Source organism: Marmota flaviventris, chromosome X (assembly GCF_047511675.1).
Source record: "Marmota flaviventris isolate mMarFla1 chromosome X, mMarFla1.hap1, whole genome shotgun sequence".
Taxonomy (NCBI): domain Eukaryota; kingdom Metazoa; phylum Chordata; class Mammalia; order Rodentia; family Sciuridae; genus Marmota; species Marmota flaviventris.
The window spans coordinates 130,026,857-130,171,035 of NC_092518.1; the positions used below are offsets into that span (position 1 = coordinate 130,026,857).

The window sequence follows — 144,179 nt, forward strand, 5'->3', positions numbered from 1 at the left end:
GATAGTAACTCACATACTAGATAGTCACTTGAAAATTTTCAGGCTTATCTGACCTCAGAAAATCTTGCAAGAAAGGAAGATGTTGTTCTCATAACAAAAAAACCCCTATTAGTTGCTTATGAGAGACACTATGAGTACTTATCCACAATTTGTCTTTCCATCCTACATGGACATATAGGAGCACTGCAGTCCACTTGTAATTAGAAAATATCATGAGACAACCTTTTGCAACTTAAAATAATTATTTTGCAAATTAAATAAATTGTCAGGGCTGGGGTTATAGCTCAGTGGTATAGCACTTGCCTAGCAGGTGTAAGGCACTGGGTTTGATCCTCAGCACCACATAAAAATAAATAAAGGCATTATGTTCATCTACAACTAAAATATTTAAAATAATAATAATTATTATTGTTATTTGTCACAGCCATTTCAACCTGGCAATCAATGGAGTGACAGATGTCACAGCCAGATCGCCCTCACATCAGTGTCACAGGCATTTCTGTAGGAGGTGCTACAGGAACCACAGATTAATTCTCAAGCCATAATCACACAAAACAAAGACCTCTTTGTTTTCACACTTAAGATATTAAGTCATACATATTTTCTCCCTTGGATGTGAGAAAGCAGATTCTGTGCCTTTAAGGTCTTGGGCAGAAGCCACCAACAAATCTTGAATGTGGGAGTGTCTTCATGCCACCTGTACCCATTGGGCTCCTAAGGTACCACCATCAATCCCCTGAGCATTGGGATATCCTCTCCAGTGAAAATGGAAAGCAGTGTTTAAAATAGCCAAATTCTATGTTGACAATGGGAAATTTCCTTCTCCTGTTGCTGTGCCCAAATTTTTCCACTTTCTCCTGGACCTGGCCTTAGTCTGCCCAGTTTGGAGCATTATCCTCTCTCCCTACAAAGATAAAATCAGTACAAAACAGGACCTGGTGCTGATGTTAACATCATATCTCTACTTGAAATACCCTAGTCAAGAATCTCCTTTTGGTGTTGGGGATGTACATTCAGTGGTAGAGTACTTGCCTGACATATATGGGGCCTTGGATTTAATCCCCAACACAGCAAAAAAAAAAATCCCTTCTGAATAAGTTGTGATTTAGGTAGAACTGGCAGGAGATGATGCAGCCTTTTGGTGAGTCTCCTAATGGTTGGTAAATAATGATCATTCTGTGCATGAGTAACAACTCACCATGATTATGAGTTATTATTCAGCTGATCCTCCATATAATGACCAAGCTTTGATGAACTGATCACCCTACCTGAGTGATTATGAGGTCTTGCTTTCTGAGGTTTGATCCAGAGAGGTAGGGCAGAATGTACTTCTGTCAGCCACCACAAAGCCAGCTAGGACCATGGTGTTCCCAGGCAGGAAGTTTGTGCAGACTTAAGGCTGCATGTAGAAGATGGAGCAGTGGTCATTAGGACACTCCCCAGACCCAATTTAGGACTTGGAAAGGAGATGGGCAGGAGAGGGCTTTGGGGTTCTCAGATGGTGGTGATGAGGATCAGCAGCCCCAGGAGAGGCAGGAGGAAGAGGCCCCACTGGATCCATGTGAACATCTGTGGACTGGCCAGGTGAGGGACATAGGAGCAGAATGGGACTGGAAGTGAGCTGGGGCCCTGGGCCACATCATGAGCTAGGTGGTCCTGGGAAAGGACCCCTGCGACGCACTCCAGGTGTAAGCATGGACACTGCTGGGAATAGGGCACTACATGGCAGTTTTTTGGAGAGTGATGACATGTGTGGAGAATGCTTGTCCAGTGAGGCTAGAGACAGCAAGATTGTAACAGCTAGGATGGCCAAAGTGGCCCCCATTACCTTTCCTGGGGACATTTCCAGTGTCCAGTTTCTATTGCATCAGACTGCTGTGTGGACAAACACCACCCAGGGACTGAGCTAATGCTAACAGCTGGGCAGGGCAGAGCAGATGGGTGGGAAGTCTCCAATCCATTCAAGGTCAGCATGGAACAAAATGGCAGAGGAAGTTGAAATTGGCTGTCTTCCTGACTGCTTGAACTGGGACATCAAACTTCTCCTGCTCTGGAACTTCTGATTTTAGACCCTCAGATCTGGGCTAGAATCTATACCATTGGCTCTCTGGCTCTGAGGCCTTTGGAGACTATAGTACCCACCATGGGAAGGTCCTGAGGTTCTCCAGATTTCCTGAACCTGCCTCCTGAGGGGCTGCTGTGAGGATTCTCAGCCATGATCCTGTTGCCCTGACAAGTGCCCTTGTCTGACTGGCCATGGTTATAGCCCTCTCTGAGCTTCAGCCTCCTTGGCAAGAGATTGACCTCCTGCCTGTTTTTTTCCAGCCTTTTCCTGTAGCAGCAAATATTGGCAGGTGTCTTAAGGCTCCCCCTGAGCAAGGGAGGGGTCCCAGGTGTCCCTTGTTCTTAGTCCCAGAGATGGAGATAGGCCTCAGTATAATAGGAGCTGGTGGCAGGATTAATGGTGTGCAGCCAAGGGAAATCCATAAGACAGCATTCAGGGCGAAGGCAAAGTTGAATAGCATCTACATTGAGTGTAAATCCAAATAAGCCCTGCAGACATTGAAGTCTGAGTGGATGTAAATGAGAGTCCATGTCCCCTTTGGAACTATAATGTGGCCATCTGTCCCCACTATGTCCCTGATGGTCAACATTCCCAGTGGAGTTGGCATGCACCATCCAATTTGTTGGGAAAGATAGTGGATGAGGCTGACAGGTATATTGCTGTGCAGGGCCCTGCTCTGGACATTAACGCAGATTCCAATAGGCCAGACCTCTAATACCCATGACCAAATGGCAGATGTGGCCTCCCTAGGACATTCATGGTTTGGCTCTGAGATGCAAGAGAGACCTGAGCTCAAATCAGGTCTTCCTGAGGCTGGACTCCTGTCTCCTATTTGGAGTATTACAGCTATTGCAGGCTCCACCCTCCACCCTTCTCACTTTAATTATCCCTGGCTTCCCTTGTCTTATTTTTGTGCAATGTGTTTTATTTTGTCATATTACATACTTCTCTGTAGCCTATGAACATCTCCTTTCTGAATGAACTGTGAGTCAAAGTGTGGGTCAGGAAAGCAGTGAGTGTGGCCCCTTTTTTTTGAACTCAAGGTCACTCAAACACTGAGCCACATCCCCAGCCTTTTTTTTTTGTATTTTATTTAGAGACAGGGTCTCACTGAGTTGCTTAGCCTCTCACTAAGAAGCTGGCTTTGAATTCACAATCTTCCTGCCTCAACCTCTTGAGCCACATGGATTACAGATGTGCACCACTATACCCAGCAAGTGTGGTCCCTTCTTATTCCTACTCAAGTCTTTAATGTACTCCCACCCAATATACCTGCACCTTTCGCTCCCTTGGATTCTGTTAATGGGCCACAGGTCAGTATGGAGTTTCTGAACTGTAATGCATCAGGAGCTTCCAAAGCAAAAGCTTCCCTATCCACAAACCCTCAGTGCTAGGCACCAGTTTTTCTCAAGGACCCTCATTTCCATTTCAGAGAAGCTTTTGACAATATGAAGCCAACATATTATGTTGAACAATTTTTCAGACTCTTCTTTTCATACTCTTATTACAACTTTATAATCAATTTTTTTATTTTTTATTTTCATACTCTTAGATATCTTCTTTAGTGAGGTGTGTGTGCAGATCTTTTGTGAATTTTTAAAATTGGGCTGTTTATTGTTGAGTTTTAAGAGATTATTACCTTTATATATTCAGGATGCCAGTCCTTTATCAGATATGTGTTTTGCTGAGATTTTCTCCCAGTCTGTTTCTTGTCTTTTCCTTCTCTTAACAGCCACATGTATTTTCTTTATTTGAATGATTTACAACTTGTCATTTTTTTTCTTTTGCAGATTATGCTGTTTGTGTTATATCTAAAAAGTCATAACCAAACCCAAGGTCACCTAGATTTTCTCCTATGTCACCTCCTTATAGCTTTATAGCTTATATTTTACACTTTGATCTGTGATCCATCTTGAGTTAACTTTAGTAAAAGGTAATTAATTTTGTGAAATTATCTGTAAAAGTTGATAAAATCTGCTAATTTTGTGTAAGGTTAGAATCTTTTTTATTTTTAATACATGCATGTCCAGTTGTTCCAACACTATTTGTTGAAAAGACTATCTTCACTCTATTGACCTGCCTTTGTGTTTACCATTTTGTCAAAGATCAGTTTGACTATATTAGAGTTAATTGAGTTTTCTATTTGGTTCCATTGTGCTATTTGTCTGTTCTTTGCCAGTACTACACAGTTTCGATAAATATAACTTTACAGTAATTCTTGAAGTCAGATAATGTCAGTTTTCTGACTTTGTTCTTCTTTGATATTGTGTTAGCTCTCGTGGGTATTTTGCTTTTGAATATAAACTCTGTAATCAATTTTTTATGGTTTGAATATGAAATATCCCCCCAAATGTTCATGTGTTAGAATCATGATAGCCAATGTAGCAATGCTTAGAGGTGAAATGATTACATTATGAGAGCTATAACCTCATCAGTGGAATGATCCATTTGATGGGTTAATAATCTTTTAGATAATTTTAATTGTATTTGGACAATAAAACAATACCTTTGTTTTATTTATTTTTTATGTAGTGCTTAGGATCAAACCCAGTGCCTCACTGGTGCTAGGCAAGCACACTACAACTGAGCTACAACCCCAGCTCTGTGTTTATAATTTTGAATGGACTAATGGGTGGTAACTATAGGAACGTGGGGCATGGCTATAGTGAATATGCCACTTGGAGCATGCCCTTGGGGATTAAATTTTGTGTCTGGCTCCTCATGCTCTCTCTGCTTCCCAGCTGCCCCCAAAGCTGACAGTTTTCCTCCACTGTGCACTTTCACTAGCATGTTTGAGTCCTATCTTTCTGCATCCAACCCATACCCCAAAGCTCTGTGAGAGATAGTCCTCCTTGGTGAACACACTTGATACCAATGATGTGCCCTTCTCCCAGCCTCCCAGGTTCATGTTTCTCTGGAGTGCTAGAGGGACATTCCAAATAATCCCTGTGAAAGGTTGGAATTACAGGGCAGTCTTCTATATGGTTACTTACAAACCTTTCTTGCTCACATAATTTTCAAGGTTCAAAAAGCCAACAGTTGCCTAATTGCTGACTGAAAATCCTCTTTTGTCTATAACATTTCCAATTTCCTTTTTTAAAAACATTTCCTCCCAGATAGTAGCCAGAATATGAGTTATGTCCCCAGAACTCAATTATGTGCTTAAAATGAGCTGAAAGCTGCCACCCCCTAGTTTTGAAAATATCCAAAAGGTTAATTTACCTGGCTGCACATTTTCCATGCTTGATGTCTAGTGATCTGTCAGTTTCCTCATCTGTAAAACGTGAATAATAACAGTATAACATCAGAACTTGATGTGACATTGCATTAGTTCCCCGAGTCTGCTGTGACAAAGTACCACAAAGCGGGTGACTTAAAACAGCAGAAATGTATTCTCATAATTCTGGGGATTGAAATCCAAAATCGAGGTGCTATCAGGGCTTTGATCTCTTTGGAGACTCTAGGGTATTATCCTTCTTTGCCTTTGTTCAGTTTTTTGTAGCCCCAGGTGTTCAAATTTCCTTGGATTATGGGAGCTTCAGTCTAGCCTTTGCCTTCATATTTGTATGGCTGCTATTCCTATGTGCCTATTTCCAAATTTCCGTTTTTTCATAAAGACATCATCATATTGGATAAGGACTTCCTCTAATTACCTCATCTTAACTTGATTATACCTACAAAGCCTCTATTCCCAAATACAGTCACCTCCACAGGTATTAGAGATTAGGGGTTCAATATATCTTTTTTGGAGGTCACAATTCAACCCATAGAAAATATTATCCAAGTTTACCCAAAGTAGGTGGCCAACACAAAGGAAATGTTATTACTTAACATCTAAGATGCACCTCCTTCCTTAGATTTTAGTATTTCAAAATCAGTATGTATCTGACAATTCACATGTGCATTAATTTACACAGTTGCCTTTTTCCTTTGAAGATTGTTATAAAATGTATGGATTACACCACATCTTAGAATGGTGCAAACATAGTATAAGTTGTTCTATAATAAGATCAAAAAACCTCAGTGTGTCAATGACCAGAAAATTATCTGGTAGGAAAATGGGAATGTGGGTGCCTACAGATAAGGCCTGTAAGCCACCAGGGACTTAGGAAGAAAGGGTAATTGTTCCAGAAGACACGGGGTACAAATTCATTTCACAATACCCCATGAGCATCTGTTGTGTGCCAAGTTCCAGGGATGAAGGGAGGTGGCAGAGCTGAGACCACCTGAGACGGGTCTTCAAGGCACAGAAACCTGGAAGAGGACATGCATGTCTATGTAGGGGTCAGGGGGAGGCATATAGGGCTGCTTGAGAGGTTGGAGAGAAAAATAGTTTAGGAGACTACAGGATCCCTGCATGGATAGAATGGAAACTGTAACCAAACAATCTACCTATGTGCTAATGCCTATGAGCTTGTGTTTGTCTAGCAAGGCTTTGGTTAAGAACTGTCTTATGGGACTGCAAATTGGTGCAGCCAATTTGGAAAGCAGTATGGAGATTCCTTGGCAAGCTGGGAATGGAACCACCATTTGACCCAGCTATTCCCCTTCTCGGACTATACCCAAAAGACCTAAGAAGAGCATACTACAGTGACACAGCCACATCAATGTTTATAGCAGCACAATTCACAATAGCTAGAATGTGGAACCAACCTAGATGCCCTTCAATAGATGAATGGATTTAAAAAATGTGGCATTTATACACAATGGAATATTACTCAGCACTAAAAAATAATAAAATCATGGCATTTGCAGGCAAATGGATGACATTAGAGCAGATTTTGCTAAGTGAAGTTAGCCAATCCCTAAAAAACAAATGCCGAATGTCTTCTCTGATATAAGGGGGGTGACTCAAAATGGGATAGGGAGGAAGATCATGAGAAGAAGACTACCACTAAATAGGGAAGAGAGGTGGGAGGGAAAAAGAGTGAGAAGGGGAGTTGCACAGAAGATCAAAGGAGAACCTCATTGTTATACAGAATATATATATGATGTTGTAATGAGAAAAAGAAAAAAAAGAAGTGTGTCACATTAGATTGGATAGAGAGAAAGGATGGGAGAGGAGGGAAGGAGTAGGGAGGATAGGAAGGGCAGCAGAATAGAATAGACAATATGATTGATGTTTGTACATTCCATGTATGTATTATATATCAAAATGCATTCTACTGGGGCTGGGGTTGTAGCTCAGTGGTAGAGCACTTGCCTAGCATGTGTGAGGCACTGGGTTTGATCCTCCGCACCACATATAAATAAATGAATAAAATAAAGGTCCATCAACATCTAAAAAAATTTTAAAAAAATGCATTCTACTGTCATGTATGACTAAAAAAATAAATAAATAAAAATTTTAAAAAAAGAAAATAAGAGGATGTACTTAACTGTTGAAGCAACAGTTATGTAAATTTTGAATTTCTCTCTCATTTCATCAAATCTTGATCCTTAAATAATTTTATCATTAATCTAGAAAAAAAAAAGAACTGTCTTACAAGTCCAAGGAAAATAGTTTTGTAATAAGCTCTTAGAGCCCAGACTAGAGGACCTCCCTAAAAGAAGGGTGTTTCAGAGATTCCAGAGAAATTTTCATTAGGCCATTTGGGAGCTGTTCAGACCTGTGACTAGAGTCTGGGGCACAATCAAATGCCCCTGACCATGTGGTTGCCATTGGGCAAGTACTGCTCAGTCTAGACAAAAGATCTCATCCTCTGATCCAGGGGAGATGGAGATTATCCCCAGAAAGGTCCACTTGCCTCCATTCACTGACTTCTGTGCCTTTAAAAGTGTTGTTGCCTCTGCCTGGAATTTCCTTTTCTCACTTCCCAGCTCCAAATCTTATTTGTCCTTTCAGGTTCAGCTCAGTGATTCCCAATTCGGGAAGCTTATCAGGCACACAATGATGTGTTTTGATTATTCATCTGTGTGTTCCCAGTGCCTCACAGTGCTTGGTACAAAGTAGATACTTCTGAAAACACTTGTTGGGTGAGGGAAACCAAAGGACTAAAGGTTATAGGCTGCCCCCACAGAAAGCATGTTTTAGGGGAAGGCAAGGGAAGAAGGTATCTGAGTTAGGGCAGGGGATTCCAGAGGAAAGTCAGAAAGCCAATGAAGACAAAGTGGGAAAGATACACAGAGTGTAGACTCAGAAATGAGAGAAAAATGAGGACAAGAACAAGAGAGTTGCATGGGTAGCTGTTTGGTGACCTCTGGCAGGCACATTCCCTTCTGACTTCCCCATGTGCCTGGTCACGTGCATCTGACACGGGCTTTGAAGCACAGATCACTGGATAAGTGGAACCCAGGAGCCTCCTCCTCTGCCTGGAAGGCTTTCCTGGAACCTCTGTCAGCAGAAGAGCTTCAGAGGGGAAGGATAGGAATACCGTGGGGTTCTGCAGGCCCAGGCACAGTCTCTCTACCATGCCTTCCAACAGGAAATGTCCCCTGTTTCCTTCAGTGGGAAGTTATCTTCTACCTTCTCCCAGGACCAAACACAGTGATGGGAACACCACTGGGGCCTTTGCACCATCATCCTTTCCTTCTCTGTCATCAATGCAAGTTCCAAGAGAAGCTTCCTTGAGGAAGTAGTTCTTGGTAAGACTAAGGTACAGTTGCACACCCAGGAGGATTGTATGCCAGCTCTGTTTTTTCCCCCACTCCAGCAGTGGTGAAACTGGTGTTGACTGCAAGTTTTCTAATTCCACAGTTTCTCCATTTTATTGCTCATGGGGGAAGCCCTAATCATGTGGAGAGCTGGGCCATAGTCACTTTCTTCCTCTAACCCAGTACCCCTAATCCTGAGAGTTGGAATGCACCAGGATTCTTTCCTCCAGGGCTCTGCTCTTCAGAAGTCAATCTTCCCAGGAATGGGGATGTAGATCAGCGGTAGAGTACTTGCCTAGCAAACCCTAGGCCCTGGTTTCAATCCCTAGTGCCACAAAAGAAAAAGAAAAACTCTTACAGATGATCCATTGGTGAATGTGAGTATTGGACTGGACAAACACCAACTTATCAGAAGAGTGACATAAATACAAGATAATCTTTAGAACCATGGTCTGGATATGCACTGATGCATCTAGAACATTTTAATATGTGTCTATCCTAAAGCCAAATGGATATACTTTCTGGCTTATTGGGGGACACGTTTCTTTTTAATTCAATCCAGAGTCATTTCTTGTCCTTGGGTGGAGAATGTGTGGAGCCTCTTAGAATATGATCCTGGAATATGGTGAAAAGTCAAGGGAAATAAAAATCAAAGAAAAGCCAAATGTTGATTGGAAAAGAAAATGATGTGGGTATCATCAGCATATGGCCCAGGGTCTTCACTCTGTCAAGGTCATTTATGGTCTAATCCACGCAAGCTGGTAAATCTTTGAGCCCCCTTCCAGAGTGGAACAGCAAAGTAAGGATCTGAGGTAGGCAGCATATTAGCAGAAGGATATTTTGCACTTGCTGGAGAGAAGACACTGGAAATTTCTGGGTTTTCTTTCCATGAGAGACTGGCAGAGTACAGTGTTGGTCCTTTGTTGTATTTGAGGCAGTTATGGTCATCCACCTCTTGGAGACTGAGGACTGGAGGCCATGGGAGAGTCCACTTCTTTCTGTGTGTCTTCACAGGTTCATATACTTCCCTTGTCAATTTTGCTTGAAAAACAATACATTGACCATTGGTCTATGTGTTGGTTCTCTGTTATTCAGGCTAGATAAACCCCATGGCCTAATCATCTCTTCAGGAAAATGCCAGAATTGAATTTTGGATCTGCAGAGCAATGGTTCAGCTCTAGGAGTCCTTGGGACCTCAACAAAACTAGCATCTGCATTCTGAGCAGCAAGGTCTTGAGAGCCATGATGCCTCTTATTCACATTTCTAAACTGACAGGCCATCTCCCTCTTGGTGCCTGCTGTTACTTAAGATGGTTCTGTCACTCTGGTCTCTGTCAGGTACCCCTTTCCAGTAGTATGGCCTACAGGTCTGTCAGGACTCAAGTTGTATCTTTGCTCCTCCATCTCCACGAGCTAGGTGGCCCAGGGCATGTTATACAAATCTCCCTGTGCTTTAGTTCCCCTTCTGTATTTCAGTGTTCACTGGGATCCTCCTCAGGGCTAGACACCAGACACCATTTGAAGGATGGGTATAGGAGCTGGATCAAAATATCTGGGACAGGGTGCTTATGCTTCCACAGTTGAATGCTTGATCCAGGTTACTCATCGTTAAAACCAGCTCATATGATAATATCCATTTCCCAGTGGTTGTGGGGAAGCCTAATTATCACTTGTGAAATGTTTTCAAGTTCTCAGAAGAAAGCTGATACATCATGGCAAAGTATGACTCTTACAATCGTGATGCTCCCAAGCTTGCCCTGGGGGTAACCAGTATAAAATTGCCATTCATGAAACTCTGCTATTGTGACAAAGCAGGACGATTATCCATAATGATACTAATGTTTAAGGTTTTGCTGTGCTCATGAAAAACTCTTAAATTGACCAGAAATTAAGACCTTAGACTAGGAAACCTGCTATGAGGTTGTCCTGCTTTTGGAGTAAAAAAAAAAAAAAAAAAAAAAAAATCTCTGAGCTTGGCAGTACCAACTTGCAACAACATTCTTTAAGCACCTAACATGTACTAGGCAGTGTGTAATACATGCTTTCATTCAATTTTCCCAACAAGCTGTGAAAGACAGTTTTATTATTTCCTTTTTGCAGAGGAGAAAAACTGAGGATAAAAGTTGACTTCCCCAAGAAAGATGAAACTGGCACTTTTAAGTAGGATGACTGGGAGTGGAGGATGAGGCCAGTTCCGAGGTGACCACAAAGTCTAAGAGGGAGCCAAGGAGTACCTGAAGTAGGTTAGGAAAGTGAGGATGAGTTGCACATTTCCAGTTTGGGCATTCCCTGAATAGGCCTGCTGCCAATGGAGAGAAGGAATTCAGGAAGGGAAGACACCATCAGGGAGGGGAGATTTCTTTGGTACTAGGTAACATGAATTTGAGACAGCCAGCATATCTTGATGCACTATCCTGGGGCTTGGAAAGGAAGTTGATATTCGTACTGTGGATTCACTGACAGATCTGACAGGTGAAGCCTGGGATAGGATTGTCAAAATGCAAAGTCTTACTAGTTGCTCCTAGCTCCCCGCCATGCGGGCTGAGTAGTCACTGGGGGAAATCTCCAGAAGGCTGCAAAGGCCTAGGGGACAGGTCTCTAGGAAGACCTCACCGCACAACTCCTGGACGGTGCGCTCGCCCTCCGCAGGCCTCCACCCAATCAGCATTCCCATGCGTTTCTCCGCCCCTTCCCTCGGGGCCACTTCTACTCCAACCTCCAGAACCCGCAGTCGGTTCCATTGGCTGCTTGGGGACGAAGGACTGGGGGCCGCCCAGACGCCGGGAACTCAGGGCGGGGCTCGGGCGCATGCGCAGCCGCCATACGGAAGCCCGGAAGGAGGGGTGGGGGGCGGTGGCTCAGGTTTCTCAGGGCGGCGGCGGGGACGCGGCTGGCGTTGGCACCATGTATCCGCTGTAACGCGCAGGCTGCGCTGTGCGGGGGGAGGGGGGAGAGGAGGACTCCGCGGTGTAGTTCTTCGCCATGAACCTGAGGGGCCTCTTCCAGGACTTCAACCCGAGGTGAGGCGGCGGTGGCGGTGGTGGCGGCGCCGGCGCCTCCGGGAGTCCGCGCCGGGGGCTTGGGGGCAGGCTGAGGCTTGGGCTTCTGGTAGGCGCGGCAGCTGTGATGCTGCATCCCGAAGACCTGGGAGACTGCCAGAGGGTCCCTGCAGGTGCCAGCGGCTCTCTGGGAAAGCAGTGGGCCTCAGCACCCATCTTCCCGCTTCTCCTCCAGTGCCAACTAGAACCACCCGACCACGGCCCAAGGCGTCCGGCCCGATCCCTGTCCTCACCAAAGGAACCCCATTTTTCTCCTCTTGCCTTCCCTTATTGGTAACCCAACGTCCCTTTCTCGGTTCCATGTTCTCCCAACCCACCGCCTGCCCTCCATTCTCTGTGCCAGGGCCATCTCACTTGACCCAGCACCCCTACACCCCAACCACAGCTGTTTCCTTCAGTTCTTGTCAGCCCTTGAGGTTTTTCTTGGATTTATACCCATCCCTTGTTTGTTTGATGCTTTGTTTATTCGATAGCTGAAACATGATTGAATCCTTGGAGTCCGTATCAGGGTATGGCAATACCTTACATAATGCCTTTGGGGGCGAGCCTGATTTTCCATACGCGTTTTCTCATCAGTCTTCCCTATAAGTTTGTTTGCAGGAAGTACATTTTGCTGTCCTTATTCCCCAGATGGGGATCACCCAGTGGACAGTGTGGAGAAAACACTGGCAAAGGAATCAAGTGTCTGTCCTTGCACTTGTCCAACTGTTCGGTAACTCTCTGTTCCCTCCCCCAGGCTGTGTGTTCGCTGAAGCAGAGACTAGCTCCTGCTTTCCTCCTTTCCCCCAGCACCTTCTACCCCTGGAACATAGTAGACACATATGAAATGTCTGTAGAACTAAACTGAACCAAAAGTCCTATATTGGAGACCAGGCCATATGTAACCTGGTGATTCTTTGCACTTCTTTGACTCATTTATAACGCAAGGGGTTGGCCTAACTGATCTCTTAATTCCGCTGCTCTGTGGATACTTCACAGATGTTTCCTATTTGCAAGTGGGAAGCCATGCACTTAATAAACCATTTGTGTGCTAGTTCCTCTGCTCTGTACTTTGAATGCTGGGCTGTCCCAACTTGGGGGTGAAGGAGGGAACCCCATTTTGTTTTTAAGTGTGTTTTGTGGACACACCTCGTAAACAGGCAACTTTGTACTGTGCAGTACTGAACTGTGAGAGCCCAGTGGAAACTATTATCTTGCTTGCTTGTTGGGGATGAAAGGAAGTCTTGGGAGAGTATTTCTGTATGATGGCGGTGCAGTCTCCTTAGGGATGGTGAAATTTAAAGCCATAAACCATCATGACTTCTTAGGCACTCTTATTCTATGAGTTCATATTCTGATCTTGAGTGCCACTGTCCCTATCACAGTGTAGTCATTATCGTTGTTGGTCATGAAGGCACTGCACATAGAGGAACATATTTATAATACATAACAAAACTAACTGCAGTCCCTTCACTTGGCTTCTTCTAGGAGTAGGGATTGGTGTGCAGGGAAACGGGAATGGTGCTGGGGTTGGACATGTTTTGTGTGTCTTCATTGTTTGGAGAGGGTGATAAGAGAGATAAGTAAAAGCCGAATTGTTTTTTGTCCTTGGGCAACCCACTTATCTGTCTGTTTAATCTGTAGAATGTGTATAATCTCTAAGTAGGATAGTGAGGCTAGATTAATGATTGATTGCAAAGTGCTTTACAAATAGAAAGTTCCAAGGCTTGTTCCCAATGTGACAGATAATCCAGAAATCACAAGGAACTGCCTCAAGTGATCTAAAAGGCTAATACAGTTGCCAAAGCAAAACAGTGCTACACTGAAAACACCCGTAACCATTTTTCCTTTAGCTTTGTTTTTTTTTTTTTCTCAAAATACTAATATCTGGGAATTATCATGAAATACTCTAACTAAAGAGATTTATGTTAATCTTCAACTTTTATCAGTACCTTAATTCTACCTGAATTAAAATGCATCTCTGCCTGAAAAGTTTCTTTTTTTTCCTCTGAAAAGTTTAAAGGTCTTTTTTACTGCACTATTTTCCTGAAAGTCAGTGTTGTTAACAGGAAATAGTAGTATTACCTTACAGAAATTTCAGTAAGACATGGGCCAAGTAATATTGGCAAGTTATTTCTTTTTAAGCATGTATTGTGGGCATACCTCGTTTCTAACATCTTTCTTTAGTTCCAGACAATTAGAGAGCAAACTGAGGATGTAGACAGGAATATGCCTTTTGCTGGATCCTTAGATCTTGATGCTGCTGCTTTGTTCCCTGCCTCTAATTCTGAGCCAATTTAATCTCTCCCTCCTATCCCAGGACCTTGACACACACACAGTTTTCTTCATCAGGAATATTTCCCTCTCCTCGTGATCTAGTTAATTGCTATTTATCCTTCAGATCTCTGGTCACTTGGTTCTTGCTGAGGATAGACTTCTTAACTTCCCAACCAGGGCCACTGCTGCCTGTTTGAACAATCTTTGTAGTTTACCACATTCCTTCATCATGACAATTACTTGTGCTCTTGCATTTCTGTGCTATTTGATTGCTACTACTCTCTTCTACTATAAGCTCTGTGGGGCCAAGGTCATTACTCTACCATTATTATACCTTGATATAATTATTGAACCAATATTTGTAGATTAAACGAGTGAATAACTCTCCTGAGCCTATAAGAGCTATCTAGAGCTGCTGTTTCAATCACTGTTTTCCTGGTGGGCCTGTGGCCTGATTCTCTTTCCTATTACCCTCTTCCTGCCTTCAGAGTTTAGCTATTCCATAGGAGACATGGGAAAGACCTTGAAACTAAAGCAGAATGTGGCTGCCTTTCTTTGCAGATTATGTATGTTTCACAACATTATTTACTAGCATGGTTTGGTAGTTTCCAAGACATGGGCTGTGGCTCCAGATCTGTGTCCTGCCTTGTAGATCTTGGTGAATCTGAAACTACTGCTCTGGAAACTGCAATGGCAGAGAATTATTCACAAGTGTTAACACTAAGTTGTGTAGGGCTGCATCTGACCCTCTGCCTATTTCCATCTGGCACAAAATGGTTGATTGTGAACTTTTTTCCCCCATAATTGCTTTTTAGTTACACAGGTTAAGACTTGATGAAAGAGACACATTGGATCACCAAGAAGTCCTTCCTTTGAATGTTCTACACTTCCTAGTAGCTAGGGGTCTATTCCTAGAATAAATAAGCTAATAGAACTGCAAAATTGGCAAACCCTGATTCTGGGACATTCCCAAGGGTTGGGGATCTGGGATTAGGTGGAATTAAATGAGTACCCTGCCAAGACCATGAGGCCTTGAGAGTTGCTGGCTCAGAAAAGACCCTTCAGCCCTGGTAGCCAGGCAGCTATGGAAGAATATAAGAACTCTGCTAGGCCTTTGAAGTTGTCCACAGCAAGCTCCTGGTGGAAATATTGTGCATCTCTCATGTGTGCTACACTATAAAAAAAAAAAACTGAGAAATGCCTCTCTGAGGGTTCTGTAGTGTGGGTGTAGAGTACATGTTGAGGTCAGTAGTGTTTGGAAATTTCTCTGTGCTGCATCTTCTAAAGTCCTCCTATCCCTTACTTAAAGTCAGGAAAACTGAATATAATTGTTGATAGCATAGTTCACTAAAGGTCTTTAAGTGTTGTTTGCAAAGTTTAATTAAAGTATTAATACATGGAGCAACTCCCAAGTTCCTACCATGTACCAAAAGATGTGCTAGGTGCCTTAAGTACAAGAATAAATGGGATGTAGTCCCTCTTTCGGTGCTCAAGACTAGTGAAAGAAACAAATGGAAAGAAATTAAAAAATCAACAAAGTATAAGGCATTACAGAGATAAGATCCAAAAGCCACAGGAGTACAAAGTGTGGAGCCACTGTGTAGAGCAGGCAGGGAATATTCCACAGTGAAAGTGACTTTTAAGCTAGATTTTGAAGGATGATTGTGGGTTTTATCAGACCAGAGGACAGGAATAGTATCTTAGAAAGGACAAAATATGCAAAGACATGGGGCTTTGAGAGGGCCTAGAATGTTCAGACAGTTTAGAAAGGTCATTGTGGTGGGAGTTCTACAGACAATACCTGCCCCGTATTATAAAAATACATAGTGTCAGTCACTGCAGATATTCTCTATGAATTGTATTTTAAAAGCAGGTTCCTAATCCATCAGCATGAGTGCAATGTCAGTATTGTCAGTGAGCTTACTACTCATCACCCAAATGATTATTGTTCTGTCATATAAAGCCATCTATAGTCAGAAAATTGTCTTAAATTTACTGAATTTATGAACAATAGCTGTGATTTATTGAGTTTTAGTTAGCAGGCTCATTTTAGAGTCTTAGAGAGTTTGTGCCTTCCCTAAAGTTATTAAGGTATTAAGGGGCCAAGTTGTAATTCTATTCCAAGAGAGTTTCCTTCTGATGTCTGTGCTCTTTCCTGCATGCCATGCTCTCTCTCTAGTTTAGTGACAGTCCTTTTCCCCCATGACACATTAGTTCCAGTATACTAAGAAACCTTCTATTTATGAGTTATAAGTGATTAATCAAAGCAAACTTTATATTCAAGATTATATATCCAAATGAGTATTATTATTCAAAGAAGTTACTGGGGAGCAAAAAGGATATGTGCCCCTTCCATTGCTCATACTACTTGCTACTCATCTCTAATTCCCTTTAGAGTCAGTTTTACAAATCATATAAGAAAAGCTGTCTTATTGCATTATAATCATATATCATTTTGAACCAAAATAGTTCCACCTAGTTTGATCACACATCGTATTCACTAAACTTGGTTCTGGCTGGCTTTTGGCAGTTTCCAAAAAATCAAATCCACTCTGGGTGAAGATTTGGCACCATTTAGGATATTCAAATGAACAGACTGTAGACTCTCAGGGTGCTTCTAAGGGGAAAGCTTCAAAGACAGTTTGAGCAATGACATATTGCTCTGCCTCCCAAGGAGGCTGGATAAAGGAGACAAGTCTCATTTATAATGTATAATTTCTGGTTTTGAAAATATTATTCCCATTACTTTTTAACTAACACATATTTTTTCTTAGCAGTGAGTTCTTTGAGGGCCAGGATTTTGAGACACTGAGTAAATGTGTTGAATGAGTGGATTTTGATTTGATATGTATCACTGGAAAATTCTTGTAGGAGAGAGTGGATTGGAGGAGAATTAGTTTCCAAGGACTCTAAGAGATAAATTTCCTAATATTGAACTGGGGGTTTCTGATTGTTCTGCCTGGTTATCATTTGTACCTTTACAAGGTGTCTAAAATTCCAGTTAAAAGCATTGAATTGAACCTTGCAGATAGGTGATTTATAACTATAATTCATACTCTCTAGCTCTGACCTACTGGAAAAATGAAATTGTTGCATCAATACGGCAGAACTTTTTTCTTTCATTATATGACTAGTGCTACAGTAGGCAAAATGTGTAATTTGCTCAGGACTTTCATATTAATGAATCAGTATAGGAGCAATCAGATGAGGAGACAGACTTGGGAGAGGGGATTAACTCACCTAAGAACACACTGCTGATAAATTAAATGGCAGTTAAGGAACCTGAGTGTAGATTTTCCCAATGTCCTGGGCTCTTTCTAGTCCTCCTTTGTTTTTATTTGAATTTTGTGCTTTCTTATAGCTACTGATTAGGTGCTCTTAAAATTCTTTTCATCTTAATAAAACCAATTAAAATCTTCACCAAAAGATTTTTAACTTGGATAATTTAGTACTGCTCAATGTAAGAAGTTCAGCCCCTTTAAAGTTTTTGTGAGAATATCAATTAGCAGTTGGTCAATTGTAGCCATTCCCTCATGCCATAGACATGTATGTGACATCCAGAGTGAGTGAGAGTATGTGTGTATGTGTGTGAGAGAGAATATGTAATAGTAGGCAAGCATGTATACATGCTTCCGTTAAGCCAGAAGCTTCCACTAGAGAAAATTCTTGTGTCTGAAGAGAGTCCAGTTACATTCTTTTGATTTGTAGAAAACAGATACTAGAACTTTCATACTCAAAACATCCTTTTGCTGTGTATATTCCCTTTCTTCTTTCTTCCTCCTTTTTTTTCCCACCACAAAGCTGACAGAAGGAATTCAAGCCTGATCAGAAAGATCGGCATAAATTTTAGAGAGGATACTGCTTTTTGGTGCAGCCCATGTGGCACTACTTTAGTGATCATGCCCTAAAATTTCTGATTCAGATGAGAAAGGAATTTTTTTCTACTGAGGAATGAAACCAGGGAGTGTGCATGTTAGGCAAGTGCTGTACCACTATCCTAACCCTAGGAATAATCTGTTTTAAAGGTGTTGCTATGGTTTGAATGTGTACTTCAAAAATTCATGTGTTGGCAATAGCTAAACTGTGGAACCAACCTAGATGCTCTTCAGTAGATGAATGGATAAAGAAAATGTAGCATATATACACAATGGAATACTCAGCAATTAAAGAGAATAAAATCATGGCATTTGTAGGTAAATAGATGCAGTTGGAGAAGATAATGCTAAGTTAGCCAATCCCCAAAAACCAAATGCCAAATGTTTTCTCTGACTTAAGGATGCTGATTCATAATGGGGTTGGGAGGGACATGGGAGGATTAGATAAATTTTAGATAGGGCAAAGGGGAAGGAGGGTAAGGGAGGGGGCATGGGGTTAGGAAAGATGATGGAATGAGATGGACATCATTACCCCAAGTACATGTATGAAGACATGAATGGTGTGAATATACTTTGTATACAACCAGAGATGAAAAGTTGTGCTCTATATATGTAATATGAATTGTAATGCATTCTTCTGTCATATATAACAAATTAGAATAATTTTTTTATATTCTCACACAGAGAATTTCTAGTCCAGAGACAGCTTAATGCCTGGTACAAGATGGTATTCAGGTGCCAAACCAGAATCATTGCTCCATAGACCTTATCTGTTTCACAGATCATCCCACTGTTGGGGAAGTGATTATGTTCTATCCTCTGATCTCCTAGAATGTGCTGTGCTAAGAGTAAACTTGATGGGCACAAGCTGGGAAGGGACATGCCACAGGATTTCTCTTAGTTTATCTTTATCTATACTACCCATTCCCTAGGATGCTTTCTAACAACAATGGTTCAGCAGCATGGCCATTACTATAGATTTTTCCTTAAAATACCACTATAATATATTTAAATAATTTTAATCATATGTACTTTATTTGCATCATTTAGTAATAAGATTGTTTGTGGTTCCAAACTAGAGATAGCAGGATAACTAGAAAACATATTTTCTGTGGTTTCTCCTGTCACTAAATGGAGGAAATTAGTTGTGGATTACATAAAATGCTGTCCCCTTCTTTAATGCACAATATCAGAAAACAGTCTAAGTTTTACTGAGAGTAATAGTAATTTACTTTCAGAAAACAATTTCCCAATTGCTTTAAGGCAGTGAACAAACAAATCTATGAGTTTCTGAATATTATTGCAAATTTACAGCACCTATATACTGCTTTTCATTTCTCTGGTTTCTAGGATAGCATATTTCTTGTTTAGACTTAACTTTTTTTATTATTATTGGTTGTTCAAAACATTACAAACCTCTTGACATATCATATTTCATACATTTGATTCAAGCAGATTATGAACTCCCATTTTTACCCCGTATACATATTGCAGATTCACATCGGTTACACATCCATTGATTTACATATTGCCATACTAGTGTCTGTTGTATTCTGCTGCCTTTCCTATCCTCTACTATCCCCCCTCCCCTCCCCTCCCATCTTCTCTCTCTACCCCATCTACTGTAATTCATTTCTCTCCTTGTTTTTTTTTCCCCTTTCCCCTCACATCCTCTTATGTGTAATTTTGTATAACAATGAGGGTCTCCTTCCTTTACCATGCAATTTCCCTTCTCTCTCTCTTTCCCTCCCTCCTCTCGACCCTGTTTAATGTTAATCTTCTTCTCATGCTCTTCGTCCCTACTCTGTTCTTAGTTGCTCTCCTTATATCAAAGATGACATTTGGCATTTGTTTTTTAGGGATTGGCTAGCTTCACTTAGCATAATCTGCTCTAGTGCCATCCATTTCCCTGCAAATGCCATGATTTTGTCATTTTTTAGTGCAGAGTAATACTCCATTGTGTATAAATGCCACATTTTTTTTTTATCCATTCATCTATTGAAGGGCATCTAGTTTGGTTCCACAGTCTAGCTATTGTGAATTGTGCTGCTATGAACATCAATGTATCAGTATCCCTATAGTATGCTCTTTTAAGGTCTTCAGGGAATAGTCCGAGAAGGGCAATAGCTGGGTCAAATGGTGGTTCCATTCCCAGCTTTCCAAGGAATCTCCATACTGCTTTCCAATTGGCCACACCAATTTGCAGTCCCACCAGCAATGTACAAGTGTACCCTTTTCCCCACATCCTCACCAGCACTTGTTGTTTTTTGGCTTCATAATGGCTGCCAATCTTACTGGAGTGAGATGGTATCTTAGGGTGGTTTTGATTTGCATTTCTCTGACTGCTAGAGATGGTGAGCATTTTTTCATGTACTTGTTGATTGATTGTATGTCCTCCTCTGAGAAGTGTCTGTTCAGGTCCTTGGCCCATTTGTTGATTGGGTTATTTGTTATCTTATTGTTTAATTTTTTGAGTTCTTTGTATACTCTAGATATTAAAAAGAAAAAAAAATTCATGTGTTGGAAACATAATCCCTAAATTCATACGCTAATAGTATTTGAAGGTGGAGCTTTTGGGAGGTAATAAGAATTCAATGAAATCAGGAGGTTTGAACTCCCATGATGGCATTAATAATTTAAAAGAAGAGGAAGAGAGACCCAAGCTCACACACTTGCTGTATCTTGCTAGTTATGCCTTCCTTCATATTATGATACAGCACAGATACTATCATCCATTGCTGGTGCCATGCTCTTAGACTTTTCAGCCTCTAGAACTATAAGAAATCAGTTTTCTTTTTTTAAAATAAATTATCCAGTTGTTAAGTTATAACCATAGGAAACAGAATAAAACAAAAAAAAAAGTGGTGCCAGGAGTAGGACTGTTTTTAAACAAATACCTGAAAATGTGGAAGTGGCTTTTTTTATTGTCATTCCACAATGTCAGAATTTATTGAATAATAATAAATTTACAGGCTACACCACCTTCATCAGTGGCAGTTCACTGAATACTTGTGGATCATTTGGTAGTCAAAAGCTGGACAATCACAGGTTCTTTTATTTCACTTTTAATGTCTATAATATCTAAGCACTCACAGCAGACATCACACTTCACATAACTATACATATGGGTTACAGAAAGGCCAAGAAGAGTTAAGTAAGGCAGGTACAGGGGTTCAGGGGATGAACTGAGAGCAAAGGCAGAGAACACAGATGGATGCAAAGAATAACTAACTGTAGGTGGTCAGACAGTATCACAGTCTGGAACCAGCAGAACTTATTCAAGGTGCAGCGCTGTCAAAATGCAGGAACTTGAGGCTGTGTTTGTGGCTCAAGTAGTAGAGTGCTTGCTTAGCACATGTGAGGCACTGGGTTCTATCCTAAGCACCATATAAAATAAAGATTGTATCCACCTAAAACTAAAAAATAAATATTAAAAACGTGAAGGAACTTATTCTAGGCCAAGGTCTGGACAGTGGCAGTTTCACAGTGTCAGTGTGGAGTGGGACTTAAGTGATCAACACAGACAGAAGAAACTACAATCTACTAAAGCCTGAGGCCAGAGATTTGGAGGTTTGTTGCTGTGGTGATTTTCATAGGCAAGACTCAAGACAAGTGAACAGGTGATGGGGTCAAGGTGCCACTATGTCAAGTTTTGAGGTGCCCCTCCTTTTATGGGTCTGGAGTGACCCATTTGGTGTTCTATTGTGTTCAATGCTCATGGGCCTAGTTTTTTTTTTTTTTTTTTTTTCAATATGAGATGGATATGCCCGTGTGTCTGTGTGCTTCTGATTAATTTGATAAAATCATGGGTGGTCATTCTTTTGTTTTTTTGTTTTGTTTTTTGTTTTTGTATTAGGGATTGAACCCAGAGGTACTTAACCACTGAGCCATATACTCAGCCCTTTTACTTTTTTGTTTTTTTTTTTTTGAGACATAGTCTCACTAAGTGTCTTAGGGCCTTGCTAAGTTGCTGAAGCTGGTTTGAACTTGCTATCCTCCTGCCTCAGCCTCTGAGCTGCTGGGCTTACAGGTATGCACCATCGCACCCAGCCATGGGTGGTCTTTCTTGTTAGCACAATTAATTTATTTATCAGTTTATGCCTTATGGTTGTGCCAGGCGGATGGTGGTTGTTTACTTGTACAAACACGTGTAGAGTCATTTCACCTCAGCCCTTAAACACAAAGTGGAGTAGTTCAAGACAAGCTACTGCTCTACAAAATAGAGTAATAAAGGTTTAGGCACATTCTAAAATCTGCTGTTCTATACCTCGCACAGTAACTTGGAGAGGACATAGCTGCTCCCTACAGTCTCACTAAATTGCTTAGGCTGATCTTGAACTTGCAATCCTATGGCCTCAGCTTCCCAAATTGCTGGGGTTACAGGTGTGCGCCACACCATTGGCTCCTGTGTTAATTTTTACAAGGATTTTTTATGTCCTACCCTTGTCTTGCCATTGCTTTTGGGGAGTAGGTAATTTGTTTTGATTTCATAGTTTCACAACTGGAAGGTGAATCTTGGCTTGAATCTCACCCATGTCTAATTTAGATGAGACAATGGACTTTTGAGTTAAAACTGGAATAAGTTATTTGAGACTATTGGAATAGATTGAATGCATTTTGCATTGTGAAAAGTGCATGGATTGTGAAAGTCAGGGGGCAGAATAGTATGATTTGAATGTGTCCTTCAGAAGTTCATGTGTTGAAAACCTAATTGTCACATTCATAAGTGAATGTATTTGGATGTGGGGCCTTTAAGAAGTAATTAGGATTAGATGATATCAGGATATAATGGCATTAATGGTTTTGTAAGAAGATGAAGAAAGACCCAAGCTATCAGCTTGCTCTATCTTATCCTGTGATGCCTTCCACCATGTTAAGCTGTAGCAAGAATGTTCTCACCAGATGCCAATCTGATCCTGGCTCCATGCTCTTCAGACTTCCTAGATTCTAGATCCATGAGCCAAATAATCTTCTATTCTTCATCAGTTACCCAATGTGTAGTATCCAATGATAGCACCAGAAAACAGGCCGACAGGTGTAATTGGGAAAGTAAAATTTAGGAAGTAGTGTTTAGTATTAAAATATCCAGAAGAACATCCTTTTGCTAGTTTGTGGAGAATTAAGCAAAGTACTTTGGTCTGAATGTTTCTTGAAAAGTAACTCAAAATAGTTTAGGCTTTGTGAATGTTTAAATTAAATGTTCTTGTTACTGTGTTATTGCAGCATCATTCTCTTGCCAATCAGGCTTGGTATTTCCTATTTGATAATGCAGTCTTCTTTTGGAATGGTTTCATTGTTTTGATAAACTTGAGATGCTGGAATTTCTTTTTCCTCCAAATGAAAGAATATATAAATTATGTCTTTTAAAATTTCCTATTATAGGGGCTGGGGTTGTGGCTCAGTGGTAGAGTGCTCGCCTAGCATATGTGAGGTCCTGGGTTCGATCCTCAGCACCACATAAAAAATGAATAAATAAAATAAAGGTATTGTGCCCAAAGATTTTTTTTAAAATTTCCTATTATATTAATTTGTCTTATTTGCTCAATTTTATGGTGTAAGTTTTTTTCAAAGAACCAGCTGTTAGTATTATGAATTCTAGTTTTATGTCTGTATTTCTACTTTTAAGGCTTTTAAATTTCCAAATTTTGGTTTTCTTCCATAAATTTCCTAGCTAGAAACTCAGTTCATTTGATTTCCCTTTACAGCTTTCTTTTCTTTTCTTTTTCTTTTTTTGCATTGGCAGCATCCCAGGCATTTTAATGTTTTAGTAGTATTTTAAATATTCCATAATAGTATTATGGAATAATTTAGTCATTATTTAGTCCTTAATTTAGTCATTATTTAAGGAAGGAAACTAACATTCATTGAGTTTTCCAGTGCCACGCCTAGCAATAAGTGCTTTCTAATTGGCTATTTAATTCTTACCTCATCACTGTCTGATAGAGGTAGTATTTGCTGCATTTTGCTCAAGAGGAATGTGATACTCAAAGTTTATGCTAAATAATCTTGTCAAGTCTACTACACTGCTTAACAAGTCAGTACTGAGAACAATCCAAGTGGTTTGGTAATTTTCATGGTGTTTTTGTCAGTTTATTTTAAATTGTGTAGTTTCTGCCTCTAGTCTCTACAGAGTACAGTTGTATACCTTCCATCACATTCTTGCTCATCACCCTCATCAGTAATTCCCTATTGCCTACAAGGACTTGTACTTTGATATTCAAATTCTGCTAGCATCTTGCCCCAGTCAGCCTCTTTCTTGTTCTCTCCAATGGCCTTTCTTCTGTCTCCAGCATCCCACCAACTATGGTTTACAGAACATACTTTGTGTTCAGTCTACTGAGATATCAAATCCTATCTATAACTTTTAAAAATCCTATTCTCTTTGTCTGGAATTCCCCATCACTAGCTTGCTTCCCAGACCTCACCTCTCTTTCCAGCTGTCTCAGGGTAATGAATCTCCCAAGTCTCCAGTTTGCCATAAGATGTAGTTATTTGTTGATGCATCATTCCCCATTGCTATTCTTTGAGTATCAGGAGGAAAGAGAGTATTGCACCTCTTTATATGTTCAATACATTTCAAGCACTCAAATACTGTTTAAAGTTTTAAATTTGTTGTATTTGTATTGTTTATTGCTGTCCCATGATTATTTATTTCTCCCTGGAAAAAATCTGTATGTATATAAAGAAAGTATGTTTTCTTTTCCTGTTAATTAATTATTAATATAGCCATGCTATTTTTATCTATTCTTAGTGTTCATTTCCATAGTTGCCCTAGGAACTTTGTCTACTTTATCTGTCATGATTTAGCAGCATGTACAAGTTCACAATGAAAATATTTCCGTATGATCATTAAAAGAAAATTATCATCTTAATTCCAACCATGCAGTTAGGTTTTTGTTATTTAGTATTTCCTTAGTAGTACTTTTAGTCTTCCAGTTGTGGGTTGCTTGGAATATACTTTATCAAATTACTGTGATAATAAACTGCTTATCTCATCCCCACCCAGGTATGATAGATTTCTCATCTCATACCTTTCTGGTAGTTGGGTTAACCTTTGACATTGGTTCCAAGTATGACTACTGAATACAACATATTTATAATTTGTTTTTTAATCTACTAAGTGGCCTTTTTAGGTATAGCTCTAATAGGAAGAATAATGATGTCTTTCATGTATACCCACATATGTTCTGTGTCATGGCAAAAGGGAATTAAAGTAGCAGATGAAATTAAATTAGCTAATCAGCTGACATTAAAATAAGGAGATTATTCTGGTTTCTCTGGTTGGGCGCCATATAATTACTACGTCTTTAAATATAGAAGAGGGAGACAAAGTAAGAAGTCAGAGTGATTCAATGTGAGCAGTTCCAAACTCTTCATTGCTGACTTTGAAGGTAGCAGAAGAGGCTGTGTGCTAACTAATGGGGTGGCTTCTAGAAGCTGGAAGAGGCCAGGAAGCATTCTCTCCTCAAGCCTCCAGAAGGAATGCAACTCTGCTGAAACGTTGAGGTTAGTTAGCCAAGCGAGACCCATATTGGACTGTTGACCTCCAGAACTATAAGATAATAAGTTTGTGCTTTTAAGCCTCTAGTTTTTTAATTTATATGGCAGCAGTAGGAAGTTAACATAAGGACATTCAGCCACTTTATATTTCTAACTCCAGTAATTGAATCATAAATTGTATTTTATACAATTTTGTCTTCTTATAAACGAAACTTATTTCCTTTCCATTTTTCTTTTTTCATGTAATAGACATAAAGCTCATAGGTTTACCTTTTAATTATATAAAAACCATAAAATAGTCACTTTTCTAATACTTAAAACATTTCAGTACTTATAGTTTCATTAATTCCACTACTCTTATTAGGTAAGAAAATTCTTTTACAGGGAATAATGCTTACAGCATTTATCTCCCCCCCCCCATCTATTTTTTTAATTTATACTACTTTAGAAAAAAATGCCTCTCTATATTATCTAGTTTATATATGAATCCTATGTCTGTCATTATCCTTTCATTTGTTAACTTTCCAATTCCTTGATTTGTTTTAAGTATTGTGTTTAAGACCACTGTTTCTGCTAATGTTATTTGTAGCCATAGCTTTGGTTGACAGATTGTTTTTGATTTTACAAGTTTGCCTGTGCTCTATTATATTTGTGATGACTCTGTTTTTATCAGCTTGTGAATCCCCTACACCACCATCCACCATAGGCCTTTTTCTTCTCCAAGGTCTAAGGGACAAAGTCATTCTTTGGCTTCTTTCAGTGTTACCTCCCTTTTGCTTTGTAGCATCTAATAAAAACCTGTCTTTGTTTTTGAGTATTAATAAAATAACATGTACTTAATATAGTAGATATTAAACTTTTCCACAAATCCCTGGAGGTCCTAGAGACCCTTTCCATCAGGTCTGCAAGGTTGAAATTATTTTCATAATAAAGATGATGTTTGCCTTTTTTCTCTGGGTTGACAATTGGCACTGGTAGTGCATAAGCAGTGGTAGGTCAAACAGCAGATACTTGGGTATGAATGAGGATAGTACTACCAGCTGCATTAGTCATGGGATTCTTCACTGCCACACATTTTCACTTTAAAATGCCAGTTTCAAAAGCAGTAAGAAATGTTAATCTGGGGCTGGGGATGTGGCTCAAGCGGTAGCGCGCTTGCCTGGCATGCCTGTGGCCCAGGTTCCATCCTCATCACCACACACAAAGATGTTGTGTTCCCCGAAAACTAAAAAATAAATATTAAAAAAATTCTCTCTCTCTCACTCTTTAAAAAAAAAAGATTAAAAAATTCTCTCTCTCTCTCTCTCTCTCAAAAAAAAAAAAAAAAAAAAAAGAAAAGAAATGTTAATCTTGGTTAATCTTAACCCCTGAGTATATATCTAGTTGAACATTCCAGGTGATGAAATGGAGAAAATGCGTAAAGGCCTTCTGCTCTAGACTGACATCTAACAGTTGACTCAAGGAAAAAACTTTATGTGAGTTGCAACCTTCTGGAATTGTTTTTATGGAACACCATTTTTAATTTGAAGGACAATAACACAGCCTGTGGTTCTGTGTATTAGGGTATTTAGTAGATATTCTCTCAAAAATATCAGAAGTGAACCTGCCACTTCAAGGAAAGCAACTCACAGTATTTTGCAAATGTTAAAATTTGAGCATTCATGAGAAAATCAGATTTAAAAAAAAAAAAAACTATCTGTCACCATGAGCTTGATATGCTTCTAGGACTTAAAACACTTGATAAAGTAGGTGGTGATAATAATGAATGTGAATTGTTTTTTGCTGTTGTGTAGTGAAATGTGTCACCATTCTAAAGATTTTCATCAGTGAATCAGTTTTTTCCAGTTGACCTTCATGTAATCATACAATCACACAGGGATAAGAGTCATTTAAAATGTGACCGACGAGTAGATTTACATGCGGTAGAGTATAAAAAGACCATTGACAAGATTTCAGACTTCACATTTATTTAAAATTTAAGAAACTATCACATGAATAGTGGTGTCCCATTAAAGAATATCCACCATTATCTGAAAGAGTCATTAAAATACTGGGTTCTGTTCTAATTATTTATCTCCATGAGGCTAGGTTTTCTTTGTATGCTTGAACCAAAACAGCATTGCAACAGAATGGATGTAAAGGTACATACCTATGGGAGGCTAGAAATTTAAAATTTTGCAAAACTGTAGAAATAATACTGTTCCTCTCACTAAGTTTGTGTTAGTTTTGGAAAATCGTTTTTTTCTATAAATGTATGTTATTTATGTTAATATGTAATGTGCCCACTCTTGTTACTTTTAAATAATATTTTAAAGTAGCCATTTTAAAATCTGATGAATAGCAATAGATATAACCCATATCATCTCTTTGTGGTCCTCAGTAATTTTTAAGAGTGTAAAGGAGTCCTAATATTTAACATTTTAAGACCTACCCCAATTCAGTACTTTACAGAAAGCATTTTTCATAATTTTTATATTCATAATACATTATGAGGTATAAATTGTTACCCTAATTTTACAGATGAGAATACTATGACCCAGATAGACTAGACATATATTATATTTAGCAACCACTTTAAATTTGATGGTCTTCCAACTCTCTTGGAGGTTTGCTTCTGAGTTAAATTCCGTAGGTCCATCTCCTTACTACCTTCCTATATTTTTCAATTGAAGTTCCTTATGTCATTATGTATAGTACAAAAATAGTATATTTTCCTCGCAGAAAAATCAGATATCCCAAGCAAAAGCATGCAATTCTCCCCAGCAAACGTAACTGTAAACTGTTTAGATGGTCTCCTAAGCATATTTAATTATCAGTGTAAAGTCAGTATATTCTAGTACACAATTAAAAAGCTACTGGAGTCAGATAGATCTTAGTTTGAATCATAACTCTGTGAGCTCTTAGACAAGTTTTAACAACTAAGCCTCCATCTTTAAAATGGGAACAGTCTAAGTACCTACTTTATAGGGTTGTTGTGAGGCTTAAGTGAGATAATGCATAAAGAACAGCTTAGTGCTTGGCACTATAAACACCATAAACATTCAATAAATGTCAGCTGCTGAGGATATGTATGTATGTATGAGTAGTCACGTCAATAGATAGGTCAGGTTTATTGGGATATATTTACATGCAGTGAAATTTATCCGTTTCAGTGTATATCCTGTGAATTTAACAGATCCATACACTTGTTTAACTGCCACCTAAAGATGGATATAGAATGGTTTCAGCACTGTAGAAAATTCCTTAATGCCAACCTTTCCCCCAACACAACCACTGGTAACTACACTGATGTGTTTACTATGTCTAGGAATTATGCCTTTTCCAGAATGCCAAATAAATGGAGTTGTACCATGTGTTGTTTCAGTCTGAATTATTTTATTCAGCATAATGCATTTGAGGTTCATTCATGTTGTATACATTCATAGTTTGTTTCTTTTTACTTCTGGTTACTATTCCATTGAATGGAGGTACCAGGATTGGCTAACCACTCACATGGACATTTGGGTTGATTTCAGTGGTTGTTAAGAATAAAACTGCTGTGAATATTTAAATAGAAGCCTTCGTGTCTTCATTTTTCCCTTATTCTTGGATAAATCCCTAGGTATGGGATTCCTGGGCCCTGGAATTCCAGTTGCTCCATATCCTTGCCAACAGTCATCAATTATATTAATGTTAACCCTTCTAATAAGTGTAATTTTATCTCACTATGGTTACCATTTGCACTTTTTAGTGACTGAAAACTGGTCATCTTTTTAAGTGCCTATTTGCCTTTTGTATATTTTCTATGATAGTGTGGTTTTGGCCATTTTTTATCAAGTTGTTTTCTTAACTTTTAGTTATAGAAGTCTTTTTTATAAACTGAATATAGACACTTTGTCAGATATACGTTTTCAGAGTGTTTTCTCTCAGTTGGTGCCTTAGCTTATTGTTTGGTTAATTTTGTCTTTAGGAGAGTAAGAGTTTTTAATTTTGAAGAAATTCAGTTTTGTCCCATCTAAGAAATCTTTGCCTAACCATAGGTTGCAAATACTTTTTTTCCTATATGTTTTAGATGTTTAATAATGTGGGGTGTTACATTTAAGACTGTGGTTTATTGCACATAAATATTTGATTGTGCTGTGAGGTTGTTATGGTTTAGATATTAGGTGTCCCCAAAAATTTCATGTGTGAGACAACACAAGAAGGTTTAGAGGTAGAATGATTGGGTTATGAGAGCCTTAACACAATCAGTGATTTGGGTTCCTGATAGGAATTAACTGAGTGGTAACTGTAGATAGGTAGGGTGTGGCTGGAGGAGTTAGGCCATTGCGGGCATGCCTTTGGGTATATATTTGTGAGCTGAGCTTAGTTTCTCTGCTTTCTGAGGTGAAGTCCTGAGCCTCTTTCCTCTGCTACACTTTTCCACCAGAATGTTTTGCCTCACCTTGAGCGCCAACGAATGGATCTAGCTTTCTATGGACTGAAACTATGAGCTCCAAAATAAACTTTTCCTTTTCTAAAATTGTTCTTATTGGATCTTTTGGTCACAGAAGCAAAAAAGCTAACTTAAACAGATGTTAAAAATCAGGGTGCATTTTTTTCATCTATCCAGTTGTTCCAGCACCATTTATTGAATTACAAACATTTCTCAATTGAATTGCCTTGGCACTGTCTTTCTTTTTAGAAGTTTCCTAGAATAAAGTAGTCCATAATATCCCTTAACTCCTGTCCCTTTAATGTTTAAAGGACTTTGTAGTGATATACCTGCTTTCATCCTTGATATTGATAATTTGTGTGTACTCTTTTTTTTTTCCTGATCACTCTGGCTATAGATTTACCAATTTTAATTTTTTTTCAAAAAAATAGCTTTTAGTTTCCCTTTTTCTTGTCTGTCTCTGGTGTATTTCATTGATTTATGTGCTTATATTTATTATTTTTGTCCCTCTGTTTATTTTTAAATTTTTTTCTTCTATTCCCATTTTCCTAAGATGGAATCTTGGATCATTTACTTGAGAACTTCTTTTTTGAAATTTAATTTAATTTATATTTAAATTTATTTTAAAATGATACATAAAAACTTAAGATTGTACATTTATTAAAAGGGGTGTGTGTCATGCTGGGTACAATGGTGCATGCCTGTAATCCCAGTGACTCAAGAGGCTGAGAGTAGAATCATAAATTTGAGACCAGCCTTCACGACTTAGTGATATTCTGTCTCAAAAAATATATATAAGAAGAGCTAAGGATGTAGCTAGCTCTATGGTAAAGCATTCTTGGAATCATTCCTTAATACCACCACCACCAAAAAGGTGTGTTATCAGACCTTCTTGATCTTTTTTTTTTTTTTTTTTTTTTTTTTTTTGGCAGGGCCGGGAGTATCAGGGATTGAACTCAGGGGCATTTGACCACTGAACCACATCCCCAGTCCTATTTTGTATTTTATTTAGAGACTGGGTCTCACTGAGTTGCTTGGTGCTTCGATGTTGCTGAGGCTGGCTTTGAACTTGTGATCTTCCTGCCTCAGGGTCCCAAACTACTGGGATTACAGGTATGCTCCAACTAGCCTGGCCTTCTTGCTCTTTTCTAACTGTAAACTTAGTCCCTATTGATCAAAACCTCTCCCAATTCCTCCCTTCCTTCTCTTCTGAGTCTCTAGTAACCACCACCCCACTCTCAACTTCTATGAGATCATTTTTTTTACATTCTACTTATGAGTGAGATCATGTGATACTTATCTTTCTGTGATTGCCTTATGTCACTTAATATAGTGATCTCCAATTCCATGCGTGTTTCTGCAAACAATAGAAATTTGTACTCTTTGTGACAGAATAGTATAGGTACCACACTATCTTTGTATTTTGTGACAGAATAGTATAGGTACCATACTATCTTTACCCATCCATACTTTGATGGGCACTTAGGTTGATTCTGTATCTTGGCTACTGTGAGTAGTGCTGCAATAAATATGGGAGAAGTTTATTGCAATTGACATACTGAGTTAATTATTTTTATATATACATTTAGGAGTGGGGTTAGTGGATCACAAGTTAGGTCTATTTTTAATTTTTTGAAAAACCGCCATACAGATTTCTATAACAGCATATTAATTTAAAGAACTTCTTTTCTAATGCAAACGTTTTGTATTATTTTCACAAATTTGGTATATTGTGTTTTCACTTTCATTTAGTCCAAAATGCTTTCTAATTTTTCTTTTGCTTACAGATTATTTAGAAGTGTGGTAGTTAATTTTAAAGTATTTTGAGAATTTTCCAGATATCTGTCTGTTGTTAATTTCTAATTTAATTTCACTGTGTTTAGACACTTTTAAAATGTGATTTCAGTGCTTCTAAATTTGGTGATCTATGTTTTATGGCCAAAAATTCAATCTGTTTTACTGAATGTTTCATGTGGACTTGAAAGGAATTTGTATTTTGTGGTTGTTGGGAGGAACTCTTTTTTATCAAATTAGGTCAACTTGATTGAGTGTTGTTACAATCCTGTATATATTTAGAAATTTTTATCAGTATGTTCTATTAATACTGATAGAAAAGTATGGATTTTCATTTATAACTGCAAATTTTTCTACTTCTCCTTTTTGTTTGCTTATGTTTTCTACCTGCATTTTGACATTTTGTTATTAGATACTTAAATATATATGATTGTTAGACCCTCTTGAAAAATTGACCCCTTTGTCATTATGAACTGCCCATATTTTTCCCTGATAATATTCCTTGTTCAGAAATATACTTTCTTATATTGTGGTAGGCAGAATGGTTCCCAGCAAAGAAATTCATGTCCTGAGCTCTGGAACCTTTGAACATGTAATGTTATGTGGCAAAAGGGACTTTCCAAATGTATTTCAGCTTATACTATCCATTTCTATTGTACTCTGACAAATTGCCATAGATGTAGTGTCTTAAAACCACACAAACTTATTATCTCAGAATTCTTTAGGTCAGCATTCTTAGGTACAGCATGGGCTTAGTGGCTCTTCTGCTTAGAGTCTCACAGGTTGAAATCAGAGTGTTAACAGGGCTGCATTCCTTTGTGGAGGCTCTGGAGATTAATCCGCTTCCAAGGTAATTTGGGCTATTGTGAAAATTTAGTTCTGTGGAATTGTAGGGCTGAGATTCCACCTCTCCTGCTTGCTATCAGCCAAGAATCTCAGCTTCTAGTGGTTGCTTGCATTCTTTGGTTCATGGTTCCTTTCCTTCCATCTTCAAAGCCAGCAATAGCAGGTTGAGTCCTAATCTGGAATCTCTCTGATTTCCACTTTCACCACATCTCTCTGACTTACTCTTCTCCCTTCCTGTTCTTCTTCTGAGAACTCCTGTGATTACTCTGGGCCCACTTGAATAATCTAGGATAATCTCCCTATTTTAAGGTTAGCTGATTAAGATCCTTAATTCCATCTGTAGAGTTCCTTCACAGTAGAACTTAGGTTAGTGTTTGATTGAATAACCAGAGGACAGGAATCTTTTAAGACATCTTTAGATTTTGCTTACCATGGTTAAAATAGGGAAATTAGCCTGATTTGTGTAAGTGGGGCTAGTCTAATCACATGAACTCATTTTTGGGGGGAGGACCTGGGATTGAACCTAGGGGCGCTTAACCACTGAGTTACATCTCCAGACCTTTTTTATATTTTATTTAGAGACAGTGTCTCTCAGAGTTGCTAAGTGCCTCCGTAATCTGCTAAAGCTGGCTTTAAACTCGGAATCCTCCTGCCTCAGCCTCCCTAGTTGCTGGGATTATAGGCTTGTACCACTATGCCTGGATAATCACATGAACTCTTAAAAGTAGAGAACTTTCTTTTCTAGGAAACAGGAGAGATATGGCAGGAGAATTCAGAAAAATTCCAAGTATGAGAAAGATTCAATATGCTGTTGCTGGCTTTGATATATAGAGGCCTATAGTGCAATGGTGACCCCCAACTGATAGACAGCAAATGAACAGGGCTATCTGTCCTACAATCACAAGCAGCTCAATTCTTCAAAGAATCTGAAATGAACTTGGAAGCAGATTCTGCTTAAAGTCTCCTAGTATGAGCCCCATCAACAGACATCTTGGTTTTTGCCTCTGTTCTGAAACTCGAAGCAGAGAAAATGACCATACCCACTTGGCCTTCTGCCATACAGGTCAGTAATGTTATGGGCCAGGCTATATGGGCAATTACCAAACAGACTCCATTTTACCCTGAGACTCATATTGTGTAAAAAATGCTTCTCCCATGGAAAAGCCCCACCTCTGTACCCATGAATAGTTACCTAGCATAGCATACTTGGCAACACAAAATAGCAATTGTTGTGGTAAAACTACCTGATTACTTGTAACAGTTCCCTCCTTGCTGCAGTAGCAAGAATGGAGTCACTATGGCTATAGGAGCAGGCAGGTATAGCTGTAGGGACTCCATGTCACCTGTTCTAGACTCCACCTTAGTTTTTCTGTTACTGCTCTGTGAAGAGACAACTGCAGGACCCATTTCTGAGAAAACAAAATGAAAGCTGTTTTCTGCTAAATTAAAATATATATATAGTCTTCTGTACTTTTTATCCCCAAAAATGTACTCAACCCAGGATATGGTGGTCTTGGTGACCTATATGACTTTGAAGTAGATTCTCGCCCCCACTGACCACCTGCTCGATGGTGTTCTAGCACCTTCTCTGACCCAAAATGTGGTTGACTGAGTTGTTCTGCTAACAGCTTTTTTTAGCTTCTGTACCTGCTTGCTTACAGCTATGTCAACCTGGATGTGGGTTTTATAGTTTTTGCCTTTACATATCCTAAAATGCTCAAGCTCAGGGCTGTTCCTTGCAGAGACAGTTATGGGTCCTATGGAGAATAGTCACCAGCCTGCTGGCTAAATAAAAACTCTTCAAATTGGACAAAACTGGGACTTGTGTTTTCTGAGTGACCTGCCCCACAACAAGTAAGATGATAAATTTGTATTGTTTTAAGATGCTAAGTTTGTGATAATTTATTACTGCAGCAATAGAAGACTAAAACAGATACTAAGATAGTCGCTCCAGTTAGTATTTGTTTTGTACAACTTTTCCCAACCTTTTTAATTTTTTTAGTTGCAGATGGACCCATACCTTTATTTTATTTATTGATAATTATGTGGTGCTGAGAATTGAACCCAGTGCCTCACACATGCTAGACGAACACTCTGCCACTGAACCCCAACCCCAACCCCATCCTTTTGATTTTAATCAATCTGACTTTACAAAGTGGGTTTCTTTTAAGTAGTACATAGTTTTCTTGCTTCTTTATCCAATATAATAATCTTTGTCTTTAAATTGGTATTTATACCATTTATATTTAACATAGCTGTTGTCAGGGTTAGATTTTCACTACCTTCTTGCTTCATCCTGGAAAACACCTCCAGTCCATAAACTGGGACAGTTCTAGTGTTTATTCTGTTTGTTTCCCCCTCCTCCCTCTGTTCTTCCTCCTTCCTTATTCTTTACTGCCTGTCACCCAGTGTCTGCAAATGGGGGTTTTATTTATTTTGTTCAGTTCTTTTTTAACATGGGGAGATAAGTCCTATTTTTGATATTACATCTAGTCTGTGAGTAGAAATCTTAAAAAATATAATTTTTTTCTTTGATCCTAGGGATTGAACTCAGGGACACTGGACCACTAAGCCACATCTCCAGCCCTATTTTGTATTTTATTGAGAGACAGGGTCTCACTGAGTTGCTTAGCACCTCACTTTTTCTGAGACTGACTTTTAACTCATGATCCTCTTGCCTCAGCCTCCCAAGCCACTGGGATTACAGGCATGAACCACCACATTCAACTGTAATTTCTAATTAATATTTTAGGACCTCCTTTATAGCAATTCCTTTTTATGTGAGATGTGAGTGACTCTCTCTCTCTCTCTCTCTCTCTCTCTCTCTCTCTCTGTGTGTGTGTGTATGTGTGTGTGTGTGTGTTTACTCAGCCCTGGGAAGTATAATACAATTGCCAAAAATGTCTGTGCCATATGAACATAGCAGATGGTTGTCTTTTTACAAGTACACTAAAAAAAAATAGTGGGCTGGGGATGTGGCTCAAGTGGTAACGCGCTCGCCTGGCATGAGCTGGGCACTGCGTTTGATCCTCAGCACCACATAAAAATAAAGATGTTGTGTCCACCAGAAACTGAAAAATAAATATTTAAAAAAATTCTCTCTCCCTCCTCCTCCTCCTCCTCCCCCCCTCCTCCTCCCTCCTCCTCCCCCCCTCCTCCTCCCTCCTCCTCCCCCTCCTCCTCCTCCTCCCCCCCCCTCCTCCTCCCTCCTCCTCCTCCTCCTCCTCCTCCTTCTTCTTCTCTCTTAAAAAAATGGTGATAGAACTTGGCCATATTCTGAACATGTCAACCTTTTACAGTCTCTGTGCCTTGGTATAAATAGTTCTTCTGCCTAGAATGCTTCCTCGACTTACTTCCTTTCTTCATAGAAGTATTCAAGTATCCTCTGGAAACAGCTCCATAGCCAACACTTCTCTGCTTCTCAGAGCTTCAGACAGAACTTGTATTTCCTCTTCCCAGCTGTTGTAACACCCTGCCTGTGGCACCAGTTCAGCAAAGGTCATTCTGTGTTTTAATTATGTGTTTCTTGTGGACTTCCTCCTACCAGGAAGCCCTAGAAGACAGGGAACTTACTTTAGTCTTCTTTATGTTTCTCTTATCCCCAATAAAATATATCTGCTATCTAAAACTTTTCAATAAATGATTGTTGAATTAATGACATATTATGTACTGAAATATATTGCTATTACTCCATCTCATTTGTGAAGGTGAATCCCCTTTAATCATTTTACTTTTCTCCTAGTAAATTCCTCATCTATGCCTGTCTGCTGCTCTTCTCTGTGCTGCTGGCCCTTCGCCTGGATGGCATCATTCAGTGGAGTTACTGGGCTGTCTTTGCTCCAATATGGCTGTGGAAGTTGATGGTCATTGTTGGAGCCTCAGTTGGAACTGGAGTCTGGGCACGAAATCCTCAGTATCGGTAATAGTGCTTTATAAAACCCATTGGTCTCTGTCCTAAGGATATCTTGCTTTTCCTCACTTTTTTTCATATTGTGAAATAATTAACATTTAAAAAAATTATTGTTCTGTTTTCCTCACTTTTGATAAAATGAGAACCATTCCTTTTCTACCTGTTTTGGGTTTTATAAGAACTATAGTACAGGCAAACTGAGAACCCTTTAGTGTATTTTTTAAATTGGGTGTTTGGTATTTATTTTCTTAAAAAAGCAATGCTAGTTTGATTGGCTAAGTGCCAAGCCAGCCCACAAGTGCCTAAATAATCCAAAAGGAAACCAAACTACAGAATTTTTATGCCACAGGTGACTAAACATAGTTCTAGCCTTGATTATCAGGGATTTGACTTTCTCCAGATAACTTTTGGAGCTATAGCTCCCCTTGTCCTACTCTCCTAGCACTGGGGTTTTAGGACTGTTAATGACTTCTGGAAGGTGGTTTGGTGGGAAGACTATAAGTCCTTTAGATGGGAGCCGGGGGAATGAGAAAAGTTGAGAGTCATGTTGAGAAGGAAGACAGAGTTTTGGGGGTCACTAGAGCCGGGTACAGCCAGTGTTACTGAGCTCTGTGAGAGTATTTTTCTTCTCTTTCACAGAGACTGGAACTTCTTAAAGAAAAAAAGGGTGTAATGGGGTGTGGGGGGTATTTGGGAAGTGAAGCAATGCCTAGTAGGCAAGTAGGGAGGGGAGAAGGAGGTACAGGCTGCTACTCCTGGTTGAAGAGTATAGAAATTGGGGCCCCTTCAACTTTTAAAATTATTGGTTATGGACTATAACAAGAAGATTTAGATGGTGTAAGTATTATCTGTATCTAGGAGCTTTAATATTTATTTTTTTTAGTTTTCGGCGGACAAACAAACATCTCTGTTTGTATGTGGTGCTGAGGATCGAACCCGGGCCGCACGCATGCCAGGCAAGCGTGCTACCGCTTGAGCCACATCCCCAGCCCCTATCTAGGAGCTTTAAAATAGCTACACAAAGAGCCTTGGCAAGTCAGGGCTATTGATGTGTAGCTATTTTAAAGTCCTTATATCTTTCAAAAAAGATTGATTACCTATATGGCTGCACATCTTTTCCTTTTTATGAGATAGTATTAGATATTTAATGTTTATTCCTGAAATAATTAAAAGTTAACTATTATTTTAGGTTTCAACAATTGATATTTAGAAGCTATTCGAACCTCTTATCTGTTGTTTTAAGACTTTTTGAGCAAGGAAAAGAATTATGTGTTTGGTTAAATATATGGAATGTATAGATATGGTCATTCCAGTGTTAACATTAACTGGTGGAACACTGTTGGTCCTAAGGGAATAAACATTGACCTTGTTTTCTCTGTGTTCTAATCTCAGGTGTGTTTATCACTGACAAGACATGTATATCAGAATGTTCGTGTATATTTTGACTAACTATTGTAGGTCTTTTAAATGCATTATAAAGCATGTCTTGATTTGTGGCTTTACCATTTTTCAACTGTTAATATGTTAAGTTTGTGCTTGAATTGAATTAACTAATTGAACTAATTTTGTTTGAGAACGATTTTAACTATTTTGTTCCTTATCTTTCATCTGCAGGTTTTAATACATCCTAATGGAAAAGAAAGGAAAATAAAAAGACATTTAAACTTTTAATTTGTATTTTAAAGTAGCACCTAACAAATAGTTACCATATCTTGTTGAGAATAAACCACACTTGTTCATAAAGCTAGATTTATTTTTGTAGTATTGCTTTTAATTCAATGACAAATGAAAATCATAGACTGAAAAGATGTTTGTCATTTTTTAACAGTAGAAGCAATCAGTATAAATAATCTTAGAAATAATTCTTGTAGTTGAATTTAAAGTTATGAACAAAAGTATAATCAGGTTTAACTTAGCTTTCTACCAGATTTTCATTTTCTTTTTGACAAATTTATAAGTAAAATTCAAAGTGCCAGCGTAAGTTGGTATTCACCATGGATTGCTTGCTTATAAATGGAGATTCTGAACTGAGGGTCTTTTGTCTTTTTCTTCTTCTCTCCCTTTTTAGAGCAGAAGGAGAAACGTGTGTGGAGTTTAAAGCCATGCTGATTGCCGTGGGCATCCACTTGCTCCTGTTGATGTTTGAAGTTCTGGTCTGTGACAGGATCGAGAGAGGGAGCCATTTCTGGCTTCTGGTCTTCATGCCACTGTTCTTTGTTTCTCCAGTGTCTGTTGCAGCTTGTGTCTGGGGCTTTCGACATGATAGGTCACTAGAGGTAAGAGTTAATATATTTAAGAATGTTTTCAAAACAGTCGTTTGAATGTCAGTGTCTTGCCCTTTGTTAGGAAGAGATTGATTGTTAACTCTAGATCATGCCATATGTGGCAACAAAATACAATGGAAATAATTGTTGCCTTTCTTGACACCAAAGTGTAGCTGTCCTCTGCCAAGGCCATTAGCCTTCTCCCAACTTCCTGTTTTCCAATCCACTTGCATTACCAAGGCCTCTACAGAGATAGAGAACTCATAAGATAGATATAGATGTAAAACAATAGATTTTAGCTGAATCTAGTGGTGTAAACCTGTAATCCCAGTGACTCAGGAGGCTGAGGCAGGAGGATCACAAGTTCAAAGCCAACTTTAGCAACTTAGTAAGACTCTCAGCAACTTAGCAAAATCCTGTCTCAAAATGTCAAGAAAAAGGATTGGATTTAGCTCCATGGTAAAGCACCCCCGGGTTCAGTCACCAGTAACAACAACAAAAAAAGATAAATTTGAAGGAACTGGCATATACACAATTGTGGGATTGGCAAGTCTGAAATGTCTAGAGACTTGATAGGAGATGAGACTGCAGTCCTGAGGCAGAATTTCTCTCTGGAAAACCTCAGCGTTGCACTTAAAACATTCAGCAGTTTGGATGAGGCCCACCCACATTACTAAGTGCAATCACCTATATTTGAAATCAATATCTTCACAACAACACCCAGTTTAAAGTTGGATTAAATAACTGGATACTAGTGGGGCACAGTGGCACACGCCTATGATCCCAGCAGCTCAGGAGGCTGAGGCAGGAGGATTGCAAGTTCAAAACAGCCTTAGCAATTTAGTGAGACCCTAAGCAATTTAGCAAAACCCATCTCTAAATAAAATATTAAACATGCCTGGGGATGTGGCTTAGGGGTTAAGCACCCCTAGATTCAGTCCCTGGTACCAAAAATAAAATTACTGAGTACTATAGCCCAGCCAAGTTGATTCATAAAGCTAAAAATCACACTCCAAAGCCCAGGCCCTGTACACATAAGCTGAGGGCCCAAAGCTGTGAGCTAATGTGTTGAAGAGATACTGGAGACAGTGCAAGAGGCCACCTTATCCACGGTTTCACTTTGCTTGATTTCAGTTACCTGTGATTAGCCAATGTCCAAAAATCTAATAGACTACAGTAACATTTTAATAATATAGTTCATTACTTTTATTACAATATATTGTTAGAATTGTTCTATTATTAGTTTTTTATTAATCTTTTGCTATGCCTAATATATAGAGTAAACTTTATCATAGGTATGTATATATTGGGGAAAAAAACAGAGTATGTCATTTTGGCACTATCTGTGGTCTCAGGCATCCTCTGGGAGTCTTGGATCATAACCCTGTGAGTAAGGGAGAAAAACTTTAGGTGCCTTGTGGAAGAGAATTATAGGAAGGAGACTGATATTGGTTTGGAAGGGAACATAGGAGCTGTAGGGTAAGCCTTAGCTTTAGGTGTACTTTTACCCCAGGTGTAGGTTTGAGAGGAAATTGCCGAGAGAGAGAGAGAGGTGCTGATGGAACAAGGCACTGTGAGATCCAGAGGGAACAGAATTAAGAAAACCAGGAAGGGCTTGGCCTTGAAAGGGGTGATCTTCCCCTCTAGAACTGGCAGAAATCTTAGCATTGGATGTGGCTGATGGGTAGATGTGGACTATGAAAGTAGGTACTTCTCTCAGCCTACCCTTACCACCCCTGCAGTTCCCTAATCGTTTGACAAGTCAGCTACTTCTCTTCTGCACTGCTTCTCTCTAGCTGATTGCTGGGGACTGCTAAAGAAAGTCACCTGACTCATAGACTAAGTCACCATCTTGAGCCAGACCATGCATTAACAGAGCCATAGCACTCAGGCCCCCAAAGGGTAAAGATTGGTTTTGGGATAAAGGTGGGGAAGGTCTTACTTCTCACCCATGGCCTTCTTGGGAGGGAATAAGTAACCCTTGATGGTGTGGGCCTCCTGGAAATAAGTGTCTGAAGAAGAGTATTAAGAAATAATGCAAAAGACACAGAAAATATTTTTTAAAGTAAGAGCTTGGTGGGTGGAAAAGACCTGATGGGTCTGATCTTAATAAATGGGAAAAGCCCACAAATGCTTTGTTTGTAGTGAAACACACCAAAGGAACTTATTGTGAGAAGGGGTTCTTCAAGGTAAACAAGAAGTAAGAGGCTGTGGGAAGTTGGCCTGGTTGGGGCCTTATCACTTGCACAGTAATTCTTCCTCCTCCAGGCAGCTGGTGCCTCAAGGCTATTTAGGCTGCACTGGTATCTCTTTTACCCAAGGCTAGCAGGCATATAAATTCAAGGCCATGAACTCATGAATTCCATGCCCTGAATGAGCCCCATTAACACCCATTAACACCTGCACTTGCAAATGGGTGTATCTTTCTACACCTTTGCATGGGAAGATTCCAAGATGCTGCAGTCAAGCTGTCCAAGGCTATGGAGTTCAAAGCAATAATTTGTCACTCCCAACACTTACTCTTTCTATGAATAAAGTGCAGGCATGCATGCAGTACATTACCTACCAAATAACTGGTATTAAAATTTCATGAGGGGTACAATTAGAAAACAAATTTATAATGTGGCTTCTTGGAATGCAGTAATTAAAGTGAAGTTGAGCAGCATTGAACAGACCCTCATGGTATCTGTGCAGCCTGGTAATATCTGTATGTGTATCGTATTCCAGGGCCATTCACAAACACTCTGCCCATCTGAAAGACCAGTCTGTTTTCTTCCTTCCCTCTTTGTGGACATATCCGTTCAGTACTCTGGATCTTAGCCAAACTTACACCACTCTCTGTCATCTGAAAAAGAAAAGAAAGCAGCTAGGGCAAGCCCCTCTGAGGCCTGGGTTCCACTCTCATGCTTTCTCCTTCCTGTTCACAGGCGAGCTTCTTGAAATCTGCTATTCTATCCTTAGTGCTCTGTTACTTTCTCCTGATCTCTGCTCAGCCCTGTTTTCAGGGAACTGGCATGAGTGCCCAAGGCCAAGTTCCAGTGGGCATCGGGTAGTCCTCGTCTTTTTCGTCCTGGGCTTCCAACACTGCAGAGTGTTTCTTGACTGGCATTTCCCTGGCTTCTGATCCTTGGTCCCTCTGGCTGCCTCTGGCTTGAATTCCTTTGCTGAGTTCTTCCTCTCCCTACTCCTTATGAATTGCTGTTTCTTAACATTTCTCTTTCTCCTCACTATTTTTACTTAATTGGAATGATCTTCTTGACATGCCTGCTTTTGCTAACCCTCAGGAAGCTATTGCCACCTAAATTCCTATTTCAGAACTCACTTTTCTGCATCAGCTTAAGATTTCCTCCCTCTTGGACTCCAGAGTAGCTCATATGTGACTAGAGCATAAAGATGGAAGTCCACACTTCTGGGGGAAAGGAAACCTGCACACAGGTGTGGGGCTAAACAAGCTACACCCTCATCACTCAAGGCATGCTCCAGGCACCTTAGCGTACTCAAGGGGCACCAAGGATAATGGACACTTTGAAGGAAACACTGATCCTTGACATCTGTTGGGATACCACACAAACCACTAGCTCAGTTTTATTTGTATTATTAGTTCACACCCATTCCTTTTGAATACTGTATCTTTAAAGAGCTGAGTTTTTGGAAGTTGCTATGATTAGAAGCTAGCACTAATGGGAAAATGCAGCAGAAGAATGGGTAATGAAAATGGAAGTGCCATATCTAATTCCAAGATTTGGGAAATTGTGCACCACCTAGCAGGCACAAAATCTCAGTAGGAATATGTTTTGTGTGCTTTTTAAAAATAATATAATTATATTTTTCTTTTGACTTAGGTGATTTATTTATTTTTCAAAGTGATTAGTATGGAAATACTAAATTTATACCTAATTTCCTAATTCAGTGGAACTATTAGTTATTTCTTTTGGCCAAGAGATCTGTGAAAGAATTACAAAGTCACCAAATGTCCTATGGACTGAGAACTTTGGGGAATCTCTGGGCCAGGTCACAGATTTTTGTTCTATAGACAAAGACAAGGACTTTCTCCAAAAAGAAGAGCACCCCAGAGGCCATTTGAACAGAGGGTCATCCAGCTAGAGCTGTGAAAGTATTGCGGGGATGATGACATTGGAGGCCTAGTGAGGTAGTCCTGATCAGGATAAAGAGTGGGGGGCAGGCTCAAGAGAAGTTTAGATAGGAGAATGGACAGGTGCTGGTGACTGAATATGAGTGTGGGGAAAAAAACAGAGGGCACTTCCCAGGTTTGTGATTTGGTGAATCAGGATGCTATGGTGACTTACAGTTAAAGAAAGGAGAAGGACAGGGTTTAAAGTGCTGGAGGTAACAAGCTCAGTTGGGGATCAGCTTCATTCATAATGCCCCTAGGAAAGCCTAGTTCCTAGTGGCATCTGTTGCAGCTGGGTCTGATGCACAGCAGGAAGGCTAGCCTGGAGAACCGACCACTAGGCCGTAATACAAGCTGGGGAGTGACTGAAACTTCTCAATACCCAGAATGGAGTGAATGAAAAGGCTGAGTTTTAGGTTCTGAGTAGCATCAGAAAGAACCTAAGAAGAAAGAAGTGTCAGAGCACTTAGAGGTTGCCAAGACTATGTAGTGGAATCCTTGAAGTTCTGAAGGAGAGGTACAAAAAGAAAGGAATAGTCAGCCATAGCATATGTGAAGAGACATTTAGGAGGATGTGAGTGTAAGTGTTCTGCTGCCTCCTGGTATTGGTGACATTGATGAAGGCAGTTTCCTGATTGGGTGGTGATGTAGGCAGAGGCCAGATCACATGGTGGGGGGATTAGGATGGTAGTAAGGCAGTAGGGGCTCATATAACCATTTCTTTCTCACAAAGCTGGGCTCTAGTAGAAAAAGGAAGTAAGGCTGAGAGGGTTACTGAATCATGGGGGGTGGGATTATTTGGAGTTGGGGTTGCTTTTGCTTTTAATGGGAAATGTTTAACTTGTTTCTTGCTGGAAAGCATCAAAGACATAGTTAAGATAAATGATGCAGTAAAAAATCTATAATTAATGGCTTGATATGACAGGGTCTTCAAGGAGCTGAAAAGGAAGGTATGGGATGTAGGGTTGAGTCCTGGATATAAGAAAAACGAACTACAAGGGTGGTTATAAATAGAGATGATTGTAGATAGGGACAGGAAGGAAGCATGGGGAGTCCACTGTGGATTGCCTTTCTTTCTCACTGTACCTAGAAACAAGATCATCATTGAGCCAGCAATGATCAGGCCTTTACTCACAAAAAGGCCAGGGCAAGCACTAAGCAGAGGGATGAGGTAGGAGCACATTTCTCTTTGGTATAGCATTGCTGTGCTCTTCTCGTGTGGAAAATCAGGAGTTTCCAATGTAATGCGATATAGTTTTACTGTATTACAGTTTGCATTGCCTTTTAGTGTGTTAACCAAATAACTGTAGTATTGAATGCAACTTATAGTTTAACTGATTCTTCTCTTCATTTGTAGTTAGAAATCCTGTGTTCTGTCAACATTCTCCAGTTTATATTCATTGCCTTAAGACTGGACAAGATCATCCACTGGCCCTGGCTTGTATGTAACTTTTTAAATCCTTAAATAAATGCTTTCATTATAAAAGTAATTCATGTTCATTGTAGGAAACTTGGAGAAGACAGACAAGTATAGGTAATAAACTAATAATCACCTATAATACTGTCACTAGGAGATAATATGATTAGTATTTTATATTCCCTTGTTTTATATAAAAATTATACTGCATGTAAAGTTTTATATCCTGATTTTTTATATAAATTCAGTTGATTCATTCTTCAGTTATATCTATCAGGCTATCATTTATAAATAATTCTGTTGTTGCCAGTGTTTGCAGTTTTAAAATATGCTGCATTGGCAATATACATTTACATTTACATATATGTGTGTGTAAATATATATATATACACACACATATATATATCATATATATATTCACATATATGTATTTAAGTTTTTAAAAGTTTTAGTTGACATATAATATGCATATTTAGGGGTGCAGTGTGACATTCCAATAGTGTTTACAATGGGTAATGATCAGATCAGTGTATTTGGCATATCTGTTACCTTAGACAGTTATCATTTCTTTGTGTTGGGAACTGTCAGATTCCTCTACTAGCAACATGAAATATTCAATCTATTTTGTTAACCATAGTTATCTTACTATACTATAAACATTTATACTCCTGCATAATCTGAAGTATATAATTTGATGCATAAAAATTCTTGTTGGTATGTTTACTCTCTCCTTAGGAATTTCTCCAGAAACAGTATTACTGGGCTATGGGGTTGGAGATTTTTAAGATTCTTAAATACAAATATTATGCTGCCACCTTGCTTTGTCAAAAACCTGTACCAGTTTACACTCTTGCTAGGGGTGGGATCATAACTCAAGCTTCTATACTGTGTTTTCATTTAATGCGTATCAGGTTAAAATTGACTGTGAATGAAGGTGTGCATGTGTGGATGGAGGGAAGGATACACAGGTAAATTGCAAGCCACAAATTAGAGAATGTAGTGTTGTTTCAACTAGTGAGTGCATAGAAAGAAGATTGGGAGCAAAGGCAGGAGTATTCCATGGCTTCCCTGCTGCTTGATTGTGCACTTTTGCATACAATACCAAATAAAACATATAGTTAAAATAGAAAAGTATTCATTTCAGTACATGGAAGAAAATAAGGGAGCATGGACTCCAAAGTATAAGGAAATATGAGATTTACCTCTTTCACCCAAAGTCTTTGATAAAACGTAATGAAAAATGTTGCTTAGGCATCCATCCTACATCTTCAGGGTGATATATCTAGAAAATGGTAATTTGATTGAAAACTGCTTCCAGCCAAGACAAAGCTCTTAGTATAAGGTACAATCAGGAAAAAAATAGATTTGGAATTTTGAATATATTTGCACAAGTGAACACAGGGATTTTAAACCCTCAATCCTGTATAGCTTCTAGTGCATGAAGCAGTCGGATTACATATCTCCCAAGTGAAAGCAAATGAGGCTATTAAGATCCCTGTCATGCCACCCATGAAAGGAAATCCAATAAATAAGTAATCACAGTTGTGCTTTAGAATGAGAAAGACAAACTACATATAGTTTTTAGCAGAACTTACAATCAAGAACTTCAAGCTAATCAAGAAGAGGAAAAAATCATCTATCAATTAAAAATCATAGATCTAAAATTAAAATGTACACCTCTAGAACTATTAGAAGAAAAGATAGGACAAAAATTTTAGGGCCTACAATTAGGTGGAAAGTTTGTAGAAATGGTGCTGATAGGGCTGGGGCTATGGCTCAGCAGTAGTGCACTTGCCTGGTATGTGTGAGACACTGGATTTGATTCTCAGCACCACATATAAATAAATAAATAAAATAAAGGTCTATCAACAATTAAAAAAAAATAAAAGAAATGACGCCAATAATGTGGTTCACAAAACAAAGAAAGAGAAACTCAGAATTCCTAAAATTAAAATGAAATAAAAGACAAGTCACAGACTGGGAGACACATTTTTTAACTATCAAAACTTTTTCTTGCATTCAAAACATAGGAAGATTACTAAAAAAAAAAAAAAAACCCTCAACAATGAGAAAACAAACACCTGATTTAAAAATTGACAAAATTGTGAATTGAACAGATAATTTACAAAGAAGATATATACATGATTACTACGCAAAACCATGGTGAGGTCCTTCTACACGTTAATCACAGTGATGAAAAAAAAAAATCTGGCAATAGCAAGTGCTGGAGATACTGCAAAGAAAGGGGCATATTCTTGCATTACTGCCAGGAAAGCAAGACTGTTTAGGCACTCTGAAAAGTAGTTTGGCAATTTTTATATAGTTAAACATGTACTTACCATGTGATCTAGCACTACAAATATAAAGCCACACAAAAACACAGATATAAAGCCTTATAGTGGCGCTGATGGTGATACAAGGAGTTAGAAACTAACTTCAGCAAGTAGTGTGATAAACTGGTCATCCATATAGTGGAATGTCATTAACAATGAAAGGGAACAACCTGTGGCTATATGAAGAGTTTAAATGAATTCCAAAGACATTATGCTGATTGGGAGAAGCTAGTCTCAAGTACTTGGTATATAATCCCATCATACAACATTCTCATTTAGAAAAACAGATCACTAACAGATTAGGGTTCTGATGGGGTGATAAAGTAACAATGAAGGAGCAGCATAAGGAAGTTTTATAGGGTAACAGTACTATTATATGTGCTACCTACAGCTATACATATGTGCAGTTGTTAGAACTCTTTTAAGTCTATGCCCCAAACCAATCAGCTCTATTGTATGATCCCTAAGGAAAGAAAGGAACAAGGGAAGAGTAGCCTGAGGGGTCAGGGTAGGAGGGTGGGGAGATGTCAAGGGAGGCTGGCCAGGCTATGCCCCCAGGGCTTCTCCTGTGGGCTCAAGTGTGGGTAAGGCAATGTCATTCTGCTGGGACCAATACATACAGACACAGAGCATGCCTGGCATGGTGGCAAGGTTGGAGTAGCGCGATGCAGCCAGCGTGAATCTGCCAAGGTCACTAACTTGGAGGGGGTATAGGATCTCTAGAAGCCTGGGCGGCTAAAGGTGCTGGAGGACGTGGTCCCAAAAGTGTCCTCAAGTTCTTCCAGCAGGTTGTAGATATTTGGTGTGGTGAGCGTGTGTGAGGTGTGCGCACAGGGGCCCAGGCAGCCCTGGTCCCTGCAGTACCTGCGATGCCAGCAGAGGCAGGCGGGGCCAGACTGCATGTGTGAGAGAGGGGAAGTGGGGGTGAGTGGGAAGCGGGGACTGGGACACTGAGCACAGGAGTCCTGAGTGAGGGAGTGGGGACTCTGAGTGAAGACTCTAGGAACCCAGAGGCCAAGGCCCAGAAGCAACACCTTTCCCCAAAGAAGAGGCGCCTGGGACATAGCGTTTCCTGCAGCAGGCCCCGTGGTGAACATGCTGCAGGTTTCTTTCCCATGCTGCCCTCACAGCAGTGCTGGGCAATGGGACTGTCCTCAGTCAGGCTTGCACTGTCTTAACTGGGAGACCAGCAGGGTGATGACAGTGGCACCCACTGGAGGTTGGGCAGAAGCTCTAAAGACATCTCCTGTCTGCTTCTCCCCGCAGGTGGTGTGTGTCCCCCTGTGGATCCTCATGTCCTTTCTGTGCCTCGTGGTCCTCTATTACATCGTGTGGTCGGTCTTGTTCCTGCGCTCCATGGATGTGATTGCAGAACAGCGCAGGACGCACATCACCATGGCACTGAGCTGGATGACCATCGTCGTGCCTCTCCTTACTTTCGAGGTAAGCACCTGGGAAATCTGTCCAGCCCGCAAGCCCACCCTCCCCCATGACGACATCCTGCCTACCTGGAAAGGCAGCCCGCCAGCCCTTGACATGGTGGTGTGCCCCGTGGAGGTCTGCAGAGAAGGGCAGGGACATGGCCAAGTCCTCTCTTTCTCCTAGGCACGGGGCGGAGAGCAGTGCACCTCTCCAGCCACCATGCATCTGGAGGCGTGCACCTTCTGCTTCTAGGAAGGGAGAGTTTGAAGTCATCACTATGTATTGGAGTCCTGTAGAGAATTCTACAGTGGACACAGTTGGCTTCTTACAACCAACACCAGGAATGTTTCCCATGAAACCCCTGGTGGTGACAGTTTTCCAAGTGGATGGACTTTTGCTTGGTCCTGAACAAGCAGGCCAGCGGGCGGGCACCTGGTTGCTCCCCACAGGAAGCATGCTTTTCTGCCCTTGCCATGTGACTCTCCCTCTTCCGAGACCTAATAAGGGAGGAGGTGTGTAGTGGGGCAGCTTCAGACTTTGTTCCTTTCCAAGTGACACATTGACAGGACCCTGACTGTGTCTCTTCTCTAGATCTTGCTGGTTCATAAACTGGACGGCCACAATGCTTTCTCTTGCATTCCAATATTTGTGCCCCTGTGGCTGTCGTTGATCACACTGATGGCAACCACATTCGGACAGAAGGGCGGAAACCACTGTACGTACTCTGTGCCTGAGAAGCACTGGGGAGGGATGTGTGTGTGTGTGTGTGTGTGTGTGTGTGTGTGTGAGAGAGAGAGAGAGAGAGAGAAGGGGGAGGGGCTCTGCTCTATGGAAGGATGAGTCAGAGGGCTCTGATTTAGGAATAGCCATGGGGACTCTAGGGCTGAAGAAGGTCAGGCACCTCCCAAGGCAAGGGCAGCTGTCACCCTTGCTTTGTACTGGCCTGCACCCCAGCTCTCCTCCAGGCCGTGCATGCCTTGATTACAGGCAGGACCATATAAGGCAGGCTGGCTCTCCGAGCTCCTGTGCCCTCCTCTGCAACCCAGGTCTCGTGAGGCTAGATGAAAAGTCCTCGTCTGCCCAGAGAACCTGGGGAATCCTCCCAGGTCTCTTTTTGTGCCTCCCTTCCCCAGTGTCAGTCTGGACATCACAGATTCTGGTCAGTTGTACGTGGCCAGAACACTCTGCATCTCTTCCTGCATGCTGACATATGGATTCAAAATCATGTTTGCAGAGGGTCCTTCCTCACAAGGCAGTGAGCACCAGTGCATGGACCCCAGAGCACTGCCCTTGCGGAAGCTCGGGGCACTGCCAAGAGCAGCCCAAGCCATGCTTGCTGCTCTTGTCCTGGGAGAGCCAGCACTGAGCCAAGTCTCCTGAGACGCAGAGAGGGAGAGCTGACCTCAGGGAAGTGACTTTGAGGAGGGCCCATGAGCGGTAGTTCATGTGCTCTAGTGCCCAACCGAATCCCTGGGGGGCCAGCTCAAGTGGTGTTCCTGGCCCAACCCTAGCCCAGCCCACCCCAACGCTTCTGAATCAGGAAGGCTAACCCCTGAGCTGCAGAATCACATCCTAAGAGCACCCCAGGAATGTCCTTGCCGAGAATTTGGATCCTCACTTTGAGAACCTTGGAGCTGGAGGGATTAATTCTTCCTCCACTGGCCCTGCAGAGCCTGGTCGGCCATCATCTCCGAGGAAGCTTGGGAAGCATTACATAGTGAGAGTAAAGCTTCCTGTTGAGTAAAGAGAACAAGAAGGAAATCCACGGAGACTAGCATTTGAAAAGGAAAATCCTTCTTTTTCAGGGTGGTTTGGTATTCGCAAAGATTTCTGCCAGTTTCTGCTTGAAGTCTTCCCATTTTTGAGAGAGTATGGAAACATTTCCTATGATCTCCACCATGAAGACAACGAAGAAACTGATGAAATCCCAGCTCCAGAGCCTCCTAAAATCGCCCCTATGTTTCGCAAGAAGGCCAGGGTGGTTATTACACAGAGCCCTGGAAAATACGTCCTGCCCCCTCCCAAGTTAAATATCGAAATGCCAGACTAAAGGACACCGGCAGGGCCAGAGCATGAGTGGACTGGGACGCACGCTCTCTCCCTCCCTCTGCCTCTCCTTCACCCTCCTTCCCCGAGACCCCGAGTGGAGCTGGGCCTCTAGGGATGTCCATCTCATGCCTCGTTTGCATTCAGTGCCAATCAGCTGCTCACCACGTCGGGATACAGAGGTGGCGGGGAGGGTTGGGGGTGTCTGTGGATATGATGCCAGGGGCCGTGAAGGAGAGAGAAGAACCGAATTCCATGAGAGCGGGTGTCTAAGGCACCTTCTCTTGCCCATGGTACCACCTGGGAATGGCTGCTCCTGAGACCTGCAGGGGGAGATTCTGTCTACAGGACAGCTTCACGGGGCTGAAATTCCTGTGGCAAGTGTTGGTGGAAGTGGTTTCCTACAGGGCCGCCTCCCTGGACAGCTCCGAGCTGTCCTGGCTGCAGGTCGGCAGTGGGGACTGTAACTGGGTCTGAGTGTACCTGGTGTTTCCGCACAGCCCCGCCGCCATGCTTAGCCCTGTCCCTGCAGTGGAGGGCTTTCCCTTTGGGCGTGCTGACAGTGGTTTCCACGGCCTCCTCCGTGAGCCCTTCCCAGTGGAGTGACTCCATGCCTGTATAGTATTTATACGGATATTTTAGCATTGTAATGTACAGTGTCAAATCCTAGTTCTGTACAGCGTACTCTGTTAAAAGTATTTTTTTACAAGCTTGTGCCCGAGACGGACGTGTTCTGCTGCAGAAGTTGGAGTCGGTGCCAGCCCTGCCCCACCTCAGAGTTGTGCCGGGCCTTCACAGGACATCACCACTTACACCTGGAATTCTGTCACGTGCATAGCCCTGCTCCTGCCAGCAGAGCCACAGCAAGCAGGAAATGACCTGTGTGTTTCCTCACGTTGGGGAAATCAGGCTGGGAATAACCTAGAAAGCAGTGCTCGGGGCCAGGACACGAGGGCAGGTGGCCAGGAGCAGACACATTCACAGATTCCCATGGGGGTTGGGGTCTGTAGCATTCTGCCTGCCGGCAAGGAGAGCACTTTACACCTGGCCAGTGCTGTCACCTGTGAGCACAGTTTCTCTCTCCTCTGCTGTGACAGCCCAGAACACGTCCAGTCCTGCCAGTGGAGTAACGTCCAGTCCTGCCAGTGGAGTAGCCTTCTGCCGAGAATCAAATAGGTCCTTCGTGCAGGTGGGTGGAGAGGACCATTGACGAGCCCGCTCAAGAGGCAAGTGCAGGTTTTCATGTGGGCAACTGCTAAATGGCCTCAAGCAGGCCTAATGGAAGTCCATCACGTCCCTGACTCTGCCGCTGGCGCTGGCCTGTTGCCAGTCTGCTATGTTTCAGAGGAAAGGGGGGAATGGTGTACCTTTCCTGCTTGGTGTGTAAAAAATGTAGTTATGTCCACTATTTTTGCTCCCTGTAGTTGTTCAATAAACCAGTTCCTTGTTTTACATACTCACCGAGTACACCTTGTTTTGTAGACAGCCGGGGAACGGGAATGGTGCTTAGCCAGTGGCAAAGGCAGCCGAGACTGGCAGGGGTGTGGGAATGTCCTTTATAAGGAGTCTCTCCATGAGGGACAGTGCCAGGGGTGTGCAGAGGGAAAGAGGGAGTGGTCAAGATTCTGTGGTTGTCTCGGTGATGCCACACTGCCGTTGTAGGATCTCAGGAGGTTTTGCTCAGTGTCCCTGGGCTGGCTGGCAGGCACTGTACACGTGGAATTGCCTTTGTAGTGGCCCTGGGGTACTCACTTTGATCGTGTGGGTAGCAGAGAGTTGCTTACCTCCCAGATGCTCTGTGTTTCTCTCTCGCCCGAGCTGCCCCTCCAGTTCAGTGGCAACTTAACTCGGGTGGCCTTTCAGAAAAGGAAAGCCACAGTTGCTGCTGGTTGAAGGCTTTCCCACAGGCAGCACAGGGCCCACACGAATCCTTCCTTCTTGAGCACATTGGATTTCAGACTCGCTGTGCAGAGGAATGCCTTATTAATTAACGTCGGAGGCTGTGACTCAACTGCCAGGTGCCGTGCTGCTCCTGTGTGCCCCTTGAATCCCCGACCCTGGGAGGCAGATGCCCGAACTCTTCTCCCTGTGAGGAAATGGAGGCCAGGAGAGGTCAGTTAATGTGTCCAAGCACACAGGTAGGAAATCCTGGGTAAAGATGGTGACACGGGCTGTCTGCTTGCACATCCCAGACCCTTGCCCACTGTGCCCTGAACCTCAGGCCCTGGCGTCCAGAGGTCCCAGGTGTGGAGAACTTATTGGTTCCTGGAAATGCCTGGAAGACCATGGAGTGCCATGCCCACAGTGGAGTGGGGACAGTCTGTGGGAGGTGGCCTTGCATGTGTGGCCAATGTGATTTGGAGGTAGCTTCAGATGGGACGTTTCCCTCTGGACCGTCCGGTGCTACACTGCACAAGAATGACTGCAGAGATCTAATGCTGGGCATAAACCAACACTTGTCCATATGGATGTGTTTCTTGGTCAGGGTTAATAAGACCTGTATGTCAAGCGAAATGGCAGATGACCTGGCCCACCATGACTGCAAAGACCCACACGGTCTGTGTGGTGGGGCACGGGTACAGACTGAGGAGAGGCAGGGAGCAGGACACCTACACCTCTGTGGGCTGTGACATTAACAGGTCATCCGTGTGCTCAAGTGGCGACCTGCCTGCCATTTGTCTCCTCCCGACCAACATGTTACGTGACTATGTTAACAGGGTCTCTGTGGAGGATGTCACTGGCCCCTGTGGCTGGGAGTGTCAAAGGATGGCGGGGCCGCAGCTGGAAACATGGGAGACATCCTAGAATTGGCTGTGCATCAGGAACATCGATTCTCTCGAGGAACGTGTGTGTGGCCAGTAGGTTGGGAAGGAGCACCCCACCTTGTTAGTGCTTCCTGGACCCTGTTGGCCAAAGGAGCTGGAGGAAATGGGGGCTGTCCATGGCTCATCCTTAAGGTTTGGCAGGTTACCTTGAACACTAATGGGCACTGCTGAGATCTTTCCTGTGGAGATGCCTTTGTGTGGACCAGAGTGTCCATGGCTGGTGGTCTGCTTGGGCTGTTTATGAGAACACTGGCCAGGCAGGTTGTGATGTCACCTCCAAGGAACCCAAGACCCCTTTTGATGTCCTGGGGTGGCGTTAAGATCAAATCGAACCAAGGACAAGCCGTCAGTGAGTGTGGCTAGGTGTGAGGTTCAGGGTCCGAGAGGCCAGGGTTCTGGCCCAGGCCCAGAAGTGTGCCTTTTCCTCAAGTGCCTATAGCGGCTAAGGCGCCTGCTACCACTGTGGCCATGTTCCCTCCTCTCTGCATTTCACCATGCTGCTGTCCCAACTGCTACTGTGTCTCAGAATACACGCCAGGCACCAGCAGTGGTCTGATGTATCCCCCCTGGTGGACCACCAGAGGTGAAAGCAAGCATTGAGTCAGAACGCATGCTGGACAACCAAAAGCACCAGAAACCCACGAGAGATCTGTGTGCACAAAAGTGCCCAAGGTATCTGTCATGTCTTTCTTCTCAGTTTTCGCAACACCCTGGGCTATCTGTGGCTCTCAGGGTAAAGACTTTAGCACCATGAGGCCCTGGAGTAATGCAGGGACCAAGACAAAACTCCAGTGGATTAGGGTTCAATTCAGTTCCCCAGAGAGGAGAAAACCAGAGAGGGCAGAGTAGAATCAACAGGAAGCGCATTTGGGGATAGCATGGCACCGGAAGAGCCAAGGTTGCAGCGGAAATTCATGGGCCGCAGCAAACTGCGTGCAGATTCCAAGAGTGAGGTCAGGCAATGGACGTTCTGCAAGGTGACAAAGACGAGGATGATGCGTGGAAACTAGACATGACAATGTCTTTCCACAGTGACCAGTACCAAAGGAATTGTTGTCTTGTGGTTTGGGCAGATGTCCTTGCACGAGTGCATTTTGTAGGAGGTTGTGGTCACCATTGAGCCAGCACCAGGTTCTGGGAGTCTTTGGTGATGGTTAGTCTCTGGCCACGGTGAGTAAGAACCCTTCCTGCATTCACTCCCACCTTGGTGTGGGTGGACACGGGTGACTGACTCCATTTTGCTTATGACAACTTTCCCACTTTAAATACTTGGCAAGTATGAAAACGTGGCATTGCGGCCCAACATTCACACTGACACTGGGTTCCTGGTCATGCTGACACGGTTCCCTTGGCGGTGGTGTGCTTTGTTTAATGGGATCTTCTTCAAATAGGTGGGAGGAGGTCAAGCCTCCCTTTGAGTTGGTCTGAACTGCACCCTTATCATTACAGTGAAGGTGCGAGACTCCCGGGGAGTCCTGCAGGTTTTGATTAGAGGGAGCCCACTCAGGTCTGCCCTACAGGATTTATGTTTGGCTTTATGCCAGCTGCTGGATCTGGTGACATTTCTTTCTTTTCAGTCATCGCACAGATGTGTTACAATGTCACATTTCCACTTGGGAGGAATCTTCTGTTCACCTGGGGGCTTTCAAACTGAAAACACATGCTGTGCTCAGGGAGTCTATTCCAGATGTGATTTCCCTTAATGATCACAGGCAAAAAGCACACACGTTCTTACCCTAGAGAACCTTGGGTTAGGACATCAAAATGCTGTGAACTCAAGTGTGGGGAGAGCTGAACACCAACACCCCAGAAGCCAGTGGTTTCCCTGTCCTTTGCTTTGAACTCCACAGCATGCAAGAGAGGCCAGTGAGAGGTGGGAAGAGCAGCTAAGAGAAAGGCAAAATGGGGATGGAGGAGACCAGGCATTGTAGCCCCCAGCCTGGCCATCTCCAGCCACTCCCTTATCATCTGGCACTCATGGGCACATTGCTGCCAGTCACGTGTCTAGGAGGCACTCCCCTGTGAACTCCTTAACTTTCACCAGGTCCACTTTCCCCATCTCCACCCACACTGTATACATGCCCACTGATCTTGATCTCGTGGGGAGGTGGGCACTTAAACGCCTCTTCCTAAATCTCGTGGGCCCCTTGCTTATGGACAATCTATATAGAAACATGGCAGATTCCAGGACTGCTGCTGGAATCCGTCGAAGGCCCCAGACAGACCCCATGAGAAGAGAGAGCCAGCCTCAAATATCAACCATGCCGTCCATGGGAGGGAGGCCCTGCGCTCCCAAGAATGCAATCTGCTTCCCCTCCCGACTGCTCCTTTCCCCACCCTGCCCCTAGACACTGTTCATGACGACTCCACTTTCCAGGTAGACTCGAGAGGCAAAGGTGAGGATGAAATGGGGGGGAACGCCACAGTGCAGATAACCGTGAGGACAGAATCAGAGCCCCTCAGGGGAACTGTCTCAGAGCAGTACTTAGGCTCTTGATGGTAAAGAGCTGTGCAACCTGGGAAAGCAACAGTTCTCCTGATGCAGGTCGGACGTGGGTAGCAGAGTCATTTGAGTTTCTGAGTTCTGAACTGCATTTCTTCACGTTAGCTCCATAGTCTCTTATTTCTACAGTAAAATTCAACCTTATGTTTAGGAAAAAAAAGTGGATGATTTTGACCCAGCCTGCTTCACCTGTACTGTGACTGAGTTTCTGCTCTGTGACGGTGAGTATGTTCCCTGCACAGGAAGGAAAACCAATGTGGGCTGCTGAGGACCTTCCTGAAGAAAGGCCCTGCAAAGAACCAAATCCCTCTCGACTGACTGGCAGGCCGGGCTGACTATAGGCCAAGCCTGAAACTTTTCCAAACACTCCACTCTGCCCCCAACAAAGTCAGGTTCTCTGGGCTGAGGACAAGGTGCAGAGACTGGCCCCAGGTTCACAGAATTTAGGCCAGGGAAGGGCAGGCCACACAGTGCCAGGCAGACCTCATGCAGACCAGGTCCCGGACTGAGCTGCCGAGAGGGGCCCTGTATAAAGCTTGGGGAATGCACCCCTTCGGCCACCCAGGTCTGAGCTGCTGTCCTGGAGCACCACAGCATCTCAAGCACCACTGGCTTCCCTGACGCCCCTGAGTTCCTCAAGGGGAGCTCAGGACCAGAGCATCCCAGAAAGAGGCTGTCAGAAGCATCCCTGGGACCTGAATCAGACTCATTGCTAGCTGCACAGGAACCCCTGGGTGCAGGCCCCCTGCATGCTCATTCCCACCTTCAACACCTTCCCCAGGTGAACAGGTGGAACGAACTGGGACTGCAAAGTTACACAGTCACTCACCCTCACTTGTCCGTGAGTCCATCTCAAGGATTATGCTGAGAAAGGGACAGCCAGGAAAGGAAAATGGGCTCCTCAGACCACTTCAGGTGGGGAGCACTTGTGGGGCCATGGCCTTTCCATTTCCTAGCTGCAGTTTTGCTCAGAGACCGGAGCAATCCCGGCAAGGCCCGCTGTTGTCAGTAGCTGAAGCTCATGCCCACTGCATGCCAGGCCCCCAGCTCTCATCCACCCTACCCACCAGTTTCCTAAATACTAGTGACTCCTCCTTCCTGCTCACGGGTGCGAGGTGCATAGGTGAGGCTTCAGTAAATCAGGGTGTCAGGATGGCACCATCTAACCTTAGGACAGAGGTCACAGGCACTCAGACACTATGCAGACCACTGGGGCTAATGTGGGTTCTGCAACCATCTACATGTGCTCATGGTGACAGCAACCCCTCCTTCCACCTGCAGGAGGGAGGGCTCTGTGCAGTCCTTCCCTCTGCTGGCTTACATTCCCAGGCCACTAGAGGAAGGGGAAGTTGGAGGGAAAGTGGAAGTACTGGGGAATGAAGTCGAGAAAATTATGTTAGTGGCATGTAGGAATATGTCAGAAAGAACCCCGCTCTTAAGTATAATTATAATGCACTCATAAAAACATAACCAAACAGGAGTGAATTAAATAGTGCAATACGCCATAGTCATTGAGGGCTACAGAATAATGGGAAATTCCCAATTTTACTGAAGTTCTTTATAATTTTGTGCCTTATCTGTAGTTGCCAAAATGACAGTCAATTATGGGCTACTGCCTTGTGCTTCCAAAATCAACCCTGAAAAACCGTGTGTGTGTGTGTGTGTGTGTGTATGGAGAAAGATAGATAGATATTGATAAAACATTTAAGAAATAAACATGTGAAAGCCCTGGAGGAGACTGAAGAATGTGTGTGTTTGGAGATGGGCTTGCAGCAGGGAGGTTGCTGAGGGCCTGTGACCTGCATAGGTGGCATATGACAGGTTGAGGGGGAGAACAGTTTCCAAGCTGCTGCTGCAAGTTCCCTGCACAATCTGAGGCAGTACATCACACCACAGGTGCCAGGAACCCAGGGATAGCAGGAGAATGGAGAGACTAAGGATCCAGAGTGTCTGCTAGTAGCCACCGGAAACCTCTGTACTGGAGGAGGATCGGTGTTATGGTTTACGTGTGACATGTCCCCCAAGAGCACATGTGTGAGGCAAAGTGAGAAGGTTCGGGGGTGAAATGACTGGGTAATGAGAGCCTTAACTCACTCGGTGAATTAATCCCCTAACAGGGATTAACCGAGTGGATGTCATGGAAGAGGCTGGGGGACTGGGGACGTGCCTTTGGGGTTCATATTTTGTCATGGTGAGGAGAACCCTCTCTGATTCCTGATCATCATGTCTGAGCTGCTTTCCTCCACCAAACACTTTGGCTGAGATGTTCTGTGTCCCCTCAAGCACCAAGGAATGGAGTCAGCCGCCCTCGGGGTGAGACCTCTGAAACCGTGAGCCCCAACATAAATTTCTCCTCCTCTAATTGTTCTTGTTAGGTCACTTGGTCACAGCTGCAAAAAAGCTGACTAAGACGACTGGCATTTCAAAACAGTTATTATTTTAACAGAATCGGAAGCATGCACTAGAAATAGAACAGTAAGGGTGAGTCATTAATACAAAAAGTATCCCTGCTGTTTTTCAGGGGAAGGGTACTGGAGATTGAACCCAAGGGTACTTAACCACGGAGTCATATCCCCAGCCCTTTTTATGATTTTAAATTTTGAGACAGGTTTGCACTAATTTGCTTAGGGCTTAAGTTGCTGAGGCTGACCTATAACACGGGATTTTCTGCCTCAACCTCCCAAGTTGCTGCGATGATAGACGTGAGTCACCACACCATGACATAAAGAATATTCTTTAATCAAGGGCACATGTGATCGGACTGGGTGGGTCTGGGCGTTGTGGGATTGGGGCCTGGGATAGCTCGGCCCCGGGGCAGCTAAGAAGCCCATGACGGGACCCGAGCGGCGCCATTCCAGCCCTGAGGCCTGCTAAGCAGGACAGGCAGGCTCTGCGAGCCCCGCGGAGGTCGGTGGCCATCAGCAGCGACCGCAGAGCGATGGTGGGCGGCCCGGGCTTGTATGCCCATGGAGGCGCAGGGCAGCCCGGCGGGCGCCAGCGGAGGAGTCTGAGAGGCAGCGCTCTGCCCAGGCAGCTGGAGCATAGCCTGGCCTCGGCCCTGCCTGGCGCCCTGTCTATCACGGCGCTGTGCACTGCCCTTGCCGAGCCCGCCTGGTTGCACATCCACGGAGGCACCTGTTCCGGCCAGGAGCTGGGGGTCTTGCACGTACTGGGCTACGTGCACCCGGACCTGCATGAACCCCCAGACAGTGCTGCTCCTGCGGGTCATTGCTGCCTTCTGCTTCCTGGGCATTCTGTGCAGCCTCTCCGCCTTCCTTCTGGATGTCTTTGGGCCCAAGCATCCAGCCCTGAAGATCACGCTATGCCCTCGCCCATATCCTCACCGTCCTGCAGTGGGCCACCTTCATCGGTCATCGGATTTTCTTACTGGGTTTCTGAACTCATCCTGGCCCAGCAGCAGCAACATAAGAAGAACCGTGGCTCCCAGGTCTACGTCACCTTTGCAGTTAGCTTCTACCTGGTGGCAGGAGCTGGTGGAGCCTCGGTCTGAGTATGCGTGTCTGAGAGAGCAGGCCAGAAGGCCAGGCACCAAACTCGCATGCCAAAGTGAACGGTCATCTCGTAAGGACCCGGGCACGGCCCTGTGGACCCTTCCACATGATTCGGAACCCACTTTTTATTGGCTTCCCATGCCTCTGGCCTTTCTTTCCCTGCCATCCTGACACTGATAGTTTGTCATAAAAAGGCCTCCGGTTGTGTTTATCTTTTCTAGGAAAAAAAAATTAAAACGCAAAAAAAAGACACATGTAATTATATATAGCTTACGTACATGCATAAATATGTATATATGTGCACATAAAATGTATATATTATACATAGATATGCATGCATGTATGCATCTGCATACATGTTTAAGTATCTACACATAAATGTCAGTATAATCTACATGTACACTTGAGGTATTTATAAAGTACTCATATATTCGCAAGAGATGCAGTATCTATTCTCGGCTGCTAATGAACACATTACAAATGAAAACTACTGCGTGAACTATGAATTGATTGATAACTTCAAAATAATCAAGACTTAGCCAGGCCCAGGAATACAACCCTATAATCCCAGCTACAAGTTCCAGCCCAGCCTGGGCAATTCTGTGAGACTGTCTCTATAAAGAAGAAGAAGAAGAAGAAAAAAAAATAACCACAGAACTGGGGCATGTAGCTCAGTAGTGGAGCACGTGCCGAGCCTGTGTGAGACCCAGGATTTAGTCCTTATCAACTCAGAAAAAGCTAGCCTAGGCCAAATTGCTTGCTGCTGCTTACAATTGCAGTTTTTGGTGTTAGTCAACCTCTGGGAGGTCAGGTTTGTGGAGTACAGGGAAGCTGAACAAGGGGACCCCCAGGAAGGCATGGCTCTCCTGGAGCAAGCCATTGCAGACAGGGACAGGGGCTCCAGTCCTTTTCTCAGACTTGGGAGAAGCAGACAGGCCCAGCTGTCAGTCTGACACTCCCCACCCTCACTGTCACTGCAGGGGACTGTCAGTGGGCCAAGGAAAGGCTCCAGACTCTGCCAGGAACCAAAGTGAGAAGCCTGGGGAAGGAAGGTGAGCCCTGAAGAATCAGGTTGTGCCCCTGTTGTTCACCATGGTAGGCCCCAGGCAGGTGGTCCTAAGTGACATCCACTGAGTTCCATTGTGGGGGTGTCAGATGGAGGTGAGGGCCTGTTCTGGCACAGAGTCAGAAGAAGGGACATGGCCCTAACAGTAGGGGACAAGGTGACTAAACCAAGGGGACTAAACCACCCCACTACCTTGGCCAGCTCTTCACCGGGTGGGGGTTCCGAATTCCAGGGAGCCTCTTTCACCGCAAGGGATGCTGGGAGTTAAAGCCATTGGCTGAGTGATCAGACAGGGCCAGGGCCCTGTGGGTGTCAAGGTGAGAGCTGGGTGCTCTGAGGAGGTCCCACCATAGAGAGTCAGATACTTCCTGGCAATGTTTTTTTTTTTTTTTAAGCCCTGCATCTTAGAGTGAGGGAAAGAATTCCAGGGAGAAAGGATCTGATGCAAGGGACCCTGGGAGTTATAGCCTTGGCCTGAGGCCTGCAGTGAGAGACAGGTTCTGGGAACCATTGGGGTCAAGGTGAGAGATGAGGGTGGACTGACAAGGCCACACCATAGAGTGTCACCAAGGTTCCAGGTGACAGGCCCCTCCTTAAACAGAAAGTGACCAAACCAGCCGGGTTCCTTACATGCGCAACCCTGGAGCTGGGGTGGTAGAATTCCAGGGGACCCCCTTCTGCCACAGGGGACCCTGGGAGTTTCACCCAGTGGCTTAGTTCAGCATGGAGGGTACAGGGCCTGGGAACCCTGAGAGACCATTTGAGAGCTTAGGGTAGATGGAGGAGGCCCCACCCCAGGAGGAGGCTCAGCAAAGCACCCAGGCTACCTCTGTGGCCAGCGCAGCTCCCTCTGGTGGGGGGCAGAATTGCAGGGCAGCCTGTTCCTTTGCAGAGGATCCCGTCAGTCCCACAAACTGACCTGAGGCCTGCACTGTAAGTAAGTACCAAGGTACAGTGGGTGACAAGTTGATAGCTGGCATGAATGGAGGAGGCCCCACCCCAGTTGGAGGGTCCCCAGACCCAGCAAGCTGCCTCTGTGCCCAGCCCTTTCCCCTGTGGGCTGAACTATTATGTTTAGTTTTCTCTTGGTACTGGGGATTGAACCCAGGGCACTTAAGCACTGAGCCACAATCCCAGCCCTCATTACTATTTTATTTTGAGGCAGGGTCTCCTTAAGTTGCTTCTGGCACCACCAAGTTGAAGAGGCTGGCTTTGAACTTGCGAACCTCCTGCCCTAGCCTCCAGAGCCCCTGGGATCATGGGAGAATTGCAGGCTTGCACCACCACCTCCTGCAAGGGGGCAGAATTCTAAGAATTCTCAGGGGAACATTTCCGCCACAGGTGACCCTGGGAGTTACACCCGGAAGCAAGAGCCAGGAGATACAGCTCAGCAGAGTGGATGGTTCCTGAGCTCTGGTGGTGATCAGGTGAGAGCTGAGGGTGGACTGTGGAGGCCCTAGGCCAGCAGGAGGGTCCCCAAACCGTGCAGATTGCCAGTGCAACCAGCCCTAGTCCCTGGGGAGGAGGGCGGAATTGCAGGGCGGCGCGTTCCGCCGCAAGGGACCCTGGGATTTGCAGCCCATGCTTGAGCCACGTGTTGCAGGCCCTGGAGCTCTGGACCAAGGAGACCCCTCCTCCAAGAGAAGTTCCCGAAACCCCGTGGGGCCCTGTGAGCAGCAAGCGCTTCACCTCGGGCGGGCAGAATTCCTAGGGCAGCGGGTCCTGCGCGGGCGCACTGGGAGTTACGCCCCATGCCAGGGCCACAGGGCTGGCTGGGGTCACTGGAGAGGACCGGGCCTGGGGTTGCTGGTGGTCCAGTGAGAGCAGGGGTGGGCTGAGCAGGAAGGTCCCCAAACCATCCAGGCTGCCTCAGTGCCCAGCCCTGCTGCCTGGGCTGGAGGCTGGAATTTTAGGGTGGCGCCTTCCTCTGCAGGGGAGTGAGTTACAGCTGGTGCTTGAGCCAGGTGGTACAGTTAACCTGAGTGGTGGACTTAGGAGACCACTCCCTAGGCTCCCTATGTGGTCAGGTCACCTTCGTTGGGGTGGCGGGGCAGTAGAATTACAGGGGTCCCCGTCTTCTGCACAAGACTCTGGGAGTTACATGGGATGCCAGAGCCCATGTGATGCAGGTCTTAAGAGACAATAGTTATGCTCTCTGTGTCCAGATGAGAGCTGTGAGAGGACAGAGGAAGCCCACCCCAGGAGGAGGGTCTCCAAACCATCCAGGCTGCCTCTGGCCAGCTGTCCTCCCTGGAGGTTGTGGGGGTTGGGGGGGGGGCGGTCCAACTTGTAGAGCAAAGCTTTGTGCTGCAGGGCATGCTTGAGCCAAGTGGTAGGGGTCCCTGGAGCTGTGGGCTGATGAGGCCCCTCCCTAAATTGAAAGTGTGCAAATCACACAGGCTCCCTCTTCCCCTCCCTGATCTGGGGGCGGGGCTAGCATTCCTGGGCACTCCTTCCCTGTAGGGACCCTGGGAGTGTCCCCCTTTTGCCAGAGCCACACAATTCATTGGTGCAGACAGGGCCTGGGGTATATGGGTGGTCAAGGTGAGGGCTGAGGTCTGACTGTCCTGGCCCAACCCTGGGAGGAAAGAATTGTAGAGCCACAGGTTCCATGGCACAAGACCCTGGGATTTTCGGTAAGTACATGGCTTAGGTCAGCAGGGAGCAGACAAGGTCTGGGAACCATCAAGGTCAAGGTGAGGGATGAAGGTGAAGTGAAAAGGTCCTGCACTAGGAGGAAGGTCCTGAACCATCTTGGCCAGCCCTGCTCCCTGTGGTGAGGGGAAGAATTGCAGAGTGAGGGCGAAGCCACAGGGGACCTTGGGGTTTACAACCCATGCTTGAAGCACTGGAACCCATCACTGCAGTAGTCCTGAGGAGGCCCCTGTTAAACACAAGGTGACCAAACCAGCCGGGTTCCTTACATGCGCAACCCTGGAGCTGGGGTGGTAGAATTCCAGGGGACCCCCTTCTGCCACAGGGGACCCTGGGAGTTTCACCCAGTGGCTTAGTTCAGCATGGAGGGTACAGGGTCTGGGAACCCTGAGAGACCATTTGAGAGCTTAGGGTAGATGGAGGAGGCCCCACCCCAGGAGGAGGCTCAGCAAAGCACCCAGGCTACCTCTGTGGCCAGCGCAGCTCCCTCTGGTGGGGGGCAGAATTGCAGGGCAGCCTGTTCCTTTGCAGAGGATCCCGTCAGTCCCACAAACTGACCTGAGGCCTGCACTGTAAGTAAGTACCAAGGTACAGTGGGTGACAAGTTGATAGCTGGCATGAATGGAGGAGGCCCCACCCCAGTTGGAGGGTCCCCAGACCCAGCAAGCTGCCTCTGTGCCCAGCCCTTTCCCCTGTGGGCTGAACTATTATGTTTAGTTTTCTCTTGGTACTGGGGATTGAACCCAGGGCACTTAAACCTTGAGCCACATTCCCAGCCCTTATCATTACTATTTTTTGAGGTTGGGTCTCTTTTTTAAGTTTCTTGTGGCCTTGCTAAGGAGTACTAGGGGACATGGGGGTGGCCCCAAAGAATCATGTCCCATCCCTGTTCTCTGCAATGAGAGGCCCCGTGTACTTGGCCCATTCTTACATTCACTGAGTTCTGCTTTGGGGGATTGGACAGAGGTTAGGACCTTGTTTTGATGCCCGTGCTCCAGATTGGTGGAGCATACAGGGCGCAGGCTGGGCTGGGGGTCAAGGTTTGGGCTGTGGGTGTAGCTGAGTGTTAAGAGACCTTGCCATTGCTTGCAAGAAAAAAGAAAAAGACAAAGTGAGATGTTTGGTATGAACTGAAAATGTCCCACTTAAAGTGTTAGCACAAAGATCTGGGCCTGGCGCAGACTTCACAGATCATTTCAGCCTTTTATTCAGAAACATGATTGCATCTCCCATATACCCACTTTCCTGGTGGAAAATGAGCCACTGGTCAAAGGAGGAGTTTGGGCTTATATAGGTTATACTGAGAGGTGATATTGTGACTGTGTCAGTTTGGGAAGACGGGAATTTGGGTTTGGGGCTTGGAGGTCGGTGGCCAGCACTTGGAGAGGATTTATGTTGGAAGAGATGAGTATTTCTCAGAGACTACCTTTCTAGGTTTGATGAAACACTTTCTCCCCACCAGTAGCCAGCATCTGAAGAGGATTTGTCTGTCTTGAAAGAGATGAAAGCTAGCAATGTATGGCTGTTTTTTTAACCCTTTCCCTGGCCACTCTATCTTGGCGTTTTTCATTTTCCATATCTAGCATAAAGCATATCCAAATGATCCATATCTGCACATCTGGAATCCCAGTTACTTGGGAGGCTCAGATTGGAGGATGGCAAGTTCAAAGCCACCCTGGGCAAGTTAGGCTCGCTCTCAAATTTTAAAAATAAAATGTAAAGGGCCAGAGGTGTTGCTCAGGGATAGAGTGCCTCTGAGTTCATTAAGCATACTTCCAAGAAAATTATCCTGATCTGCTGTGTGGTCAGCTCTGCAGCACATGGGTGCAGATGGTGGGTGTGAGCCCCTCTCAGTCATCTTCAAGGAATCCTTGGGCTCAGAGTCTTGGTCTCACTGAGCATGCTCAGGTCTGCAGAGGATGGGGATTCAGACTGTGCTTTCACTTCTGGGACAGGTTTACAGGCCTGTGATTTCTGACTTTGGCATCTGGGTTTGAGGGAGCTGAGGGACTCAGTAGAAGAAGGAGGGCCTGTTGGCAGTCAGGGTTAGAAATGAGGGAGGACTGAGTGGCCCAGGACACAGAATGGCTGGCACCCAGCCCTACCCCTGCTTTCAGACTGAGCCCGTCCTTCATTCTGACTCTGGAATCTGAGGGAGGAGGACTCAGTTCAGGAGAGGAGTGGGCTGCTGCCAGGAGTCAAGGGGAGGACTCGGGGAGGAAGGAGGGGGCCTTGTACTCCAGATCAAAGGGGGACCGCCACCCTGACATCAACCCTGGGAGGCCTGGGCACGGTGGCCAGAGGCAGTGCACCTCCCTTCTGCCTGACACACCTTCAGGGTGTCAGGGATGAGTGAGCATGATTGAAGTGTGTGTTCCCGGGTCAGCAGAGGGAGGAATCTCAGGGACTTCTGGAAAGACGAAATAAGAGCCCAGATTAAAGACATGGGAATGTTCACTGGAAGCCCAGGATAACTCCATGCAGGGCTGTTGGGAATGGTTGTACCCACCCCCCACTTCCTTCTCTGGGCCTTCAGGGAGATGGTGGCCTTGGCCTGCAAGATGCACCTACAGGTCAGCAGAGGGGAAAGGGCCCAGACCCTGTCAGGAGTGAATATGAGTACCTTGAGGACACTCCAGACAAAGGAGGCCCCTGGAACCTGCTGGTCTGTTAACCTGGGGAAACCCCATGCAGCCGTGTCCAAATGTGCTGTCCTCACTTCTGTCTCCTCCAAATCAGGGAGGTGAGGCCCTGGTGTGAGAGAGTTCATCAGGAGGGCAGAGGAGCCACAGCTGGTCAGCAGAGGGAGGATTCCAGCATCTGCCGGGAATCAAGGTGAGGAACTTTGGTGACAGGGACTGAATGCCATACCTCCCAAAGGAAGGGACCTCAGAGAGCCTGGCTTCCCTTGTAATCTACCCTGTGGGGCCCTATTCAGGGTCACTGGAAGTAACTCTGGCTCATTTCTGCCTCCTGGTTTGGCTGAGAGGTTTTATATGTGTAGGGACCTTGGTCCAAGAGGTGATGACAGGCCAGCAGGGGGAGCCACGTGTGGTTAGCACAGAGAGGAATCCTGGGACCTGCCAGACCCAAGGTATGGACCCTTCATAAGGACTGAAGGCATCCCCAGCTTTGAAACAAGGAACCCTACATAGTCTGCCTCTCCACTGTGGTCAGCCACGAGAGGCCCTAAGTGGTACTGTCACTTCTACCACTAAAATGGGGTGTGTTCATGGAGATGGAGCTTTGGTCTAAAGATGTCAATTTCTGTCAGGTGGTATGGCAGTAAGCAAGGGCAGGCATGGGCATGAGCAAGATGCATAAACTACAGGACTTGGGGAATTCCCCCAGCACCGAATCTAGGATCCATGGGGCGCAAGCCTGGCTGTCAGCTCTAGAGAGCCCCTGAAAGGGGTGATGGGTTGTGACATCTGCTCCCTTCTCCTGAGAGATCTAGGTCTCTCAGAAAGTTGAGGGTGGTGATGGGACAGTGTGGGTTCAGATGAGCACAGGGAACCCCATCTTATTATCACAGACAGGGGTGCCAGGGTCCCCCCAAAGGTTAAGGTGAGGACCCCAAGGGAACCCCCAGCACAGAGTAGATAGGTGCCCCTCAAAAATCTGCCCCGAGTCTGCCTTCAACCCAGGAAGCCCAGGCGGGGCTGTCAGGGTCCCTCTCTTCTTCAGTGTGTGTCATTGGTCTCAGGGAGGTGAAGGCTTGGTAAGAGGAGGCTGAGCTCACATCAGCACAGAGAGGGTCTCAGGCACAGTCAGGAGTCAAGGTGGGGACAAAGGGAACATCTACACGTGAACACACAAGACTCCAGTCTCCACGTGACCTTTCTTTCAGCCATGGGAAGAACCAGGACCACCATTCCATGGGCTTCCCCTTCCCCTCACTTTCTTTTCCAGAGTCTCTCAGAGATTGACTTTGCTTTAAGGAAGGTGGCCTCGGGTCATCAGAGAGAGAGAAACAAGTCTCACACCTTGATGTTCCTTACGGTTAGGACTGATCCAGCTTCTCCACGCCAGGACACATGGACCCCAATGAATTTGGCTAGCTAGTACCATCACCATAGGGCACTTGTGACCAGACGTGAGCCCCCTCACTGCTTTCCTTGTGGGGAGTATGGGGGATTGAACTCGGGGGCACTCAATGCTCAGAGCCACATCCCCACTCCTGTTTTGTATTTTATCAAGAGACCGGGTCTCCCTGAGTTACTTAGTGCCTCATTTTTGCTGAGGCTGGCTTGAACTTGCAATCCTCTTGTCTCCGACTCCCCATCCCCTGGGATTATAGGCACGTGCCACCACGCCCGGCCCCTCACTGCCTTTATTCTGTCTCACAGAAGTGGATGTTTGTTCAGAGTGTTCACCTCAGGTCAACACGAGCTTGACTCCAGGCTTTTCCAGGGGAATTTTGAGGGCACAGAGTGACCACTAATAAGACCATCCAACTCAGATTTGTGTGGGCCTCACCGAGACGGACCAGTCCCTCCTGTTATGGTTAGGGGTCCAGAGTTGTGCTTGCAGTCTTCACTCCAGTCACAGAGCAGATGAGGCCCAGGCAGAGCTGGGAGTCCTGGTGATGTGCATGCTGGGAGTGTATGCCAAGGGCCCAACTCAGCAGAACAGTGTACCTGGTCCACAGGCCTAGGTCAGCCCTGGGGCCTTGTGCTCTGCAAGCCAGCTTCACCTGAGAAGCCGTTTCGCTTCCTGCCTCGGTTTCTCAAGGAGTCAGGCCCACCAGAAGGACAGGAGCCTGAGTAGCCCTAGATCACCACCTTAACAGATGACTGGTTGGGCCCTTGTGAGCACTAAGAAGGGTGTGGTTCTCAGTTCACTGGATCCCTTTCTTTCCCAGGACTGATTGCCTGCCCACTGTCTTGCCTGCTGTGCCCAAGGAAAGCCATGTCATCTCACGGTCAGAAGCGCCAGCACCACAAGGACAAAGGAGAACCTAAGGCCCAAAGGGAGGCACCGAGCCTCAATGGTGTGCAGGTTCTCAGGCCTGAGGAGGAGGGGGCCTCCTCTGCCTGCATCTCCTCCAGGTCCACACCTACCCTTAGCAAGGTGCCTTGTCCTGAGCCACTGATTTGTGCACAGGTGCCTGAGAGATCTTCCGCTCTCTCTGTTGCCACGGCGCCCACTCCAGGCATCCCGTTCAGCCACCTCTCCAGCAGCCAAGAAGCAGAAGGTCCATTCTCCTGGAAGAACCTGAAAGACCGTAAGTCCTTGTTGGGAGACCCACTGGATGAGAAGATGGCTGACCTGGTGCAGTTCCTGCTTCTCAAGTATCGAATGAAGGAGCTGACCACCAAGGCCGAAATGCTGAGTAGCGTCATCAAAAATAACCAGGATGACTTCCCTGTGGTCTTCAGTGTGGCCTCTGAGTGCATGCACCTGGTCTTTGGTATTCATGTTGAGGAGGTGGACCCCTCCAACCACTCCTATGCTGTTGTTAATGCTTTGGGCCTCACCTATGATGGGATGCAGGGCGATGACCAGAGCATGCCCAAGACGGGCCTTCTGGTAATCATCCTGTGCATCATCTTCATGGTGGGGGACCGTGCCTGTGAGCAAGATGTCTGGGAAATGCTGAGTGTGATGGGGGTGTATCCTGAGAGGGAACACTTCATCTATGGGGAGCCTAGAAAGCTCATCACTGAAGATTTGGTGCAGGAACAGTACTTGGAGTATCGCCAGGTACCTGGTAGTGATCCTGCTTTCTATGAGTTCCTTTGGGGTCCAAGGGCACGTGCTGAAACCAGCAAGATGAAAGTCCTGGAGTACTGGGCCCAGGTCCATGGGAGTGAGCCTAGGTCCTACCCTTTCCTGTATGAAAAGGCTTTGAAAGATGAGGCAGAGTGTGCCAAAGTATCAAATGTAGCCAGGGCCACTAGAGTGCCCAGGGGACGGCCCAGGACCAGGAAACATGGCAGGGCCGCATCCCGAAGCTTCCACACCCCCATGTGAGATAGGGCCCATTTTTCAATCTGTGTTGGAAGAGAGAAGTCACCTTTCTAAGTAGTGAGGGGCCAGGGAAGGTGGAAGAGATCTTGCCGTCTAACATTTTGATGCTTCTGTATTTGTGCGACTTGGAAATTGAACTTTGTTTCCTATGGAATTTTTCAAATGTTCCTGTTGATTGAAAGTTTAATTTACTTCTGAATGGGATGTTATGAAGACCATACTCATTCATTTATTGCTGTGAACACAGTTTAGGATTTTGGTGTTTTGCTTTTTGTTTCATTAATTAGCATCTCATTCTTTCTTTATTTTTTGGACCTGAGCAAAGATCACATGGGAGTGTAAGAGATAATTTCTGGACGTGGAAAAGAACTTGGTCATGAAAAAGAATGAATAAATGATAGAGAAATCAAAGGTGAATGCTCGCCTTCCCTTATTACCTATCTTCCCTGTATCCTTAAGAAAGTTGGTGTGCACCTGGATTTGCTTGTGTGTATTGGAGAATGGAGGAGAAGCTATATGCTAATAAAAAGGCCCTCTCCTCACTGCCTCATTGATTCATGGAACAGTCGTGCAATTCTGCTCTTCTAAAAGAGAGAGAATGAGTAGTGGGAATAATCAGATAATAGGCTTAGCCAGACTGAATCCCATCTTTGAATGTTAATACAGCAACCATGTCAGGAAGACGGTGAGGTGTCCCCAGAGACCTAAGGAACATGTGAAGGAGGGTGAGCAGGTGGACCTCCAGTGTAGAGCAGCCGAGTGCCAATGTCCTGTGCCAGCCAAGGCAGTTTGCAGTTTGGGGCTTGGGGAAACTGCAGTGCCTTCTGCGGGGCTGGACTTGAAGGACACTGCATGGAGGCCAGGGCCAGACCTTTAGATGGTGTGTCTTAAGGCTGAGAGAATGGAAGACTACTCTGAGTCGTTCCCTTTGATGGTGAATGAAGCAGAACAGAATCTCCACCTGGGGCAGGTGTGAGAGGTGCTGTGTGGTTGGACACAACAGGAGAGCTTGGTGCTCAGTTACCATCAACTGCAAGGATCTGTAGAGAGAGAAGACTGAATGTCTCAAGAAGTGAGGCCTAGAAGTCCCTGGCCAGGACCTCCTCTGCTTGGTTGGGAGAGCCAGAGCTGACTCTGCAGTAAAGTGGTGTTTTAATTAGGGTACCAGTGTAATTCCACCCACTGTAATCAAGCAGTTGATTTTGCATGGCGATGGAATGAATGGAAATCGTGGTTTGGATGGAACAGAATCTGGGAGGGTAGGAGTGAGTCCTGACTCAAATCCTAAGATCCTCCCAGTGGGGAAGACTCCTCTACGCCCACATTTTGCAATCTGTTCACCCAGAGGAAATGTTTACTGAATTTGAGTCAGGGAGCTTCCGCTTTGGCTGATGGGGGATTCCATATCGAACTAAGCTGCATAATTTCCAATGTGTGTCGGTGACAACCAATGCCAAGGATGCCCCGGAGTGGTGGAGGCTGGGATCCAGGACTATTAGGAACTGCAGCTATCTGCCACTCACTACCGTTCCTTTCCAGGCCAGGCACCAGCCCAGGAGCTTTCCGTTCTGTACCCATGTCCCAAAAGTCCTACTGGACAGGTCTCATCAGTCTCCCTGGGCAGAAGAAGACCTGGAGGCTGACTGGTGGGCGACTTCTGACAGGAGAAGCTGGTTAGTGACGGGGCTGCAAAGAGACCCTTGGTCTGAATTCATCTTGAGCCCTCGATTTTCCCAGGACTCCCAGGCTGAGGGTGACCTTCTGACTTAGTAATAATTTCTCAGCACTGCAAAATGTCCCTCTGGTGACCCATAAGAAAGATCCTAGGGGAGGCCAAAATACTAAAAAGCAATCCTAGCACAAGCCTGTCTGAAATCTCAGTGACTTGCGGAGCTGAGGCAGGAGGATTGCAGTTCAAAGCCAGCCTCAGCAATTTATCGAAGCTCTAAGCAAGTTAGTGAGACCCTGTCTCAAAAAATAAAATAAAATAAAATGGGCTGGGGTTGTGGCTCCGTGGTTAAGCACCCCTGGGTTCAATCCTTGGTACCTAAATTAGTACATAAATGACAGCAATTCCAGAGAAGGTGGGGTTCTTTACAGTTGGTTCCTTGAGAGCTGATTGCCCAGTTCCAGTAGTTTCCCTCATTACAGTCACCATTTCCCTTGTTGTCCCCCATGTGCCCGTGTTTCAACTCTGGTACCTGGACTGCTACCCAGCCCTTCCCTGCTGCCTCCTCTGGAGCCTGTGTCATGTGACCCACAGCATTCTTACTGCCTGCAGAAGTCCCCTGGCTCTCCCACATCTCACCCCGACTCCTGTCTGATAGCCACAGGCCCTTGGTCAGAACAGTTGTCTAGGGACGGTGGTCTTAGACCTACCAGCTATCCCTACCAGGGTGTTAGCTTGTTCTTTGATTTCCCAGTGCACTTCACGTAGACTTTGACTTGGCCCATTATCCATTGGTCTTGGAGATATAACCCTGAGGGTGGAGGGAGGCCCTTGGAGGCCACTTGGATATTGGCAGTAGGATTTTAGTGAGCTTCTTGTTTGACACTTCTCTAGGAAGTGAACACAAACAGATGGGCTTCTTTAAGTGTTCAGTACCTAACATCTCCCTGAAAGTGCAGATCAGGAGCAAGCATCTAATGAATCTGAACTCTGGAGACCCTGGAATCCTCTTAGGAGCTGAAAGTGCTTCCTTGGTGGAGATGCTGGCTGAAATTTGTTCAATCCCTGGCACAGGGACTGAACCCAGGGCCTCACTCACACTAGCCAAGCACTGAGCTATATCCCTTGCCCTTGTCTGATTTTATTGTGAGACGGGGTCTCACTATTTCCCAGGCTGGCCTCAAACTCGCTGTCCTCCTTCCTCAGCCTCCCATGTCCCTAGGATTGTGGGTGTGTACCCCCCGTGCCCATCTGCTAGCTCAAAATTTATCACATATACACAAAGAGAAAGCAATTCACCATCTTTTTACCACCTGTCTGGCACTGGCTTCACAGGAAAATGCTGGCTTCAGTGTGACTAATGCACCTGTCCAGGTGTTCAGGCAAGAATGGCCATGTGGAGGGTGGCAGAGGCTCAGTGGTTAAGATTTTACCCTGAATCAAATGAAAGGGGTAACCCTCAGCCTACTGAGAGGATGGTATTGCAGAGGCAAATGCAGAAATGTGCTGTGAGGGTGAAGAAGGGGAACCCTATCTGGTAGCTTTGACGTGATCCTCTTCAATTCCATAGGATACTGTTGGACTGAAATCATCAGCCACAGCAGGCACCTAAAACTTCAAGGCAAATCTGGTCTTCTCAGAAACTGCTCCAAAAAATGAGTGTGGTGGCCTAACAAGGACAGTGTTTGCTCCTGGTTGAGCTCCAACTCTCTAACAGATTTGGGGAGAGAGTTCCAGTTCCCAGCCATATCTTCTCTCCTTCCTGGGCATGGGGCAACACTGCTGTCCACCTGCTCATAGATAAGAAGGGACACGTGACATTTCCTTGCCACTGAGACAAGAGTGACAGTGTCATTTGGTCATTTCCCCAGTCCAGTTCTTCACTTCCACCTCCCTCCCACCTGGCATTTGAGAGCCAGTATGCATTTCCATGCTTTCTTCCTCCTTTCAATAACAAAACAGAGGATGGAAGCATTCTGGACCCCTGGGTCACCTGAGAGCAGAGCTGGGGGTGCACGCCTATAATCCCAGTGACTCAGGAGGCTGAGGCAGGAGGATCAAGGGTTCAAACCCAGCCTCAGCAACTTAGTGAGGCCCTATGCAACTCAGTGAGACCTCGTCTCTAATAAAATATAAAAAAAGGGCTAGGGATGTGGTTTGGTGTTTAAGTACCCCTGGGTTCAATCCCTGGGACCAAAAAAAAAAAAAAAGAGAGAGAGAGAATTTTGTACACAAAACACAAACTTGTGTTTGGCCATTCAAGTTCTGAGTTTTGTCTGTGATATCAGCCAAAAGGTCTTCACTAATACGCAGCTGCTCACAAAGCTGAGTGCCCTCTGGGTAGAGAAGGGCATTCCCAGATGAGAGGACAGCATGGGCAGGGCAAGAGCAGGGAGCTCTCAGGGAGCTCAGAGGACAGTACTAGGGATCCAGCGGTACCCAGTCTGGCGCCTGGGGGCCTTAGGAGCACTGAAAGGGGCTTGTGCATGCTGAGGCCCAGAGACTGTCCGAGTGGTGGCTGAAGGTCTGGAGCTGAACCTGTGGGCCAGACTGCTGAGGGGAGTGCAGGGATGCTGGCCTTCTCCTAACGCTGCTCCTCAAGGAGCAGCCAGCACTGTGAGCGATTCCTCCTCAGGACTAAGAGGAGCCTGGTGTCTTGCACTGCTAATCCCAGCAGATACTTTGTGACTTAAAACAGGTGATGCTTACCTAAGGGTCCTACAGAAGCCACAGGACACCAGGGTGTCTACATGAAATCAATTAAACACTGGCTCTTTGTTGAAGGCCAGAGGTTTGGGTTCCCCAGTCCAGTTCTTCACTTGCACCTCCCTCCCACCCAAGGGCCCAATCCCTTTATGAGTCCTCAGCCAAGTCCTCCAGAAGCCAGCACTAGTATCTGGATGTTAAGTGTCCCCCAAGGGTCTGTGTGTCAAAGGCTCAGTCCCAGTGCAGCCCCGTTGGGAGGTCTTTGGGTCACTGAAGCATGGCCTGGAGGGGGACTGTGGGACCCTAGCCCATCATGTCTCTCATTCTGGGCTGGGGACATCAACGATTTGCTCCAACATATGCTCCTGGCATGATGTGCCGCCCTCAACAGAGGTCCAGAGACTTGGGTCCAAGGCCTGCAACTGGCAGAACCTGGGGCTAAGTGTGGGCTTTTCTCCTCATAGACTAGCCGCCTCGAGCATTTCACTGTCATAACACTAAGCTGACCACCACAGGCTGTAAGGATACCACAAAACATCATTCCTAGTCACGAGAATTTGCCTAAGAAAAGAGAAGTTGGCATTTAACGAAGGTCCTTGGCAGTTTAACTGAAAACCCCAGAAGCCTCCTTCACTGACACGACCCACCACCTCCATTTTATTGTACAGACGCTAAATGCACGTGCTAAGGTGTGAGTGACACTGAGTCCTTGGGTGAATGCTTTGTAAACTTGTTTGAAAGCATCTTCTCCATGGGAACTGAATCCAGACACAGGGACATGATGAAGCATTAGAGCCCATGGACTGAAAGGGCCCCTGGGTAGCATTTCCTTCCAACCCTCTTTGAGCTCTGCATATAAACAATGGGCTGAGCCTTGGACAGGACAAAGGGGACCACGTAGTGGGATGAGGACCCTAGTGCCTCTCAGCCTGGGGTAGGTGTCTTCCGCTGTAAACCCTTGCCCCCGGTACAGTGACTGTAAGGACAAACTGTCTCCCATGGATGTCCAAAACCAGTCTTGTATCCTCATCTGTCATGGAGGGTGACTTTGGGGGGTTTTAACTGCTACCCACACGCTCAGAGTGGTGTAATTTTCAAAAACACGTGGTCAGGTGCCTGTTTGGGATGGTTCTGTCATGTCTAGCTAAATGAGAAGCAACTTTCCTTAGGAACACCTGTGGACAAGGCCTCAAGATTGTGCACGTGTTGGGCAATGAGAAGGGCAGCGGGGGGAGCAGTGGAAACTAAGGGCAGTTTTGTCGTCATCTGCGGAGGGATGAGGCTTGGCAGTAAGCCGAGCTCGAGAGGAGCCTCCCAAGTTCAGCTGAGACGCTGCCCTTCAACCACACAACAGGGGGAAGGAACACGATCCTTCAACACTAGAGGCGCTCCCGCCCTGCTTGGCACTGCTCTACTCCTAGTTTGGGACAACCTGAAGTGGCAATGAAACACACTCCTTATTTGGGCCCATGGGAGAAGATCCTAGCAACCCACAGGTGCAGTTGGAAGATACCAAGTAGGGAGGAGATGGCGGGGGGAGGGGGGAGGAAGGCAGGGGGCTACCCACCAAAGGCTGGGCCACCGTACCTCGGAGGTATGGCCACCCAGCAGCCCACATGACCAGTGCTGGCTCAGTAATACCCAGGCTCAAACTAACTGGGGACTGGTCTTTGAGCAAATCAGAGAGGATTGCAACAGGCCTCCTCTATCTCTGGGAGTGGAGCGGCTATGGGGTCTTGGTTTCTCATCTCTTCTAGGGAGAGGCTGGCAGGTGACACAATGTGCCTGTCAGCATAAGGGAGACTTCTCTAGGAATGTGAACCACACCTTTGTACACTTTGAGCAAAGGGAAGCTGGGGCCCCCGCTGCCCCTCCCGTCCTCTACCCTCCACCAGCACTCCCCCTCCAGCCTGGCTTCCCGTCAGCTCTGTGACATCGCATGACAAATAAAGAGGACGGTGATGTCAGTGCCTAGTTGCCTTGCTACGAGGCTCTAGAACTTCTCGGACTGTATTTATAGAGCCTCTTCCCTGGACGAAGGCACTTTAGACTCGCTAGGACGTCTACACCAGTCTTGGGTAGGAAATGCTCCTGATAGTGTGGCACCATGGCCAGTGAGAGTGTCAAAGAGCACTCTGAAATCCAGGTGGCCTCGTTGGTCAGCGAAGAGCCAGCGAGCAAGCCCCTATCTCATCCTTCACCTGATCCCAAGGTGGATTCGGGACAGGGTTTGGACGGGTATGATGACCAAGCCCTGAGCCAAGATCCCGGCTCCCAAGAGAGCCAGCCACTGGAAGAACCGAGCCAGCCACCAGAAGGTCGGAGCCAGCCACCAGAAGGTCGAAGCCAGCCACCAGAAGAACCGAGCCAGTCACCAGAAGAACCGAGCCGGCCGGAGACCAGCGAGGAAGGCACTGAGAACCTTCTCGGGCTCTCCTTCCCCAGAAAGCTTTGGGCAATAGTGGAGGATGACACCTTCAAGTCTGTGTGCTGGGGTGGCGAAGGAGACATCGTGGTCATCGAGGCTGACCTTTTCCAGAGAGAGGTCCTTGGCCGGAGGGGCGCAGAGAGGATTTTTGAAACTGACAGTCTGAAGAATTTCATTCGCCAGCTGAACCTCTATGGATTCAGCAAGATCCGCCCAAAAGATGCATCAGCTTACTCTCAGGGGAAGAAGAGAATGATGGTAAAGTAGAAAGTACTCCTGTCACCCACTGTCCCTGTTTCTTGAATGCCTTCCTAGCGCCCCCAGATGAATTCCACTGCAAGGGCTCATTTCCAGGGATCACTGGTCTAGTGTGGTAGATCACCTATGGAAAGATGAACATTCAGCATTTCATGTTAAGCGACAACCCTTTAAAGATAATCTGAAGGCAAGAAAAAAAGGGCTGAGAGGCCAGTTACTGTCATGCATGTGTTTGACCCCCTTGACCTATGAATTTTCTTTAGTGAGGTCACGCAGGAAGGGCGGCCACACTGGCCGGGAACTTGAAAATGATTTCCTCCATTGCAAACCAAGTCCATTAGGATTCTGGGTGGGGGTGGGCGGAGCAAGGCACCCTTTACCCCAGGAAAGCTAAAACTTTTCCTTTTGTTTCAGATCTACCGCAACTCCAATTTCCAGAAAGACAAGCCAGGGCTCCTGGAAAACATCCGTAAAAAAGGAGAAGCAAGAAGCTCTGCTCAGCGTGGGACCTGCATACCAACGCCACTGAAGAACCCGGCTGCTGGGCGAGAGAGTGGCGCATCATCTGCCAAGAAAAAGAAGCTGGTCTGTACCAGATGCTCCCCAAGCTTCCACCATGAGGTCAAGGCAGAGCACGAGCTGCCCCAGAGGGAAGCCCTGGACCACCAGGCGCTCAGAGGCACACAGCCCTTCATGCCCTCTGGGCTGTGGGCGATGAGCAGTGTCTCTGAACAACCCCTGGAAAACCAGCTCCCGCAGGAGCCAAGCAGCCCTGATGGGGAGGGCACCTCTGAAGACGGCACACCTTCGTCCCAAGCTACTGCTGGAATGGAAGGCGAGGGGGAAGTGCCCAGAGGCCCCCAGGGTTACCCTGATTGTTGCTCAGTCATGTCTTTGTACAACACTTGTTACTCCATCCTGCTGGCCGCCCTCTCAGCCATGTCCCCAAGGGAGCCCCCAGAGGATGGTGAAGGTGAAGGTGAAGGCCAACGTGAGGGTGAGGAGGAGGTGCAGGAGGGCTCCTCAGATTACAAATGTGTATTCTGTGAGCAGTTCAAGGACAACACAGGTCCTTGAACTCAGCCCACGCACCAATGATAAAAGTCAACATTTTCTAATGTTGAACTCACTTTTGGTCTTGACAGAGGAAAACAAAACTCTGAAGGGGTAAATAAATGATGTAAAGAAGAGTCGTGAGTCCTGTTCTTGGTAAGCTCCCGTGCTACTCTTGCACAATGTGGTGGCTGGTGCTGCTTAGGTCCCCCTAACCCCGTTCCTTTGGAAGCAGCAGCTGTTCCACGCCCCCAGTGCAGGACCTGGCTGGGCAATGGTGAGTGTGAGCTCAGCAAGATCTGGTCCCTGAATGGCCCGCTGGTCAGAAGACAGAAGAGCCTGGCTCCTGACCTGGGAATCACCTCACACAACTCAGGTATCTCAACGCAGGAGATTCCTTCCTGACAGGGCAACCCCACCCCAGAGTTGCCAGGAAGTCTCCCAACACACAGTGGGCCTCTTTGCAGGCCTAAAATCAGGCTCCCATCTGGGAGGGGATGGACGGTACTATATCCTGCCTCACAAGAGTCAGGCCATGCCAGTCTCCATGAGGGTGGGGAGAGCCCCTGCCCCTGGTCCCCACAGATAACTACCACTAGAGACTGTGCTACAAAGTCAACAAAAGATTGCTACAAAATAAACAGCACACGTGTCTCTACAAAAGTCGACCTGACTCAATCACAGCAGTATTTAGGATCCTCTGCTTGGGAAGGAAGTAGCTGCATGACATCCATGCAGAACCCAGGGACACTTTTCCCACAGCGTGAGAATGACAAGAGGGAACAGATGGCTGCTCCAAGTCCAGTGTTCTCTTCACCTGGGATGCACTGGGCCATGACCTGCTGGTCATTCTCCAGCAGGATTCAGTGCCAGGTCCCAGACTTCCCACCATGCCCCTGGGTGCTCTTCATACACCCCAGAGCTCTGACTCAAAGAAAGAGCCGGAAAAAGCCACAAGGGTGCCCCAAGCACTAAACAGTTACCATCTGGACATTTATTTGCACAATCTAGAAAGTAGCTGGACCAAAATTAGGGGCAATGCCAAGACATTTCCTGGTGGCCTTGCCTGTCCCCTGAAGGTCAAGGTACCACACATGATCTCAATGAGCCCAAGGAGGCACTGCCCAGGGAAAGTCCGCCTTCCCCGTTCCCTTCTTGTGAGCATAGCAATCTGTGTCCACGAGCAGCGCTGAGGGCTGTGGCGATTCACACTTAACCTGATTTTCTTGGGTCTGTTTCATGATTTACTGGGTGTCTCAACAACTTTCCTCTCTGGAGCCCACAGTGGTCACACCTTGTATGCCACGGGGATCAGATGTTCCGGAATGTCCACCCCCTTTCTGGGGTACAGGCTCCAGTAACCACCTGGGGTTTGAAACCACTGTCAAATACTTCTGCCGCAGGTTGGTAAGAACAGCTTGATTTTCCAGTTCCACAACCTCGTCGGGAGCTAAGTTTTCCGGGTACTGCAACGTTTCTCCGATGTCCACGAGCCCTGTGCCCAAAGAGAAAACACACAGAAGGCTTTCCCTTCCATAATCCAAGGCCCGCCGTGTGATGACAGGGTGATTGAAAGGCACACTGCTGGAGCCCAAAATATCACTAAAAAGACTAGAGGCAAGTTGAGTCTTTCTCACTCAACACTGGTGACCTGCCACACTCTGTTCATGAAATCCAGGGTGACATGAATAGGAAAGAGCCTTGTCCTCACTGAGGACGCACAAGGGATGGGTGGGCCCCATAAGACTGCTGAGGTGGCAGTTACTTATCAGAAGGGCACCGTGCCTGCAGGGGTAACCACTGCCAACGGGACGCCTCAGGAGGTCACCAGGTGGCAGGTGCCAATGCGGGACCTGGACAGCTGAGAGGTTGGGCACGCGCCCAGGGAACATCACGGGTGTGGCAGGCACATGAAGCCGGGCAGGCAGCCTCACTCTAGAGGCCACTCAACTGGAACGGTATGCAGTGCTGCCCCTTCTGGACTTGGAGGCATGCACTCAGTGGCCACGTGCCACAGACAGACACCTCTCAGATCACAAACAGCAACTGCAGCCCAGAGGAGAGAGGTGATTTACCAAGGTTGTGTGCAGCCAGGCCCGCAGACCCCCAGCCCAGTGCCTCTTGCGGCCCCTCCAAAGGTGTGCTGCTCAGGGAAACTGCAGCAAACATGCCCACCAGTTCAAGGGAAAACCGAACAGAAGCCATGAACCTCAGAGCACCATCCGGGGGGGCAAATCTGGAGCTCTCTGCACCCTGGTCGGCATGCCCCCACTTACCAGCTATCACTCCTCGGCCAAACTTCTCCCCTTCCCAGAGTAAGGCCTGAATCTGCCCAGGGCTCATCTGCAGCCTCTCCACCAGCAGCTCCCTCCAGCAGCTGTCTTCCCAGTCCCTCTGAGCAATGTGGATGGCAATGGTGCAGTTCCGGTGGCTCTTCAGCAGGGGATGCCACCGCGTTTCCAGGGTCTTGACTCCATTCAAGACAAAACCGGCATAAGGCTGCCGGAAGGACAGGCAGGAAAACTTCATCTTCTTCCCTTTGGGCTCACAGCCAGCAAAGTCGTCCTTCCCCGGGGCCCTGAAACCGCACTGACCTTGAGGGTCGCTGCTTCTACCTGTCACCGCACAGTCACTGAGGCCCTGCTCCACCATGGGCTCAAGGCAGGGTGCTGGGGTGTGGATGATTCCGTTCCATCCTGTGGAGTCTTTGGCGAGCACGTGGAGTAGGATGTCAACAGCTAGAGAAAGGCACAGGCAGGGCAGTGTGTGGTCAGTAGCATGACCGGAGTCACCATGTCCTAGGTGAAAACAGAGGAGGGAGGCCCCCTTTGGCCTACTTGGGGCTTCACCCTGAGTGGGCTGCCTTTGGCACAGAGGAACAGGCCTGGATCTCTCTTCTCCTGTCTGCCCACATCGCCCCAATACCACTCTCCGCACCTGGCCACGCCACCACAAGCATTGCCGTCCCTCAGTGTCTGGCTCCCACCACTGCAGGCTGCTGCGCACGATTCCTGGGTGTCCAACATTTATCGGTTCCTATGTCAGAACTCCCTGTGATGTCAAGTGGCCTGTCAGTATCTACTCCAGACCCACTTGGGTGTCATGCTCCTCAAGCCCCATCCCCCACCCACCTGAGCCAAGACAAAGAATCCTGAGAATAAGAACAATTACCCAGTGTGCATACACCTTCCGTGTGCCCGGCCCTGGAATGCTCAGGATCCTCCCTTAGAAGACTGAATTTAATCCTCAAATGACCCAGCAGGCCCAGTAGCACTTGCTAAGCCCCCTCTATGGCTGAGAGAAGGAGGAGCTGAAAGATGAAGCAACTGCCCACAGTGGAACAGACTGACCTCAGGCACTCCCTGACGAGGCCCTCCCCTTTTCCTGCATGTACCTCAGGAGACGATGGACCCCTTCCACAGGAAGCCTGTGCTATGCTCAGTGAGAAGCCCAGGCCCTCATCAGGGCAGCCACCAGGGCTTGATGGCAGAACCTCAGCTCACTCTTTGAAGGTCATGCAGCCTCGGTTTCCTTGGGGCTGTGAGGGCAGGCCAGGTGCTGGGAGCACTCAGCCATTCCCTGGCACCTAGTACGACAGTCCCAAATGGTGGCTACTCTTGGTAGCGGCAGCAACATCAAGCCGGGGGTCCTGTCCTCTGGCAACACTGCCCTTTACCCATGAGCTGCCCCCTCCACTCTGCCTAGTGCCTCCCTGCACCCTCTTCAAGCCCATCCACTTCACCCCAAGTATCTCCTACGGTTTTAAGGAAATACACCCATCCTCCAAAGACAAGGCCCCATCAGGACAAAAGAAGCCTGGCACTCATTCCTCCACCAACCCACAGCCTCCCTTTCTGTGCCAGATCTTCTGCCTTCCTCCTCTTTCTAGGGCTGGGCTTCCCCTAACAAGCCATCCCTTCTCTACCTCACTCCAGGGCCTGGGCCCTGACTCTGTGCTCTCGCTCAGGAAAACTACTCCTCCCTGACACAAAGGACTCCTCTGCACACGGATCTGTGCCCGCACGTGCTGCGTCACGTGAAGGATGTTCCTCCAGCTTCTGTCTCCCTCCGCGACAACTCTGCACAGCAGAGGCCTCAGCAAAGCTCTCTACGTCTCCCTCCTCACCTCACTGAACTCAAGCCCTCGCTACATGAACCCTCCCCTTGGGGTATCTGGTATCCCACAGGCACTGAATATGGGTTTGGCTAGTTCTGTCTTCATCTCACATGACCCTCAGCAGCCCAGGTCTGGCTGACCATCCCCTTTCCAACTCCTTCCCAGGCTTCCAGAGTGCTTGCTGGCCCCTCTACTACATGGCCCACTGGCCAAACTTTCCTAGCCTCAGCCTTTCCTGGTCAGGCCCACAGACTGAGGACCCAACCCCTGCACACCAAATCCACCTCCCTTCCACATCTGTAGGTGGGGTCACCACCTATACCATATCCCTGCCCCAGACCTAGAACTCTCCTTCCTCCCTCTCTTTCCCTCATCCACCACCTATGTCACATGGCCATATCTCAAAGCCTATCCCCAATCTCATGCCATGCCATGCCATGGTCGGTCTACATGGCCACCATCCCAGTCCAATCTCCTACCACCAGCTGGCTTCTCAAGCAGTATCCTCATCACTGCTCAGCATGTGGCACTGCTCTCTGGCATCCAAGCTGTAGTCGGAGCGACCCCAATTCAGGGGCAACCACATCATGGCATTCCTCTGCTGAAACCTTCCAAGGGTTCCTGCCCAACCAGGTCAGAATAGACACTTCTCACCAGGCCCACAAGCCCCCTCCTGATCTGGTTCCTTGCCCCTGCCATCAGCCCTCTTTCCCCTTTATCCACCTCCCTGCTGCCGCTGCTGCTGCTGCTGCTGCTGCACAGGCCTGTCTTCCATCCCAGGGCCAGTTCCTACCCCAGGGCCTTTGTTGGGTCCTCAGGGTTTCCCTGTGTCCCCTTAGATACCCTGTCTTGAAGGGCTTTACCCCCAGCACCTCACACCACAACCAGAAATATAAAGATGGATGTTTTACAAATAGAATCCAGTAAAATTCAACTGACTAGGGTGGCCCACATCCAGTATAGATGGTGTCCTTACAAAACTGGGGAATTTAGAGGTGTGCATACACAGAGGGAAAACACCATGAGAAGATGAAGGCAGAGATTGGGGTGATGCTTCCTCAAGTCAAGGAACACCGAAGATTGCCAACCGACAGCCAGAAGCTGGGAGAGGGACAGAGCAGATTCTCCAAGGGCCCACAGAAGACTCAGAGCCCCCTGACACTTTGGTTTCACATTCCAGCCTCCAGAAACGTGTGGGGATATCTTCCTGTTCCTTAAGTCACCCAATTTGTGGCACTTTCTTATGGCTATCTTGGCAAAATAATAGATAGGTGTGAGGTGTTCCCCAACCATACATCTCCACATAGTAGGGCCAGACCTTTCCATTCAATAGCACTTCAAGCACATTCTTCCTCTCTGTACCTCCTGATCTGCGTCATTATTCGTCTTCTGGATGGCATCCCACTCTTGGCGGTCCCATAATTTACACAATCATGCATTGCTCTACCGATGGATAGTTAGAAGCTGCTTCCCACTTTCTGCCACTAGAATTGGTATTCTTTGTCACAAACTTGTTGGCATACACATCAAAGATGCTGAAATACGCCAGCAAGTGGCCTTCCACAAAGACTCACCCAACCAGTGGTGCCATTGTCCCACACACAGCCCACAGCATCATCATCCTGCTGATGGGTGACAAAGGATCCCCCATCCTCATGACTTAGGAAGAAGGCAGAATGCCTCTCACCAGGCCTCACCATTTCTATCTCCTCTACTGAGATATGTGACCAGAGTGGAGGTCTGCCTAGTTCCCGCCACTCAGCTTCTGAGCTGACACCTTCCTCATGGACACCACAAAACCACAACTCTGAAACATGACCTGCGTGGGTGGACTCCCTAGTGACAACTAAAGGCAATCAGGGGGTTGAGCCCCCTCCTGCCTGGGGCTGTAGAGGGTACCTGCCTGGGGCTTGAGGGGGAAGCCCCATTCTGCTCGTCTCAGCTTCTTCACCTGCACAAGGACAGGAGGTAAGGAGGACAGGTGAAGGATAAGACAGCAATGCTGTACAGTGGCACCAGAAGGCTTTCTACTCAGCGAGCACCAAAGACCAGGACTATCTGGGAGGGCATGTTTCAAGGGGAACACACATGTGCACCTCACCAGAGCTTGGGTCTGCTACCGATGCCCATGACAGTGGGGCTAGTCCCGTCTGGGTCAAGGATCACATGATGTATCAGTTAGGTGGGTGGGAAGTCAGTTCGGGAAAGGAGCCCTGCTCTTAGGCCAGGACCCAGGATCCAAGAGCAGAAAACTGGCACCTCTCCTCCCATGGTCTCAGGGCAAAGGTGTGGAGGCCCCAAATCACATCACCCTCACTTTAATTCTGGGCAGACCCCACAGGGCACAGCGACCCAGTGCACAGAGCTGAACATCTCATCGCCTGGGGTCTCAGGGAGTCCACAGCTCAAGGTAAGGTGGGGCAGGTGTGAGTGGAGCAGCACACTAGCTGTGTGCTGGCAGAAGCACATCACAAACACGCACTTGGCCGAAGATAGGGCGTGAAGCCTGTCGGAGTAGGGGCTGACTAGGGCTCCACTGCATGGGTTTTGGGTCCCACTTCCAGGGAAACCCCAGTCCAGAGGCACCTTAGGAGAAGCGAGGGGCACACAGGCGCCCGCAGGGGTGATCCTGGCTCTCTTAGGTCGCGGGCAGTCTCAGGACTCTGGACTCACTGGCACCGGTCCAACTCCGACCTGCGACCATCGGACCGGACAGTCCACCGCGGCCCAGGAGAGGCCACCAGCCCTGGGAAGGGCTCCGCCGGCTGGTGAGGAGATGATGAGGCCCAGGAGAGCGCTGGGCCGGTGTTGGGGCTGCGCTGCTGCTGCCGCCTCTGGGACACCTTAGGTTGTGGACAGGGGCTCGCAGGCATTAACGCTGGCGCCTTAGCCCAGCCCCCAAAGTCCCTTCCAGCAGGAGCACAGGCAGGCACGCACCCACGCATGCAAGCACGCCCACACGTGATTACGTACACCTCACGTAGGTTCGCAGCTTGTTTGTACCCAGCCAATCAGGCCGACCGCCTGTAGCCACGTGCCACGGATAGGGAGCCAGGCGCGTACGTAATCACGCCCTTATGCCAGCACGCACTTCCTCCCCAAGCGGCAAGAGAAAATGCTGTTGGACTCCCTAGGCCCTGACGCCCTGGCCCATCCCACCAGGATCTGAGCTCTGCAGTCCCGTGACCAGGAAGAGGGAGTAGAGTTAGAAAGGGACGCACGGGAGTAAAAGGAAAGGTTGGAATGAGGCCAGCCTCAGAGAACGTTAGGGACGGTGCTGCGGGGAGGGTTGGAGCTTAGAGAGGAGAAAGGCCAGTCATGAGAGAGTGCTAAGGTAGGAGTTTTGGGCGGGTTGAGTATGGAGGTAGGAAGGGGGGACAATGCTGAGGTATAAGCTGGGGGCGCGGGGTGCTGCCAGGGTAGCGGAGCTAGGCTTCTAGGAGTGAGGTAGGAGTTGGGGCGGGGCTGTGAGGAATGAGAATGAGTTGGGGGCGTGGCGGGATGAGTGACGTAGGCGGTGGAGGCAAGCCGGTGGGAGGAGCTGGGCGGGGCTGCGGGTGGAGCTGTTCTGGGCTGTGAGGAGTGAGTAGGGGCTGTGGGCGGGTTTGTCCAGAAGAGCTCCGCGGGGCTTAGGTAGGAGTTGGGGGCGGTGTTTCCATGAGTGGCATAGGCTCTGGGGTCCTGACAGCAAGGAGTGAGATAGGAACTCTGGGTGGGCTTGTCCAGAGGAGCTTGGCGGGACTGCAAGGAGTGAGGTAGGAGTTGGGGCGGGGCTGCAAGAATGAGGTGGTATTTGGGAGCGGGGCTTTCAGGAGTGAGGGAGGAGTTGCGGGTCTGTTCGCGGGAAGAGATGGGTGGCCTGGGGGTGGAGGTGTGCTGGGCCCAGAGGAGTGGGGTGGGAGTTCCGGGCAGGGTTGCAAGGAGGAGCTTGCCGAGGCTGCAAGAACCAGAAGTTTTGGGCAGGGCTGTGAGGAGTGAGGTAGGAGTTGGTGGCGGGCCTGCAAGGAATGAGAAGGTTAGGGGCGGGGCTTAGCGTGACGTGAGTGTTGGGGGTGTGTGAGTGGGGGGAGTTGGGAGGGGCTGCGGGTGGAGGTGGGCTTGGCTGTGAGGAGTGAGAGTTCTGGCCGGGGTTGGGGAAACCTGTAGCCGAGTCGGGGGCTGCGAGGAGGTAGGAGTTGGGGCGGGCCTTTGAGGGATACGTAGGTGTTGGGGGCGTGGCTGCAAGGAGTGAGGTGAGTTTGGGGCTGCAGGTGGAGCCAGGTGGGCCCGCAGGTGGAGCCAGGTGGGCCCGCAGGTGGAGCCAGGTGGGCGGGTGAGTAGGGGTGGGGACAGGATGTGGGAGAAGCTAGGCGGGACCGTGAGTTGTAAGGCGGGAGTTGGCAGCGGGGCTGCAGGGAGTGAAGTAGGTGTTGGAGGTAGGTCCGCGGGCAGAGTTGGGCGGGGCTACGTGGAATGAGAGAGGAATTGGGAGCGGTGGTGCGAAGGAGAGAGGTGGAGTTGAGGATGGAGCTCTGGACTAAGGTAGAAGTTGGGGCGGGGCTGTGAGTAATGAAATAGAGAGGGAGCACGTCTGTGGGAGGAGCTGGGCGGGGCTCAAGGAGTTCTGTACTGTTTGGGAGCTGGCCTTTGTAAGAGGTGGCTGGGCGGGGCTGAGTGCTGAGTTCCTGTTGGGACTGGGCTGAGGGAGAAGTGTTGGAGCTGGCCTGGGTGCATACCTGTAATCACAGTGGCTCTGGAGGCTGAGTTGGGAGATCACGACTTCATAGCCAGCAGCAGCTAGGGGCTATGCAACTCAGTGAGTCTCTGTCTCTAAAAATACAAAATTTGGCTGGGAATGTGGCTCAGTGATTGAGTGCCCCTGACTTCAGTCCCTGGTACCAAAAAAAAAAAATGTGGAGCTGGGTAGGGCTATTATTACTCAGGTAGGAATTGGGGTGGGGCTGAGTTTTAATGTGTCATGGAGGGTCTGGCCACAAATGCAAAGGTAGGAGTAGTTGTGGGCTAGGTTCAGGGGCAGGAGTTGGAACTTGGGAGCAGGGCAGGGCTGTGAGTTACTATGCAGGAGTTGTGGGTGGGGTTGAGAAACCCAAGTAGAGTGGGGTGGATTTTTGGGAGGACTAGGGAAGGGTTTATGAGTGGTAAGATTTCAGATGAGGAGCATGGCTATGAAAGGAGCTGGGCACAGGTGTGAGAGCTGGGTTAGGAATTGGGGGGGAAAGTGTGGGAAGAGCTGGGTGGGTCTATGAGCCCTTACTGGAGCAGTATGGGGGGCAGCTTTGTGGGAGGGGCAAGGGAAGAGCACAGAGTTTTATGGGAAAGAGTTGCGGTTGTCTTTCTTTTTCTTTTCTTTCTTTTTTTTTTTTTTTTTTTTTTTTGGTATTAGGGATTGATCCCAGGGGCACTCTATCGCTGAGCCGCAAGCCCAGCCCCTCCCCAGCCCCCAGCCCCCCCACCGTTTTTAATATTTTATATGGAGACAAGTTCTCACTGAGTTGCTTAGGGCTTCACTAGGTTTCTGAGCCTGATGAACTCGCCATCCTGCCTCAGGATCCCAAGCCACTGGAATTACAGGTGGATGCCACCTGACCTGTCTCTGAAGTTGTCTTTATAGGAAAGAGCTGGGGGAGAAGTAACTATGCAAGAACAGGGTGACTTGTGAGAAAGTTGAGCTAGGAGCTAGCACAGAACTGGGGGAGGAGGGCGGAACTGGGGGCAGATGTGGCTGAGGAGATGCTGATTACAGCGAATAGGCAGAGCTATGGCTAAGAATTGGGGAAGTTGCTGAATGCTCAAGCACTCTGTAAGGAGCTGGTGCAGAGATGCAGGCAGATCTTTGGAGAAAGCTGGGGAAAGACCTAGTGCTGCACCAGGGAGGGGGGACCTATGGTCAAGTTGGGGGAGGAGCCCACAGAGCTGTGGGAGGAGCTGCCAGATGCACAGGGCAGAAGTGAGGAGGAAGCTTAGGGTTTTTGTGCTGCACTCTTAGTCAAGAGGGGAAAATGGCCAAAGCAGGGTCCTCATGGACCTAACCGAACCCTGAGTGTGTACTTTAGGGTGCACTCCAGAGGAGTAGCAACTGGGAGAAGGGAGACGCCTGCCTGTGTCCACAGAGTTCAGGGCTGAGGCTTGCACCACAGGGATGAACCCCCCACAGCTTTCCTTTCCCCTAGATGCATTTTGGTTCCTGCCAGTGAGGCTGGGAATAACCATCTTTTGTTTTGAAGGGAGCTGAATAGCACCACCCTATGTGCTGCTGCCCCTCAGACCTAAGTTGCCCAAACCACATCCCAACTTCCGTGCCAACCTGGCTTTTCGTCTTTCACACTACAACCTTCCCTCAGGATCACCATGCTTCCTTACACTGTCCTGCCTAGTGACTGGAGAGCCAAGTTCTAGGTCCCTGCCTCTACCTTACATGTAAGAAGACAGATTCCTCTTCCTTTGTTCCCTTTGCTACTTGCTGAGGTCAGGCCACATTCTCTGGTGTCTGTGCTATTCCCTGATTTTCCTGACTGGCCTAGAGTCCTGTGTTGCGTCTTTTCTGTTGGTCCTCCACACAGTACCCCTCACTCTCTACCTTGCGAATCAGTCCCCTACTGAAAACCTGCCAAGCCTTCTCCTGTAGGGGTGCAGGCGCCTCAAGTTTCAGCCCGAGCTCTCTCCCCCCTTCTGGACTAACACTGGCCAGAGTCAAAGTCTGCTTTGGGGTACCTGGTCCCTGACCCAACCTGTTCCACAGGACTCCTTGCTTTGAAGCTATGGTTCGTACAGAATTGAATGCCCATCCCCTCTTATCCTGACAACCTATCCTCCAAGCACGACTTTCAATTCACCTTCACTGTTGCACAATCAAGTGTCCTATTTCTGGTAGCCTTCCTTCTGGTAGACCCATGCTCCAAGCATTAGGTCCTTGTAACCCAGAGCTGCAACTGCTCTCCCGGAGTCTGTGGCCACAGCAGGATCTCTAAGTTCCTGGAAGGCAAGGCTGCTTTTACTCCTTTCTGTAATCTGGGTGCCGGGCATAGTAGCTGCTTAGTAAACATCAGATGGACAGAGGAGTGCTCTCTCCCAGTGAGAGGTACTTATACTTTTCCTGGAGAAGCTCAAGAAAACAGGAAAGCTGGAGGTAAAGTGAGTGGGAGAGGGTACCTTGTTCACATGAGGGAGGCCTTAGGGCTCAAGGAGCCTTAAAGTTCATATGGGACTCCCACCTAGGTTGGTGTCCCCTCCAGGCCTCTTTCCTCCACAAATCGTTCCAGCCCCTGCCCAGCACCACGGCATCTCCTCAGAGCTGTTTGGAATGTAAGTGAGGGTCCCATGAATGTGTGCCGTTCCTGTTCTTAGGCCCTGTTGTTTGATGAGCTGGAACTTGCCTAAGGAGCTGGATTCTCATAGCACATGGCTGCTAGTGGGGGCCTCCATGGGGACATAATGTAAGCGCTCCTGTTTCTGACTCTTGGGCTGTTCCTTGCTCTCGTGTATGCTGAGAAGTGGGGTGCAGTTCACAGATTAATGCACCATCTCCCTGGGCATAAGAGTGCCCAGCAGAGGCCTGATCTGGTGTCTGATCAGGAGGTGAAGTCCCGGGGTAGCAGCTGCAAGTCCAGCTCTCTGCTGCAGCAGTGGGGCCTTGGAAGCATCGCCTCAGTAGGTTTTGCGTGGGGAGGTCTTTGGCTGCCACAGAGAAAAGGACAAGGATGCTTTTGCATCTTGAATTTCATTACACATAACAAGTCAATGGCAGCCCTGAAAATGGGCTGATGTCTGACCTCCTGATCACATTCTCTTCACTAGCTGCTCCCTGTCTCCCCTCATGGACCAAATCCTGGTGGGGACTCACTCCCACCTTCTCTGGCCATCACGGGTCAGGTGTGCCCTCCCCTCCCCAGACCCATCTCACTTCTTCCTTCCACTGTGTTTTCCTTGCAGGGGCTCCAGAGCCTCCAGGCCAGCAGTAGCCTGCAGATATGTGGAACCCTTTGGGGTTCCTTCCTCTGCTCCTTCTCAGGCACCTTCTCCTTGTCTACTCCCCACTAACACTGAGCTTTGCTCAACTCCTGGGATCAGGATTGAGTCTCCTCCACCAGCTCTGCTTTCTTCTCCAGACGAAGCCTTCAGCACAGGAGCCTTTGAGGGCTATTCCAGATTCAAACTAAAACAGACGCAGATAGTAGAAGAGCCAAGTATGACCTTTGTGTGTTTCTGTGAATTTATGGTGCCAAAACATTATTAGCAGCTTTTAATTTAATCAGACTATATATTTTTTTTTTTTTTAGTGTACTGGATATTTAACCCAGGGATGCTCTACCAGTGACCTTCATCCCCAGCCTTTTTTATTTGTCATTTTGAGACAAGGTCTCCCTAACGCTGGCCTTGGACTTGTGATCCTCCTGCCTCAGCCTTGCAAGTGGCTTGGATTACAGACATGTAGCACCTTGCCTGGTCCTGACACACTTTATTCTTTACTCTCCTAATAGTTCAGTCTTTATGCAAACAAGCACTGAGTCATGTGCTGTGCCCTCCAAAGCTGGGGACGGTTGGAATGTCATGCCATGGCCCTGTGACAAATCCAGATTATTTGTTTACATGATTGGGGGGTGATGCCAGAGGACAGGTTGTCAACTCCTCTCCATGGTTACCAGGCTGGAATTGTGGGATCAGTGGGCTCTCTACAGAAGACCCATTCTGCTGACATGTGCCTCCACACTCAATGTGGCAACTTTAGAAAGTACAGAAACGTCTATGAGAATCAGAAACAAAGAACGGTCCTGAGGTCATTTCTGAGAGGCAGGAACATTTATTTTTCTTGCTTTTTCTTCTATACAGTGTTTGGTTATTCAGTTGAGCACATGCTGTGTTGCATTTTTCCTCCTACTTTTTTTTTTTTTTTATTATGGTAAGTGTTAGCCCATATTCTGAAAGGTTACTCAGGAAATTGACCCGATATGGCAGTAGCTCTGTAGCCCATTGTGAATTCCACCCCTCCATGTTCAAGACCTCACAGCAGTCAAATCCTCAGGGAATGGATCATCCCACTTTGGATCCAGCAACATCCTCTGTCTAGATAGGTAAGCACAGCAGTTCTTCCTGAGGCCACCTTTCCCATGGAGCTTATTGAGACTCCAGATATGAGTGTCCCATGGGACACTGTGTGCAAGAGCCTTCTCTGGTTATTCCCATTTCCCTGCTGTTCAGTGACCCAGCACATAGCCATTGTTGCCTTCAGGCAGGGCTGGGGGAACATCATAGCATCTACTTGCCATGGTACCGCAGCTTCCTTCCTGGGGACCTGGCCACCATGTTATTCAATGTGTTCCAGTTCTGGAAGCTGGACTGGGGCAGGAACTGAGCAGGCAAGGTGAGTGGTTTGTTGGCATGGCTGCCCTCAGCCTCCTGCTCACTCATCCTTGCTCCCTTTGAGTGTCCTCCTTGAGCTGTACCATGTTGGTTGTGATTTTGCTGTGCTCTAAGGGAGGCTGGCTTGTGCTGGTGGTCTCCATTGCTCTCAACTGTCGAGGATGTGTAGTCCTCAGCTCAGCTTCTGTGTGCTCAGTGTTGTTCAATGCTGCCCCAACCTCTATTCCCGCTGCTGCTGCGGCTAAGAAAGAGGAGGAGGAGAGGGTGGCAGGCTATTGGGCTTTTCCCTGGGAGCCTTGTTCTATACCAGGCTCCCTTGGGGTTGGCCTGTAGAGGAGCAACTGCCAAGCTTCTGAGTGATGATAGGGTCCTTTCTTCAGCACATCCCTGAACCTCTTGGTACAGGATGTGTCTTGTGAGCCCTCTGGGCACATACTCCCCTGGGAAGTCTTCTGGCTTCACCTGATCTGTCCAGTTCCAGCAGACCCACTCTTTTCACCCTTGTCTCCCTTCTTTTATTTACTGTCTGCCATGGCCCTGCTAGCCTTTCAAGGCTGTTCTTCCTAGAACAGTGGTGTTTCCTGGTTTCTAGGATCCATCCCAGTAGTGAGTTTGTACCATCCTAAGGGCCTTGCCAGGGCTTTAGGTTATGTGTCTAATTAGGGAATACTTATCTGAGTTTTCAGAACCCGTGGTCAGGCACCCTTACTGTCCTATCTTCTAGGGACTCCGACTGGCCATAGGTGCAAGTGTGTGCTGTTCCTTCATCTATAGGTGTCTTCTTTGTCTCCCTTACCAGGCCCAGCAGCCTTGTCCGTGTTGTGCTGTACTGTCCTAACTCTGCTCAGACATCTGGCAGCAGGTTGGTCCCATCCTGCTATTCTGAGCCCTCTCCTGGTTGTAATACTGCAGGCCCCACAGCCAGCTGGGATGGTTGGACACCCTCCCTGCCAGGCAGATACAGTGAGGACAGCTCCTAGGAAGGAGGTCTGCTGTGGGGAAAAAGATTCCTATAACTCCCTTGGGAGTGGCGTGAGGGGGATGAGTCATACTGTAGGCTCACGAGTTTCAGAGGCATTTGGGGAGTCTGACATTTGGGATCTTCTGCTTGTCCCTGCTCCCCGTGTTTGACAGGAAGGTCTGTGCACAGTGCTTCTACCCTTGGCAAGACTGAGTTGCCTTGGTTGAACATCCAGCCGTCTTTGGAGGCCGGCCTCCTTATCAAAGTATGTTTTTGATATTCAACTTCTGCAGTGCACTGTGCCTGACGTGGGAGCTACTTTATGACCCTAGAGGAGAAGCTTGTGTTTCTGCTTAGTTTTTAGTCATAGGTTAACTGCCCTCTGCCTTCCTTAATCCACAAGGAGTCATCTAACAATGTAATCGCCACTGATCATTTCCATTGTCTTGGCAGTTGCCTTCCCATGCGTTACACGTGCCCAGGTGTCCTCACCTGCTAGAAGCTTCCTCTGCACAAGGTAGCCATCCCAGTAAAATTCTGACACCAAAGGTCTGGCACCTGGGCTGCCCCCTTATGCCTGGGTCTGTCTGCACACCCCCTACGTGCCTGTTGTGGGGTCTTCATCACCAGCTAGGCAGATACTGGGTGATCCTGCACCAAGACCCTAGATTACCACCTGCAGCAGTCCAGAACCAGCTGTGTCACATTGGGTCCAGGAAGCAGAGCATGTGAGGGAGCGAGCAGAGCCACCGATTTATTGGGACTAATACCCACAGAAGGAAGCGGGGTTGGACAGCAGGTTGGGCCTGACTTGACAGTCCTGACCAGTGTGACAGGGTGGTGTGGAGCCAGGATTTCCAGTTCAGGGGCCTGCATGGGGCATGGGTGTTCCTGTTGGGTCCTCCTGGTACCTGGCACACAGTAGGTCATGCAGTCCACAGTGACTGTTTAGATGAATGAGCACCCACAGTGGATGCTCTGGAGGGCAGGTGTGGGTTGAGCAGCTCCAAGAAGGGCCCGGCTGCTATCTTCTCATAGGCAGAAGCATGCCCTGCCCTGTGCTGCAGCAGGCTTCCTGGGAGGTGCTTTGGTCTCTGTTGCATTAGACAGCTATGTGGGTGCCCATAGGGATGTGTCTCCAGGGCATTTGCTCACAGGGCATCTCCGGATCTGTTAGCAGGGTTGTGAGCACAGCTTGCTGTTACAGGGCAGTCTGCATACATGGCATCATGACACAAGGCAGAGTGAAGTCAGCAGTACTGTCCTAGCAGGGGCTCTCTGGAGGTATATACTCATCTCTCTGCTATCCCCAGGGCTGCTAGGGTCATCTTTAAGGCTTACTTTTGTATCCTGGAGTCTGAAGCTAGGCAGCATTAGTTAGATACTTGTTAAGAGGAAAGAATGGCTACCTCTGGGTTAGGGGCTGAGGAGGTCTCCCAGAGGAGCCGGTATTCCAGCCGAGTGTCAGCCACTCTCTTACTCTCTCACTCTCTCACTCTGTCTCTCTCTTTTTACCTCAGGTTCCTCTACCACTGAGGTCTATCTCCAGACTTTTGCGTTAGGTTTTGAGACAGGGTCTCACTAAGTTGCCCTGGCCAGTCTCAAACTTGTGATCCTACCTCATTATCTAAAGTACATGGAATTACAGCTGTGCCTGGCTTTAGATACATCTTGAGTTAAGAGGATTTTGTTGAATGGGACCTGGGGAGGGCAACCTGAGAGGGTTAGATAGAGCCCAGGGACTTAAAGAGGGTTTTTGGCTGGAGCAGACCCATTTGTAGAGTGAGGCTATATGAGAGGAGGCCATGTAACTGGATGGGGCCGAACTTATAAGGTTGGGCAAAGGAGTGAACTGTACGCTGATCACTGCAATCAGTGCCTTCACTTGGGTTTCACTGTGAGCAATTGTACTGGCAAGTTGTCGGTTTTCTTCCTAGGAAAATTAATTGATCATCTCATTTGGCCACTCAGCTGTCTGGCAAAATGTTGTGTTTCTCTGGTGGGCCAGGGGTATGTAGACAACAGGGGTTCAGAGATGATGAGGTGCAGCCTCTGTGGCTCAGGAGCAGCCTTCTATGATGACTAGGCTCATCCCTGCAGCATGTTTCTATCCTCGCTGATCTGAACACGCGTCTCTTTACTCTGAAGAAAACTTGAGGTTACCCATTCTCTTGGCTTGTGATCAGGCTTCCAATTCTTTTTCCTGAATTTGCAGTGATATTTGGAGAGATGACATGAGATCTCTAATTCTGTACATTATTCCAGGGAGGGCAGGAGAAAGAAGGCTTGTGGGGCAAAAGTTTTCCCCTTGTGATGCCCTGAGTTATGCAACAGGGTGGCTGCTGCTTATGGCCCAAATGAAGGAGTTGGTTTTGTTCAGATTTTTCTTGCATGGCTGAGCTGGAGCCGTGTCTAGGGCCAGGTGGGGTTTTGCAATGTGGGCCCCTAACCCCCTGTCTCTGGACATGCTGCTTCTGAAGGAGGAGAGTAGGGAGTGAAGACAATGATTAGGGAGGGTGGCCTTGGAATGTTGTAGCACCCATCAAGAATACTGCTTAGAAAAAGCTTTGGGAAGGAGATCCACATAGTGCATGAAAGGTCACTAGCTAGTGTTTGCCCCTGGTCATTGACAGCTCATCCTTTGCTGTGTGTGTGGGTTGCCCTGTGCATTGTAGGACATTGAGCAACATCTCTGTACTCTGATCACTAGATACCAATCATAGTTTCCCTTACCCTCATGTAACTACCAAAAAATGCCTCCGGATATTACCAAATGTGCTTTGGGGAGCAAATTTTCCCCTTATTTGAAGATACCTTCATAAAGCATGGTCTCAGATGAAAACAATCAATAAATGAGGCTTGGAGCAGTTTCCATTGATTGGTTCTCATTGCAAAGTAAGGTATGAAAGCCCCTGTTAAACTCTTGGTGCTCAGGCTTTGTGCATTAACAATTCCTTGGGGAACTTTAGCTTTCTAGCTCATCTTCTCTATTTGTTAGATTCATGAAATACAAACAGGTTAAATAACTTGAAAGGAGATGGATATTCTGTTTTACTCTTCTCAAATTATTACACTCCTGACAATAATTTTAACATTTGCCTTGTGTGCACTTTTGTTTATCATAATTATAAGCTTGATTAATTGAGAAGTATACCACTGTAAGTAGACTGCTTTGAAATATCTGTTTAGGAGTGCAGGTATAAACTTTCATATCACTGTCGAGCCTCTGAAGTGTGCAGGGGTTGAAGTTATAACTATGGTGTCTTTGGGTAAATTGACAGGTTTTTTAGGGGGGTGGGGTACTCGCGATTGAACCCAGGGGCACTTGATCACTGAGCCACATCCCCAGGTCTATTTTGTATTTTATTTAGAGGCAGGGTCTCACTGAGTTGCTTAGTGCCTTGCTGTTGCTGAGATTGGCTTTGAACCCACAAACCTCCTGTCTCAGCCTCCAGAGCCACTGGGATTACAGGCATGTGCCACCACGCCTGACCAAATTGTCAGTTTTGATCTCACAAATGGCCAGCCAGTTATTCTAACAGCATGCCATGTTGGATAGTTACAGGTCCCAGACTCAGCCCTACTTTTCTACTCTGGGTAATTCTCCTTGCTTTCTTGAGTGGTATAAGACATTATTGAAAGAAACTGCTACTGGTGTGAAATGTACTAATTGTAATTAGAAATTGTTAATGGGGGAATTTCCTATTTCTATGAAAGTTTTACCAACCTTAGCACTCTCAAGACACCAGATCTTTCTTTTTTGTGGGTTCTGTCCTGTGCATTATAGGATGTTTAGCAGCACTCCTAGTCTCTTCTCACTGGATAAAGGTGGCACTTTACGAAAATTATGAAAGCCCAAAATAGTATCAGACAATGCCAAGTGACTCCCTGGGGGCAAAATCATCCTCCATCAAGAAGCTTTTAGCCTAGTTCCCGAAACAGGCAAAGTTCTCCATCCTGAATGGCCTTGATAGGAAATTCCTTGATCCTTGGTCAGCTTCCTTGGGATGCTCCTGTTTCTGGAGATCCAATTTATATTCAGGAGAAATGCTCTGGACTTTGGACCCCCAAGCTTCAGTGAGGGCTCCTTCTTCCTGAGTGCTTTCTGAAACTTGTGTGTAGTTGCTCCTTGTTATGGTTTGGATATGAGGTGTCCTTCAGAAGCTCACATATGAGACAGTGCAAGAAGGTTCAGAGGAGAAGTGATTGGGTTGTAAGAGTCTTAACCCAATCGGGGATTTAATCCCCTGATAGAGATTAGCTGAGTGGTAAGTGGAGGCAGGTAGGGTGTGGCTAAAGGAGATGGGAGTTGGGGTGTGACTTTGGTTATATATTTGTACCTGGTGATTGGACTCTCTCTGCTTCCAGATCACCACATAAGCCACTTCTCTCTGCCACACTCTTCCGCCATGTCATTCCTGTCTCAACTAGAGCCCTAAGGAATGAGCCAGCTGTCTGTGGATTGAGACCTCTGAAACCCTGAGCCTTCAAATTAACTATTCCTCCTCTACAGTTGCACTAGTCAGCTCATTTAGTCACAGCAGTGAAAAAAGCTGACTATAACATTCCTTTTGTGCAAGGCTACCTCAGGTGATTTCTGATTTTTGAGTGTGTGTGTGTGTGTGTGTGCGTGTGTGCGCCACAGTCTGGCTGGGCACAAAATCACGAGCCACTCAAGCAGGAACAAACTTTATTTTCAAAACTCCCGCCAATGCCCTGCACGCAGCCTTCTTCCGGGAGACACCACACCAACAGGAAATCCCTCCTCCGGAATTCCCTCCTACCACACTTCCTCAACCAATGGGAACTCTCCGGGAGTCGTGAGAGCTCCAAAGTAGCAGGCCTAGGCAGACAGCAGGGGTCTAATCTCCAATTGAATGCACATCTTAACATAATCATTATCATCTCAAGGGCTTGATGGCATCACCTTTCCACCAAAAATGCCATGTGTCATTCCTACTTGGCTATGGCTCTCAGCGTGTGTGTGTGTGTGTGTGTGTGTGTGTGTGTGTGTGTGTGTACACCCTGTTACCCTAACTTGACTAGCATCTCTCAGTACAAGGATCCTGCTCAGTTCACCTTTGTACTGTAAGAGTCTGCCTCTTCCAGAGATGTTGACTGATGATGGCAGTCATCAGAATTCTAACCACACCACGTTAGACTTGCCACATGAATAAGACAGACTGTGACTGGAGTTTATTGTGTGCTATTTGGAGTAGGAAAGGTAAGTATGTCAGTTACTCTTATTTGAGGTATGATTAGACGCTGTCCACTGAAAGCATTATCTGTGAGGTACTATCCTCAGAAGAGGCCAAGATCTATCTGATAGGGAGATCAGGAAGCCTTCAGAGGGAACCTGGCTCTGAGCTGTGCACTGAAGAATGGGCAGTATTTTGAAGGTGGTGCTACAGCAGTTCATTCCTCAGAAGTCAACTTTGGACTGGGAGGACAGAAGATCAGAAGTATGAAAGAAGGGTAATCAAGTGAATGGAGTGAGAGCAAAAGTGTTTTTCCACATCTTATCTATTTTGGTCCTTGAATCATAATGTTAAGATAAGTGCCATTACATCCATTTGACAGATGAGGAAACTGAAAGCTCAGTGGTCAAGGGACTTGGCTGAGCTCTCACAGTTGGCTGGCAGGGGGAACTGGGATTTAAACTCAGGATTGGCCAACCCAGTCTGTAGAGCTGCCAAACAAGTTGGTAAGAGAGTATGTACACTCTAATTCTGCTAGCCTGAGGTGTGGGGCTTGTCCTAGGCCCTGAGTATGTCCTGGTCCAAACCACTTTGCTACACATCTTGTTTTCTATTCCCTTGCTTTCTACCTCAGTGATCAGTTCAACTTCTATCACCAGTACAAAGAGATTGAGGAGTTTGAATTGTGTTGCTTGTCCATGAGCTGGTCCACATCTCCCTCAGATTCAAGGAAGGGCTGGTGCACTTGAATCAAAAGAGTATATATTTCAAAAAATAAAATTTATGATGACACCCAATAGAGTCAACTTATTTAGTTAATTATGAATAGTGCTGTGTTGATTGAGAGGAGAATCCAAATCTGGAAGGAGATTGAAGGTGTGCTGCATTGCACAACTGTCCCAAGGAACCATCCTTAATCCCTAGTACTACATCCTTTTATCTCTAGTACCACAGTTGGGAACTGCTGAGTCCAGCATATTTTATCCATCCACTTGAGAGACAATGCTGATAGATTCTCCAGAATGACTGGGGAGCCAAAGTTTTTATCAACCAGTCTGTCACTTCTGTGGAATAGAATTGTCTCCCTTTACTGCTCCCTTTATAGCAAAGTTGCTTTTCAGAGTACTTTCTACTTGCAGTATTATTCTTGATTGTATCAAATTAGTTCCACAATAGTACTGCCAATTTTCTTCCATAAATAGTCCATTGCCATGTGACTTTAAAATCCATACACCTCTTTATTTTGCTGATAATTCCTCCCCTATTCATTTTCCTACTAGGATAAAGCACGGCTGGGGCAGGATTGGTAGGGAAACTGTATGGTGTGCAAGTATCATCTGTAGTCAGCAGATCAACCCTTGCTATCATCCCTCTCATTTAGAAATTTTGATGTTTACTCTTGTCCCTTTATCCCCCTTTACTGGTCCCTTTGTAGCAAAGTTACATTTCAGCGTACTTTCTACTTGTAGTATTAATTTTAGTCATATCAAATTAATTCCATAATAGTACTGCCAATTTCCCCCTGAAAATATCAATAAGACCACAGCTTTGAACTGCTTGTAATAAAGGAAAGAAAGTCAGCAAGAGTGAATGTTTTCTGAGCACTCCACCTGTATACAGGTAGCTGTATGAGATTCTGCACTGTTGTCTGCTCTGTGGTAAATCAAAGCTAACATTCCTTCAGGGACTTGCAGTGGAGGCTGTCTGTCTTAGATATTTCTTTGATTCCTGGATTGCTCAATTCAATGTCTGTCTTCCCAGAAAAGCTTCACTCTAGCTTGGTCCAAGAAGCCCACCTCCTCTGAAACTATTTCCTCCTGCTATTTACCCAGTGTCCAAAGAACCTCATGTTAGATTTCCCACCTCAGCCATGAAGTAAAGACAGCTTTGTAGTTTTGACCTTCATATTGTTTCTCTGGAGCAGATGCAGATGCACAGTCAACTGAATATAGTCTCTGTCTGTGTATGTATGTATGTGTCTGTCGTGCGTGTTGCTAGGGATTGAACTCAGGATCTCATGAAGGCTAGGGAAGCACATTACCATTGAACTAAATCCCCTTTCCTACAAAGGATGTTTCACTCAAACAGTTCAGGACACTTCCACTCTCCTGTCTCCATCACTCTTGCTTTCATGCTGTATAGCAATGCAATGACATTTGGGGACTCCAACTAAGGGAACATTAAGTTGGAGTACATTCAGTTTGGATTTGGAAAGATATATTTCAGGGACTCCCAACTAATTCTGAACATTTTCAAGTTATAGCTAGTTGCCCCAGATTGGAATAGTTCCTAGGAATACTTGCTTTGCCAACCATATCCAGTGTCAGGACAAGAGGTGCAGAGCTGGAGTACATATTGTGATGTCACTGTGTCTGACATAACTTTGTACCAAAGGTATGTTGGCAGTGGAAGAATCAAAGTTCACAAGATATAGGGCCAGAAGCTAGTCTGTGGAAAAATCTAGGCATCAATCAGTTGTGTGATGTTGGAAATGGAGAATTCAGTTTTCATTGCCAAACAAAATATATCCTCTCAGGAATATAGTGTGCTGTATATGCAACTATAAATACCCTGTACATTTACTTTAATATTTGGCTGGGGGTTGTGTGAAATGGCATTTTTCAGAATTCCTGCAGTTGTAGCTAGAAACATTGAATAGTATACAGAAAATAGTCAATCTAACAGGCCTGAGGCTATTGACCTTAGAAAAACCTGCTTATAATCTTGGCTCTCTGCTGTTTTCTGGGAACTTGGCTCTCAGAATGTCCCCAGTCAACTAAGACTGATTTTGCTTGCTTAGATGTTTGCGCAAACAACATAGTTTATGCTGAACCACCACTTTCCTTCTGAAAGTGGAATTTTGTCACATGTTAAGCTGAGGGTGCCTATGTGACTAGCCCCCAATATAAATTGTAAGCACTAAGTTTGGACTGCTCTGTGCAGAAAAATCGCATACATTACTGCATTTTTGTTGCCAAGAAAAAAGTATTATCTGGGTGGTCTCTCAGGGGAAGGAGGTAGCATAAGGAGGTCTACATGTTATTCCTCCATACTCGACCTGTGCCTTTTCCCCTTATAATCCTGCTGTGTGCCGTGACTACTTTGCTGTAATAAATAAATAAATGTAATAAGTGCTGAGTCCTCTGAGTTTCCAACTATAACAAACAAGAAGAGTAGAAATAACATTACAGTTAATTAATGAAGATATGCCATTATATGTTATTCTTTCTTGTTTTGAAATGTTGCTAACATTTGTTAACTTTTTCAAATGTGTATTCTCTTATATTTCTTTTCCTTTTTATTTTTTAAAAATTTTTATGCCATTATACATGAGCTCTCTTATTGATTTTTTTGCATTACAATTCTTAATACACCTTTATACCACAATTTTTTAGTTGTTGATGGACCTCTATTTTATTTATTTGTATGTGGTGCTGAGAATCGACCCCAGGGCCTCACACATAGCAGGTAAGTACTATAACATAGCTACAACCCCAGTCCCTTATATTTCTTTTCTCATTTTAAGTGAATATCTATTTTGTTCCCAATTTTATTTTGGTAATTTCATATTCTTAAAGAGAGTCCCAGATATTATAAGCTTCAGCCCGCATAAAACCTGTCTTTGCCTTGGTCTTGAATCCAAGATTTGCCACCTCCTTTTGGTTTTATTATTGTCACCTCATATTTCACAGGTGGGGAAATTAAAATCCTGAGAGGGGAAGTCAAGCTTACTTGGCGAAACTGGGACAGATTCTAGGCATCCCAAGTCCCAATTTAGTGTTTTCCTTCTATTCCATAAAGTATTTTTATGGTTTATCTGTTAATTACTGTCACTGTGCATTGTCCACTGGATGGCACTCAGGAGACTGAAGTTTTAGTCCTTTTTCTTTCAATAAATGGTCAATCTTGAACTAATCCCTTTTCCATCTGGGACACATTTTCCCCTTTTTTAACACAAAGGGGTTGGAATATGTGCTCTGTAGAGACCTTACTCTCTTTGATGTACCCTCATTTTTTCAATCTGGAATTGCTGGAATCACAGAATCATAGTTGAAACTGTCATCTTCTTGTCCATGGGTCTTCCTCATCTATAAAACGGAAATAAAATACCTCATCTATAAAATGGAAATAAAATGTAGGTATTTTATTTATATGGCATTATTCATGATAGTGCAGGTGATCAAAAGTTTCTTTCTGTCTAATCAAAAACAAAAGTTTCATATATAATTCACACTCTCCTCCCTGGAGTCAGTATGAGTAAACTTGAATTTTGAAAAGAAAAGAAAATTAAGTCCACATAGACCACTTTTAAAACATTTTAAAGGGAAATATGATTTGCAAACAAAAAATTCACAAGTATTAAGTGAATAGATTAATAAATATTCACAAAGTTAATACAACCAAATACCAGTACTTAATAGAACACTGCTTTGACCTCCTTCTGATCACTTCTAGTTTGCTACTTTTGCCCAAAAGTAGAGGAAAGGGACCAGGAAATGAGAGCAAGGGATAGGGAGGGAAGTGCTTGGGAGTGATATTGGCCAAATTATATTGTGTGCATGTATGAATATGTAACAAAAATATCCTACCTTCATGTATAACTATAATCTGGAAATTAAAAATTGGAAAAAATAATAAAAAGCCATTGACAAAATCCATCACCTATTCATATTAAAAATACTGAAGAAGCTAGGGATTTGTGGAACTTACCTCAATATCAGAAAGGAAATATATGCCAAACCCAAAGCCACCATCATGCTGAATGGAGAAAAACTGAAAGCATTTCTTCTAAAATCAGGAACAAGTCAGGAATGCTTACTCTTACCATATCTATTCAATATATTTGTTGAAACTCTAGCCAGAGCAATTAGGCAAGAGAAAGAAATAAAAGGGATACAAATAGGAAAATAAGATGCCAAATTATCTTTGCTGATGATATGATCCTGTATCTTGGAGACTCAAAATACTCCACCAAGAGACTTCTAGAGCTGATAAATGAGCTCAGCAAAGTAGTTAAAACATAGATTACAAGATCAACATATGAAAATTAATAGCTTTCCTGTACTCCAATTATGACTCTGCTAAGAAAGAAATCAGGCAAATGTAAATTCCATCAAAATACAAATAACATTCTTCACAGAACTAGAAAAAAATAAAATTCATATAGAAGAACAACAGACCCAACATAGCCAAAGTGAAACTGGGACAGAATCCTGAGCAATAAGAGTGATACTGGAGGCATCACAATACCTGATCTCAAACTATACTATAGGGCTATAGTACCAACAGCAGTTGGCATAAAAACAGTTACAAAGACCAATGGAATAGAATAGAAGACAGAGACAAACTCTGTGTCTTATAGTCATCTGTTACTTGAAAAAATATATGTTGGAGAACAGTCTTTTAAAAAATGTGTTGGAAAACTAGATATCCATATGTAGAAAAATAAAACTAGATTCCTTTCTTTCACTCTGCACAAAAGTCAACTCAAAGTGGCTCAAGACCAAAATTAGCAGTTAGACCAGAAATACTGCATCTGCTAGAAGAAAACATAGGGCCAACACTCCAACATATTGGCACAGGTACTGACTTCTTTAACTAGACCCATAAAGCTCAAGAACTAAAGCCAAGAATCAGAGCAATCAGGCAAGAGAAGGAAATAAAAGGGATACAAATAGGAATGGCATCAAATTAGAGAGCTTCTGCACAAAAAATTAAATAATAAGAGCATGGAGAGAGAGAGACTACAGAATGGGAGAATATTTTTGCCAGTTAATCTTCCAATAAGGGATTAATATCCAGAATATATAAATAACTCAAAAAATTAATATGAAAAAAGCAACCCAATCAATAAATGGGCAACTGAACTAAAAAAAAAAAGACATTTCTCCAAAGAAGAAATACAAATGGCCAACAAATATATGAAAAAAAAAACATGTTTATAACACCCTTAGAAATCATGGAAACACAAAATTATATCATTTCATTCCAGTTAGAATGGAAATCATCAAGGTTACAAATAATAATTGGTGGTAACAATGTGAGGCTAAAGGTACCTTTACACATTCTGGTGGGACTTCAAATTGGTACAACCACTTTGGAAAGAAGTATGGAGATTCCTCCAAATGTTAGGTAGGAAGCCAGGCATGGTGGCACATGCCTGTAATCTCAGGGACATATGAGGCTGCAGAAGGAAGATCCCAATTTGAGGCCCACCTTAGCAACTTAGGCCCTAAAATCAGAATTTACAGGGAAATGGATGGCATTAGAGCAGATTATGCTAAGTGAAGCTAGCCAATCCCTAAAAAACAAATGCCAAATGTCTTCTTTGATATAAGGAGAGTAACTAAGACCAGAGTAGGGTCGAAGAGCATGAGAAGAAGATTAACATTAAACAGGGATGAGAGGTGGGAGGGAAAGGGAGAGAGAAGGGAAATTGCATGGAAATGGAAGGAGACCCTCAGAGTTATACAAAAGTACATACAAGAGGAAGTGAGGGGAAAGGGAAAAATAATACAAGGGGGACAAATGAATGTCAGTAGAGGGGGCAGAGAGAGAAGAGGGGAGGGGAGGGGGGATAGTAGAGGATAGGAAAGGCAGCAGAACACAACAGACACTAGTATGGCAATATGTAAATCAATGGATGTGTAACTGATGTGATTCTGCAATCTGTATATGGGGTAAAAATGGGAGCTCATAACCCACTTGAATCAAAGTGTGAAATATGATATATCAAGAACTATGTAATGTTTTGAACAACCAACAATAAAAAATTTTTAAAAATCAAAATTTAAAAAGAAGGAAAGGGCAGGGGATGTGGCTCATGGCTAAGCACCTCTAGGTTCAATCCCCAGTGCCAAAAAAAAATTACCTATCTCTATCTATCTATCTATCTGTATGTGTATAGAAGTGTAGTCTCTATCTGATGCAGCTATCCTACTTCTTGGTATTTTTCCAAATTATCTTAAATCAGCATACTAAAGTGATACATGCATACCCATGTTTATAGCAGCACAATTCGCAATAGCCAAGTTATGGAACTAACCTAGTTGTCCATACACAGAAAAATGAATTAAAAATGTGTATACACAATGGATTTTTACCCAGCTATACAAAAGAATAAATTTTGTCATTTGTTGGTAAATGTTTGGGACTGGAGAACAACATGATAAGTAAAATAAGCCAGACTCAGAATGTCAATGTTTTCTCTCATCCATGGAAGCTAAAGACAGAAATAAAGAAGAAATACAAAATAGAAGAGAGACCACAAGACTAGAGGAAGGTGATTTAAAGGGAGGGAGGATGGGAGGGCATGGGCAAGTAATGAGCTACAAAATATACCAAGTTATGTCCATGTATGACCATACTTCAATGAATCCTACATATGTGTGTGTGTGTATGTATATGTATAAATAATTATGCACTAACTAAAAAAATAATGAGATCAGTAGAGTAGACCTAGAAACAGGTACTACATACTTCTTTCTGCTAGGTGTGTAGCACATAGAACAAGTGGATGGGGGAAGGGAAGAGGAGAGAGAAAGGGAAGAAACTAGGGAACAATATTGGTCAAATTGTATCATGCATGTGAAAATATGACATAATGAATCCCACTATTAAGTATAATTATAATGCACCAATTAAAATACTTTTTTAAAAGAGAATAAGGAGAGACAGTAACAAAATATACTCTTTGAAGGTATACTCCCAATGACCCACTTCCTCCAACTAGACCTTGCCTACCAAAGTTTCCACAATCTCCCAATAGCTGTTGTTATGAATTGGTAGACTATCCCATTGATGAAATTAGAGCCTCATGATCCAATCACCTCCCAAGGGCTCTATCTCTAACCATTGCTGCATTGGGAACCAACCATTCAACACATGTTCTTTGGGGGGACATTTGATACCCAATCATAACATTCTCACAAGAGTGTTGTTATAAAACACCTGAGCCTGGTCCCACTAAACTCTATAACTTCCTGTTTGTCAAGAAATTTCTTGTTTCCATACATGTACCTCCAATTACCTCCATCATACTGTAATATAGCCAGTAGGCCCCCCACCAGGACTGAGTAGATGTCAGAACTATACTCTTAAATCTCCAAACTGTGAGCTAAATAAACCTCTTTCCTTTATAAAGTTAGTCTGTCTCAGGTATTTCATTGTAGTGATGCAAAACCAACTAATATAGGCTGTGTTCAAGATTTTTTTTGTATGTTTTGTTTTCATCAGTTTGAATATAATGTGCCTAGGAATGGTTTATTGGAAGCTCTGAACTGCTTGTAGCTATGGTATAGTGTGTATGAATTAATTTTGAGACATTCTCATGCCTTCATAAATTAAAAAGCAATAAAATAAATTCTCTTCCATCCCTTCTTCTTTCTGGAATTTAATTAAACTTATATTAGTCTGGGTTATATTATAACTCTTTTCTGTTTTTTTTTTTTAATTTTCTCTTTTATGGTTCAATATTAGTAATTTATGTTGACCGATCTTCATGTTTACTGATCCTTTCTTTGGCTGTTTTTTGTTTGTTTTGTATTGGGGATTGAACCATATCCCATCCCTTTTTAGAGTTTTAATTTTTTTCTGAGATAGGGTCTTGATAAGTTACCCACACTGGTCTCAAATTTTTTATCTTTCTCCCTCAGATTCCTAAGTTGCTAGGAAAGTGCCACCATTCCTGTCTCTTCATTAGTTTTGAGACTACTTGTGACCTTGTTAAAGGTATTAGATATTTCTGCTATGTATTTTTCCCACTTGTAGCATATTCATTTAGTTCTTTCTTAGGTTTTTCATTTCACTGCTTCATTTATCTGATGATCTTGAATGATTTTAAACTTTTCTGGGAGCCTTTAACATGTTAATCATAATCATTTAAAAGCCCTTGTCTTATAGGTCTGTGTCATATCAGATTCTGGTTCTGACAATTACTTTGTTTCTTGGGATTGTGATTTTTCTTAACATTTTGTATGTCTTGATTTTTTTAAGGCAAGCATCTTATGTAGGATGTTAGAGATGGAGGTAAATAATTCTTAGACCTAGAAACAGGTACTACATACTTCTTTCTGCTAGGTGTTTAGCACAGAGTTTTGAGTCAGCCTAGTTGTGTCTACCCTCCATGTACCACAGGCTTAAATTTCCTGTAACAATTCCTTATGTTTAGGGTGAGAGTTGTTTTTTCAGAGCACTGTCTTTTAAAAAAAATATTTATTTTGTCGTAATAGGTGGAAACAACATCTTCATTTTATTGTTATGTGGTGCTGAGGATCCAACCCAGTGCCCCATGCATGGTAGGTGAGCGCTCTACCTCTGAGCCACAACCCCAGCCCCAGAGCAATGTCTTTTTGACCATGGCCTTTAGGTCTTCTCTTTATACTCTGCTTCTTAAGTATTCTCTAATGCTCTTCTTCCTTTGTTCCTTTCCAAGCATATTCTTGCTACTTGAAGTTGTTTATTTAATCTTGTGGGAATTGGGAGCATGACATTTTCTGCTTAATCTCTAGTCTTAGTTATTATGCCCTGGATGTTAGAGGTATGGAGTGATTATCTTTTGCCTCTCTCCTTATGTAGTTCTGGGCCCAGTGTATATTTCTGCACTCCTTCTAAGAGTAATATTTTTCTTGTTTCCTTCCCCCGGGTACAGTTAGTTTCCACTGGCATCCTAAGAGTGACAAAGTTTGCTTCCTTTCTCTCACAGAATAAGGCATTTTTTCCTAGAGGAGAGAGAAAAATGCATGGGAGATTCTTATCTCTTTTGCATGGCTGGTGTTCCTTTCTCTAAGGTCTGAACTTCAGTGGATTCTTTCTTAAGGCTCTTTCTGGTCTTGTTCTTCAAGAATCTAACGGGGTTCATGGAGAAAGATCCTGCAAGAGATCACAGTTCCTCCAATTTCTGAGGCCCTTGGAGGCTTCACACTGTTCTATCAGCCCACATTTTACCTTTGCTAGTTCATGAATATCTCTAACTGACCTCTTCTTACTGATTTTTGGTAAGCTTACCCAAGATAAGTGAGAGATGCTCACATCTCTCTTCCTGCAATGAGCGTATCTCCTCATATACAGGGCAAAATTGTTGTCTGCAAACTCAGATCTCCAATGTGTCAGAAATAATCCATGGATTTGAAGTTAGTTGGACCCCTTTATTGTTTTCACTATGGTTATGATTCGTCTTGCTTTCCCACAGTGGAAGCTAGCTCCTAATTGATGAAGTTTTGAATCTTCTTGAATCCACACCTCTCTTGCCCTCTAGACAACTGTGGTTATTCTCATACTGGAGTGTGTAGAAGTCTTTCTTCTGTTAATGTTAATGTTGACTGTTAACTGTTAGAATGTTCTGCTGTTCTTTGCAAGCAAGTGCATGTTGACTATTTGGGGGTACTCCTATTTTCAAGAATTCAGATGCAATCACTTATTCCTTTGGCTTCCACTTAGTAGAATTAGGTACCATATTATCCCATACCTCTTAGTGAATTGTCTCTATCTGTTCATATTTTGGCTTTATTGAGATATCTACTCACACCCTTTTGTTGTAAACGCTGTTTATGCTTTTAAAAATATTCTAGCTCTCTGTTCATTTTAAAAATAGGTGATTCAGAGAGATTCAAAAACCTTGATGGCATTGCTGCCACTTCCCATTCCCAAATCTTCCCTTCATTTTTTTTTCTGTTTTGGTTATTGGGGATTGAACCCAGGGGCACTTGACCACTGAGCCACATCCCCAGCCCTATTTTGTATTTTATTTAGAGACAGGGTCTCACTGAGTTGCTTAGTGCCTTGCTTTTGCTGAGGCCGGCTTTGAACTTGCAATCCTCCTGCCTCCACATCCCAAGCTGCTGGGATTACAGGTGTGTGCCATCATGCCTGGCTTCCATTCATTTTTTGAAAGATATTTTTGCTAGGCATAAAAATTCAGTTTGACAGTTACTTTCTTGATTTGGTTGATGTAGTTTGAGAATTCTGTAACTATATTGAGGGGGAAATTTGCTGAATATTGAGCTCAGTTCTCTTCCCCCTCACTCTTTACCAGAATCCTGATTCCTGAAATCTCTAATGTCTCCATCTCTAAGAGACTACCCAAGGCTCTGTTGGCTTCTCTGCTGTTAGTAGAGGCCCTCAATCCAGTCCCTCTCTCATATCCCTACCCACTCGCCTGATGGCTAGAATAAGCAAACATCCCAAAGGCAAAAGTTGCTGCAGAATATCCTCTTTTTCCTGGTTGCCTCATCATTGCTCTAATGCCTTCAATCAGATGTTTTAAAATTTTTACCTGGCTTTCCTGGTTATTTTTAGTGGAAGGATTAGTCTTATATAAAAGTACTCCATCATATTCATAATTAAAAATCTACCTATATACTAGGTATTTGATAATTAAATCTATTTTTAAGGAGCTTTAGAAACTGCTGAACTAAGGAAACTTTTTATGTAAAAAAAATTAGTTGTAGATAGCCAAAATACCTTTATTTTATCTATCCATTTTTATGTGGTGCTGAGGATCAAACCCAGTGTCTCACAAGTGCTAGGCAAGCGCTCCACCACTGAGCCACAACCCCAGCCCCAGTAAGGAGACATTTCAAGAACTTCTTTTTCAGAAAAATTCATCACTGTTCTTTCAGAAAAAAATATTCTCAAAGGTCAACAAATATGACTTAGACTGAGGGAGGTTTATATCACTGCATAATTTCCCTGAACTCTGTTTTAGTATGGAAGGTTAAAAAAATATATAAGTTAATATTAGATTCATTAGGCTTAAAAACTAGTTCCTCCTAGATACAGCAAAGACGGAAATGAGTCATCATTTATGTAGTTTTAGAGTTGGAGTTAATGAGGCACCACCAACCTATGGTCATTTTGAAGTCTACAATAGGGTTGCTGTTTACATTACTTCCTCTTCGTAGGTTAATTGTTCTAGAAAACACAAATAATCATCTGTTTGTTTTTCAGAGACTCATACATGTGCACTGGCAATAAATCACAGGAGAAATGTCCCTCTTTGTATACGATAAATTCTATAATGGAGAAATTTACCAGGGAAGAGGAAGTCCCTCAAGAGCAGAATTGGCTCTACTGATTATCGTGCCTTCTACTACAGTGCCAAAGACACCCTTAATTGTATATTCAAAATTGGGTAGAAAATTTTCAAGAGAAGATTACATTGTGATTTCTGCAAGGTCTGTATCCTGGAGGCTGTCCAGATAGGGTGATAGGGTTGTAGACAAAACTGAGAACTATCTTCTGTTCACAAGCCCTGTATTGTCATGAAAGGGAGTGCTTGGCTCGAAGCTCTACTACTAACCAGCTGCATGATGTGACTGCTCACTCACCTCTTTGCACATAAATTGTCTCAACTCTAAAATCACCCCAATGACAATGGCTTTTTAAGGCAGTTGGGAGGATCAATTGTAATGGGGTGGGGGAAAGTCAATGAAAAATTTCAAAGTGCAGAATACTGATTAGGGATCAATATGATCACTGTTTCATTCCATCTCATGCACCTGGGTCCCAGGGTTGCAAGAGGCCTAATCTCACATATCATACAATGCAGTTACCTTCTTTTCAATATCTCATACAGGTTTTTAACTACTACATGAAGAGTTCTTTCAGAAAAGAAGTTTATTTGGCTCACAGTTCTGGAGGCTGGGAAATCTAAGGGCATGGTGCTGGCATATAAAATGACAAATGGTGAAAAGGTGAGAACAAGCCATAGAGAGAGCTGAGGAAGTCAAATTTCACTTTTATAACAGACCACTTTTGTGAAAGATAATCCACTCCTGTGATGATGGCATTGATCCATTTACAAACGTGGAGCCCTCATGACCTATACACCTCCCATTACAGCCCAGCTCCCAACATGGGGGGCATTGATGAATGAAGTTTCAGACATGTGAACTTTTGAGGCACACATTCAAATAGTAGCACTTATAAACAATGGAAGTTTATTTCTTAGAGCTCTAGAGGCTGAACGTCTGAAATCTGGGTGCCAGCATGGTCATAGCCCGATTAGGGTCCTTTTTGAGTTTGCAGATTTCTGTCTTCTTGCTGTGATCTCACATGGCAGAAAGAGAATGAGGTAAGTCTCTGGCTCCTAGATATAAGGGCACTAAATCCCATTCAAGAGAATTCCACCCTTATGACCAAATTATCTCCTAAAGTTTCTACCTCCTAATACTGTCACATTGGAGGTTAGGATTCAATGTATGAATTTGAGGGAGAACAGTCTCATTCAGTTCATAACAGATCATTTCATGGGTTTCTTTTAGAATGACTTAGACTCTATTTTGATATATTTATACAAGCACAGAATATATCTTATTCTCTAACTAAAAAGAACAAATAAAAATAAAATAAAAGAATGACTTAGAATCTTTCTCAATCTACTTGGGATGGGCCTGGAGGTGAAGCAGTAGCCTGGATGGTCTCTCACCTTCCTTTTGGTTTATGACTCTGGCAACATGTTGAACTCTTATTTCTAGTTAGAGTTTCTGTCAAATGTTAGAATTCTCCATAGACTCCTGCTTGAAGAAGTTTGACATTTTAGAGACTGTTGAAATAAAAGAATTTTATCAAAAAATTGCTGAATTATGATTACAGATAATATTGTCCTGATAAGAGAACCTTATGTTTCTTTTCCAGCCTCATCTCCCAGCACTTTCCTTCTAATCTCTCTGTAGAAAGCAACATTTCAACCAAGAAGCAAGTAGGAATTGTGACATTTTCTCAACATCCTGAGCTCCCTTTCCTACCTCAGAAGCTAAAGGAAATCCCAAAATCCAGTTACTTCCCAAGGTCAATTCTATTTGGATATTGAATGTATACCTTCCCAAGCATTGTGATCTCCAAATGTAAGTTAAATAACAAAACAGTCTTTGTGTGTCCTGAAAACGTTTATGTCTCTCTTTATCAAGTAATGTGATTGTGTCTCATATCTTTTTGGTAATATTTAGGATGTTTACTAACTTGAGGTTTTAGAGTTACAGTTAAATTGCTTTATGTGGGTTATATATATTTCCTTTATTTTGGGGAAAGCAAAGATATATATATATCATGTGCTCCCCCAGGCTGGGAAACTTGGGAGAAAGTAGGCACATCTTTAGTTTCCATTTTTGTAGGTGGAAACAATCAAGTGCGGAGAGATGAATACACTAGCCAAGACTGATTCTCAACTTCATCTTTGGGACATTCCAGGGTATTTCACAGGATTTCAAAATGCCTAATAAAATTGTTCTAAAATTCTCATGGCAAATTTCATTTTAATTAAATTTAATTTATTTTGAAAAGTTGCAGCATTTGGGGGATAGAGTGGGTGAATTTTATAAGTGCAGACAAAACATTGTTTTGAATAGAACTGATGAAATGTCAAAACTCCAGGCTGAGAAGGCAGTGGACTAGTCAGTATCAGAACAAGTATTGAAGTACCCAGGTCAGGTGCTGAGAAGAATGAGCGTCTGACTCATCCTCCATGGATATGTTTTTCTATAGCCAGCATCTTGTATGAAAGCATGTTTGAGGATAATTTTCTTCTGGGAAGGGGTATAAAGCACTTGAGAATGATCCTAACAACCTTTTGGGGTGACTCAATTTTTTTTTCACTACTGGAGATGAAAATATTTTAACACTTGAACAATGAGAAGTTTAGTTTGGCTGGAGCACACATCATAATTGTAGGTTTATATTAAATATATTTGGAAAAGTAGTTTGGGGGCCATGTTTTTGAGGACTTTTTTATGATATACTGAGGTGTTCAACTTTATTCAATAGAAAATATGGAGACATTGAAGAGTTTTGAGTAGGGGTTATAGGAGAAATATAAGATGACCAGAGTTAGGAACAAGCAAAGACAGAGAAGTCAGTCAGAACTTGCATCAGTTAGATGAAAGGTGCTATGGAAGTAAAAAAACTTCTTTATGAACTCTCTTATGCACTAGTGTTTAAAAGTAGGCCAAGTGTTACCTCTTTAATCTTACAGACTATCTAGTTATGTTGACTACTAACTCTCCTAGCTCAACTAAATAAAAGGGAAGGGAGGGATGGATGGAGGATAAAAGGGAGGAGAAATTCTTTGCCTTGCCTTTAAAAGGCAATGGTTCAGAGTGGACTTCTCAAGCTGTGTGTCAAACTTTTGGCATCACCAAGTGTGTGTAGTCCCATGAAATTCTAGGTCCAGACTATCTTTAATATATTACATGGACTACAAACATCTTTTCAACTAGACCAAGTCAGAGGCCTGTAACCCACATATGCATTCAGATCCACTACATGTGAGCTAAGCAGTGGGGCCTTATTTCATTCTGTTAGAGAAATGGAGGAAGTTTGCTATACTCAGTTCAACAACCACTATATAACATATATTTGAAGGAAAAACACAAGGGTTGTGTCATTTGGACCTGTGTGTTGTTTTTTTTTTTTTTTTCTGCCATTAAAAACTTCTTTTTTTCCTAGCTGGGCACAGTGGTGCTTGCTTATGATCCCAGTGACTTAGGAGGCTGAGGCAGAAGTATTGTAGGTTCAAGGCCAATCTGGGAAACTTAGTGATCCACTGTCTCAAAAATAAAAAAAAAATAAACAAAAATAAAAAGAGGGGATAGGGGTATAACTCAGTGGCAAATTCCCCTGGGTTCAATCTCTAGTATCAAAAGAAAAAAATTAAAAAAAGACTTGCCAGTGCCTTGGGATCCCCAAGAAAATACTTAAATAATTATTTTTCCTTATTAAAAAGTTGTTTTACATACATTTCATTATGAATTTTAGTAAAGGAGATTTCTTCCACATTTTTCTTGTAATAGACAAATGTAATCATCTTCACACGAAATAAGAGAAATAATGTTGAAAAAATGGTAAAATAATTTTAAAATTAATGGTAATACCACAATATTAATGGGAACTTGGAGTAAGTACCACGAAGGCTGACTCTCAGGGTTCATCTGTAAGTCCTTCACAATGAGATGAAATGTGGTCCTTTAGTCTGAAACATGCAAACCTGTTGCATCACAGGTAAGTTTATATATTTATGCCATATTGACCGTGTTTGTGTCACATCCTTACACAGACAATTTGCGAGATCCCGGTCATTCCATTTGTTGTAATGGCTGTGTATTCTTTTTCCAATGATCTGCTTGAACCAGATTTTATTGCTTTGACCTCTTTACATCACTGACTATCCATCCCCATTCCACTAGATGGCACTCTTATCCATGAGATTTACTACCACCATACATACTTAAAGAAGTGGCCAAGCCATGGAATGGGTTGTGTATTCCTGAGAGGATGAAATGCTTCTGAGTTGCTGGTATCCATGTTCATCTATTCCCAAGTCAGGCATGAAGATACCATTTCACTACCTGCCTGTTTTTTAAAGTCTCATAAATGTTCATTGAATATGTATTCTATGTAAGGTACTAGGGTAGGCATGGAAGCAAGATTTGAGCTAAACCACAGCCCTGACCCTTCATGAGATAACAGTTTAGATGGCATAAGAGCTAGAGGAGCTATCTGTGTCAAAGAGAATACTTCTAATTAGAGGCTTCACATGACTTGAGGCTCTGAAGGTTTAGGGGCCGGTCCATGATCCTAATTTGTGAGGTTGTTGTCACAGGGTGAGGGGCCACCTGGCATGCTGTGAATGAAGAAACCAAAATCATTGCACTGTTTCATTGGCAGACCCCCGATGCGTAGCCCTGGAGACCAAGAGAAAAAAGCAGTGACCGTGAATGCTTCTTCATATTGCAGGAACTGACTGGGTTCTCCCATAGTTGATAGAGACAGATCAAATGTGCCTGCCCCACTGTAACAACAAGGAGTGGGAATATATATAGCTCCTTCATTTTTTTTTTACATTTTTGGAAAATAGCAAATTATATTTAAAAATAACACCCATTAAAGTAATCATTACCTGTTTTCCTGTCAATAGGAGTTTATATTTCTTAACCTCTGGATTTTCCTGTTTAAATTTTAAACAAAATTACACAGATTTATTATATCATTATATTTATTATATACATATTTATGTGTATTTATTACATTGTTATATTGTTCCTTTTTGGATTGGTTTTAGTCTGTGTTCCATCATTCATCCAAAACCAATTCTTTTTAAAATTGTAGATAGACACAATATCTTCATTTAATTAATTAATTAATTAATTAATTATGTGGTGCTGAGGATCGAACCCAGTGCCTCACACATGCAAGGCAAGTGCTCAACCACTAAGCTACAACTCCAGCCCCAAAACCAAATCTTGGATTTAGTTTTTGGTTGCTAGAATGCTCTGATATAAATGCCTTATAGCACAACTGTAGCAGAAATAATTGTTATGTTTTTCTATATTTTCTCCTTGCTCCTTAAATGCACACTTAAGTTTTACTTTTTCTTGAGTTTAAAATTACATTGTAGAAAATGTGTAATAATTGGGAAGATGAAAATAATCAAATCACCTGTGGTCCTACTGCTTGGAGAGAACAACAATTGATGTTCATTTTGGTATATTTCCCTCTAGTGTTTTTGAACATATTTAAAAAGTTATCTTTGTATTGAACTTATTATTTTATAATCTGTATTTTCACTTACTTTTCTAGCTCTTTATATGTTTTGCTATTTCAGGATTGTTAGAGTATAAATTTCAAAAAAATTTTTAGTTGTAGATGGACATAATACCTTTATTTTGTATATTTATTTTTATGTGGTGCCAAGAATCAAACCCAGTACCTCACACATGCTAGGCAAGTGCTCTGCCACTGAACCACAACCCCATCCCAAGAATATAAATATTAAAAGACATTCTTTATTGTATTTTTCTTTAACATGTAATACATGCTTATTATAGAACATGTAGAAAACACAGATATACCAAAAAGAGAGCATCAAAGTCACTCATACTCTTTCTATTCAGAGATAACCTCTATTAACATTTTATCATAACCCCGCCAGTCTTCTTTTCTCTATCCTCTGCATACTCTTCCATAAGCTTTTTACTTAATGAACTTCCTTTTGTCATTCAATTACACCTTCAGTGGTTGCATTCATTTCATTGTATGAAAGTATCACTTTTTTTAAAAAACAATCTTCTACTATTTGACATTTAGGTTATTTTCTTCTTTTCCTCTAATATTAACAACACAGATGAGTATTCTGTGGCTAAGTCCCTGAAGAAATCCTTGTTGTTTCCTTTGAATAATTTTCTATATATGTAGTTGTTGCCTCACCACATATCACATTTTAAGGCTTTTGATGGGTATTGCTAAAAGACCCTATAATAATTCTTATCTTAGAGGTAGTGCATGGACATACCTTTTTTTCCCGAATTTTTTGTTTTACTATTTTGTCAATACGACTACAACAAATCTGTATCTTATTTTAAATTTTATATTAATTCAATTACTAATGAAGCTGAATGTTCTTTTCTTTGACCAATTTTATCTTTAAACATAGGGTTTCCCCCTTAATTTTGTAAGAAATTATTAAATAATTAAAAATTCCTTGACATTCTTAGATTTGGTTTGCTAGCATTTCAATTAGGATTTTTACATCCATATTTGTGACATTCATCTTCAGTTTTCTTTCTGTGTTTGTTTATGTGTGTGTTCATCAGGATAGCTTTAGTTTTACAAAATGAATGGAGCTTATTTCCTTCTTTTACTCTATACTGGAAACCACTTTTATAGCATGAAAATCATCTGTTACTTATAAGTTAGAAAGAACTTGCTCATAAAGCTGTCTAGGCATTCTAACAATCATTGGAGGAAATGTTCTTTAACAGAGTACTTTTTCAATGTTTTCTACTTTGTGATTCTAGTTTGCTGATTTTCCTATGAAGTTGTCCATTTTTTGACATTTTCAAATTTGTTAGCATTTTACTGTTATTTAGGTATGATATACGTCATACCAATCACCCATTCAAGATGATTTTTAGTATATGCACAGAGCTCTGCAACCATCACCACAATAAATTTTACTATGTTTTCAAAACCTCAGAAAGAAATCCCAGACCCATTAGCAATCACCCTCTATTTCCCTTTAATTCCCTCCAGTCCTCAACAACCATTAATCTACTTTCTGTCTTCATAAATTTGCCTATTCTTGATATTTCATATAAATGGAATTACATACTGTGGGCTTTTGTGGCTGGTTTATTTCATTTAGCATAATGTTTTGGGGTTCATCAATGTTGTAGTGTGTATTGGTACTTCATTCTCTCTTCTTTAAAAGTTTTTGTTTTTAATTGGTAGACTATTTTTAGAAGAGTATCAGGAGTATAATTACTTGAGCAGATAGTACAGAGAGTTCCCATATCCTCCTTCTCACTCCTGACCATCCTTTTTCCCATTGACATCCTGCATTGGTGTGGTGAATTTGTTTCAATTAATGAACCAATACTGATACATTATTATTAACTAAAGTTCATGGTTTATAGTAGGGTTCACTGTTTGTGTTGTACAGTTTTATGGGTTTGATAAATGTCTAATGCCATGTATCCATCAGTACAGTATCATACAGAACAGGGTTTTAAAAAAAAATATATTTACTTTTTATTTATTTATTTTTTAATGTGGTATTGAGGATTGAACCCAGTGCCTCACATGTGTGAGGCAAGTGCTCTACTGCTGAGTTATTACTCCAGCCCCCAGAATAGTTTTTTATTAGTAGGTAAAGCACAGGGGATTTTTTTAGAGCAGTCTTTCTCTCCTCCTCTCAAGCCTTAGCAACTGTGAATCAATCAATCTCTCTCTCTCTCTCTCTCTCTCTCTCTCTCGTCCCTATAGCTTTTCCTTTTTCCAGAATTTTATGTAATTGGAATCATACAATATGTAGTTATTTTAGAGAGTTTTTTTTCCCTAAGCAATATGTACACAAGCTTCCTCCATGTCTCATAGTTATTTCTTTTTTTTCCTCCTCCTCCTCCTCTTCTCTTTTTCCTTCCTTTTTTATTTGCAGTACTGAGGATTGAACCCAGGGGTACTTTTCCACTGAGATACATCCTCAGCCTTTTTATTTGTTTTATTTTGAGACAGGATCCCATTGAGTTGCTGAGACTGACTTTGAACTTGCAATCTTCTTGGTTAAGCCTCCTGAGTCACTGGGATTATAGACCTGTGCCACTGTGCTCAGTGTTCATTTCTTTTTAGAAATGAATAATATTCAATGGTGTGGATGTATACATTTCTTTGAATATATTAGATGCTTTCAAATTAGGGAAATTATACATAAAGTTGCCATAAATATTTGTGAGCAGATTTTTGTATACACATAACTTTTCAAGTGATTAGGTAAATACCAATGAGCACAATATGGGGTTGTATGTCAAGAGTATGTTTAACTTTGTAAGAAACTGCCAAAATGTGTCCTAAAGTGTATGTACTATCTTGTATTCCCAGCAGCAATGACCAAGAGTTCCTTTTGCTCCACATCTTCTCCAGCATTTGATGTTGTCAGTTGTCTGGGTTTTCCCTTTCCCCTTTCTAATAAGGGAAAGTATAGTGCCATTTCATTATTGTTTCAATTTGTAATTCCCTAATGTCATATGATGTTGAGCATCTCTTTTTATGCTTATTTTCCATCTGCTTATCTTATTTGAAGTGATACCTACATAGATATTTGGCCCGTTTTTAAAAATTGGGTTGCCTGTTTTATTATTCTTGAAATTAAGTTATTTGTATGTTTTAGATTCAAGACCTTTATCAAACAATGTTTTGAAAATTTCTCTCAGCCTACGGCTTCTGCTTTCATTCTCTTAACAGTGCCTTTTGTGGAATGTGAGTGTTTTCCTGCTAAATTCCAATTCTTTTTATGTTTAATATTCCATTATATAGATATACCATGTTTTCTTTACACTTTTATCACTTGTTGAACACTTGGGTTGCTTCTTCTTGGGCTTTCCAACTAATGTTGTTATAAGCATTTGTGTATAAGATTTGTTTGGAAATAAGTTTTCATTTCTCTTGATTAGATACTTTTTTAGAGGGATTGCAGAATCATATTATAACTTAAAGTCTAATGCTCAACTTTTCCAAAGTGGCTTACCATTTTACATTCACATGAGGTAGGAGGAGGGTTTCATTTTCTCCATATCCTCACTAACACTTGTTATTATCAGTATTTTTAAAATTAAATCCATTGTAGTGGGTATGAAGTAGTATCTTTTGTGGTTTGAATTGCATTTCCCTAATGACTCATGATGTTGAACATATTTTATTGTGATTATTGACCATTTGTATATCTTCTTTGTCTTTTCACTTCTAATATTTTCATCTATGGCAATATCATGGATGCCAAAATACCGTTGTACAGATGCTTTGCAATATTTACTTCCAAAAACTCTGACTTTTCTCCTGAGATGGTATAAGTTTCTCATCTGTTTATTAGACATTGACAACCTGATTGCACCTGAATTGTTTATTGTAACTGAAACTCATATATGCTTTCCTCCTGAGGTAATTAATCTTCCTCTACATGCTCTATATATGTTCATTATACTGCTATTCTTCTAATCAACCAAACTTAAAATTTGGCATCATATTTGGGCATAAGAGAAATGAAATAGGGAAGGGTTTATTTGTTGCCAAGTTCGACATTACTTCATGCCCAGGGATGCTTTATCACTGAGCCACATCCCCAGCCCTTTTAATTGTTTCAATTTTTATTTGCTAGGGCTGGCCTTGAACTTGTGATCCTCCTGCCTCAGCCTCCTGATTTGTTAGGATGACAGGTCTGTGCCATGGTGCCCAGCCCAGCATGACATTCTTGATTTCTTACTGTCTTGGTTCTCCTACCTCTGATCATCTTATAGCAAGTTATTTTTACTAAACCTCAAATGACCTACCACTTTTTTTCATTCTCTTTTACAATAAATATATCTTCTTCCTTGGTTATTTTTCTGTAATCACAAGATTTGAACTATTACACATTTATTAACATATATATATATATTTTAATTTTAGCCCTGAAAATCCTGAGAATTTCAGGCATATCTATCCAACTATCTGTAGGGCATCTTTATTTCACAGACTTGCTAAATTCAGTCTGTTCAACCTGAAATCTTTCCTCCCAACTACCTGCAAGCTTGCTTCTCCTCCTATAGTTCCAGGTGATAGCAACAGCATCTATCTAAAGTTCTCAATATAGAAATCTGACCATCATTCCTTCTCCTTTCCTCTGCCCAAAGTCAAACACTCATAAAATCAGTTCTACATTTGCCCCATGCTATTTCTTTGTCCAGACTTTCACCTATCATTTAGACTATTTTAATGACCAACAATCTTGTCTTCCTATGTCTTATCTCTTACCATGATCATTCAAGCCCCTTCAATGCAATCCACTGACAAAAAGTTATTTTCCAAACTAAAAATGTGTTATGCTATGTCTTTGTAGTATGTTGTTTTTAAGTCCTTTGGGTATAAGCCAAGGAGCAGGATAGCTGGGTCAAATGGTGGTTCCATTCCAAGTTTTCCAAGGAATCTCCATGCTGCTTTCCATATTGGCTACACCAATTTGCAGTCCCACCAGCAATTTATGAGTGTACCTTTTCTCCTACATCCTCACCAACAGTTATTGTTGTTTGTATTCTTGATAGCTGCCATTTTGACTGGAGTGAGATGAAATCGTAGAGTAGTTTTGATCTGCATTTCTCTAATTGCTAGAGATGTTAAACATTTTTTTCATATGTTTGTTGATTGATTCTATATGTTCTTCTGAGAAGGGTCTATTCAGTTCCTTGGCCCATTTATTGATTGGGCTATTTTTTTTTTTGGTGTTAAGGTTTTTGAGTGCTTTGTATATCTTGGAGATTAGTGCTCTATCTGATGTGCTTGTGGTAAAGATTTGCTCCCATTCTGTAGGCTCTCTATTCACCTCACTGATTGTTCCTTTTGCTGAGAAGAATCTTTTGGGTTTGGATCCATCCCATTTATTGATTCTTGGTTTTAATTCTTGCACTATAGGAGTCTTATTAAGGAAGTTGGGGCCTAAACCAACATGTTGGAGATTTGGGCCTACTTTTTCTTCCATTAGGCACAAGGTCTTTTGTTTAATTCCTAGGTCCTTGATCTACTTTGAGTTGAGTTTTGTGCATGATGAGAAATAGAGGTTTAATTTCATTTTATTACATATGGATTTCTACTTTTCCCAACACCATTTGTTGAAGTGGCTATCTTTTCTCCAATGTACATTTTTGTTTTTGTCTAATATAAGATAACTGTAGATATGTGAGTTAGTCTCTGTGTCCTCTATTCTGTACCATTGGTCTACAGGTCTATTTTGATGCCAATAGCATGCTGCTTTTGTTTATTAGAAACACAATTCACAATAGCTAAATTGTGGAACCAACACACATGTCCTTCAATAGATGAATGGATGGGGAAACTTTGGTATATATACACAATGGAACATTACTAAGCATTAAAAGAGAATAAAAACATGGCATTTGCAGGTAAATGGATGGATAGTATAATGCTAATAAGTGAAGTAAGCCAATCCCAAAAAACCAAAGACCAAATGTTTTCTCTGTTAAGTGGATGCTGAACCATAAAGGGAGAGATGGGAGCATGGGAGGAATGGAGGAACTTTGGATAGGGCAAAGGGGAGGGAGGAGAAGAGAGGGGGCAATGGGGTAGGAATGATGGTGGAATGAGTTCAACATCATTACCCTAAGTCATGTATGAAGACACGAATGGTGTGAAAATACTTTGTGTACAATCAGTGACATGAAAAATTGTATTCTATATGTGTAATATGAAATGAATTATATTCTGCCATGTGTATAACTAATTAAAATAAATGAATAATTTAATTTAAAAAAATTAAAAAGAAGACCTTGGGGGGAGGCCAATGCCTCCTGCTAAGCTGATCTCTGCTGCCTTGAGGAGGAGACAGTGTCCCATGAAGGGTGTTCTTTCCATGATATTTGTCATGGTCCTGTTATTACTAGCACTTTTCTACAACCTGGATTCTTAAAAAAATTTATAGCATGAAAAAATTTTAAAGGAGGGACACTTGCTATGTATTGTTTGAACCATGAACTATGAATCATGCTTTAATTATTTTACACCATAGATACTTAGGTACTTTAAAACAATATAATAATGTAACATATTCAATTTTAATACATATGCTTACATTCATAATTATATATTTAATGTATCTTTGAAATATACATGGTGTCAAAATTCAATTCCTCTTCTCAAAAATATGTACTGGTTCCCACTAAATGAATAAACTTAAGTTTTTTGTTTGCTTAAAAAATTAGTTATGCCATTTCACTGCAAAGAACAAACAACAAAAACAACAATATAAAATAGAAAAATATTTATTATCTCTCTGGTGTGTATTTATTTTCTAAATGATATATTATAATCTTCTTAGGATGGCATATTGATCTGTTTTCTTCATACTTATTCAGCTTGTTCTCACATCACTCCCCTATCCCCACATTTTATCAGCCTTCAGCAATATTCTTCTGTGTCTTTTAACATGTTCCCTCTACTGAGACATTGCTTCCTGTCTGACTAGTGAACCACTCTTTATCCTTCAAAACATTGTCCTCTTTTCTAGAAAGCCATTTTGAGTGTTCTAGGCACAATGTCTTACATCCACCTCTGGGATCCTTACGTATTTTATACAATAACATGTTGCAACTCTTTTGTTTTTATGTCCATGTTCTATACTAGTCTCTGAGCCCTTCAATGACACTGGTAGTTTTTCAGCAATAACTATTAGTAGGTGCTCAGTAAGTATTTACAGAATTAATGATTTGGATGTCCCATACACTGAATTGTGATCCCTGAAAATTTAGCTATGTGGCATTGAGGGTGGAAAGAACTTGATAATACCATTTTCATCTGTTGTTTTCTACTCTAATAAAAGAACTGCAAAATTTGAGATTTCAAGGAGATAGATATGATCACTCAGCTTGAATCCAGAGGGGACGATTTATAGGAACCTGCTTCAGTGAATGTGGATCTGCATATATTCTGGGAGCTGTAAAGGACATGCTTTTACCCCTCCTTGACTGGTTCTTGTCAAGAATTCTAGTAGTTCTTCTGCTCTAGGAGTCACTTTTGGGTCAATCAGAGATTATATTCCTGGGGCTTGGGTTGTGGCTCAACTAGTAGAGTGCTCGCCTAGGCACTGGGTTCAATCCTCAGCACCACAAAAAAATAAAATAAAGATATTGTATCCACCTACAACTAAATTTTTTTAAAAAAGAGATTGTATTCCTTTAGGAGGATGAGTGTGATGTTAATGGAAGCATTTCTAGATGTCTACAGAGCTTGAAATTCTGAGAACCATCTGTGAACTAGATTTACCCAATAGGATGAGTAACTCTGTGGTAGAGTGGGGGACTAAAGAAGGCTCAAGAACCTCTAGCCTAAGGACATTGAACAGTGTATGGTCCCTATAGGCCTATAGGGCATGAGCTCTCAGAGACCAGAGTAGTTTGGTAGAGAATGGCTTATAGCTATGCTAGGTCTAAATTCCACAGGCATAGCAAATCTACTTGGTTTCCTTGGCTCTGAGGGACTGACCTTTCAAATGGCTTGTTGCTCTTGGGAGTTACCTCTTCAGGGAAAGCTCAGGAGACTCTGTACTTACCTGAGTAAAAATGCTCAGGATGATCTGGATGAGCATTTGGAAGTCAGGTTGTTTCTATCAGTTTATCCTGCTCCACTAGGCTCCATGCCTTTTACCAGGCATGAGAGAGTAGGTTAGGGAAGAAGTAAGTTGACAGAAAAACTGGGGTTCATTGACCTTTCCTCAGTGGTGAAACCTTCAGGAATCTTGAACTGCCACCCTCAGACTTGGTTTTTCACTATGTTATTCTTTCCCAGAATGCACTTCTAATATCAGCTAGGCCAATGCACTTCCTATTGAACCAAGTTGCTTTATTACTCTGATACCTTGGTGAGCCTAATAGAGACTAAAGATTAGTAGACTTTGGTTTTATGGAATTAAATTGTTATTTATGGCTCAGAGAGACTAAGAAGAAGCTAAAATGGCAGAAATATCTTTGCATTACAGTATAGCAGTTTGCAAAAGCCCTTACATGCATTAATTAATTGATTGTTCAATCTTCAATCCACCAGTGTCTATCCTTTAGTAGACATTCATATGTTTGTTTTATGAATGAACATGGGGGTTTATTGTACCTCTTTTACAGATTGGGCTACTGAGGACCAAGCAAGTGAATTGAGTTTCTTGAAATTCAAGTCTATATTTTATCAAATGTAGAGCCTTGACATCTGGGTCATTTCAGGTCAACATTTACTGAGTACCTATTAAGTGACATGTACTTGCCTATGCTTAACAATGTATTCCTTGGTTTTGAGAGATTGTAGGCTTTTGGGGGAGTCACACACATAAACACATAATTTCAACAAAATATGCTAAATGATGGTGCAGCCTGCTGCCTATGGATTGAGAACTCTGAAACCATGAGCCCCCAAATAAACTTTTCCTTCTCTACAGTTGTGCTGATCAGGTCATTTAGTCATAGCTTTGAAAAAGATGACTAAAAAGAAATTGGTACCAAGAAGTAGGTTTGCTGATGTGGCTAACTTTACCATGTGGTTCAAAAGCTATTGGAGCTTTTTGGAATTGGTTGGAGAAATTTTGAGATGTGTAGCAGTACAACCTGGAAATGCTTTATATTGTTGTAAGCAAAGTTTAATGGCTGATTCTGGTGGGAGCTCAGAATACCAGAATGACAATAGGACCGTGGCCAGTGAAGACAAGGCTCAAGAGCGTTTAGAAGAAAAGGAGGACACTATTGGTAATTGGACTAGAGGCCATTCATGTTATGTTCTGGCTGAGAAGTTGTCTTCATTTTGTCCATGTCCTGAGACTTTCTGTGAGGCTGATTTGAAAAGCGACAAACTTCTTAATGCAGCAGAAGAAATTTCTAAGCACCATAGCATTCAAGGAGTGGCATAAATATTGCTGGTGGCTTTTAGCCAAATTTATTATGATGTTCTGGAACAGAAAGCAGAGCAGAAAGATTTCAAAAACTTGGACTTGAAAGGCGGGAGTAAAATTGGGGCTAAGGAAGTTGCAGTTGTTAAAGACATTACAAAGAAATGTTAATGACTTTGCCCAGAGACAATAAAAAAAGATGGCTTGAGGGCATCTCAGGAATTGGTAAGATCATATCCATATCAGACTCGAGGAAGTAAAAGTAAAGATTCTCTTGAGAAGAGACCAGTGGGATACCCTTCTTGCACAAGGGGGCCTAGGAAGTTTTGTCAACATGCCTAGCTACCCAGACACTTAGAGGCTTCCATACCCAGGGTCCCTGGAATCCTGGCTATAGCTCCAGATGGCGGCCAATCTTGGCATCATGCTGGTTCTGCAGGAATGCAAGATACTGGAATTAGGCATCATGGAGGCTTCCACCAAGATTTCAAAGGAAGGCCAGGGACACCAGGAAAAGTGTAGCAGGATCAGAGTCCCTGTGGGCACCCACTGAGAGGATGATGCATGGAGATGTGAGGAGGAAGCTGAAGCTGAGTTGGAGACCCCAAAGATTAAGAAATGCTAGTACTGTGGAAAGTCTGCTGAGGAAGGCTGCAGAAATTGAGCTGAGACAAGGCAACAAAAAGTCCATTTGTGCTGCAACCAACAAGACCACAGGGGCAGAGCTACACAAACCCTTTGGACAGAACATCATCATGCCATGTGCCCCAGATGCGGGAAGTGGAGCTACAGGACTTGTTTGCCCAGCTGGATTTCAGTCTTACATTGGTTCTATCCCTTATTTCTATACCCTATTTTTTTGAGTGGAAATGTTTACTCTGTACCATTATATATTGGATACTTATAATCACTTTTGATTTTTATAAGCTCTGACAACTTGAGCTTGCCCTAAGTCTCAGAGAAGTCTTTGAACTTAAACTTTTGGGCAATCTTGAACTGTTGAGATTATGGGGACTCTTGGAAATGGACAAAATGTATTTAGCATTGTGAGATGAGTGTGAGCTTTTGGGGGCGAGGGACAGAATGTTATGGATGTGAGTTATCCCCCAAAGCTCACATGTAAGACAATGCAAAAAGATTCAGAGAGGAAATGATTGGGTTTTGAGAGTCTTAACACAATCAGCGAATCAATCACCTGATGGGATTAATTAAGTAGTAACTGAAGGCAGGTAGGGTATGGCTGGAGGAGGTGGAGTATTGGCGGTATGGCTTTTGGGTATATATTTTGTATCTGGAGGGTGGAGTCAGTCTCTCTCTCTCTCTCTCTCTCTCTCTCTCTCTCTCTCTCACCCTCCCTCCCCTCCCTCTCCCTCTCCCTCTCCCTCTCCCTCCCTTCCTCCCTCCCTCCTTCCCTCTCCCTCTCCATTTTCTTCCCTCCCTCCCTCTTTCTCCCTGTCTCTCCCTGCTGCCTGATCTTCATGTGAGCTGCTTCCCTCCAGCACACTCTTCTGCCATGATGTTCAGCCTCACCTCCAGCCCTGAGGAATGGAGCCTGCTGTTGATGGATTGAGACCTCTGAAACCGTGAGCCCAAATAAATTTTCCTTCTCTATGATTGTTCGTGTCAAGTCTTTTAATCCCAGCAATGAAAAGGCTGAATAAAATATATGGCAGGTTAAAGAACTCTATACAGTGATATGGGATCACAGAGGAGGGGTGCCTGATGTAGTCTAATGAGGTCACAAATGGCTTCCTGAAGAAATAACAACTCAGTTAAGTTTTGAAGTTTCAGTGAAGGTTGGTCATGGGTAGAGAAAATATTCTAGGCTAAGAGGTCAGCATTAGTGGAGGAATAGAAGTGTGAGTCAACATGGTATATTTCTAGAATTGCTAAAGCATTATTTGCCAAGGTGAAAATATCATGAATGATGACTGGAGACAATTCAGATCACTGAGGATATAAACTTTGCCTTATATATCCTTAGTTCCAGAACATTACTGAATCATTCAAATCACACAAGGACCTTCAACATTTTCTTAATCAGCTAAGCCTGATAATCACATCTGGAGGCAATAGGAAGCCATTGGAAGATTGATAACAAAGGTTGGAAATAGGTTGCCATATTGGATTATTCTGATGGTAATCTACATAGAGGTGGGTATGTTTGAGAGGAATGCTACTGAAGGTAGAGAAACCATTTAGGAAGTTGTTCAATATATCTTGAGATGCAGTTAGACTAAATAAGGCAATAAATCAGTGAGGATGGAAAGTAAGAGGTGGATGCAAAGATATTGCAAAGCAATGAAATCCTTATGATGCTGTGGGTAAGGTCAGTAAATGAGATAAGTGTCTACAATAATTCTCAAGGTTTCTGGTATGGCTACCTGAATAGAGGGTAGTACTTCTAACCAAGATCAGGATAATGGCAAACAAGAGATAAATTATCTTGGAGCCTTCAGAATTTAAGGTGTTGTGGGACATACAGGTGGGACAGTGCCTCTTTTCTTTCAGAAGTCTAGAAAGTGTGTGGGCTGGAAACACAGGTGTGAGTTCCTCTGTATGGCAGTTTAAACCCACAGAATAACAGAGATCTCTCAGGTAGGGTAAGTAGAGAAAGAAACTTCAGTTATTTTACCCTTTTCCACCTTCAAGGACTGTTCTCCAGGAGAAGAAGCAACATTTTTTCTTCCTCCTTCCTCCCTCCCTCCCTTCCCCCCCCTCTGAGGCAAGGTGGGGTAGTGAAAATAGCATAAAAGGTAGAGTTAGAGAACTTGGCTCCAGCTTTACCCTTGCCACTTACTACTAACCAACTCTAAGCAGTTTCTGTGCCTCTCTCAGCCTCTGTGTTTTCATCCATAAAGCAAACATAGCAAAAATAACTGCTTCATAGGATTAGTGAGATGGTCCAATGAGAACATGTATGTGAAAAGTGCCACATAAATAACCATAGAAACACTGTAGGTTTTTTCCTCAAGAAACTTGGACCAATCTGTAAGAATTACAGGGAGACAGAATTTGGCCCAATGAAGAAAAGACTATCTAATGCTCGGTTGTTGGATGATCAGGAAGAGGATTTAGATATGGGATGATCTGAGGCTCTGCAGGTCTCTAACCAGAAGCTGGGTTACTGGGGGTTTTCTGCTAGGGGTTGATTCACACTGCATGACCTCCAAGCTCCCATTCATGGCTCAGATAGCATTTGAGTTACTAGGATACTTCTTTACCCATTTTCTGAAATTGTTTACTTCAATAAGATTTTTATTAATTGTAGAAGTAATAGAGATACATGTAGTTTTTCTTTTAAATTTCTTAAAACACTGGACATTTTAGTTCCTAATTAGAGAGTTGATTTTTAAACCCACAATAATGGGGCAAATGCTTCAAGTCTTACTACATCAAGTATTTATAGACATTTTCTAAAGGCTCTTAAATGAAGATGCAGTGGATGTGCAAATGGGAGAGTCTGTGGAATGCAGTTAGGCCTCTAACAGACAAATGGAAGAGATGGTCATTCTGTTGTTATAACAATGCTGAATTATAGATTATTTTAACATAATCATTTTTATTATTTTAAGCAGAAATGATATTATAAGCAGCTAACAAAATATTGCCAAGCAGAGATTTTGATTGATGTTTCAAATGAGTAGGAGAAGACCATTTGAAATCAGCACTCTAATTATTTATATGCAAATGAATGTTAGCTTGGAAAGTTTGTTCTCTGAACTGGGTTAAACATCCCCTAGGAGCTCATGTTTATACTCTTAATTTACTCAAAAAAATATTGTTGCTGTTGTTTTAACAGACTGAAGAAAAGTAAAATTCGCCAGCCCATGATTGAATTATCACAAATTTTAAAATGGTATGGATTGAATTATATTTTTCTCTATTTATTTAAATGCCAGTTATTGTCTATACTCCTTTGCTAAATGAGGCTGAATTTTCTTACTTCTCTATTCAGAGATTATTTCTCTAAATGAAATATCTCCACTCATGCCATTGATGAGGAATTATCTTTAAGATTATTGAGGTGACTTATTGGCTCTTTTTAAAAATCATAACAATTTCCCCTATTAATAGTAATTTCATTCCTTGAAAATATTCTACTGGGGAAAATTTACTGTAAACAATATAGAGGTGAACAATTTTGAAAAGGTAAGATAAGAAAATGCATTTCATTCCTGATTTTGGGTGGAACCTAATTTCATTTTTCTGATGATTTAGTAGGCCCTTCAAGACCTTTGCAAGACCTGTTCAATATTTGATTATCTTTTCCCACTGAACTGTATCTCTGACAAGGAGTAGTTGATAGAAACTTCTAGTTGATATTTTTCTTTTAATACACTCTACTCTCATGTATATGTTTTTATTTTTTTAATTTTATTTATTTATTAGGTGTAGATGGACACAACACCTTTATTTATTTTAGAGAGAGAGAGAGAATTTTAATATTTATTTTTTAGTTTTTTGGCGATACAACATCTTTGTTTGTATGTGGTGCTGAGGATCGAACCCGGGCCACACGCATGCCAGGCAAGCGTGCTACCGCTTGAGCCACATTCCCAGCCCTCTAGTTGATATTTTGAAAGAGTAAAAATATCAGCCTGCTCTTACTTCCCCCACCTCACTTGTTATCCCTGGTCCTTATCCACAGGAACTGATGTACCAAGAGAGAGGGGATATTCTGGCTGCAGCCTGGATTTTGAATCCTGGAATTATTGAGCAAAGTGGGGCAGAAGTAGCATGGAAGATTCAAGGACAGGAACTATTGAGAGAAAAAGTTGGGAGGGAGTAAGAAAGAGCAAGAATCTATGAAGAAACCAAAGGGAGAAGCTTAGGAGTGTTAGATCTTGACCCAAATCACAGGAAATTGTGTCAGGGTTAGGGATAACAGATACAAGGAACAATGGGGCATAGTTCAAGTTTAAGGCTACCCAACCCTGCTTAGATCATGAAATACAACCTCTTTCTGGGCTTCTCAGTGTCTCTGTTAATGCAGCAAGTGGCTAAGCTTTGATCTGGCCCACAGGGAGGTTGAGAAACTCAGTCTGTCCCATAAAAGCCTTGAAGTGTTTGTTAACTTATAACCTCACACATCTTCTTATATTAGCAAATTACTCTATAAAACTCATTGCCTGGACTTTTTCTAGCAGCATGACTCTTGGGGTGATAGAGTATGCTAGAAAAGAGCCCTGCCTGGGAGTGGGGTGAGTAAGAAGCTTGGGTGTTAGTAAGTGCCCTGCCACATATTGGCATTGAAATATTAGAACCTCCATTTCTTTACATATAAGATATCCTAGAGGCACCAATATATAGTACACTCATCAGTTGTGAGTTCTAAGCATAAAAATAATTCTGTGACTTTGGATATTTGATTTGTTTATCCTGAGACAAATAAATATACCCTAAGCAATATATTTGAGTGGAACCTAAAAGAACTCTGAGAGTCAAAATCAAATATTTCCCTAGCTTGTTTATCAGAGCCAAGGGTGTTGGAGATGCTCAAATTTTTAGCATTTGAGGAAATGGCAGGAAGCAAACTGAACAGGTTTGAACAGTTGTGCTCCTGAGCCTCTGCAGATGTGATAGCTTGCACGCTGGTATTAGACCAGAGGTTTGCTATGTTCCTGGGACTCTGATGAAGCAAATAGACCCCTTGTGATGCATGCACCACCAACAAGCAGGAAACCTTTTGTCTTTTGCCAAAATCACATATGGCTCATTTGCTGAGGGCTCCAATAAGATTAAATACCTCTTCTGAACAGCCCATCCTGTTGGTTCTGTCAATGTGGGACAAAAGACATAAGGGCTTCAATTGGACTTTAAAATGTTCATTTTAAAAAAGCTTTTAATTATAAACATATAACCTTAATATAAAAATTACTATAAGTAGGCTACTCATTTCTAAATAGTTTAATAAACAAGAAACTAAAAAAAAATAGCTGATAAGGGCTGGTGAGTTCATTTGCATGGTGTCCAACACTCAAGTTGTAATACTACAACACTACAGTTTTCAGCCAAGTTACAAGCACAACAAATTAACACAATTTGTTAATTTCCTTTTTAATTGCACTACAAACAGTAGTACTTCTGTCTTTTGGCTTCTTGACACCAGGATTCATCTTAAAAGCAGAAAGACTATAATATAGCTCAATTTATGTCTATAACAAATAAAGCTTGTTTTAATTTTCCTCACCCAGTTAGCCAAGATTTGGACATTAATTATTCAACTGATACAACTTAAACATCTCAGTTAAAATACACACTGCTGGTCAGAAATTGTTCAACTCCTAGCACACATTTGTTTGCCTATAAGGGATAAATACTTAGAACTGTTAATGGGTAAACTTGATCTTTCCATGCAGTGAAATCAAAAGAACTCATGGTGAACATACAAAGGATGGGGGACTAATTATTACTGAGATGCAGGTAAGTGTTTCTTAGGCATTTTAGCTATCATGCTGTGGAATAATTGTGAACCCACCAGGAAGGAATTGCAAAACACAACCTACTTATCCTTTCCCCAATGGCTATATAGATTTTTTTTTCTATCCTGCAGTTTGTGCTAACTCTCTATTTAATCATTAGACAAAATGTTATTTTAAGTATTGCTTCCTCAATAACAGTGTTGCTGAAACCCTATAGATTGGTGATTTTGCCCAGAGTGAGGCTTCAATATGCTAGCATTATTTGAGGTAATCAGAATTTTAGTAATGGAATACAGAGCTCTAGCAATTTTATTTAAAGTTTTGCTTAAGTTAATATTACATCTGACTAATGTAACCATCTGTATCCAGCCCAATCAGTGACAACATAAAATTGTTAAACACCATTTCACAGGCATCGAGTGCTTTGACTTTGGTATAATTGTATTATCATGCCTTATTGTAGTACTTTATTACTATCATTTAAATATAAGCAACTGTAGCAGCAAATATTCTAGGCATATCACAGAAATCAAGGTAGTGTGTTTTCCAGCTTTGTGAAGAAATTCTTCCTGCTTATAAGGCCTTACATGGTATGTTCCCTTGTTCAGGAATGTCCTTCAAATATGGGCTTACAAGCCTTTTCATAGATAAGTATAAGTAAAGGAAAGGGGACAGGAGTTGGGAGGAGGAGAGGGAAAAGGGAAGTGCTGGGAATTAAATTAGAGTAAATTATATGTCATGCTTTTAAAATTATGTCAAAATGAGCCCCAATATTATGTATAGCTAAAAAGAACTAATACAAAAAATAAAGTCAAATATGCACTAAAATAAATAAATAAATAAATAAAGGTGAAAAGCCTTTTCATAGAAGTTCCCCTTTCAGCCTCTAGCATAACCAAATATTTGCTGAACATTTCTACCTGGTAACCCTCCAGACATTTCACAGTTGACATTCCAATTTAAAACATATCCTCTTACCTCTCAGAGTCATAGTTTGGATAATGACACCATCATGCTTGCTATCACCCAACTAAGAGACTTGGCATTCAATCTCCCCTTCCCTTCTACTGGAATTCAACATAAGGTTTTGACAATGTGTCCTGAATGTCTCTTGGATTTGTCCTTTCCTTTCTGTCTCCATGGACATGGCCTTGGGTCAGCTACTCATAATCTCTTATCTAGACTACTGTGAGTACTTCCTCCTCTTCTCTGCCTCCCTGAACTTATTCTCTAAAGACCACTTGCCTCCCCTTAAACAAGAAAATATTATTCTCTTTCCCTTGGACCAGAAGTCAGTAAGGGCTGGCATTGTGCAGAAGTAGCTGGAACCTTACTGAGTAAGAGATATTCAAAGATTGCAGGCTTATGATTTCTTCAAGATTTATTTCCTTTTTGTTTTTCTGCAGTGATTCCAACAGAATAAGTTATTAAGATGCTTTGAGCTTCTGAACGAAAGCACAGAATCATGCCAGCAGGAACAACATAAAGGTTTCCTTTCTTTATTTTCCTCTAGCATCTATCTGTGATGGATGATGTGACCATGAATCTTCACTTAAATATGGAATCCTAAAATATCATAAAAATCCCAGAGCGTCAAAGCTGGACAAAGGCTGTCTGGATATTATGTCTGGGGCTGAGAGAAGGGAAGGGCTTTATTTAACATCAGAGTGAGTTAGCTACAGAATTAGGACTCGGACCCTGTTCTTTGTACTCCTTAATTTATCATGGGGCTTCATTTGGATGTATTATCAAAACATTTGGCAGCTCTGTGACCCACTCCCCATGTCACTGTGGCATGACTTACTTCCCTCATCAGATCAGTTTTTGCTTCTCTTGTGTCTGAGTGCTAATCAGAGAGATTAGGGAGAAGTCTGACCTTAATAAAGCAATATATGCTCAAGTGGTGATTTTTCAAATGAGGCACCTAGAAGCACCAGGGATTTCTTGGAATCGCCTTGGGGACCTCTTGTATGTATTTTCAAGCTCCAGTACCACCAAATTGCATTCCTTCTCTTCAACCTCCTAGCTCTGTCCCATTGGGATTCTAAGTGACTAGGATCCTGAGCTGCCAACCTTATTTCAACCAGACAACCATGATTTTATGTTCTATGTGGGCTTGTACTATCACTGGATTTAAAAAAAGTGATTACATGAGATAAAAGTTTTGAAAACTATTGTGCCTCAAGAATGAATTTTATGGTTGGTTACCTAGATGAATATTCCAATTAAACAATATTTTTTGGTTTTTTGTTTTTTACCTTTTCCTTACAATAATAAAAAGACTGGAGAAATCCAGGTTTGGTAATTAGACTATATAGAATGTCTGTGACTAGCCTAAGGCTGGAGTTTTATGGATTTTTGTCTATGTATTAGTATGGGTAGGCCAGGTCCACATAAAGGGTCCTACACTCACATGCAGATCAGGAAGTACAAGAGATGGCTTGATGGAAGGTGTATTGTCATTAAGAATCTAGATCTTCTTTCCAGCCTACTTGAATTTTAAATCTTCAGTCTTTGATGCTGACAGATGCTAAACAAGATGGAATGTATTTCTGAGGTCCAGACTTTGTTGCAGATAGTATACAGCATGTGACAGTCCATAGAAAGGAACAATCAATATTCAAAATTGATGATATATAGCATTGTAAAGAGTTTGAGGGGGGGTGTAATCTTCTAGTTTCAGGTATAAAGGGTGATGATGGGTGAGAGGAAGGGGTTAGAAACAGGAACAAATGATTATACTCCACTTGATTGTTTTCCTTTGTTGCCCACTGCTGGTTGGCAAACCTCTGATACTCCTCCTTGGCAAGAAGAAAGGCCCTTCCTAACTTTGGTGGCCTGGGTCAAGGGTGCAAAATACAAGCTCACTACAAATTGCATCCCTTCTCTTCAACCTCTTAGCTCTGTCCCTTACCCTAAGGGCTCGAAGACACTAGTCTTGTTTCTAAAAATGTAGACCTGGGCCCAGAAAATCCAGCATTACCTATGAGCATGTTAGAACTGCAGACTCCGAAACACACCTCTAGGTCTGCTGAATCAGGACTTGGATTCTAACATTATGCTAGGTAATTCATATGCTTTTTAAATTATCAGAAGCACCATCATAGCCCACATATTCAAGCTCCAGTACCATCAGCTGGAAGAGCAGTAGCTGCCCTGTGGCCATCCCTTTGTTACTCCTTAGGGTAAGATGGTTAGTCCATCCTTAGTAAGGCAGAAATAGAGAAGAGGATCACACAGTCTGAATGCAGAATTGGGGCACATGAGCAGGGAATTTCAAGTCCTAGGTATTCTGAGAATAAACCAGAAGAGGGGAGTATGGATTTTGCTCAGTGATTTTCCTTGATCCTGTGAACTCCTTGCTTGTTGAGAAGCCTTATGGCTGAAGCAGGGCCAGAGCAAGCCCTATAAACTGTGAGGCTTAAGACATGGATTTGGATGTTGTGGTCTATGAGTGACACTCTTAAAAAGTATCCTAAATGTCCATGGGGCTGGGGGGTTTGTTGGGAGTTGTTCTTAGCTCCTCGAGGTACAGGCTGGCTGCCAGTGCCTTGGTGGCTCTTTGGAATGTGGGGAAGTTGTGGTGGTGGGACAATTACTGCTTTAAGAGGGAATTAAATTTGGATGTTATAGGCAAACTCTTTAGTAACTAGAGAGGAACATTTATTATTGACTTACTTGTAGAAGGTGTACTCTGAAGGCATTTCCTTCAGAAATGGATTAGCCTAGCTATTAGCCTCCATCAGGAAATAGGTAAATGTTGGTGTGGACACTTTGAACAACTTTCTCCAAATCTAGGATACAAGTAGTTTTTCCTTTGTAAATTAAAAGCAATGCCTGGTGTTGTTGGAGTGGGTGGCTGTTGGAAGGGCAAAGTATGCCATTTTGTGTCCACCACTTACCACCTGGATCATCAATGCCATGTCTGTGGGACAGAAGCAGGTCTGAAATGATGCCCAATAGATTGTTGTCTCAGCTGTCACATATCAGCTTCTTCACTTTTAAATGTGTCTAACAGTTCTTGTCCTGTGTACCTGGCAAAGGTGTTATATGACTTTGGTGCAATAATGGATATAAGATGCTTTATAGGAGCTGGGGCTGTGGCTCAGTGGTAGAGAGCTTGCCTAGCATGTGTGAAGCACTGGGTTCAATCCTAAGCACCACATAAAAAATAAATAAAATAAAGATATTGTGTCCATATACAACTGAAAAAATATTTAAAAAGAGGCTTTATTACTTAAATCAATGACAGCCTAGATAAAAATTAATAAACTTTCTTATGTTTTAAAAAAAGATGCTTTACAACCTGTCAAGTGAGACTCACATGAGGAAATGATGATCATTCTACCATTTGTTGTCTTTATTTTGTGAGTATACCTTCTTCTGTGCTTTAGTTTTACATTTAGGTTGTCCTCTCCTCAGCATTGCAGCTTTTGGGTCTCAGCAAAACCCAAGAGTCTGTGTAAAGCCATCCCTTCCCCACTGTCTGACACCTTCCAGCCCCTCCCATGCAGATACACTGCTGTGATTCTCGTTTTTGAGTTCCACAGGCAAGGGGAGGATGTGGGATTTTATATTGGGAAACATTTCTAAAGAGACAAATAATCGCCTCTGGAAAGAAACTTCCTTTCTGTTCCAAAAATTCGTATTTGCTGGTTTAAATTGATGTGACTTTATTTTTTGGCTACAATTCTACAGTGTTCCACTGAGCAGTAATTATTCCTTTGGTGTTACAGGAGTTTACTGAGAGAAAGGAAGTAAATCTAAGAGAGTGAATCCATCTGGTACATATGTTGAGGCTCTCTCTGAGGCCACTGACACTGAAATATTAATGCTAGATTCTTATCTGCTGGTATCATTGAGATATTGATATAATGTGAGCTAGTGCCATGGGTTGCTGAACCAAAAGCTGAATTCCATTTCCTTACATGGCACTGGATGCCCCACACAATGGATTGATGACCTTCTAGGCAAAACACAATGGTTAGATCCTATATTTTAGTCTTGCCACTTAATTGTTAGACCCTTACTGATCAAATGTATATAATAGAGGTCAGCAGCTGAAAGATCCAGTACCTCCTTGTACCTGAAGTATCAGGAACTAAGCTGGTAGGACAGAAGTTCACCACTCCATCCAGTAGGTGACTAATTCTATGTCTGAGACTTCAGGTATTAAGTACCCCTGAAGAGCCTCTCAGGGAAGCTCACTAATTTGTAACCTTCCTTTTTACATTATGATGAAGACAGGATGTGCTCTAGGACCCTACTGATAACTACCCTATTTGGTTGGGGCTCTGGCATCCAGCCTAGCATTTACTAGGCCTTTCCCTGGGTTGTGAACTTTGTCTATATCACTGCCACCTAGCTTTCAGTCCAACTAAAATCTTTTGGAAACAGTGCTGCCACCTGCCTTATAATTAGTATTACCACTGCACCAGGTCTTAACCTTGTTACCTGAAATAACTTGTATTTGTCATGGTTTTTTGATCTTTGATATTTGGATGCTCTATCAGCCCCTTTAGGAACAACTCTGAAGGTATTGGATTTCTGACTCTGCTTTGAGATGTGCTCATTCTCCTTTAATTGCTTTCCTGGCATTGAAGTCTTGAGAGTCCCCATTATTACTATACAAATTTGCCTGCAAAGTACAGAAAATTACCTACTTTATGCTGTAGTCCAGTTACACAGTCATGATAACCTGTGGATATTTCACTGTTCACTTGTGGTTGAACTCAAGAGTTCCTGCCTCACTTCTATAGAAAGTATTAACCAAAGAGGCCACAAGGGATTTGCCAGTCTCCTATGAAATAAATACTATGAGATACCAAACAGTTTACTGTCCAGATTTATTAGCAAAATCTGACTGCTTTTAGCTTTTAGGCATTTTTTTTCTTTTTCCTCTGTAGTCCAGTATAAAAGAGACTCTCCAGGGAAAATTGTCATTAGGAGGAATTCAGAGCTGCCGTATGTCATTGGTACATGGCAAAGGAGAAGCCACCAAAGGATTACTACAATTTTCAAAAAAAAAAAAAAAAAGCTATTAGAGAAGGTCATTGATTATTTTCTAAATAACTTCTACCTTTCTCACAGGATATTGTGATCACTAAAGGGATACTGTCATATATCTTTTTAAAAATAGTTTTCTCCTTTTTGTTTTGTTAATATTCAATTTGCCCAGATTACTCTTAAATTTTTTCCATATTTTATTGGTACATTATAATTGTACATAATTTTGGGATTTGTTGTCAAATATTTCTACATGCACATAATGTAACAATATAATTTGACCAATATTATTCCCTAGTATTTCCCCTTTCCCTTACCTACTCCTTCCCCTTGATCCCTTTCCTGTACTTTACTGATCTTTTGATTTTCATGAAAGCCCTCCATCAACTTTCTTCCCCACCACCAGGTCTCTCTTTAGAGAGCGAAAGTGATATTTCTTTCCTTACCTCTAAGATTCATCCTTGTCCTTCTGGCAAAGGGATTTGAACGGCTACAGCTGCTGCCAGCTGGAAGCTAGGTTTATTTCAAAGTCTTTGGGTAGGCCAGACAAATCCAAGTATACACATCATCAATGCCCATTACCAACTTGTTGTCCCTCCCTCCTATACTTCTTATTCTACCCCTACAGCCCACTGCTTTCTATATAGGAGTGGAGGTGTTGTTTTTTCTTTCTGAACTCCAGGAGTGTTTAAAGGGATGTCAGAAGACTTTTTGATGCCATTTAAAGTAGAGCAACATTTAATCTATCTATTAACCAGTCCTCCATATATAGATTACCCACAGCATACCTAATTTTAAAATTCTTAATGGTATCCATTTTGTTTAAGCCCTCAAACCAATTAATGGGGGGGGGAGTAATATAACATTACTGCCTTATGAGTGTAGTAATTGATTGTTTAGTAGGCTCCAGCACCATCCTTTAGTGGCGCTTCACTCCACTTGTGTTAATGGATAAAGGTATTTTTCATTTTCTCTTACTCTGTATTCATTTCAACACAGTGACTCATTAATTAAGAACAATTGGCTATGTTCTCTTGCCACATTTCTAATTTTTCAATGCTCATCTGAGAAACAGAATCCTATCTAGAGCAAAGCAATTTGCTTCAGGCTCAGAACACATGGAATGCCTAGAACCATACAATGTAATTTTGCTTCAGAGATGGAAAACTTCCATGGGCTCTTGAAGACTTCTGAACATGTAAAAGAAATGTTTTGAGAAGTGAGGTTTCTTCCTTTTTTAAGGATGGGATGTAAGATCATCTCAGTCTAATTCTTTGCTTTTTTTCGTTTTTTAGCTCATAGTAGGGAATGTAATCCTTGGCATTGGCCATTTGAAGCATCATGTGGAGTGGCATTCTTCAATTGGTGCGTTTGTTACTTTAGAAATCAGAAAATGTTTTAGTGGCTATGAAAATTTATTCAGTATATATTTATTAAGTACCTCATATGAGCTAGGTGCTTTGCTGGATGCTAGGGGAGGCACAAATGAGACAGACACATTCCCAGCTCTTGGGTTGTCTCACAGTATATTGGGAGAGATACTGTTATGATTTGGATCTGGAATGTCCCCCCATAGTTCATGTGTTGAAGACTTGGTCCCCAGCTGATGGTACTATTGGGAGGTGGTTGAAACTTTAAAAATTGGAGCTTAGTTGGAGGAATTAGGTCATAGGAGCATAACTTTGAAGGGTATATGGGGACCTACTTCTTCTTTCTTCTTTGCTTCCCTGATACCATGAAATGACCAACTTTTCTTTACTATATACTTCCATCATGCTGGACTGACTCACTCTAGGCCCAAAGCCACTAGGCTAAACTATCATGGACTGAAACCTCTGAAAAAAAATGAACAGAATAAACCTTTCTTATAGAAAGTTGACTAATAACACACACAGAGAGAGATTAATAACTACCTCTTTGCAAGGAGCTAGATTAAAAAACTCCAGGTCAAGGCATTTGCATGAGCAATGGTTGAGAACAGGTAAATACATGGTTTATTCAAATGATTACAAGTAATGAGATAATGTGGATATTGTCAGGAAGTGATCAGATGCAGAACTGGAAAGTAGATTCAGGCCAGATTTTGAAGAGTTGGGGCAGAAGAGAAAGTTTCTGAAGCTAAAACAGTGATCCTTAGCCTTAGAGATGGTGTGAGTCAGAAATAAGAGTATTCAGCATGGATTGAGGCCAGAGGTCTGAATTGTTCTGAGATTTATGTAATATATATTCAGCATAGGGAAGGGAGAGATTACCTGGTTTGGAGGAGGATTGGAAAGGAGAGCAGAGCTGGAGAGTTTTACAGCAGCTCTTGTGTCAAAATAATATAATTTGATTTCATTATTCTCTTGAAATATTGTAATATCCCAGAACATACAAAGATCCATTTTCAAGAGTAAATATGAACAACTCAAGTCCAATTTAGATATAAAGGACAAATTTGGTTTATTTTTGTGATTCAGTTTTATTAGCAGAGATGATCAAATGATGATTAAGATCATAAGAGCAGTCAGAGGTCAAGCCATTTAAGAGTATACTGAGCAATGTAGCCAGGAGAGTTTTATTGCAGTATACCTTCATCCTAACATATATATCAATGCCCTCTGGTCCATAGCCACTCTGCTATCCTTGTCCCCAATCCACCATATTCCAAATGGGTGTCATGGTTATAACAGGGCATGAATGGATTGGTATAGTAGTCCATGTGGAAACAAAGTTTTTACTAGAGGTCCTTTCTCCTGGTGGTGTTTCTGTAGTGCTTTTATGATTGACAAAATGGGCTGCACCATGAGTCATCATTCATTTTGTAGCATCTGTATGTGAATCTGCTATGAGATGATTGAGTTCTTCTTAGACTACACTTCCTCATTTGTTATTGTACTACAGGAGATATTACTCTTCTCAAGAAAGACAACACACTTCCTTCCAACCATGAAAAGATAAACTGTCTAAGTAAGAAAAAATTCTGGAATGAGTTATCAATGGACTGTTATCCTATTGTAAACAAGCTACTATTGAAAGATTCTTTTTTGCTCAACCCTTGAACAAATGTGTTTTCTTGGATTTAAGGTGATTTTTTATATTACAATCTCCAAATCCTTCTCATATACTGGTGCAAAGTATTCAAGATTTCTTTATATAAAAACTCTTCATTCATCCATTCACACTGTGTTTTATCATTGTTCTTTTCAGATTATTGTACTGAAGGTAAAAGTCCCACAAAATAACGAGAGTTAGCCTTTAATCTGGAGGGACATATTTCAAGGGTCTGGTGGTAAAACAAAACAAAACAAAATGAAAAAGGCTCTGCTTCTTCATTATGAATCCTGAGCATTTATGAAGAAATTCATATGAAAACCCTGTTGCTACCAATGTCTTGTTCCTAGAATATGCATATATAGAATGGTTTGAATTATTTTTAACAAAGTAGTAGTCTAAATACTGTTTTAATTGAACTTATAAGAACACCAAAAACAATAACAATCAGGTCAGTAGTGCTTTCTCCTAATCCTGTTCTTGTGGAGTAACTGCTTTTTAACTGTTTTTTTTTTTTTTAAAGGATCCAATCTTAGCTATTTTAAACCAGTTATCCCTTTTCACTTAGCTCTTCTCTGAAGACATTCAAATTCTGCAACCAACTTTCACTAGCCTAAATCATTAATGATCACAAAGTATTAAGTGATTCTTCACATTAAGTAAATTTGAGAAACACCTCCATAGGCTGATACATTCATTATTTTGTTATTAATGTCATAATCATGCTCAGCAAATATCTAATATAATACAGAGACAGTTGACTATACTTGGTCAGTAGGTATGGTCTTTTTCTTTTCTAATTTTATTTTCTTTTAATTTTTTTGTTTTTTAAATTAAAAGAAATTCCACAATCTTTATAATTTGATAGCAATATTTAGAATACACACCATTGTCTAGAAAACCTTAAAGGTATAATTTTTTTTTATTTTACCTGAGTAGATGAAATGACTTTAAATATTGCTTAACAGGCTCAAATGAAAAACACATCATGATTTAGAAGAGGTGGAAATGCTTTTATCATTAATTTTACTTGGTAACCAGAAACTGACATGTAGATGGATTCTTTAAGAAAAAAAATATTTTTTTCCCATTCTGTGGGTTCTCTCTTCATGATCCTGATTGTTTCTTTGGGTGTGAAGAAACTTTTTAGTTTGATGCCATCCCATTAATTGATTTTTTTAAATTTTATTACTTGTGCTTTAGGAGTCTTGTTCAGGAAGTCAGTTCCTGTATCAATATGTTGAAGTGTTGGGGCTCCCTTTTCTTCTGGTAGGTGCAGACTTAGAAAATCTTTGCCACCTGCACCTCAGATAGGGTGTTAATTTCCAGGATACACAAAGAACTCTCAAAGAATTCAAAAAGCTTAACACCAAAAAACTGAATAAATGTGCAAAGGAACTGAACAGGTACTTCACAGAAGAAATATGAATGGTCAACAGATATATGAAAAAGGGGTTCAACATCTCTAGTGATTAGAGAAATGCAAATTAAAACTACACTGAAATTCCATCTCATTGCAGTCAGAATGGCAACTATCAAGAATACAAGTAACAATAAATGTTGGTGAGGATGATCAGGAAAAAGGTTCACTCATATAATGCTGATGGGAGTGCAAATTGGAGAAACCATTCTCCAAAGCAGTGTGGAGAATCCTAAAGCAAAAATTAGGAATGGAACCAACATTTGACCCAATTATCCCACTCCTCAGTTTATACTCAAAGGACTTAAAATCAGCATACTACAGTGACACAGCTACATTAACGTTTATAGCAGCTCAATTCACGATAGTTAAGCTGTAGAATCAATCTTGGTGCCCTTCAACAGATGAACGGATAAAGAAAATGTGGTATATACACAATGGAATATTACTCAGCCATGAAGGAGAATAAAATTAGGGCATTTGCAGGTAAATGCGTGGAACTGGACAACATTACACTACGTGAAATAAGCCAGTCCCAAGAAAAAAAAGGCCAAATATTTTCACTGATATGGGGAAACTAAACCACAATAAAGGGTTGGGGGACAGGAAGAAGAGAAGTTCAGAAGATTAGACAAAGGGAAAGAAAAGAAAGGGAGGGGAATAGGAAAAGGAAAGACAGATTAAATCTAACATAATTTCCCTATATACACATATGAAAATGCCTAAGTGAATCCCACCACTGTGCTTACCCACAAGAGTGGGGTTCTAATTAGAATAAGATATATCCCATGCTTGTATAATTTTATCAAAATAGATTTTGTTGTCATGTATAACTAGGAAGCATCAAAAAAAGAGACAAGAGCAACAAATTTCAAAGCAAAGAGAAGATGAACCCTTCATGTCACAGAAAATATTTGCTTATTCAACTAGATGTTCAACTGATGTTAAATATTAACATATTTAGATATGAGGGTCCCCCAAAAGCTCATGTGAGAGACACTGCAAGAGACAGCGTTAAATATTAACATCAGTGCCTGGAAAACACTTCAATTAACTTTTTTGTAAATTTTATGTTTGTTTCTATTAATGCGTTATAGTTATGCACATTAGTTGGATGCATTTTGATATATTCACGCATGCATGGAATATAATTTGTTCCATTTTAATCCTTAGTACTTCCACTTTCCCTCCCCTCTTCCCACTCCTTTTTTCCACTTCCTCTACTTTATTCTCCCTACTATTTATTTGTTGTTTTTTAATCAGTGCTTTATAGATACAATAAAGGTGGAATTCACTCTGGTATATTCATATATGTACATAGAGCAATTTGGTCAATTTTATCCCAAAGTTCCTCACTTTTCCCTTTCCTCCTCCCTCCCCCTTAATACCTCTTCTCTTTCACTAAATTGCCTTTTATATTCATGGGACCTCCCCACTTTTTAAAATTCCTTTATTTATCTGCAGCTTCCACATATGAGATAAAACATTCAACATTTGAATTTCTCAGTCTGGCTTATTTCACTTAGCATGATTTTCTCCAGTTCCAAACGTTTACAAACAAATGCCATAATTTTATTCTTTATGGCTGAGTAAACTTCTATTGTGTATATATAACACATGTCAATTATCAGTTTATCTGTTGATGGGCATATGGACTGGTTCCATAACTTGGCTATTGTGAATTGAGCTGCTGTAAACATCAAGATATATTGTGGTTTAGATATGAGGGTCTCCCAAAAGCTCATGTGAGAGACAATACAAGAAAGTGTAGAGGTGAAATGATTAGGTTTGAGAGCCTTAACTTAATCAGTTAATTGATCCACTTGAGTGGATTAGCTAGGTTGCAATTATGGGCATTAATCCATTTGAAAGGATTAACCAGTAGTAACTGCAGGCAAAGTAGGGTGTGGCTGAAGGAGTTTGAGTCTTTCATTTTCAGGATTTCTGTTTGGTTCACTTTTAAAATCTTTATCTCTTTGCTGAAATATTCTTTCAATTCCTGTATTTTCTCTTTAAGTTTATTCCTTACATCCTCTTTTAGTTAATTTAACTGTGAACTTTCTAAATTCTTTATCTCACATTTCCTTCATTGTGGTGTTGATGGGATCAGTTGTTTAAGTGTTGTGGGATTTTTGAGATATTTTTTCATGTTATTTGTATTTCTGTGTATGTGTTGGGATAATTGTCTCTTCTTTTATGCAAGGGACTATTTAGTGAGCTTCTCTCAGATGCCTTTGGCTGGGTAAATATCTACATATTGATTGTCCTACTCAACATGTACTCATTGCTATGGCAAGTATCCAGCACCACTTTGAGATAAGATACTAAACCCTATTAACTGAAATCATTTGAGAGCAATGCCATATGCTAATGCACAATAAAAGAAAAGCTTATTGAAAATGTTCTCTAAATTCGTCTACCCAAGTGTAGAATTGAAGTAATGTCTTGAATAGGTTAAGAAATTATTTATTAAAGATAGTAGAATTACTATTAAACTATATGTGGGTTGAAAAGGGGGGAAGAGAAAATTGGATAAAGAAAAAATGAAAGAGAAAAGTGAAAATAATAATATAAAGATAAAAAGAAGAAAATGTGGGAATTTTCTGAAGGAAGCAGGTTTAGAGACAGTACAAGGAGCAAGTATAAACCTGAGGTAGGAGAGCAAAGATAGAATAAATTATTTTTTGGTACTGGGGGATTGAACCCAGGGGCACTTTACCACTGAGCCACATCCCCAGCCATTTTTAATATTTTATTTAGAGACAGGGTCTCCTTGATTTGCTTAGGGCCTCACTAATTTGCTGAGGCTGGCTTTGAACTCACAATCCTCCTGCCTCAGCCTCCCAAGCTGCTGGGATTACAGACATGCGCTACTGGGACCAGCTCTGATTAATATCTTCAATCATTAGAAGAAATATCATCAATTAGGTTGAGGACTTCAATATCAAATAATTGGGGAATATCTATTGATTCAATATGAAAAGTAATGTCTGTAAGATCAAAACTGAGTGTAGAGGTATCAATGGTATTCCACTCTGAGATATTTGAGATGGGGAGGTTTCTTATTGAGTCTTCTTGATTTGGATTTCATTAGGATTGGGGTCTTTTAGGAGATGTCCACTTCTCCTCATTTTACCTCTATGTTTTCCTGGGTGTTTAGTTAGTGATCTCAGCAGCTCACCTCTGACACAATTCTAGGAGGCTCCCTTCAATGTTTGGTGTGTTCAGGTACCTACTTGCTTTCTGATGCATTGCAGGAGATTGTCTGTAATTGTTTATGTCTTAGCCACCGTTACAGTTTGTTAGGGGACTCAATCTTATTTGCCCTCCTGAAAAAATGTTTTGTGTATCCAACACTATCAATTTCAGCATGGTTCACCCATGTATATTTCAGTATATGGGGTGTAGTTAGTCTGAGGGATTGTGGTCTGGTTCAAGTGGTGCTGGATGGCCCATGGGAGGTTTGGGGCTCCTCCATCCTCTTAAGTGTGTTGCAGGTTGGTGGGTCTCTATCTGTGCACGCTGAGCAGTACTTGGTGTCTGGGGATGCTCCTCTGTAAGCCACTCTGTTGGGTGTACTGTGTTGCACACATGCAAAATTTTACACTGCTTGGTGTTATCCTCAGGAAATGCATTTTATGGGTCCATGCATCTGAATGAGAATTGAGTTAACTGGCAACTCTGATATTTACAGCTGTGGACCCTCTGATAGGTGCTGGGGCACAGGAGCCTCTTCCCTCATTGCTATGGTTCTCTCACCAGATGGTGATTGTTAGTCAGCCCTGAGGCCCAAGTATGTGTGTTTGGAAGGTATTTCATTTTCTGGTTCTTTCTGTTGGGTGTGGGGACACAGGGCTCAGGGCTGTCACTAATGCTGTGGATCAATGAACATAATGCCCACTCCCCTCCTTTGGGGCCCATTTGTAGTGGTCTTTTCTAAACACTTGGTAACTATTTGCAACTATGAGGCTTGTGAATGTAGACTCTCAGTGGGTGATTTGTGGTACTGAATCCTCCACCATGGATCCAGCAGATCCAGAAGTTTTCCCATCACAATGACAGGAGAAGGATATCAGGTGGCCCATCTTCACCTAGGCTCCTGCAGAGGCTGTAGTAAGTACTGAGGTGGGGTTAGCCCTCCTCAGGGGTGATAATCTCTTGGGTTATCTCCACCCTACTTCTCTTCTTCTA

General features: G+C 43.2%; 4 protein-coding genes and 1 pseudogene across 5 annotated transcripts; 4 read left to right on the forward strand and 1 right to left on the reverse strand.

The window, feature by feature from the left end:
* Positions 1 to 11,529: 11,529 nt before the first annotated feature.
* Tmem185a (transmembrane protein 185A) lies at positions 11,530 to 51,383 on the forward strand. Of its 2 annotated transcripts, none has more exons than XM_071606869.1 (7): positions 11,530 to 11,679; positions 36,146 to 36,322; positions 38,382 to 38,589; positions 44,067 to 44,150; positions 47,726 to 47,902; positions 48,473 to 48,596; positions 49,687 to 51,383. In XM_071606869.1, the coding sequence occupies exons 1-7, from the start codon at positions 11,642 to 11,644 to the stop codon at positions 49,929 to 49,931; spliced, it is 1,053 nt and encodes a 350-aa protein (XP_071462970.1). In that variant the 5' UTR covers positions 11,530 to 11,641; the 3' UTR covers positions 49,932 to 51,383. The 2 variants fall into 2 exon arrangements, with proteins under 2 accessions (XP_071462970.1, XP_071462971.1); XM_071606870.1 differs by lacking the exon at positions 11,530 to 11,679 and adding an exon at positions 30,725 to 30,876.
* A 6,810-nt stretch (positions 51,384 to 58,193) lies between these two features.
* On the forward strand, positions 58,194 to 58,766 carry LOC139703171 (transmembrane protein 127 pseudogene; annotated as a pseudogene).
* A 6,409-nt stretch (positions 58,767 to 65,175) lies between these two features.
* LOC139703370 (melanoma-associated antigen 8-like) lies at positions 65,176 to 68,985 on the forward strand. Its single transcript, XM_071606868.1, has 2 exons — positions 65,176 to 65,323; positions 67,353 to 68,985. Exon 2 carries the CDS (start codon positions 67,400 to 67,402, stop codon positions 68,462 to 68,464), a length of 1,065 nt encoding a protein of 354 aa, XP_071462969.1. The 5' UTR covers positions 65,176 to 65,323; positions 67,353 to 67,399; the 3' UTR covers positions 68,465 to 68,985.
* Positions 68,986 to 74,943: 5,958 nt separating this feature from the next.
* Positions 74,944 to 76,599, forward strand: LOC139703172 (heat shock transcription factor, X-linked member 3-like). Its single transcript, XM_071606102.1, has 2 exons — positions 74,944 to 75,522; positions 75,937 to 76,599. Exons 1-2 carry the CDS (start codon positions 74,944 to 74,946, stop codon positions 76,597 to 76,599), a joined length of 1,242 nt encoding a protein of 413 aa, XP_071462203.1.
* Positions 76,600 to 77,547: 948 nt separating this feature from the next.
* Eola2 (endothelium and lymphocyte associated ASCH domain 2) lies at positions 77,548 to 84,121 on the reverse strand. Its single transcript, XM_071606387.1, is given in 4 exon segments — positions 77,548 to 77,906; positions 77,908 to 78,070; positions 78,852 to 79,313; positions 83,366 to 84,121. Coding segments are annotated over 4 exon segments (699 nt in total). The 5' UTR covers positions 83,397 to 84,121; the 3' UTR covers positions 77,548 to 77,863.
* Positions 84,122 to 144,179: the final 60,058 nt, after the last annotated feature.

Coding starts and splice junctions, on each gene's coding strand:
- Tmem185a (XM_071606869.1), top strand. CDS start 11,642: ATGAACCTGAGGGGCCTCTTCCAGGACTTCAACCCGAG. Junction 44,151..47,725: donor TCATCCACTGGCCCTGGCTT/GTATGTAACTTT, acceptor TTCTCCCCGCAG/GTGGTGTGTGTCCCCCTGTG. Junction 47,903..48,472: donor TGCCTCTCCTTACTTTCGAG/GTAAGCACCTGG, acceptor TCTCTTCTCTAG/ATCTTGCTGGTTCATAAACT.
- LOC139703370 (XM_071606868.1), top strand. CDS start 67,400: ATGTCATCTCACGGTCAGAAGCGCCAGCACCACAAGGACAAAGGAGAA.
- LOC139703172 (XM_071606102.1), top strand. CDS start 74,944: ATGGCCAGTGAGAGTGTCAAAGAGCACTCTGAAATCCAGGTGGCCTCG. Junction 75,523..75,936: donor AGGGGAAGAAGAGAATGATG/GTAAAGTAGAAA, acceptor CTTTTGTTTCAG/ATCTACCGCAACTCCAATTT.